This window comes from Taudactylus pleione, unplaced genomic scaffold (genome assembly GCF_031769625.1).
Source record: "Taudactylus pleione unplaced genomic scaffold, aTauple2 ptg000366l, whole genome shotgun sequence".
Lineage (NCBI taxonomy): Eukaryota > Metazoa > Chordata > Amphibia > Anura > Myobatrachidae > Taudactylus > Taudactylus pleione.
Genome location: NW_028284767.1, coordinates 6839490 through 6983668, shown reverse-complemented (window position 1 = coordinate 6983668; position 144179 = coordinate 6839490). Strand labels below are relative to the sequence as shown.

The 144179-nt window shown below is 45.2% G+C and overlaps 1 protein-coding gene and 1 long non-coding RNA gene across 2 annotated transcripts; one reads left to right on the top strand and one right to left on the bottom strand.

Annotated features, from left to right (window-relative positions):
• Positions 1-38112: 38112 nt before the first annotated feature.
• Positions 38113-116925, bottom strand: LOC148508455 (sacsin-like). The gene is given in 10 exon segments (XM_088444566.1): positions 38113-39005; positions 39007-49195; positions 52747-52835; positions 54883-56287; positions 64769-64915; positions 66812-66923; positions 68915-68997; positions 81433-81470; positions 102647-102680; positions 116768-116925. Coding segments are annotated over 8 exon segments (12630 nt in total). The 5' UTR covers positions 81437-81470; positions 102647-102680; positions 116768-116925; the 3' UTR covers positions 38113-38404.
• On the top strand, positions 101751-126886 carry LOC148508454 (uncharacterized). The gene is made up of 3 exons (XR_015869588.1): positions 101751-101779; positions 121049-121125; positions 126695-126886. It is a non-coding gene; the product is annotated as an uncharacterized LOC148508454 (long non-coding RNA).
• The last annotated feature ends 17293 nt before the right edge of the window (positions 126887-144179 follow it).

Here is a 144179-nt window from a genome sequence, read left to right as displayed (position 1 = left end):
ACAGAGGGCTTATGCCCAAGAAGTCACAGTGCTTGTATACAGAGGGCTAAGGGCCAGGGAGTCACAGAGTTTTGTATAAAGTGGGCTAAGGCCCAAGCAGTCATGGAGCTTTAATACACACAGTGGGCTTATGCCCAGTAAAGTCACAAAGCTTGTATACACACAGTGGGCTTATGCCCTGTCATGAGGCTTGTATACGCACAGTGGGCTATGCCCAGTAAGGTCACGGAGCTTGTATGCACACAGTGGGCTTATGTCCTGTCACAAGGCTTGTATACACACAGTGGGCTATGCCCAGTAAGGTCACAGAGCTTGTATACACACAGTGGGCTATGCCCAGCAAGGTCACGGAGCTTGTATACACAGAGGACTAAGGCCCAAGGAGTCATGGAGCTTGTATACAGTGGGCTAAGGCCCAAGCAGTCACGGAGCTTGTATACACACAGTGGGCTTATGCCCAGTAAAGTCATGGAGCTTGTATACACAGTGTGGGCTTATGCCCTTTCACGGAGCTTGTATACTCACAGTGGGCTTATGCCCTGTCACGAGGCTTGTATACACACAGTAGGCTATGCCCAGTAAGGTCAGGGAGCTTGTATACACACAGTGGGCTTATGCCCTTTCACGAGGCTTGTATACACACAGTGGGCTATGCCCAGTAAGGTCACAAAGCTTGTATACACACAGTGGACTTATGCCCTGTCACGAGGCTTGTATACACACAGTGGGCTATGCCCAGCAAGGTCACGGAGCTTGTATACACAGAGGACTAAGGCCCAAGGAGTCATGGAGCTTGTATACAGTGGGCTAAGGCCCAAGCAGTCACGGAGCTTGTATACACACAGTGGGCTATGCCCAGTAAGGTCACAGAGCTTGTATACACACAGTGGGCTATGCCCAGCAAGGTCACGGCGCTTGTATACACACAGTGGGCTTATTCCCTGTCACGGAGCTTGTATACACACAGTGGGCTATGCCCAGTAAGGTCACAGAGCTTGTATACACACAGTGGACTTATGCTCTGTCACGAGGCTTGTATACACACAGTGGGCTATGCCCAGTAAGGTCACAGAGCTTGTATACACACAGTGGGCTATGCCCAGCAAGGTCACGGAGCTTGTATACACACAGTAGGCTTATGCCCTGTCACGGAGCTTGTATACACACAATGGGCTATGTCCAGTAAGGTCATGGAGCTTGTATACACACAGTGGGCTATGCCCAGCAAGGTCACAGAGCTTGTATACACACAGTGGGCTTATGCCCTGTCACGGAGCTTGTATATACATAGTGGGCTTATGCCCAGTCACGGAGCAAATGCCCAGTAAAGTCACGGAGGTTATTTTTTTTTTTTATAATTGTGTTATCACAGTCAGAGGGCTAATGCCCTTTAAAATCCAGCGGCAAGAACAAAAGTTGGAAGAACTAGTCTAGTTACTGCCTACCTACTACTCTCTCTAGTCTAACTACAACCGTCCTCACTGTCCACAAAATAGTGCCGAGTCCCGGGTGCCGCACCTTTTATAGAGGCCGAACGTCACCCGGGTCTCACGAGAATCTGACGCCCGGGTGACGTTCGGCCTCGAGGTGGAATCAGAGTCAGTCGGGAACACCCGAACTTGCATTCGGGTGGACTCGGATTCCACCTGTTTGGAGCGGTTCGGATTCTGAGGATCCGAACCACTCATCTCTACTTATAATATTTGCCCCATGCAGAAAATGGTTTTCAACAAGTACAACCTCCAACAATTCAAGTATAAATTCAATAGGTGGCCCAATATGACCAAACAGAGCTTCCCGTACTGGCTCAATACCCCCTTCATATAATATCATGGTATAAAGGGAATTGACGTCTAAAGTGGCCGACAGGGTCTCATCACAAATAGACACAGTATTTCTAATCTTTTCCAAAAAATCCCCCTTATCCCTCAGATAACTGGGAGTCTGTTGTACTACTGGCTGTAGGAAGCTGTCAAACTGTGCTATAGGCTAGAGTAGAGAATCTTGAGCCGAAATTATCGGGCGCCCCAGGGGATCTTGCAGGGTCATATGGACCTTATGAAAAGCGTACAGTATGGGACATTTGTGGTGGTCAACCATCAAAAAGTTACTCACCGGGCACATTGGATCACTAGTGCAAAGAGTATACATATTAGTGTCTGCCAGCTGTCGTTGGACCTCTCTATCGTAATTTAGCCAATTCATTACCACCACTGCGCCCCCTTTATCCACAAAGCGGATTACAAGGTTGCGGTTATTCATCAGAGATTTCTATGTGGATCTCTGATCTTTACTCAAATTGTCATAAGTAAACTGATTATCATTGTTCATGATCTCACCCACAGTTATTTTCATGAAGGTCTTAATACTCGCATTTGTAGATTGAGAATCAAAAGCTCCCAGGTTTTTTTAAATATACTTTGCTTGTAATTTCACTTGATTCAGAGTCAGCAAAAACCTCCCTAAGGCGGAGCTTCTTACCAAAGCTAAAATGATCCACATGAAACTCAAAAGGATCATGTCACTGTTACAAGTCGCAGTCACGACTTGTAACAGTGCATTTACCTGTGCATGATGTGGTTTTTCCGGTCTCCTCAGGTGTTAGACGCTTGGAAAGCCTCAGGAGGCCACATACTGTCCATAGCACAATCTGATTGGATGATTCTCCTATTTATACATGCCGGACCATTGCCGCCCTCGCCGACTATAGTGTTCCTTTGGGTTCTCTCGGCTCAGTGGCACAAGCAGCATCCTGTCAAATCTGCTGGAAGGATCTCTGTCTCCTCAGTTTTGTCTCCCAGCTGCATCCGGCTCTTGTGGCCTCTCCTATGGCTCCCTAGCCGCACCATAAACTCCCGTGCTGCGCTCCGGCTTCCTTATCCCACCTACGGCTTCCTAGCTGCACTGGCAGGGACGGCCCTCAAAGCCAAATCAGCATTCTCGGCAGGTCAGTGAACGCTAATTTGTACACAAACCTGTACTCAAACTTATGTTTTGTCCGTCAGGACTTTGGATGCTAGTTTGTACTATCCTGTACACAAACTTGTACTCAAACCTATGTATTGTCCGTCAAGACTGTGGATGCTAATTTATACACAAACTTGTACAGTAACTTGTACTCAAACTTACGTACTATTTATCAGGATATTGTACCTCATTCAGAGGCGGTCGCTCGGGAGCGATCGGTCGCACCCAAAGTGACCGAGAATATGCAAAACGAGCGCTCAGTCGCAAAGCACATCGTAAGCGCGGAAACACCCACAACAATGAAAGCACACCTACTACCTCTACGGCCTAATTCAGAGTCGGTCGCAGGTGGCAACCTACGCCAGCACGATTAACACCTGTTACATTGTTAATTGCCTACAAACATCGGTTGAGGTAGTAACCATCGCCAGCACTCACAATGCTTAAGGTAGACCCTGGGCTAGCCTTAGCTCTGCGAGCAGTAGCGTCGTTATTGCAACGAGATGACGTGTGTGATGACTTGCTCAGTAATATATGCACGCCCTTAAAACGCCCTTTTTAAGGTCAACCACGCCTGCGTGTGCACCACCACACCCCCGTTCATAAGCACCTTCCCCTATAACCACCCACAAACGGCACAAAATGTCAATAACAGCTACGACCTCGTAATGACTAGCGAGCAAGAGGATTGCGGTCGGGAAGACAGGCTTGCGCACGCGCACTGCCAGGTGCACGCATGCGCAGTTGAAAAAAACATCGCTCGCTACGTCCAATTGCTCCGTGCGACCGCCTCTGAATGAGGTCCATTGTACCTTGTTCAGCACTCAAGCCCCAACATCGGCTCTCCAAGCTAAATCAGGATATTTCTTACAGCTAAAATCACCCGTTAGCCATCTGTACACTTGATGATTCTTATAATCATTGTTAACAGTGTTCAATTTTTTTCTTTTAAAATAAATTAAAATCACACTTATACGTATCAATTTGGGTTTGTAATTGAGTACACAAATTTTCTGTCCTGTCACTATAAAGTGTTTGTGAACAAATCAACTCAAATTGTACAATATCAGCCCTCACTTGAACCAATTCACTACCGACCTCTTCGATTACTAATAACATTAAATCCAATACACATTTATTCAGAACCCGCACCATTTGTACAGAACAGGAGCATACACACGGTCAGATTTGTCAGATGAACGATATCGTTCAACGATTTGATTGATTTTTTTGAACGATTTTTATGAACGATTTTGGACAAATCTGACACTATTATAATGAGGGAAAATCAAATGAGAATGATTGGTCCAACTACAATGATTGACAGGTGTGTGTGTGTGTGTGTGTGTGTGTGTGTGTGTGTGTGTGTGTGTGTGTGTGTGTGTGTGTGTGTGTGTGTGTGTGTGTGTGTGTGTGTGTGTGTGTGTGTGTGTGTGTGTGTGTGTGTGATATGGTGGGTGTGGCTACCCTGAGGGAATAAAAAGGTGGGGGCCGTTTTAAAACTTTGCATTTCTTGCTCTGTGGCTAGTTTGGTTTGGTTTATACCAGCTAAGCGTCGTTGCATTGCTAGTTTGCTCCGCTTTGTTTTTGGCTTGCCTTTTACAAAGTGTGTTTATTGTGCAATTGTGACATGGAACCCATTCGTCAGCGAATGATGGTGGCCTACGCAGGAGTCACAATTTTGTCTGAGAGGGAGAGGGCCGAGAGGAGGAGGAGGCCTCGCTCTTGCTGGACAAAGGAGTGGCTACTGCGGCGGGATGCCATGTCCCATATGCCTTTGTTGATGGAAATAATCCGGATGACTACCGGAATTTCTTGCGGATGGACGACGTCGTGTTCCAGGAGTTGCTGCGGCTTGTGACTCCTGTTATCCAGTGACAGGATACGAATATGAGGAGGGCCATATCGGCTGAGGAGAGGCTGGTGGTTACCTTACGATATTTGGCTACCGGAAGACCCTTGGCTGACCTGAAATTTGGTTCCCTCATTTCACTACAGGCTTTGGGCGTCATCATACCGGAGACGTGCAAGGCCATATACCAGGCCCTCAAGTCCCAGTACTTAAAGGTAATTTAAATTGGTACTTTTTGTACTAACTTAATTGCATGTAATGACACACTGTGTTTTTTTTTTTTTTTTGTGTGGTAAACTTTAGCTGGTGATCTTAATTTTCACTGTCAAAATGTATCCACATATTAATTTCTTTACATAATGATGTGGTGAGGTAAATCTTTGTACTAAAAGTGCATTAATTCCTTTGTGTATCAATGGGGTTATGCAAAAAGTTCTGTATTTGTGTTTGGGTGTTACAAATGTTAGGGAACCCCCATGCAGCCTTACGGCAGACCCTTAAAAGAAATATGTTGTATTTCAAATCACCTGAATAACAACAGAACATGTGGCCCTTTTTTTGGCAAAGTCCCTAGTCATGGTTCACCCTAATAAGTAGTGCCTTCTTTATTAGTATCCCCTATGCAGTGGCCACAGTAGTATTCCACACCTATATAGAACCCACAATAGTAGGCCACCGTATGCATTGCCCCCAGTAGTAGTGATCCTTATGCAGTGCCCCCAGTAGTAGTCCCCCCTATGCAGTGCCCACAGTATTTTTTCCCCCCTCCTATACTGTGCCCCCATGAAGTGGCCCCCCTATACAGTCAGCCCTATAGTGGCCACCCTATACTGTGATGCCTGTTTTTGCACCCCCCCTAATGCAGTGACAGTGCCCCCTATCACACACATCAAAAAAACTGTTCACATAAACTGACCTTAATTGCCACACCTGACACAAATGTAAATGACTGCTGCAAAACTCAACTCTTCTCTTGCACTACAGTATGGTTGAAATTTCATGACGTCTTTCCCATTATCAGTTTCCGGGAGAAGCTGGATTGTGGGGCAGCTGGTGGCTGGGTGTATGTCATTTTTTTTTGTGTGGCCTGTGCTCCCTGCGGTCTACACTACACAAGCGGCAGGTGCAGACATGGGCCGCTAGTTTGGGGAACCTCCGTGTTTTTTTTACGATAAAACTTAGTGACCAAAATAGTGTATCTTATATAAGGATGCCTTTCAAACAGTTTCCTACTGTCAATTTTTAAAAATAAAATAAAAAATACCTGCCAGATTATTCTTTTTGCAATCTGTCTCTGAAAACACTGCGTAGTAAATAGACCCTTGTAAATACTGTAATTGTTTTGTCATAAAATTAATAAATAATTTGCTGACACTTCTTTTCTGTTGTTATTTTCAGTTCCCTGCTAGTGTTGCTGATTGGCAGAGCATTGCTGCGGATTTTGAGAGGAGATGGGATTTTCCAAACTGCGGTGGTGCCATTGATGGCAAACACATCACGAATACCCAACCCAGCAACAGTGGGTCCTTGTACTTTAATTACAAGGGCTATTTCAGTATTGTGCTAATGGCGATAGTTACTGCCAAGTATGAATTTCTCTTTATTGACGTTGGGAAGAATGGTCGAGCCTCCGATGGTGGATCATTTAAAAACACTACATTTATGACAGGATGGAGAAGAAGACGTTAAATCTTCCTACTGCTAGTGATTGTACCCATGGTTTATCATTTGTTTTCGTTGCTGATGACGCATTTGCCTTGCACGAACATGTCCTTAAACCATTTGCCCAACGGACACTGACGCCAGAAAGGCATATTTTTAACTATCGCCTATCCCGAGCCCGAAGAACAGTGGAGAACGCCTTCGGGATTCTGAGTAATAGGTTTAGAGTTTTCCACACGCCTATAAATCTCCGTGTTGACAAGATAAATTGGGTTGTTCTGGCAGCTTGTGTATTACATAATCTCTTGCTGAGTAAAACACAAGGACAACTCAGTTTGACAACTGGAGTTTCCAGTGAACCTGCACTTCAAAACTGGGCCTCTGTCAATCCTCCTTTGCTTCCCAAAGGTGGCACAGCAGGGGCAAAGCAAATCAGGGAGCGATACCTCTCTTATTTTAATGGTGAAGGTGCCGTTCCTTGGCAGGCAGACTGTGCCTAAAAGTTATTAAACTATTAGCAGTAAAAATTTCCTTATTTTTAGATTACAAGGAACGCTTCATTAAACATTTTTTGGTTATACATTTTACTGTGTTTTCCTAGAATTCATGTCTCTACTTATTTTGTTATTGTACATTACCAAAATCAACAGACCAGGGTGTAATGGCGAAGCTTTAGAGACCCAAACTCCTGGCCTCTAGGTGCAAACCATTAACACCCTAAGGCCCGTATTCAATTTGAGGCATTAAGTCCGTATCGGCGGTAATTTACCAACGATAAAGTAATTTTTGCCTGTTTTCATTTCACCCCGTATTCAATTACAAAGAGTTTCCGCCTAGGCGGAAAGGTCACGCAATGTAATAGACGGAAAAGTATCGCCTATGAATAGCAGGCGTGAAAAAGTGCAGATTTGGGGTGCAACATTGCGGGTCCCCCGTGCAGCTTTCAGATAGTCCCCCTATGGTAAACTGTGTCTACAAATTTTGAAAATACAATTTAGGACACCCCAAAAAATATCTTTAATTTTGGTGGTGGAAAAATAAAATTGGGGGACAAAGTAAAAACTAGCGAACTTGACTCTGGGGACACGGTGGACAAGGTGTGTTTTGTGTTTTTTTAACTATTTATTGTACAGTGAAATACAAGTCCCACATGTCTGCTGGCACTCGTAGTTCCACAAGTGCAAAATGGCAGGCATGCTGACACTTGTCGTTCCACTGTAAAGTACAATAGTCTTACATTATTTGGCCCCCACCATTACCCCCATACCCACTGCTCCAGGGGTATGGGGAAGAGCCCCGGGCTTCAGCGTAAGCCTGTGGTGCATGGGAGAGGGGGGAACCTTTTTTGGGGGGTCCCCGACTCCCCCGAGATCACCGGCTTGCACTGACCGACTTGGGGTGCTAATGCTTTGGACCTGGAGGCCCGGTGATTGGGTCTCTGGGCTGTGGCATTACACCCCGGACGGTTGGGTCTGGTGCTGGTCTTAAATATAGGGGGATCCCCACGTTTTTTTTTTACCCCTATATTTAAAACCAGAACTGGTCCCTGCAGCTTAGTGTTGGTCTCTAAAATACAGTGGAAAACTACACATTTTGTTCCCCGTATTTTTAGAAACCACCACTGGCTGGCACTGATTTCAATTTGTTTATTTTATTTTTACATTCCAAATACATTAATAGTTTACATATAAACATTTAATTAAACTATGTTACAAAATAAAGACAGACAATTTTTGAATTAAAAAAAAATATATATTGTTTATTTATCTATAACAATAAAATAGCCTTGGAATACTGGACAGGATTTTCAGGGTTGTACCAAGCCAATGAGTGCCTTGTAAAAAAAGAATACTAAGATCAGGGCAACAAGGTTTCATCAGCTGCTGCTGAAGTATTGCAGGGACCAGTAAACAAATGCCCCATAACTGGGTAAAGCAGAAGATAGAATAATATTCCGAACAATGTCAGCGGAAGACAACACAAAATATGGAATGCCAAACATTCTGAAGCAAGGGCAAAAATAAGGTGAAGAAAGTCCAACATTATGATATTATGACCAAGGGCCAAATGTAATAGGGTGAGAGTTTAGAAAAGTGAGAGTTTCTGACACTTTTTAAACTTTGCCAATGTAATAGAGTCCAAAAACAAAGTAACAGAGTGAACTTGCATGTTTTTTCAGACTTAAAAAACTCTCACGATTTAAAATCTCATTCAGATGTTTTCCCATTTTGAAGATAAAACTCAACTAATGTGAGAGTTTACTGCTAAACTCTCACATTTTCTAAACTCTCACCCTATTACATTTGGCCCCAAGTGTCCAACATCCTGGCGAAGGAGAAATCGGGCTAAAAAATATTTAACAATCATGCCATAAAAAACGTCTGTAAAAAAATTAGGACTCATAAACATCATCATGGGCAAGGGTGGCCAATGCACTCCCAACAGCAGAGTGAAGGCCAATTTAGGAAGGGCCTGGCAGGTTGGATAGTGGCGTATGGGTTCCCGACGCAGAACGGGGAGAGATTTCTAGAGGAGGATTTAGGGGAATCGGTGCAAGGAGGTGATTGGTACAGGTTTCCATGGGAACACTTTGCTGGGGTATGTATGTACTTATTGTCGTGGTTTCATCCACCTCATCTGCCATACCACGATAGATAACCCCATATATAAGCCGCCTACAAAGATGTTGGGTTCGGGGCTTCATCTTCCTCAACTCATTGCCCATGTTGAGTCCAAAAACTGTAAAATCGTCCGAATTCATCTGAAGAACCTCCTCAGCACGTGTTAAAAAATTTTCAGCCCGACCCGGTCCGGAACTTGAGGCTTGCACCGCCTTGCCACCCGACCTCCTCTTCTTGGCCAGTGGCTGGGGCGGTGGTGGCACCTCCACAGTGCCCGCCTCAAGTTCCACTAGCTCACTGGCCGGAGGCCCAGGATCCTCTTCCTCCATTGAATGAAGCTAGGAGACATAAAAAAAAGTATTATCTATTTTGAAAAAAAAAAAAAAGGAGAAAATATCGTTTGCGTTTGACCAAAAGAACATTTCAAGTGCTACCAACATAATTACATACCATCTGTAAACTAAATTTAAAAGGTGGGAAAAATGAGTAAAAAACCATATAATAGTCTATCTACTTACGGAATCCTGAGTCTCCGGTACTTCAACAGGAGGAACCTCCTCCACGTCCTCATCCAGTGAGCTAACAGATCCAATCTCTGGCTCTTTTGCCAGGACGAAGGACAGAATGTCATAATACCATAATGTTGGTTTCTTCACCTCATCTGCCCCTGCTCCCGAACGTTTGGCATTCTCATATTTTGTGTGCTCCTGCTGGAACGTGGTTCAGAAATTATTTATCTTCTGCTTTACCCACTGAATGGTTGCATCTTTCTTCATGATCCTGCAATACTCCTGCAGCTTGTCGTACGCCTTGCTTTTCAAGCCCCGATCTTTCATCTTTAAATTCCACAGACACTCATTGGCTTGGTACAGCTCCAGAAATCCTGTCCAGTATTCCTTGCTACCAGCCATGACTGAAATATAAAAGGTTATAAAAAAAAACACTTAAAAATACGGAAACTAAAATTTTAATTTAAAAAAACAAGAAAGAAAACAAGGCAGGTTTGCCATAAGCATGGCAGGTTGTGTATGACAGGCCAGGTTTTCTATAACATTGCGTATTTAAAAAAACAAACAAGCCAGGTTTTGCTTGCATTTGTATACATGCAGTGTTTTCCCCAGATATTTTTCCCACCCGGGTGGCATGAAAAAGTCGCCGGTTAAGGGCCTTCCCAATTATGCACACGGTGGGAAAAGGGGAATCTCCTTTACCAATCCAGCCCGACAGGTCTCAGGCTTCTCCCCCACTGGCTCTCAGTCAAAAGTGCCCATCATACAGTGCCCCCTGTAGTTATCCCCTTATGCAGCGCCGCCAGGGTTAATAGTGCCCCTTATGCAGTACCCACAGGCAGGCCCCTTATGCAGCGCCCACAGGGTTAATAGTGCCCCTTATGTAGTACCCACAGGCAGGCCCCTTATGCAGCGTCCCCAGGGTTATATTCAGCACCCCCAGGGTTAATAGTGCCCCTTATGCAGTACCCACAGGGTGGCCCCTTATGCAGCGCCCCCAGGGTTAATAGTGCCCCTTATGCAGTACCCCCAGGGTGGCCCCTTATGCAGCACCCCCAGGGTTAATAGTGCCCCTTATGCAGTACACACAGGCAGGCCCCTTATCCAGCGTCCCCAGGGTTATATTCAGCACCCCCAGGGTTAATAGTGCCCCTTATGCAGTACCCCCAGGGTGGCCCCTTATGCAGCACCCCCAGGGTTAATAGTGCCCCTTATGCAGTACACACAGGCAGGCACCTTATGCAGCGCCCCCAGGGTTATATTCAGCACCCCCAGGGTTAATAGTGCCCCTTATGCAGTACCCCCAGGGTGGCCCCTTATGCAGCGCCCCCAGGGTTAATAGTGCCCCTTATGCAGTACCCACAGGCAGGCCCCTTATGCGGCGGCCCCAGGGTTATATTCAGCACCCCAAGGGTTAATAGTGCCCCTTATGCAGTCCCCCCAGGGTGGCCCCTTATGCAGTGCCCCCAGGGTTATGTGCAGTGGCCGCTCGTATGGCCTCAGACATGGGCCCCGCTGGTGTCTCCATTCCATCACCCCCCCACCCTCTGCTGGGGAGCCCCCCCACCATTCAATCAAGGCACCACAAAAAGTGCCCCCATGGTGCCTGCCCCTGCTGCTGCCACCCTCCACATAGGCCCATTTGGTCATGCTGGATTGAAATGGGGGGGGAAAAAAAAAAAAAAAAAACCTTATTATGAGATGTCTTGGGCTTCGTGACTTCTGCTCTGCATCGCATTGAACACAAAATGGACCCCGGGGAGTGGCTGGGGAGTGACTATCTAGGCAAAAATCGTTCAAATCGTTCATTGATGAACCATTTGAACGATTTGAAAGATATCTGAAGAAATATGAACGATATCTGACTGCAAACATGTCAGATATCGTTCTCAGACAAACGTGAACGCGCATCGTTCAAATCGTTCATCTGACAAATCTGACAAACATGTCAGATATGTCAGATTTTCCTTCAGATATGAACGATTGAACGATTTTTTAAATCGTTATCGTTCAAATCTGAAGGTAAAATCTGACCATGTGTGAGGGTTATTACGGCCTATTGTCAGAAAATTATTTACCCTAAATCCACTAAGGATTTTTTTTTACCTATAGTATTCCGACAAGAACTGACTGTGCAGGGTCAAGTCAATTTCACGTCTCTTTATGTGCAATAATTTGTAATAAAGATCAATTGGTTTTTCAGCCGACAGACTATTAAATTCATCATTGTCAAACAATACTTTCTCTGCATCCTCATCTGTGAGAAATATCACTTCCTGTCTGTGCGTTCCAGCGGTGGAGCACATGCTGCGCTGTGAGCGGCACCTGTGCCATGAGTACATTATTTAAGTAGCTGGCTGGTCTAGGTAAGTGTGATTTCCATGTTTGGGACCTGTACTTGTTATTTACATGTGCGATTATGATGCTGGGCTGCTTGAAAAAGGTCTGTTTGGGGACCCAAACGTCGCCGTATATATAAGCCTGCTATGATTCAATAATAAATTAAGCTGCTTTTACTGGTGAGTGCCACCTTTCCAATACGTATTTATGCTGGTGAACTCTGGAATCTGGACATACAGCTGATGTGCACCCCATTGATGTGAACATATTGTTGATGTGAGTGGTGAACTTTTGAATAATTATATATATATATATATATATATATTATAATGAATAAAGGTGGCACTGCAAGTCTCATATCAGACAGTGAAAAATATAGGTACTTTAATCAACATTTCGGGGTCCAGGCCCCTTCCTCAGGACACGCAATAGTGGCAAATCAAGCTCAAATAGAAACAATTTAGAACTCACCCGCCTTCTCCCACGCTGGTCTCTGGCGCGCAATGCCACACTTCTGGTCCCGGACACGTCGTCACACCTGAAATGGCGTCACCCACACCTGACCAACGCGAGAGGAGACACGGTATGGCTTACACTCCAACTTCCTGTTTACCCATCACCATGACTACCACAGTATACAATAATCACCAGCATGGTCTGCGTAAATAATAATCACAAAAACTTAAAAACATAACACATCCACATAAATAGAGTATAGTGCATTAACATAGGCTGGGGTGAAAAACAACATACAATACATACACAAAGCAATTACATATAAGTGCAAAGCATTATCTAAAAATAAAAACACAAAAGGAAACCCACAAGAGTATTACCTAACCCTGAGAGGTCTCCATGTTGATACAAATCACTCAGAATTATACAATGCAAAATATTCTTAGAGCACTATTTGTTTTAAAAAAGTGAAAACCTAACCAAAAAGAAGTTTTGAAAAAAAATTATATAGAGAAAATATACTATAAGTGGACTCTATTGGTGGGTACACACTGGGCGATATTACTGAGCGACTGCACGATTACGACATCGTAATCGTGTAATCGCTCAGTAATCGTGCAAAAATCGTGCACTTTTATGTTGACCAGCGATGCGCACTCCCGCTGGTTGTTTCCGACATTGTCCATCGCCTGAACATGCAGCACAATCTGACGATGTCGTCAGGTTGCTGCATGTTCGGGAATGGGGGAAGAGAGCCCGGCGCTGAACGATATCGTTAATGATATCGTTCAGCGGGTGTGCTCAATGTCATGAACGACATTGAGCACAGCCTGCCGGGGACACACTACACGATATCGCTCAGGGAGCATATCGTCTAGTGTGTATGCACCATATAGTAAATATATACAACCCAAATATCTCTGTCTGAACAGGTGTATACATATGCTAACCACAGACTATGACATCCCCTCTTGTATCTTGATAGGGCATATGTGTATTACTGACAACCCCCCAATCATATCATGCAGAATGCAACTAAAGAACCCAATGAATACATTATTGGCTGCCAAGCATAGACTAGATGCTGCCACCAAAATAACACAAACAATGGGAAAAAGGGAATCTCAGAAATGATCTAACAAATTGTTACTCTGCCTCACAGAAAGCAACTCAGATTCAAGGCTTCATTCAAGCCTTTTGGACTCACTGTGCCCAGCCAAAAGATCCACCTACATTCTAACTGTAATAGTTTGCGTGATCTATCCCCTCTGCGCATTGTGAGTGGTACGTGATCAATAATGCGATATCGCAACATGGCCATATTATGTCTGGCTTCTGCGAAATGTCTGGCCACTGCTTGTTCACTTTAGCCAGACACCAATGCAGCTCTAATGGCCACCCTTGTGCCATTCTCTATTTGATTTGTGTGTCTGTCTTGCCCACGTAATGTAAGCCACATGGGCAAGACAGCAGATACACAACATACATATATATATATATATATATATATATACATATATACAGTGCTCGAAGTGGGAATTTAGAGGTGGGGGTATGGAGATTGAATCCCCCCCATTTGGGCCCCTGCTTCCATTACACCCCATTGTACGTCTTCCACACACACTTCTCCCTGCCTGCTCCCCTCTCTCACACCCTGTCCTTCTCACTTACTGATTCCCTCTCTTTCAACTGCCTGCCTCCCTCTGTCTGCCCCTCTCTCACACCCTCCCCTCTCTCTAATACCCTCTGACCTGCACTGCTGGAATGGAGTCACCGGGAGCCTCTGTTCCTCATTGCAGTTATCTGGCGCCGATGCATGCCAATGAGAAGCTGCTATTTGGCAGCTTTTCATTGGCTGGCGGCCGCGAGCCTTCTGATTGGCTGGTGGCCGCGAGCCTCCTCATTGGCTGGCGGCCGCGAGCCTTGTGATTGGCTGGCAGCCGCGATCCTCCTCATTGGCTGGCGGCTGCGAGCCTCCTGATTGGCTGGCGGCTGCGAGCCTCCTGACTGGTTGGGGGCCGCGAGCCTCCTGATTGGCTGGCGGCCACGAGCCTCTTCATTGGCTGGCAGCCGCGAGCCTCCTCATTGGCTGGCGGCCGCCCAGTGAGTGGTGGTGGTGCTTCTAGTGCAGCCAGGACCCGGTAATTTGTCCCGGCTACATGTCAGCGCCTCCGCTACCCCGATCAAGATGTGTCCCCTGCGGGACACATCTCTACACATAGCCGCTGCTGTTCCAGTGCTGGGATCCCATACTGGATCCCAGCGCTGGTACATTCTCATCTGCATTTAAAATGAAGTGGGGCCGGGAAGTGGCGGTATGTCATACCGCCATATACCGCCCCACTTCGACCGATATATAAACAAATGATCCCTTATCTCACGCTAAAACCTAGAAGCAGCACCTCAAGTGAAACCCCTGTTAGTGGGCTCCAGACAATAAAAATGATAAGAGATACCTGAAGGCGCTAATGTATAATAATGCAAACTTAGTAAATTCACATATAAAATCTTTTGCGTGATGGTTCAGATGATTTAATTAGAAGACTTATTCAGTCCCTAACTCCAGTTACACTTGATAATCTCAGAATGAGTGGTCCTGAAAATACACCCGCTCACCAGAATGTCACCCAAGAAAATGGCCAAATGGCCTCTCATTAGAAGATTCCAAAATGTATTTATTTGGATAAATTACAAATATTGTACAATGGCTTACATTAAAACATGATGTTAAACATCCCACTGTAAGTGTAGAACAGATGTTGTATTCCACCACCACCCTTGCGGATGTGAGCCCACTGGTGATATGCTGGACAAATAGCAGAAAGGGATGATATCAATACCCTACACGTTTCGTCCCAAAACTGGAACTTCCTCAGGGGTACAATCGAACATCAAAAGATTTGACAAGATAAAAAATATATTTTTCCACCGGGTATTTGCAAAAACGCAGTGGAGCTTGCAATCTCCTTCCAAACTAGTGTGATAATGACTGCCTAGCAGCTGGAATGAATGAATATATATATATATATATATATGTATATATATATATATACACACACACAAGTGTGTGTATAATATATATATATATATATATATATATATATATATATGGTGGCCTCAGGCAGGTCCAGACATGTCCATGCAGACCTTGTGTATGTATGTATATATCTATATATATATATATATTTAGCTTGCCAGGTTGAGGCCCCTCCCCGAATCGGAGTCCTGGCCCTCTGCCTCCATCACACTATACTCACCAACTCCCTCTCCCTATACTCTCTTGCCCTACTCCTGGCAGCCTCCATAACATATAGAAAAGAAGGGCCTAATTCAGGTTGAATTGCACGGCTGCATTTGCATGCAGCCGGCCTATGTTTGCATTCTCCGCATGCATCGCAGTGATTCGAATCGGCTGCTGCGATCGGGAAGCGATTGCAGTGAGCACGCAGAGTCTTCACAGAGTGATTGACATGAACTGACCATTTTGGGTGGAGCGGGGGGTGGTAGGCAAAACGCCGGCATGTCTGTGTGTTTGAACGCCGTTACAGGGGCGTTTAAGCCCCTGCAAATCTGTACGCTGGCAGCGGTCTACATGGCGACAGGAAGTTTAACAGTTTGTGACGTAGGGTCAGGTCAACCACAACTGTGCGAATGGTTCCGATGTTACTGATGTTTTCGCTGACTTGCGGATACATGTAATGGGAAATGGGCGGCTTTATACAGTGTTGGGCATCTTGCTGCCGTTGCTGTGCAATTACATTCATTAGCATATTTTCGCAGCTAGTGGTTGCATGCGAACCAACCTGAATAAAGCCCAAAATACACTTGAAAACTAGCACAGAATTTAAACATGCACACTCCCCAGGCACACACACAGAAACACTGACAAAGACTAAATAAAAATTAAACACAAAATAAGATAAATTTCAAAATGACAATAGCATTACAGTCATTGACAGGATAAAACTCTCAGAAATCACGGTTTAAGCACCTATATGAAATTACCACTCTCCTGCTAAACACTCCTCTCTCTTCACGAAACATCCTTTCAATTTGCTGGCGTCTTTGTTGATTTTGTAGGTGATTTGAAGAGCACATTCCAAATCAACCATTTTTACACTCTTGAAAATAGACCCAAATTTGATTTCAAAATCAAATGTTAGTAAATGAGATATTTGGGCTGTAATACAGATGATTTTGAGTCTATTTCAGTTAATTAAAATCGACTAAAAAATCAACCTAGTAAATATACCTTCAAATCTTCAAGTGCCACCATCCTAAGGGCTCTATTTACTACAATCTGCATTTGTAATGCAGATTGTAGTGTGATATTACTGACTTGAATTCAGGCAATATCACAGGGATTTACTACAAATTCCTTGCAGGGACAGAGGCCCTGATTCAGAGCCGGACGCAGTGGCGTCACTAGGGGGCTGCGGGGGGTGCGGGCCGCAACGGGTGTCACCCTCCAAGGGGGTGACACAACGGGTGTCACCCTCCAAAAGGGTGACACCAAAAGTTGCACACTGATGCCCGCACCCCCCGCCGCCATACTCCTGCACCCACCACCGCCGCTGCTAGTAATACAATCACTCTCATACAAGGGGCTGCCCTACACTCATCTGCTCCAGGCTGGCTGTCTGGCTGCCACGATCGGAGCTCAGCTCCGATCGGGCAGCGTTACAGGCACTAAAGTTTGAATGAAAATGGCCGACGGGGGAGCTGCTGCGCATGCCCAGCCGCAGCAGCTCCTACCATAAGCCTTTGCGGAGCTGTCATTCATCACTGACAGCTCCGCCTCAAACCTGTTTGCAGCCAGCCCCGCAGCCAGCCAGGACCAGCAGCGAACAGGAGCAGTTGCTGGCATGTCACTCCTGATTGTGAGTGACAGTAAGTGAACATCTGATATAGCATGCCCATTTATAATTCTAACATCTACATATAATATCTGCAGTGTCAGAAAAGTTATATATATATATATATATATATATATACATTAGGGATGAGCGGGTTCGGTTCCCTGAGAACCGAACCCACCCGAACTTCGGGGATCCGGGGCGATCCGAGCCCAAGCTCGGATCTCCCTGTCTGCCCCGGATCCCTCTCCCGAGGCAAAACCTCGAGATCTGCTGTCGGATCTCGAGGTTTTGCCTCGAGCGGCCATTTAAAAAAAAATGCCTTTGCCTTTAATGGGCAAAGTGCTGATTGGCTGACAGAGCCGTCTGTCACGGCTCTCAGCCAATCAGCATTATGGTGCTCATTTGCATGTAGCACGGACTTGTGAGATCCATGCTACATGCATCTGTGTGACTGACAGTGACACAGAGCACAGATGGGTCAGTGAGACCCGTCTGTGCTGCTGTGTATTTCAATGACACAGATGCACGCACGGACCAGGAGATCCATGCTACCTGCATCTGTGTCATTGACACAGAGCACTGACGGGTCCGTGAGACCCGTCTGTGCTGCTGTGATAAAAAAAAAAAAAAAACCTGTGTAAAAAAAGAAAAAAATGGCGTGCCCCCCCCAAAAAAAGAGCAACCAGCCCCGGGCATTAGTGACCCAGTGCTGGGTGTGCTTAAATACAGGGGACAAACGACATAGGGGTCCCCTGTACTTAAGCACAACCAGCACCGGGCTAGTCAGAACCAGCGCTGGTTGCCAAAAATACGGGGGACAAACGACGTAGGGGTCCCCCGTATTCTGCGCAACCAGCTCTGGGCTCTGATCCGGTCCTGGTTCTGGAAATACAGGGGAAAAAAATTAGTAGGGTTCCCCTGTATGTTCCAGAACCAGCACTGGACTTTTTCTAGCGGGGGGCTGATGCCACAGCCAGGGGAGCCCTTTCACTGGGCCCCCCTGCCGCAGCATCAGCCCTGACCGCTAGTCAGCCCAGGCCGGGGATCCCTGGAGAGCTGGGGACCCCCCAATAAAGGGGTCACCCTCTCCAGGGCACCCCAGGCCCAGGCTGATAGCCCGGGACTATCCCCGCCACCCCTGGTGGCGGTGGGTGGCGGGTTGATTGTGTGGTGTGGTGGTCTGAATCTCCCCTTAAGTTCCAACCCACTTGTCTGGACTTTCTGGAGCGGCTGGAGGCTTGTCTCCTGAAATTTGCTCCGCAGCTATCGGTGACTTCCAGCATGAAGTCACTCAGGCTTTCTAGGAGACTGGTTGAGAATCAATGTTTGCTTTATTTTTTCCTGCGGGGGCAATCACTGAATCAATTTTTTCCTGTATAGGCTAATGTGTGTGCTTTTTCCCTGTGGCAGCTGTTGTGTTTTTTTTTTCTCTTAGGGACCAATGTTTTTTTCCTGTCAGGGGCCAAAGTGTATTATTTTTTCCTGTGGGGCTAATGTGTTTGTTTTTATTACTGTGGGGGCCAAGTTTTTTCATTCTTGTGTCATTTTTCTTCTGAGCATGAGACTGCACCGTGCATACGTCCAGATGGTGTTTGTACAGAGTTGCAGAACAGATGCAGATGCATGCACCAAGTAGTGTAGTGTATTAGAAATGTGTTGGGCCTTCATAGGTGGTTACAGGAGAAAGGTTAATTAGACGCAGATGTAACTTAGTATCCACATGTTATACGAGTGACATGGGTCATGTTATTGAAGTGGTTGTGTAGAGAGAGTGAAATTGCTCACACTGGAGGCCATACTCAGATGGATGAGCTGCAGGTAACATAGGGCTTGTAAAAGTTTCAATGGTGCGACCGATAGTGACATCTAAAGATGCACAAAGCAAGATTGCAGCATCTGTAGACACTGAAAGCAGGCGTCTCAGTCCTTGTACATTCTGACACACGGATGTACACCTGGGAAGGTCTTTGTAGTGGCATTAGCCTAAAGGAGGAGTGTTCCCACCCCTCTTCACAGACCCTGCCCTCATTGGGGCTGCTTCCATAAACTTCCCGGGCTGGTTTTTCATCCCAATCCATCCCTGCCCCCGCTCACCAGTCCGTTCCCCACTACCACCCCCGCAGCGGGGGCGGTGAGGATGGACTGGCACCAGCAGTGTTTTGGTTCAGTTAGTCCTCTTTACCCAGAAAGTAGGGTATGATGTCATCACGTCGGCTCGTGCCACCTGGCATTCTGGGAGAAGAACTGCAGTGCTGAGTACTGGACTGGTAGGGGGAGAGAGTGCAGAGCTGCACACCTTGTTCCTGATTTTTTTTTTTGGGGGTGACACCATGAGTTACAGCACCGGGTGACACCAACCCTAGTGACGCCTCTGGCCGGACGCTTGACAGAGCGCTTGCTCTGAATCAGGGCCGGCCCTTTACTTTTTTGAGCGGCCTCCTGGCCGCTCACATAGCTGTGGGTGACCACCCACAGCTATAGCGAGCGGCCAAAACGATGGTCGTGATGGTCAAGACCATCGCGACCATCGGGCTTGCGACGAGACCCTTGTGGTAGGGTCTCGCTGCTGCAAGCCCTGGAGTGCTTTTGTCTCTATCAGAGCCAAAAGCACTCCCACTGACATCACTAGTGATGTCAGTGGGGCCGGCCCCAGACGGTAGGCGTTCCCATGGGAATGCCTCCGTCTGGGCAGGCACGCCCACCAAAGGGGGCGTGCTGTCAATCACCATCGACAGCACGTCCCCTTTGGTGCAAGACCCATAACGACGGCTTGGTCGTCGTTATTCGGGTCTCGCGCATGCGCACGGCGGAGCCGCCTCAGTCATTCGCATGCGCACTTGGGCAACATCAACCCGCTTGCGAGCGCTCTGCACTCGCGAGCGGGTCTGAATTAGGCCAAGAGCTTGCAATAAAGCTCTGTCTCTGCGAATCCCCTCCACACACTAGTCACGGTATTTTCGCAATAAATACCGTGACAAAGTGTCCGCGCATGCGCCGACCGGCTACCGCTGCTACCCGCCCCCCGCAATCGCGGACCCCCCTCCCTCCGTGACCCCCCGGTCCCCCGCCGCGACCCCCCTCCCTTAATTACACTTACCTGCATGATCCGGGCCTCCGGTGATGTCTTCCATGTCCTCCGGTCAGGTGATATTCCATACTGCACTGGGACCTGATCACCTGATGACCGGGCCGCAGTGCAGCATGGGAGACCAGCTGACATGGAGTCAGGTAAGTTAATTTTTTTTTTTGCAGTGATCAGCTTGCGTTCCGATTAGACCACACAACTGATCACTGGGGCCGACTCCCGGCTCTGCCTTTTAGAGCAGAGCAGGTGTCCGGTAACCAGGGGAGACTCTGGATAACGCCACCTCCAGATGGCGTTATTATCACAGGGCCTCCCTAGGTATTTTTTTCACAATTTATTTTTAGTAACTACCAGGCAGATCACATTTCCCATTACAATTATGGGAAATGCGATCTGATTACTAAAAATAAGTGATACTTAGGGGTTGGAGTAGAATTTTACGAATTCTACTCCAATTGCCCTGTAATAACTATAGGTGATACTAAAATAATGTGAAATGGGTGTCTAAACACCCTTTTTAACTTTATTTTAGTAAAAATAATTTTAATAAATAGAGCCCTAAATCTCCTAGGCTATTGTACGCAACTACTACCCCTCTACAACCCTCTGCAGCTCAACTAGTATTGTTGTATGAATGGCTCATTGAGTAGATGTGTCACAATAGCAGCTACAGTAGAGAAGGCAGGTGCCAGTACAACATAAATAATGACACAGACAACATGTGAGGAGCCACCACAATACCAGCTATAGACAAGCGGTACTATGCTGTTAACTCTGACTTGCTGCATATTAATTTTCACTTACTGTGATCAGCACTTTGTCAAATGTCATCAGTTAGGACTAGAGACCACAGCTGTATGCAGCCTTTAAAAGGCTCTGGTGGCTACATTCTCCAAACCATCGACTATGGCTTCATCCTTCACAATTCTACCATCTTCAACCCATTGAATTCAGCTTTTTTCTTCACAACAGGCAAGTGGCAGTGCACCATCAACAGTGACAACCTTTTTCAATTACAGCAATTGTTGAGGCTCAAGTCAATTAGGGCTGAGACCCAGAGGTGTTACAAGGTGGGTGCAGATTGCACCCGGGTGTTACTCTTACAGAAGGTGACACCAAAATGCACACTCCGACACAGAGACAGGGTGCTGGGTGCTCAGGGGCTGGCTGACAACTTCTAGCCTGGGGGGCAAGTCCAGAGCACTGGCCCATAAACAACGGCTTATCCTTAAATAGAGATTGCTAGATCTCGAGCGCAGACCGACTGGCACAATTGAACAATGAGTGTCCTAATCAATGACTCAAATAGGGATGTTAGTTTCAATTAGGGATGAGCGGGTTCGGATTTCAGAAATCAGAACCCCCCCGAGCCCCCCGATCCGAGGCCGATCCGAGTCAGGCTCGACTTTTCCCGCCTAACTCGGATCTGAAATCGAGGCAAAACGTCATCATCCCGCCTTCCGGATCTCGCGGGTTTTGGATCCTATATAAGGTACCCGCGTCTGCGCCATTTTCTCACTCGGCTGTGGACAGTGAAGAGGGAGGGTGGGAGTTAGGGCTGGCTGGGCTGTGTAGTGTAGTGTAGTGCAGAGTAGTGTTGTGCTGCGCTGTGCTGCTGTTGTCCATAGGGGCTGTGTCCACTACTTCAAAGTCCATAGGGGCTGGATGTGTTGTGCTGTGCTGCTGTTGTCCATAGGGGCTGTGTCCACTACTTCAAAGTCCATAGGGGCTGGCTGGACTGTGTTGTGCAGTCAGTTGTCCATAGGGGCTGTGTCCACTCCAAAGTCCTGTGCAGTGTCCCAGTCCTAAAGGGGTGCTGTAGTGTTGTCCATGGGGTGCTCTGTCCGTCAGGGGTGCTCCCCCCAAGTGCTAAAAAAATATATATATTTTCTGTGTTTGTGAATTGTGTGCGCAGTAGCCGCACGTGCATCAACAAAGTAGTGCCAAGCGTGCGCCTGTGTCATAAGTAAAGGGCCGGCTGGCTTGACCGTTAAAGGGTGCTGTAATCCCCAAAGTACACTCCAAACCAAATAAAAAAATATTTTCTGTGTTTGTGAATTGTGTGCGCAGTAGCTGCACGTGCATCAACAAAGTAGTGCCAAGGGTGCGCCTGTGTCATAAGTAAAGGGCCGGCTGGCTTGACCATTAAAGGGTGCTGTAACCCCCAAAGTACACTCCAAACCAAATAAAAAAATATTTTCTTTGTTTGTGAATTGTGTGCACTGTGGCTGCACGTGCATCAACAAAGGAGCAGCGCCAAGCGTGCGCCTAAGTCCCATAAGTAAAGAGCCGGCTGGCTCATTTCTTAAAGGGTGGTGTAACCCACAAAGTGCACTACTCTCCAGCAAAAATAAAAAAATATTTTCTGTGTTTGTGTGCGCCTTAGCCACACGTATATATCAATATAACATAAATGGAGGACCAAACTTTCTCCGATAAAAATAAAATAGGGAAAGATCAAGAACCACTTCCTCCTAGTGCTGTTGCTGCTGCTGGGAGTTGTTCATCATCCCAGAGAGGAAGTAGGAACACCACTACTTTTACTACACAATTGACCCTCCAACAGTCCCTAGCGGTGAGGATGAAGTACGACAGCAGTCATCCTGAAGCAAAACATATAACTGAGGCCTTGACTGCTATGTTGGTGTTAGACGCGCGTCCGGTATCCGCCATTAGTGCAGTGGGATTTAGACAATTGATGGAGGTAGTGTGTCCCCGGTTCCAAATCCCATCTAGATTCCACCTGCATCCTCAAAGCAGCAGCAACAAGCGTGCGTCTGTCTGTTAAAGGGTGGTATAACCCTCAAAGTGCTCCAAAAAATAAAAAACTATTTTTTTTATGTGTTTGTGACTTGTGTGCGATGTAGCCGCACGTGCATCAACACAGTAGCAGCGTCAAGCGTGCGCCTGTGTCATAAGTCAAGGGCCGGTTTGGACATCTGGTCCGGACTGAAGGACATGCCAACAATTTCTGACAAGTCTACTGTCACTGCATATGATACTGTCCTCAAAGCAGCAGCGACAAGCGTGCGTCTGTCTGTTAAAGGGTGGTGTAACCCTCAAAGTGCGCTCCACACACAATAAAAATATTCTTCTTTTTTTTCTGTCTTTGTGAAATGTGTGGGCTGTAGCCGCACCTGCATCCTTAAAGCAGCAGCAACAAGCGTGCGTCTGTCTGTTAAAGGGTGGTGTAACCCACAAAGTGCGCTCCACAAACAATAAAAAAATTCTTCTTTTTTTTTCTGTCTTTGTGAATTGTGTGGGCTGTAGCCGCACTTGCATCCTCAAAGCAGCAGCGACAAGCGTGCGTCTGTCTGTTAAAGTGTGGTGTAACCCTCAAAGTGCGCTCCACAAACAATAAAAATATTCTTCTTTTTTTTTCTGTCTTTGTGAAATGTGTGGGCTGTAGCCGCACCTGCATCCTTAAAGCAGCAGCGACAAGCGTGCGTCTGTCTGTTAAAGGATTACATCGGTGACAACATCCAAGTAGGCATGTCAGACAAACTGGCTCTATTTTACCTGAGTTGCGCCCCCTCCAGTGTGTACTCCGAAAGAGTGTTTAGTGCAGCCGGGAACCTAGTCAGCGAAAGGCGTAGGAGGTTGCTTCCACAAAATGTGGAGAAGGTGATGTTCATAAAATGAATTATCAACTCTTCCAGGGAGACCAGCCTCCTGAACGTACAGAGGGACCTGTGGTTGTGGATTCCAGCTGGAACGAATTAATACTCTGTGAGGATGAGGATGTACACAACACTGAAGAGGGTGAGGAATCGGTGGATGAGGAGGATGAGGATGACATCTTGCCTCCGTAGAGCCAGTTTGTGCAGGGACAGATTAATTGCCAGCTTGTTTTGTGGGGGCCCAAACGAACCAATCATTTCAGCCACAGTCGTGTGGCAGACCCTGGCGCTGAAATGTTTGGTTTGTTAAAGTGTGCATGTCCTGTTTATACAACATAAGGGTGCGTGGGAGGGCCCAAGGACAATTCCATCTTGCACCTCTTTTTTTTCTTTGAATTATGTACTGTTTGGGGCCTAGTTTTTCAAACTGCCATCCTGTCTGCCACTGCAGTGTCACTCCTAGATGGACCACGTGTTTGTGCCGCCCACTCGTATCTCTTAGCATAGTCATCCAGCTACCTCGGTGCAACCTTTTGGATATAAAAACACTATTGTGAGGTGTTCAGAATAGACTGGAAATGTGTGGAAATTAAGGTTATTGAGGTTAATAATAGCATAGGAGCAGAAAAACACACAAATTCTGTGATTTTAGCTGTTTTTATGCTTTTTTAAAAAAAAATACAGATCCAAAACACAAAACCCAGAACCCAAAACACAGAAGGGTGGTTTTGGCAAAACCAATCCAGATCCAAAACACGAAGAAAGATCCAGATCCAAAACCAAAACACGAAAAGTGGCCGGTGCACACCCCTAGTTTCAATACATCCACTTAAATAAATAAAACATTATAAGAGTAAAATAACGGTGGATATTTCTCAGAAAAAAAAACACATTTAGCAACGAAACATAATAATACCTTTAGCAGTTACTGAAGAGGTTATGGTCTCCTATCAGTCTTTAACAAACAGCGGTAAGCCACATTCCGTAGCCCCAGTGTGTCCCTGTTTCATTCCCCCAGACCTAGTGTGCGTCTCTCAGTTCCACACCCCCCGACCCAGTGTGCGTCTCTCAGTTCCACACCCCCTGACCCAGTGTGCGTCTCTCAGTTCCACACCCCCCGACCCAGTGTGCGTCTCTCAGCTCCACACCCCCAGACCCAATGAGCACTTCTCAGCCCCACTCCCCCAGACCCAGTGTGTGTCTCCCAGCCCCACTCCCCCAGACCCAATGTGCATCTCTTAGCTCCACACCTCCAGACCCAATGTGCATCTCCCAGCCACATTCCCCAGCCCCAGTGTCTCAGCCTCATTCTCCAGCCCGTGTCATCCGCTCCAACCTCCCCCCCCCAGCCCTGTGTCCTCAGAGTTAGCTCCAACCTCCCTCCTCCCCGTGCAGCCGCTGCCAACACTTACCTGTTGCTCCTCTGTTTGGCTGCCTGCTGCAACTGTGGCAAGCCCGGCCTCACCGTGCAGGCTGCCTGAAACCCTTGACCATGTTTGCAGGCTTTTATGCTTTGTGTCACTGCCACATTATTTGCTGATTATATATTTGCATTAATGAGCAAGTGTACAGGCGTACCAGATAGTGAACATAGAGTATATACATATTAATTGTGCTTTTATTAAAAATGTAGCACAAGCATTCAAATACTTTAAATGCTGTAGTGGTTTGAAAAGCTGGAAAATTCATCCCGTCTCCTATAATGGGATGTGGGCCTGCACCCGGTATTGAACTTCTTACGAACAGTCGATTGGATGATTAACTTGGGCAAACGAGGAACATTCTTGATTATATTTATGTCTGTTATTGTACGCAATTGTGGACATGGCTTTGTTCTTCTATTTTTCTTGTATACATGTGAAGTATTGTAATTGATGTGATGCTTTAATAAAAAGTGTTTTAATACAAGAAAGAAAAAAAAGCAGGAAAAAATGTTAATCCACAGCTAACATTTCACATCTATGTAGATTGTGAAGTATCAGATATATCAGACACAGGGTAACATATACACATAGGCGCTTACTGTATATAAAGTAAAACTTGCAGTAGTGCTGATGGCCTAGCCTGTAAAATCTGGGAGCCAAAAAGCTTGGGAACCCCGTGAAATTGCTGATGTAGGCTATGTAAGCAAGGGCTGGTGTCACTACAGCCGGAAATCTGTCAGCATGGGGCTTGCATTGCCCGCTCCTCTACAGTGATAGGTGCCCGGTGATGCACGATAATGTCACAGTGCAGCGCCCACAGTGGCGGACTGGGCCGGGGGGCAGGGTGCCATCTGCCTCCCTGGGCCGGTTCCTATAATGGCCAGCGGCCACCCTCCACTCTCCAATGCCCTCTGCCGTGATCGGAGCTCCACTCCGATCGGGCAGCTCTAGACTACAGATAAATATTCATCATCCATAGAGTGGTGGAGGATTATTTTAATGACAGTGTGCAAACAGACAGGTCAGCCAGTCCATTGACTACCGGGAGGAAAAAAGGCAATTTCGAGGCCCTTGTACAAACTGGCTCTGCTTAAGCTGCCCACCCTCTAGTGTGTACCCAGAAAGAGCTTTCAGCGCAGCCGGGAACCTCCTCAAAATGTGGGAAAAATTTTGTTCATCAAATTTCACGAGGAAGACCTTTGCCGCCAAATACATCAAAGTACAGAGATTCTGTAATGGTGGAATCCAGCGTGGATGAGTTAATATTGTGTGAAGATGATGTTAACACTGATGAGGGTGAGGAGGAGAATGACAATGACATAAATATATGTCACTATAGAGTTTATAGCACTGTTAGCTGCCTTAAATCCATTGGTAGCTTGTTTTGTGGGTGCGCAAACACACCAACCACTTCAGCAACAACAGTGGCAGTCCCTGTTGCTGAAGTGATTGGTTTGTTAAACTCTGCATGTTGTTTTAATATACAACATAAGGATGGGTGGGAGGGCCCAAGGACAATTCCATCTTACACTTCTTTATTTGTATTATGCGCTGTTTGGGGCATTGGTGACTGTATTTTTGCATAGACAAACATTTTTAGTTTAGAAAACATGGGCGGGATGGCATTTTAATAGTTTTATATTCATGTTTTCTAGTCTTATGTCCTATATTATTTTAAACTGCTGTGCATTAGTGCCACTACTCTGCCGCTTAATTTAGCCAGCCAGCTTGCTGCAGCCTCTGGCCTATATTGGTGAAAACAATACTGTGAGCTGTGATGTGGTCAAAATTGACTGGAAATTAGTGGAAATTTCTTTTATTGAAGTTAATACTGTAGGGACAAAAACAGGCCCCAATGATGTGATTTTAGCTGTTTTTATCATAAAAGAAAAAAAAAAGACAGATCCAAAACACACAATGGTAGTTGTGGCAAAACCAAAACAGGACAATGAATTAGTACCAAAACCAAAACACAGGGGTCGGCACACTTCTCTAATTAACAACATACATCACTAAATGTAATGTAAAGGAATAGACGTGCTGCAGTCTATACATGTTACAGTTACATCAGTGTTATAAAATGCTTCAGATTTGGAAAAAAAAACATTCATATTATGTTGCTTAACCTACAGTTCCAAGCAGGGGTGTAGGGAGGGCGGTTCCAGCGGAGCGCATGCTCCAGGTACAGATATTGTCAGAAGCGCCGCACGCTGTGCCCGCTGACTGAACATCGACTCTGGCAGTTCAGCTTACTACCCTAACACATTGCTTTCCAAACGCACGGTCATACAATGGGCTGGGGCAGCGCTGGGCTCTTTTGGGATGGGAGGCTCAGCTGTGCCCCATCCGTGACCTTTTAGATGCGGGGCGCCAGCCAGCCTGCCTACACATGGCAATCCAGGCTCCTGCCCGCACACTGAGCAAGAGTAACCACAGCCAGAGGCCAGAGAGACTGGACAGGGACAGCAGTGAGCCTTCCCAGTTACCGACAGGTAGGGGCCAATGAATGTGGGCAGCAATGCGTATTTTTGGGGGACAGCCAATTTAATTGTTTTTTTTCTGTTGGGGCCAATGTATGTGTGTGTGTTTTTTCTGTGGGGGCCAATGTATGTGTGTGTTTTTTCTGTGGGGGCCAATGTATGTGTGTGTTTTTTCTGTGGGGGCCAATGTATGTGTGTGTTTTTTCTGTGGGGGCCAATGTATGTGTGTGTTTTTTCTGTGGGGGCCAATGTATGTGTGTGTTTTTTCTGTGGGGGCCAATGTATGTGTGTTTTTTCTGTGGGGGCCAATGTATGTGTGTGTGTGTGTGTTTTTTCTGTGGGGGCCAATGTATGTGTGTGTTTTTTCTGTGGGGGCCAATGTATGTGTGGTTTTTTTTCTCTGGGAGCCAATAAGTATGTATTTGTAGGTCATGCAGCCGCACCGCCATATAGTGAGCCTTGGCAACTTTAATATGTTGTGTAGTGTGCCTCAAGTTAAAAAAGGTTAAAAATCACGGAATCAGTATGAATGACCGCCGGCAGACCGTCAGCAGTAGAAATCCCGAAAGGGGATTTAGGTCAGTATAACTAGCTCTACCCCCCCCAACCCTCCCTTAGGGGTGCCTAACCCTAACCACCCCTTCCCTGCAGCCTAAACCTAAGTCTCCTGGGGGGGTGCCTAAACCCCCCTTCCCTAGTCTAACCCTCCCAGGAAGGGGGTGCCTAACCCTAAGTCGTCCCCCCTGGAGCCCCTAACCTAACCCTCTCCCCCGCGGCTGTCCGCGCCCGCTCTCCGCTTATCTTTGATAGGTATGCGGGGCGTCGGGCTCCCGGAGCAGGTATAATGACAGGTGTCAGGATTTTGACGCCTGTCATTAGTACCCTGCTGGGATTTGACAGTCAGGAAGCTAGCTCCAGAGGACAGAGGAGCCGGGATGTGCCCAGAAAGAAAAGAGGTGCATAGTGCTTGTTGCGCCTGCTTGCTATTTAGACAGATTTACACTAACGGTATAATTGTTGTGCACAAGGCACTTTATTAGGGGCGTCAGAAATTATTTATGTTGGGAGGGCCTGCTACAATCAGTGAGGGGGAGGGGACACTTATAATAAGCTAATGGCTGAGGAGTTTTATAGGTGATGGAGCCTGCTACAATCAGTTAGGGGGATGTGAGTACAGGGCACAGATATATACTGTATTGTGGTCAGTGAGTGAGGGGTGTAAAATTGTGTATAGGAGGGGATGGGGGAATATGTGTGGGAGGCAGGGGCGTCTTAAGAGAGGAGGGAGCCCGTGTGCATTCCCCCTCTGGGGCCCCCTTCTCTCTCCCCGGCGGTCGGCAGCCGACAGACACTGTGGCCGGTCCCGCCACAGCATCAGTAGACTCTGGGCACCATTTTCCTTACGATTTCCTCACTGCACATGTGCAAAACGACAGGAAAAATGGCCGTGGTGCCCATTTTCCCGCGTTTTGTGCAGCACTGAGACACTTGACACAGGACCTCGGAGAGGTAAGTTTTAGATTATATGGGTGCACACAGGCCCCCGGATCCAGAGGGGGCTCGCACTCCCTGCACCCATTATAGATACGCCCCTGGAGGGAGGGGGGACACTGATCTATAATTCAGTCAGTGAGTAAGTTGGGTGTAATGAGAATTATAGACAATGGGGCCCTGCTACAATCAGTGAGACTGGATCACTGATCTATGATTCGGTCAGTGAGGGTGTAATAATGAGTATTATAGTGGGCCTGATAAAATCAGGGGAGCGGGGGGGGGGGTAGACCGATTAGAGGTTCCCCATTGCAGAGAAACCACCATTATTTTATTGTTATTATTTTATTAATAGAATTATTTTAGTGGGTTGGAATGTATCCTTTCAACACCTCTCCTAATGTTTATTTTTACATCCCTTTAATTTAACCCCATATTCTGGAAACCCCTCCTCCCTGGAACACTTGGGGGGGCAGGTACGTGCTCCGGGCGCCCTAGTAACACGCTACGCCTCTGGTTCCAAGGGCATGAAATTAGATTTGTTCATTGATATCTGGACGACAATTTACTTACTTGACATTTTAAAATTATTTATTACCAGTTATTTATATAGCACACACATATTCCACAGTGCTTTACAGAAAAAATTTGGCCATTCACATCATTCCCTGCCCCAGTGGAGCTTACAATCTATGGGCCTGATTCAGAGCCGGACGCTCTGACCAGAGCGCTCGCTCTGAATCAGGGCCGGCCTAGCTTAAAATGGAGCGGCCTCCTGGCCGCTCGCATAGCTGTGGGTAACCACCCACAGCTTATGCGAGCGGCCAAAAAGATGGTCGCGATGGTCAAGACCATCGCGACCATCGGGCTTGCGACGAGACCCTTGTGGTAGGGTCTCGTCTGCCGCAAGCCCGGAGTGCTTTTGGCTCTATCAGAGCCAAAAACACTCCCACTGACATCACTAGTGATGTCAGTGGGGCCGGATCCAGACGGTAGGCATTCCCATGGGAACGCCTCTGTCTGGGCAGCCACGCCCCGGCCCGCCCACTGAAGGGGGCGTGCTGTCACTCACCATCGACAGCACGCCCCCTTTGGTGCGAGACCCCAAGTGGCGGCTTCCCCGTCGCTCGCCGGGTCTCGCGCATGCGCACAACGGAGGCGCCTCCGTTGTGCGCATGCGCATTTGGGTAACATCGACCCACTTGCGAGCGTACAGCGCTCGCGAGCGGGTCTGAATGAAACCCTATATTCCCTATAACATGCACACACACACACACATATATATATATATTTATTACATATACACACTAGGGTTAATTTTGTTTGGAGCCAATTAACCTATCAGTATATTTTTTGAGTGTTGGGGGAAACCGGAGCACCCGGAGGAAACCCACGCAAACACAGGAAGAATATACAAACTCCACACAGTTAGGGCCCTAATGGCTTACGTGCTGTGAGGCAGGATTGCCAACCACTATCCTTCCCAGGTACACTTGGGTGCTGAGCTGATACATCTAAGCAGGTCAGAAAAAACAGTGTTTATTGGCATTGGGGCTCAACAATCTTCATCATGTTTACTAAATTGTATTACAGTATATCCCCTTTGCATTGTAAGTATTTATTTTCCATAACCATAAGGTTATAAAGCCTGGCCGAAAGGAATCTACAGTATAGTAAGGTATGTATCTAAATCTAACCTGCACAAAATAATGTTGGAACATACAGTATTTTCCGGGATACGTTTTACAACTTGTTACATTCCCTGAAAATTAGGAATAATTGTTCTAACAGAACTGCACGTGCAGTTATTTATCACTAAACTGAATACCCAACTTTGTATGCCTCTGAAATGCTCAGTGGGGTGTGGGCTAATTAATGGTAAGTTAATGGTGGGGCATAGGGGGAGATGTACTGAGCCTTGGAGAAATAAAGTGGAGAAAGATACAGTACCAACAAAGCAGCTCGTCATTTTACAGACTATGGCCTGTATTAAATTCTTTTCGCCTCCGTGAAAAAGTTTCACCTGTCGGACTTTTCGCCGACATCACGTGTTTTGGACGCGAAAACTTAACGTGTGCGTACCCGCTTTTGCCCTATTCAATTTCAAACCAGGCGAAAGCGGCAACCGGCGAAGTCAGAACAGGTGGAAAGTGCTGTCAGAATTGGGGAAACCAGCCTTAACCCCCCAAAAAGATGCACTAACATTGGGGATCAATGTAGAAGTGTTCCAATAGCCCTAATAAAACTAATTGGGGTACTGAAGTTGTTTAAAATCCTTGTTATTAGCATCCTTGTAAAAGTGGTGAAGAATGGCATTAAGCAGTATTTTGTGAAAATAAGAAGTCCTGTCAAATTTGGGGTCCTTGAAAATGGGTGCTAGCAGATTTTAGAGTCTCTAAAGTGAAGTTTTAAAAAGCGTAAAAAATACCTGTTGCCAGCACCTGCAATCCTAAACACACCTGGCCCATACTTGCAGATGGCTATTCTGCTTATCCCCCCACTTTTTACTTTTTCGCCCCCAAATTGAAAGCACTTTTTTGGGGTGTTAAGTTTTTCCCAGGATTTTTTGACACCGTTGTCCTTTAGGGGGGCTGTCCCAAGGGTCCTGAGTGGTTTTCCCACGTTTGCACCCCAAAATAAAAATGTTGCACTTCTTTTCTCCTGCTATTCAGAGGCGAATCTTTTTCGCCTATTACATTGCATTGACTTTCCACCTATGCGAAAACCGCCTGGAATTGAATTAGGCGATAAGTTTCGACCACGCGAAAAGCCGAGATCAGTGATACTTTTTTGCAGAAAACAACTTTGTGTGTCTAATTTAATATGGAACAGAAAAACTTTTGCTATCGGCGCTAACAATAATATACTGCAAATTTATGTGTGTGCAGCAAATAAAACAAAGGGGATTTTGTCATGATTTGATCAAAGCATTTAAGCCTGCAGCCCAGCATCAAGGGACCCCACTTTTCTTCAGGTCCCTAACACTAGCATATATGCCCAGCACATCATTACATTGCAGTTAAATGTACTCACCTCCTAGATACAGAGGGACACATCTATACAGGGGCTGGCTGTTAGCCACACCCAACTAGGCTTTTTATAGCCTTAATTGAAAGCTGCCATGATAGCACAAGGCAAAATTTTGAAACAAAACAGAAAAGAAATATGCCCGCGCTAGGTTTTACCCATATCATACATGGTACCAGCAGCATGGCAATATTAATGCCATATATGTATAGAAAACAGAAAAAGTTTTGCTATCGGCGCTAACAATAATATACTGCAAATTTATGTGTGTGCAGCAAATAAAACAAAGGGGATTTTGTCATGATTTGATCAAAGCATTTAAGCCTGCAGCCCAGCATCAAGGGACCCCATTTTTCTGCAGTTCCCTAACACTAGCATATATGCCTAGCACATAATTTAATACGGACCTATGTTTAAAAAAAAGTGTTAGGAGCTGATTAGTTGGTTCTTTCTCTCTCTCCATGGCTTAGTACATCTCCCCCTTAATCATTAAATGGTGTGTGGGAATTAATTATTGAATTGTATTGGAAGGAGTTTGGGAGTGGCCTAACATGTCCTAAATGAATGGCCTTGCCCCTTACACTCTGTTTAATTTCGTTTTTCTTTTGCGTAGTGGGGGGCGCAGGGGCTCCAAACATATTTTTGCACCTGGGCCCACCACTCGCTAGTTTTGCCACTGGCTCTAGTGGCTATCAGGCAATGGAATATCAAGATAATAAATAACCCATGATCCTCTGCTTTTTCAGGCCACTGACAGTACCAAAGTAATTGATTCTGTTACTGATTGGGTAACTATCACAGGAAGATACATGTTACATCAATGTAAGGTCTGTGTCATTTCCTTTACATGAAAAATCCCCAGTAGCATCAAAGTGATCACTTCTGTATTAGCCATTTTAGAAGTTACTAGATTGTTTTCTATTACCTCATACTGTGTGCAGGTTAAAGTCCCCTGTGAAAGATCACAAAACTATAATGACATGTATTTAGAGACCTGCTTTCATCTACCATATAAAACTACAGTAAAGGTCTTATATACTAACATACGATCATAATGATTTTATATCTCCACTTATCCCAGCAATAGAAAATCTCTTATTTATTATTAAAATCTCCCCAAGGCAGCTGGTTGATACTCAGATGTTACAAATGCTCTCTATATTATATATAATTAATTATGAGTGTATTGTATAGAAGTCATTACAAATAGAATGTTCTCAGGATTGTATATTGGGCACTGTAATGCTCCTTGAATTGTACAGATATTACTAAATTCTCTCTGCATTGTATATTGTTTACTATAATGATCTGTATATTGTATACTAGCAGTTGCCTGTTTTTATTGTGTCTCATATCACCAGTCTTGAGAGCTGTTTCACTCTTTTATTAGTTACTTCTCTATTCCATCTATCTCAACAACCCCACACTTCTACTCTTTTCTGTGTCCATCTTTCTCCCCCCTCCTCTCCCTTATACTGCCCCTCTCTGTGTCGGCATATGCTGTGCCTGTGAAAGTTACTGCTCTAGAGGTCTGTGCCGTGCAGCAATGGGTTGCCATAGAGCATGTGATCAGATACCGGTTGACTCTGATGCTTGGTTGCCATCCGCACAGAAGTTTCTTAGGGACCGGTCTCTGGTGAAGCTTCGGTTAATACATCACCACCTACTAGAACTCGTTATTGCATAGGGCAGAGATTTGGGGGACAACTGGTCATTGAAAGCAACAGTGAACTTTAGAATACCTTGGGGGAGAACCCAGCCGGGAACTAGTGGCACACAATGTGCAGGTTTAGCATGTGCCTGCAAAGATTGAATGCAGGTGGCAGGCAAAACCAGGTGCATTCTAAATAGGACCCATTCTACACTCTCATGCTTCCAACAGTGTCCACTCTGAAGAAATGTGAATATTAACGAGTTGTATGTTGCTGGAAGCCAATGATTATCAGGATCAAGGTTTCGATCAGAAGATAGCGAATTCAGACATTGCATATGCACAGGAAGCAGTCCTATTGGCTAGTTTACTTGCACCATATTTTGTGAGAAACAGCAGCCAATCAGCTGCTTTTATTATACAAGGAAATGAATCTATTGATTACTACAGTTAAGGGCATATTTTGCACCTGAATGATTAGTAAATAGTTAATGGGGCTGTGGACACTAACAATGCAGAATAAAGGAAAACTGGTATAGAAGATCATATCACAATATTTATTTGGTTTCAGAAGAGGATAAATATTACGAAATATTTTCTGTAGCATTAGCCTAAATGTCCACCATTAAATGTCATTTGCATAAACAAAGGAGGAGGTGCTTTTATGTCTACTTAATAAATGAACCTAATATTAGTTCTCTGATCATAAAGTATGTTTTATATTTTTATAAACCAATTATTAAAAAACAATACTTCTTACTTCAATTGAAAAATATCATTGCTAAGACAGCCAAGTATTATTAAACTGACCCAGTAATACTGGCCTAGAGTGTTAAGAGTAAACTGAACTGAAAGACCAGTTAATATAAATATACAATCCTATGTTACTTATATAAAAAAAAAGTCAATATTTGAAAGCATGAATGCATTAAAAATGTTTTATTCTTCCATGGTCTGTTGGGTGACCATTACAAATAGGATGTTCCAAAGGCACTAATGGGGCAATTATACATGTGAAAAGTAATCCAGGTGATAAATGTGCCAAGAAAGCAAATAAAGTGAAGAAGAGGGTGTTAGATGTGTCATATTGCAAGGGTAACTCTTGTTGTGGCAAACTAGTGCAGCAGCAGCGCTGCAGTATAAGGGATAACATTACTCAGCCACTGGGAGTTGAGAGGGGAAGAAGTGTGTGAGGGACTGCCGAGAAACTCAAGTGTGAGACGCTGAGCCACCATCAAAGGCGACTGGTATGCTCACAGGGTGAACACAGAAGTTTGCCAGGGTACTGAGGGAGTGTGCCAGTGACCCTGTGCTCCAGAGAGACGTCACAGAGGGTACAGCTAATTAAGACCCTAAATATAATGCCTGAGTGAGAGATGTCAATGAAACGGTGGCAAAGAGAGGCTACAACCTCTAGTTCATCAGCATCTATAAAACATGAACTGTTGGGTAAACAGAACACTGGGCCTGATTCAGACCCGCTCACTCCGGCGCTCGCATCCAAAAGGGGTGGCTGTCGGGGGGGGGGGGGGGTAGCTGGCCAAACGGAGGTGTTCCCAAAGTGGTGAGTGATGTCAGTGGTGAGCTTCTGGCTCTGCCGGAAGCTCACTGGGGCTTGCGGCAGACGAGACCCTACCACAAGGGTCTCGTCGCAACCATCACCCACAGCTTAGCGAGCTGCCAGAAAAAAAAACCGCCCTTCAGACTTGCGAGTGGGTCTGAATATCATGGCCACCGTTTCTCAGACAGGAATAGCTACAATTATGATAAAACTGATATTTTACTATTACTATACGTATGGATACTGTACCATGACTGGCTAGTGTGAGTGTCTTCTTATGTGCATGGCTGACAATATTGGAACATATTTTTATAAATGTTAGGACTCCATTTAATAACAGTACTAATTTCCGGCGGCATATTTTTGTTTAGTATCATTGCGATACCTATGAATATGCCGCTGGTATTAACCATAACGTACCTTTCAGGCAAGGTCCAGCGTAGTCTTCCTCCTCTGTCGTGCTCACTCCTGGGTTGTCAGCAGTCTATCACTGCTGGCAAATGCTTGCTGACTGTGCATGCATACGCCACCACTGTGCATGTGCATTAATGTGCTTCACCCGAGCAGGGACTGACCGAGTCCCCATTTGCAGCAATGGGTACTGTGTAGCAGTACAGTTATTTAATAAACATTGAACAAATGTCATAACCCCTTTTACCATCAAAAATGAGTGCTAAGGGGATTATGAATGATTCTTAAAAGTGTTTGTCACTAATTGATATATCGGATTACACTTTTCCCTTCCTCTGCTTCAGTTTCTACAACAGCCATGTCAAACTCACGGCCCAAATGTACATTTTATGCGGCCTGACATCGAGGGCTCAAATATACATATTTTGCGGCCCCAGCCTGCTCCTACTGCCTGCCCACTATTACGCCCCCTGGCCCACGGTGGCAGACTGTGACATGTCAATGACAGGCCCTCCCAGGGGCCTGCTCCTACCAGTGTGCTGCGGCTGCCAGCACCAACTACTTTTTCCCCACCCGGCGCCATCGCCCCCACCGCATAATAGCGAGTCAAGTGACTCGCTCCACATCCCACCTTACTTTGACGCATTGTTCGGCGTGCCCACAATAAAGTTTTTCATATGAACACTGAAGCCGGCGTGGTGTCACATCATAACATCAAGCCGCACCGGCTTCAGTGCTCTTAAGAAAAACTTTATTGCGGGCATGCACACTGAGAGGAGCCGCCGCGTGTGGCGTCAGAGGTCTGAGCAGGTGCTGGAGCAGACAGACAGAAAAAGGAGCGAGCGAGGTAACTAAAGGTAATTCTTCTCTTGCATGATTGCATTTATTGCAGGCAGCACGTCATTACATGTATTGCAGGCAGAATTAATAAATGTATTGTCAATTTTTTTTATTGTTGTGTAAATAAGGCTGTGGGGGAAGGGGCTGGAGAGGCAGGCAAATGGGGAGGGGGGGTTGGGGGGCCCTGTCTATTTTGCCAGACCAGAGCCCCACAATTTCTGATGTCAGCCCTGGTGTCACATGATACCTTTTTTTTCTTGTGGCCCACACCCACACACCTTGAATATTCGGCCCGGTTGGAATTTTGAGAGGTATTCAATTCGATACGAAAAGTCGGAACATTTGTGCCTGTCCGACTCTTCGCCTCATTCGCCTGTTTTAGAGGCAAAATCATTCCATGCGCGTCCCCGCGAAAACGGAATTAGGCTAATACGGAACAGGCAAAAAGTACTGAAAGGATTTGGAAAATCAGTCTGTACCCCAGAGAAAGATGCACTAACATAGGGAATCAATATAGATGTGTACTAATAGCCCTAATAAAACAATTTTGCGTACTTAAGTTGTGTAAATTGCTTGCTATTAGCGTCTTTGTAAAAGTGGTGAAGAATAGCATTAAGCGGTAGTTTTTGGTGAAAATAAGTAGTCCAGTCAAATTTGGGGAACTTGAAAATGGGTGCTAGCATATTTTTGTGTCTCTAAAGTGAACTTTTAAAAAACTTGAAAAATCCACCTGCTGCCAGCACCTGCAATCCCAAAAACACCTGACACATACTTGCAGCCCCCCAAGAAGCCTACTTCGCTAATTTTTATGCTTGTCCTCCCACTTTTTGCATTTTTACCCCAAACATGACATTTCTTTTTTGGGGTGTTCTTAGGTTTTATTGCAGATTTGTATTTTGGGGGGCTGTCCCAAGGTTTCCGAGTCTTTTCCCCACATTTGCACCCCAAAATAAAGATTTTGCACTTCTTTTCACCTGCTATTGATTGGAGAATTTTTTTTTTGAGAATTCAATGCATCGAGTTTCCACTTAGGCGAAATTGTCCTGGAATTGAATTTTGCAATTTTTTTTTATTAGAAATTTTCTCAAAAAAACAGGCGAAAAAGGCTTTTCGTCTCTAATTGGATAAGGCCCTTTGAGTTTTACATGCCTGTTCTACAACGTCTGTGCACAGTTTACACTAGGAGATTGGGGAAGTTAGAAATGCTCTAACAAAGTGCACTGAAACAAGACTACACACACTACATGCATGCATGACAAGTTTTATTGGAAATTTTGGAAAATTTTCATTATCCGGTCAAGATGAGAACAAAACAATAGTATAAGAAATTTAACTATTTTCATATTGTGCTTGCTTTAATAAAATATAATATATAGGCTATTGGATAAATTAGCTGTGTATAGAAGTATAACACAAGGCAAATTTGAACATTCCTTTTAGGATTCTTCTCTAAATAACTAACCATAGAAAACTTAAGTAACATTTTGTAAAAATTGGAATGCCATACTTGAAGCCAGGAAACACAAATGGATGCATTTTGAGCACTTCTCATTTGAGGACATAAATCGCTATTTTCTGTAGTACATTCTTAGCTAGTGTAATAACTGCATCTTCTCGATCTGAGGCAAATCTATCATTGGGAATGCCAGGTGTAGTGTGGTAATTAGGGTATTGTGTTTTTTGCTTATCTACTCCATATATTTCCAGTTCTAACACATGTTTACTAATGCTGTGGAGACTGCTACAGTAGCTGGACACCTTGTTCGCTAAAGAGGCTATCCCACATCCCTTGTCAATTTTTCCAGACTTCATATACTGCGCTGCAAATAAAGCCTTTTCTACAGCTTGATGTACTTTGTAGAACACCCATTCTGTGTGGTGATGGCCAACATCATGTTCTGCAGCTTGCAGATCACACATAGCTTGCCTCAACCATCGCTCCGCCTCTTGTGGTTTTGGTCTAGTAGGATTACTGTAGTATCCCCAAAAATCATAATTACATCTGGTACTATGTGAAAAGTGCTCACGATTTTGTTTGTGTTGGGAAGCTTCTTCATTCCATTTTGCCCAAAACTTAGAAGAGCCTCTGGAAGTACCAGCATAATTGCCCGACTTGTGGCAATGGCTCAATTTCCCACCAACTTCCAATTCTTTGCTGAAGATATTTGAAAATCTCTGTTGAAATGTTCTCTTGGCCAATATTTTTGTCTGGATGGTGGTTAAGATAGAGCCGTCTGATTGCTTTCATCCGTTCATCTTTAGGTAATCCCCATATTTTGCATAAATGTAGATCAATCTCTTTTTTAATCGCCTCCATTGATGATTTATGCCATTTTTCAGGAGTTCCTTCTTGAGTTTGTGGGTTCGCAAGCAAAACAAGACTTTTCATACTTTGGCTCATAGACCTTTTGAACTGATACAAATCAAGTGTGCTAACATCAACCATTTTATCTTGACCAATGTTTATGCGATACATTTGCAATTCACAGCTGTTAAATTTCAAAATTTCAAGTTCTTCGATAATTATAGCATATAAGTAGGTCGCGTCCAAAGGATCCAGGTAGCCCACGTAGTCATCTACTTTGAAAGTATTCAAAATGTTCATGTCCAAACAATCATACCATTCATTGGGAATTTTTTCTCCAGGATTTGGCAATGAAAAAGCATTTGGATATCCAGTGTTATAGCTCCCCATGTCATTCTCATTCAGCACTTCAATTATTTCATCAGGATCTTCACAGACAAGCATTTCACTAACAATTTTTACAGATTTATCTGTGAGCACGTTTTCCATTAGGATGTTAATTTGGTTTGCAAGAGCATTTGCCACTTTCGCAGATTTTCTTGGCACCATTGATTCACTATGTTCAAGATAAATTTTACAACAATTTTCCTCACACTTTATGACAACTGTTTTTTTTATTTGAGTGCTATCCAATGGTTTATTTTCATACATAAGAATCATCTGTATCGCAAGGCAACAAATGATGTCTAACTTTCCAAATATAATGCTGCACTGCTTTGAAGCCTCCTCCCGAGTAATATTTCTGCTGCTCTGGTATCGTAGGAGGCAAATTAGACCATCTTCAAACATTTTAGAAAGAAGTATTTCTGTTAACTTTCTTTTAAGTGGACAGTCTTCACCATATGTACAAAGATTAAGTTGGTCGACATCAAGAAACTCTTCTGTAATATCAGAAAGCATTTTTGGACGAATATCCACAGGTAAACACTTCATGAGATTTTGTTGTTCGTAAAGGTCAAATAACAGATGGTTTATACTGTAGACAAACTTGAATACACAACTCAATTTGTCTGTTGTACTTGGAGAACGGCAATCATTTAGAACCAGACTAGATGACTCATAGAGTTTGCCATCAGTGGCTGGAAGATAAAGAGGCTTGAGGTTTTGGAGATTTTTTGGCATTTTGTTCTTCAGAAGTTTGAAAAGTTGATGTGTAGCTTGAGAAACAGTCTTTATGAGATTGGCGTGCAAAGAATTTTTGTCTAATGTCTCCTTATAAATTGCTGAAAGAACATTTGCAAAGTGAAACACAGAAGGCTTAGCCTCAACTCCCACTTTTTGGAAGAGACCACTATAGCATGCAAGCAAAGGAGGCAGCTTGTACAGGTATGGCTGAAGATTTTTGGCACTGTGAAGATCAAAAACAACTTGCTTATTTTTTGCAATATTCCTATAATCATCTACTAAAATGAAAGGTACATTCTCTAGAGGAGTAATGTCAATGTCTGGGCCTTTGTTTTGAAGAAAATAGTAAGTTTCTTTTAAGACTGTACATCTAATTGCTTGCAACTGTTTGCTGTCACATTGAGATTTACATACATTTTTTACATTCTCAATTACTTGTTCAATAGGTGGCTCATGCTGAACGCCACATGCACTTAAAAATGTCTGCATTTCCTTGCTACATTTTGAATCATTTTTTATTAGGGCCATGGATGTCCAAACCAACATCTTATAACACTCTGGCATTAGAAGAGACCCCCGAAGTGCAACTGTTTTGACATTCTCGATATATGAAGGGTGAAGCAATTTTAAAGGAGCTTCGACATCAGAAGGAATGATAAATGAGATGTTTCCTACCTCAGCTGCAAACCCACTGCTGAGTTTATCCACATCCATAGTTAGCAAATAGTTAAACAATGCTTCAGCCTTAGGAATTAGCGATTTTAAATTGCATATTCCTTTTGAATTCTCTTGAATCATTGTTGCAAATCTAATAAATTCAGCTTCTGTAAGTGAGTACTTCATCCCAAGTATTCTCATGAGAGGGTAGAATTGAAATTGCATCTTTCCAAACATCTCTGACAAACCATCAGGGATAAACAATTCCTGGAGTTCAAGTGTTGAAAATATCTTCACATCCTTATCATAAAAGTGTGATGCCAGTTGAAGTACTCCCTGTTTGTCTCTGATCAATCTTACAGATTTGAGGGAAGTTAAAATACATTCTTCTTTATTTTGGAAAGCTTTCAAATGTTGCACTTCCAAAACCAACCTAAGAACGTCTAGTAATTGATTGTCATTCAGGGATGTTAGGTGAAGAAGGAGGACATCTGTAAGTAATGCCAAGTCATCGATTAATGAAATACCCATGTATTCACCAGCCCGCTTGTTAATAGAAGTATTTTTAAGAAATATTGTTTGAGGGTCAATTTTAGAGAGTCTAAGAGAATTCAGGTCAAAATTAGTGTCAAGAATATACTTCTTTTGATACAAGGTTAAGCATTTTCTTTTGCCTTGATAGGTCTCAAACAATGGTAAAGACTGAAGAATTTGCATAAGAAATGTTTTGTTTTTGTGCGTTGACAACTTTGATAACATATTCTCCAAAAGGTAGTCAAGATCAAAATTGTTCATCAATTCCCAGTGAAGATCACTTCTAGAATTTAGCCGTTTGAGGACCACTTCAACATTTTCCGTATCCAACAGTTGACTCCTTACGCACCTAATAATTTCCACAGGAAATACACATAATTTTAATGTAGGGAATCCCAATTTGAACAAGTATTTGCCAAGTTCATTGGTGACTGAAGAGCAAATGTTCCAGAGATGAGCAGGAGGAAGGATGTTTGTGTTAGATTCTTTTTCAAAACAGACAGGTATAATTGCCCAGTGATAATACAGAGAAATAATTTTCTTAAAAAGTTCCTCTTGCATTTCTTGTTTCTGCTTTTGTATTTCACTTTTAAAAAAACTCCACAGCATTTCAAGCCAGTCAACTTTCTCTTGTGGAAGTAAAATATCAGATACATTTCTTGCAGGAGCTATTTCATGCATCGGACCAAGGTGATTCTTAACAAAAATGGCAGAATTCTCAACAGTCAAGTCTCTGCAGAAACCATCTTTTACAAGACTGTCTCTATAACTGTCCATGTATTTTGAAAACTGTCTACTTTCATCTGGGAAAAGCTTGTGGAAATCATAAGAAAATTTTGGATTATGTTTATCAAAATTGTTAAGCATTCCATCCACTGTTACTAGCAGAGGAACTCCCTGCAGATCAAAGATCTTTTTTTTGGAATGAAGCTTCAGACAATAGTTTAATAGCAAATGACAATTATTCTCATCTCTGAGAAGAGACATAGAGACAGGGGCAGGTAGGATATTACCTTGGGGAAGTAGCTGAATTTGTCTCAAGTAATCACACAGGGTTTGGGGGCTTAATTCAAGGATTTTTACAGCAGATGCTTTAAAAGCTTTACCCAGAAAGTTTTTGGGACCTTCATAAGCTAGTCTCATGTTGATATTATGGAGTGTCTTTTCAAAATCTTTAATTTTTGCTGGGATGAAAAAAAATGGTTCTTCAGTGATGGAGTCTTGCCCAATGTTTGACCATTGAACAGACACAAGGTCTTTGACAAATTTCTGTTTGTTTTTATGTATCTTGTAAACCGGAATTACTTGTATTTTGTTTTTCAAAATAGACAAATAGACTGTATGAACTACTATGTTCCACTGAGGTGAAAGAGATTCTGTAATAGTAGGGAAAAATGTTAAGAATTGATCTAGATATAGCTTGTAGGAATCAAAACTCTGCAAAATGCATGGTTTATGTGAAATTAGCTGTTCGCGCAGGCACTCAAGAAGATAGCAGTATAGCGGAGCTGTAACATTTGAGAGAAGAAACTTATTCCATGCAGTCTTTGGGCAATCACCATCTTCTTTGGAGAGGTCTCTACGTGCCATATCCACAATAAAATTTGCATTGATGTGTACAGGGAGACCAGTTTGTACAGGAAGAGGCAAAGTACAGAAAGCCCGACCTTTTATTAATTTATTGAGACAGGCAGCTATAGAGCCATGAGGAATAAGAGTTTCATGTAGGTTATCTGAGATTTTCTTCAAAGTAGCCGTGCTGTCCGTGCCTTCCATGCCTAGCTGCCTAACTACAAGCCAGCGGGTTGTAGTGTTTGATCTGCTGTGTGTTATTTCCGCATTGAAAGATACTCTGAATGGTGAAGCCTCAGACAAAAGTCCACTATTCTCAGCAAATTTGCAAAGTTTTTCTTGGAAGGAAGATAATCTTTTTTCATAGATATCATCTATTTTTGTTTGAATACAGAGGACCTGTTTAATATCTCCAATGTTTGAAATTTCAGAAAAAGTTATTTTTCTAATGTTATTTAAGAACAGAATCAAGCTGTCTGCATCTTTATCTAAATCCTCGCACATATTTCTAATGTCCTGTAAAGATGACGTTTGGTCACTAATTTTGGACTTCAACACGGTCTGTGCCATCCTTAGTGGTAAACGGAAAATTGTGCCCTCTTGCAAGTTGAACTCAGAAGGTAAAAAAGTGTTATACACGTCCTGGAAGGAGTCCTTGAATTCCTTATTCACGTTGAACATCCCACCTCGGCTATTATCATCAGCAGTTTCCAAAAACATTTGGTTAGGGTCAAAGACACACATGACGGTATCACCAGTCACAAAAGAAGGACAATCTGTTATTTGGTATACTGAATTAAAGCCAAGTCCAAACTTTCCAGTCACATTTAAGTTATCCTGTTTGCCACCTATACCTAGCTGTTGAATGCCATCAATATCTTTAGAATCAAATTTTTGGTTGTTGTATACACAAAGAGCTGGGCCTTGTAGCGGATGCCATTCACGTCCAAATGTTTTTCTAGTTTGATGTGTTCTGCTGTCCAGCACAAAATGAATTTCAGTAGCTTTAGCATCATCTGCATTCTGAATAAGTTCCTTCAGTATATCTTTCTTTGAAGAGTACTCCTTTATAATGTTCTTGATGCGTGTGGTAAGGTCTTCCTTTGGACCAAAATCAGAAACCCATTTTAAAAGGTTAGAAATTTTTAATTTCTGAAGTGTACGGTGACGTTTTGTTTTGACTCCTAATGATACCACAGTTCGAGGAATCTGGTCATGACAAAAATGAATCTCTTCCTCATAAGGAAGCCAGGGAGTGTCATTGTAAAAGATTTTATCCACATGGCGCAATATACATTGCTTGTCTGGCACAAAAATGTTCTGTATGTAAATTGAATTGCTGAGATCAACATCTGCTGTGTTGTGTAAGCTAGAAATTAAGTTTAATGCCACTCCGAGTTGATTTTCTGAAAGCGGGATTCCTCTATGCTTCATAGCCATCTTCTCAAGGGCAGAAATGTAATGTTGAAATGAAAATTCTGTACATATTCCGACACAATCCCATAGCTTATGAAATTCTTCAAATTGTTTTGGTAGTGTATGCAAATAAGGAGAAGCATCAAAAGGAAGCTTGTGAGCAACCACATTCATTGGTACAAAATCATTGTCAATATAAATAAAAGGGAGATGAGATAATTGCTCCTTAATATAGCCAGCCAGGTTTGGCTCCCTTTCAAGTAGTTCATTCAAATAATTATAGCATTGCTTTGCAATTTGAACAGTTTCTTGTGGGTTTAACAAATTTTGTATGGTGCAAGCTTGCTGCAGTTGTGAAATCACAATCTGGACAGAAGGGGGACGATCTATGCCTAGGAAAGAACATACAGAATCAGACAAATAAATGCTTCCCAAATGTTCTTTGCTTAAGACTGGTTTAACCATGCAAACAAGTGCCTTATGTTTGTAATGATAAAGGTCTGTTGATTTTGTTAACATTAGAGTTTTTAACTGGGCAATGATTGTTTGAGGCGGCACTGCAGGAAGAAATGTAAGGTCTTGGAAGTCTTTGTTTTGCATTTCTGCAGGTTCTTGCTGAAGTAGATCATTTAACAGTTCTAAAATGCAACCTATTTGTTTTAAAGCCTTGTCTCTATCATGCTTCCATACCTCTCTTATCCTACAGGCTCTCATCAGGAGTTCTTTTATAGGTAATCTGTCCTTCAGCATACCCAGAGCCTGTAAACGATGTAATCTCTCTGGTTTCAGAAACTCTGTACCTTCAGGAAAACATCCTTCTTCAGGGTCATACAGTGCTGACACTCTTCCCAGTGGATGCACCAGCTTTGCAATAAACTGTAACTTGCCATGTGAAGATGTTGGAATGCAAGGTTTTGACAGAAGTACACTGTCCAGTGGTTTAGTTTGTAGGTCAATGGCATGTAGTATTAGGGTATTTCTGTCTTCTGTGTCTAAAGAGTCAAGGTTTTCAAATATTATCTCCCTGTAGAATCGTACACAATTGTAAAAGTTATTCTCCATCTCCTTGCCGCAATTACTCAAACTGAAGCTGTGCTTTACCCATCCTGGAAGGTCTATAGCCAAGTATGGCTTTTTTAAAATCCTGGTAAACACTTCTTTGGCAAGACACTGAATGGTCTCATCCATGATATTTTCCAGCTCTAGAAAGCAAGCATGCTTTATTGTGCAACACTCACGTCCATTGCTAAATAGAGCAGGCAAGAAATGTTCAAATCCGAAGGTGATCGCATGATAAAAGCTTTTCACCACTTCTGTGAAATGAGTGTTGACTTTTGTGATGTCTGGCCAAAATGTATGATAGCAGTAGTCCTGTATGCTACCATTCTGATTTAGTCTTTCTAATTGTGATAGAGCAGTTATGACAGCCACTAGTACAGCATCACAGAGCAATTTCTTATTCCACTCGCCCTTTACAGTTGTATCCCATAAGCACTTACGATTTGACATAACTGAAAAAGTTCCATTTATATGAAAAGGCAGGCCTGAGGAAACAGGAAGAGGGAGGAAACAGAACACCATTCCATTAAATTCGAGTAAATCGGGAATCCATTTTCCAGTATTCTCATTTTTCTTTAGAGGAAAAGCAGCTCCGCCAACTGGTAGTGAAAATTTTTTTTTGTCTTGCATGAACATTTCAAATGATTCTTGGATCCCAAGGCTAGACTGTGTAAGGTAGTGTTTTTCATCACTTGATAATGGCTGCACAACAATTTTTATTATGTTTGAGCCATTAATATCCAAGCCATTTGTATGTATGCCTAAGTTTTCAGACACATTCATTTGTTCTTGTTGTAATATAGCATCTGGAGACATATCAAGTCTTTGTACTTTTTCCTTTTGAAGGTGAACACTTGTCGATGGGAGCTCTGGACCAAAGCTATTGTTAATAGAACTTAAGCGTAATTCTTTTACATTTTTTAAGAAAACAAGGGTATCTGTAGATCCCTCAAAATCTTTCATAAAGATTTTGATTTGTTCTTCACTGAATGCTTGGTGACAGATGTTGGAGTCCCCAGCTTCTTCTTCTGTCCGGAATGGTAGGCGAAAGAGAGTCCCGTCAAAGTAAAAAGGTTGTGTAAGCTTGCAACCAAATACACTGGAGTATGGTTGGAATTGGTCGGAAAATTTTTCTAGGACTTCAGGATTTTTTTGGAGATCCAACTTTATTCCTGGGTTATTACTTTTAATGTGTTTCTGCAAGTGGTTCACATTTGGGTCGAATATAAGAATTTTTGATCCACTCATAATGGAAGGCACATCTGTAATATGGTATACAGTGTTAAAGCCCAGTCCAAATTTACCAATTTTGTGCATCTGAGTTTCTTTTGTGGCTGCTCCAATACGGGTTATATTTTTGAAATCCAGATCTGTGAATTTACTGTTATTGTAAGACCACAGTGCTGGCCCATGACACCTGGCCATGCCAGGGTCAATCAGACTTTGTCGAGTCTCAGAGTTCTGTCTCATATCCACTAGAAAATTGCAGGTTGTGGCTTCTGCATCATCTGCATTCTGTATAATTTCTTTAAAGAGTTCTACATGTTCACTATATTCTCTAAGGATATTTTTAATTCGAAGAGTCACTGGTTCAGACGGCCCACATAGTTCAAAAAACTCTGGGTTTAAGATCTTAGTGCTCAGAAGTTGAATATTTAGATATCTGGCTGTTGCCATAGAAATGTCTTCATGTACAATATAGTAGTCAGCAGAGGTAGTGGTAAGGCATTTAATTTCCATGTCACAATACAGGGTTTCAGAGAGTGATTGCAGGCTAAATCCAGTACTACCAAGATGTACTGGAATAGGGAGATCACCTGTTCCAGGTACAGAATTTGTTTTCATCCAGTCCAGGATAGTTACTGCAAGCTTCAGATCTTTGGAAGTTCCAGAAGCAGAGCATCCACCTTGTAGATGATGTTTTAATGCATGTAGTATTTGAATCACCTCATTATCTGGCAATGTACTGTTCACACCACAGCTGGTGAAAAGGTTTTTGTAAATTAAAAAATCCGCTGGTACTTTCTTCACACTGGAACTTAGATCCAAACCTTCAGGGTACGATAAAACAACCTCTGTTGGCCGAGAAAAACTCTCCCCATTCCAAATCATGATTTCTTTGAGAATATCATAAAACTGGTTAATATGATCTTGCATGTACTTGTAAATGTCATGGAGTCTCCTATACAAGGAGTATTGGTCCATTTCCCTATAACGAATGCTGATTGCTTGAAGATTTTCCACAACTTTTTCAGGAGACGGCGGGCGATTTAGGCCAAGAATGTCACTTGCTTTTTCATTAAAGCACTTTGTTATGGACATTGAAAACTCCACTATGTTGTGGTACATCATATTTCTCAGACTGTCTGGCTTGTGTAATACAGTTTGTGATTTGTTAGAGCTAACCGGGACCCAGGAAAGGCTGCAGAGTTTACCTAAGCTGTGTTTGTTAAACTGAGATAAAACCTTAGTATCATTGCAAATCTTGACAAGAGCTTCAGCTTTTTGAAATGATTTAACACAGTCTTCACTTTGACATAATCTCTGAGCAATTTGTAAAACATCATCTGGTTTCATTTTATGTATGGAATCCTGCAAACCCAAGAGTCTTAATGAAATCAATATTGAATCCTCATGATAATTGCCAGGTGGAAATTTTTCTGGCTCAAACAACTCTTTCAATATGCCTATTGTAGGGTCAAAAAGAACACGTGGCTGGTTAAGTTTCCCATTGCAAGGTATGAAATGAAGACTTTCGCACATTTGTTTCAGTTGGACATTCTGATTAAAGAGTACATATCCATTCCGCAAGATCCACAACATTCCTTTTTGTGCTTCGTTGGCATAACAAGTATAGGTGCCATTTACAATGGCTTTTACAATCAGTAAAGCCAAATCAGCTGCTTTAAGTAATTTAATGTTCATCAGCTGTAGTAGCCTTTGGTCCGATTCATCACTGCTCTTTATAAGAATATTTGGGAACACCAAAGTTTCCAGTACAGCTGGGACTGTAGTACGCTCTATTGCACTTAAGTGACCAGCAGCCACCAATTCAGAGTCAAGGGATGTAATAGAGGGAGCACTGCAAAAGATTGGTAGTTTGTACAAAATATCCAGTTCCGAGGATGTAAAAGCGAATGCTTGTGATAAGAATTTTGCAAACATCTTTACATTTTCTTTTGGAGCATCAATTAATATTTTCCGAATATGGTTTAGGTTCAAATGGGAAAATGCTTGTAGAACATTATTTGGTGTGGGAGCCAAGATGTAAAGGTGCAAGTCTTTGTGCCACAACCAAGAGTTCTTGTGTCGTACTATAGTGCAACCAGCTTTCTCCAATATCACAGTAATGTAGTCGGTCAAGTTGTGCCCATCACTGTTTTGAACAAACAAAGCAGTATTTTTCTTTAGCCGCCCAAGTTGTATTTCAGATGAACTTTCAGTAATTAGATTTAGTGGCACAATTGGTTGGTCTTCAAACAAATGTAATATGCGGTCATATCGCTGGAGAAAGGACCATAGCGTGAAAATCCATTGCATTGGTGGATTATCCAAATCCCCTGGATGCCAGCTGATGGTGTCGGAACTATTGTGCCATCGCTGAGGAAGGGCTTCACATAGTCTTCTGCATATCAGTTCTGTATCCAAACATACAAGATTTTTGAACGTTCCTAAGAAAGAAATAACAAAATGTTATATTTCAAAAAGTACAGTGACAATAGATTTTTTTAGCATTGAGTATTTTTTTTTCTTTATTTAAAAAGCTTTAATAAACAATGACCAAAATGTTATTTGGAACAATGTAAAAATGTAATGTTATATTCCCATACAGTTATTGGTTAAGAATGCAAAAAAAATATGGTAAAATTAACATGGTTAGTTATCTTATCACAAATGTAATCCACTAGGCAAGATATAAATTTCTCTCTCATTCAAATATTCCCTTTGATTTTCCTAAAGCTTTGTCTCTTTCTATCACTCAATATTTGAATCTCACTTCAACTTTAGGAACATAGCCTGCATTTATTTTTGATGAATACTGTATCTCTTGAAAACATAAATTTTTGGGGTGTATGCGCTAATATTAAGTGCAATATCCCTACAATGTAAAAAAAAAACAAAAAAACTTTATTTATTCTATTGTACAAGGCTGCCGCCGGCAAGCAATGGCGGCTGCTTGGACCTTGACATCTAGGAAGTCCCTAGATGTCAAGGTCTGGGCAGCCGCCGTCGCTTGCCGGCGGCTGCCTGGTACAGTAAGGGGCGTAGGGAGGGCAGCTCCGGTGGATCGTAAGCTCCAGGCGCCGTAAAGGATAGAGGGTGCGCGACGGAGCCAGACTCCATTTCAACACATACTGCCTGGCCTTAGACAGGTCACAGAAGTCTAATCAGACAGCCTGAGCCACGTAAGCTTCCCCCCTGCGCGCTCCCAACCCGACTCATGCGTGTGACATCACACGCACGCGCATATGACTTCAGATGGGCGGAGACTGCAGTGCAGTGCACAGGAGATTGGACTGAAGAGAGGAGGTGCCCGGGACGCACCTACCCACTGTGGAGGGCGCCATCCATCAGGACCAAGTAATCCACAACTTGTCCACTGGACACTGCTGCACTACTGGAGCAGGTAAGCTGCATTCAACAGGCCGCTGGGAATTTAGCAAGGGGGAGGGGGTACAGATAGAGGCACAGAGAGGAATAGGGGGTACAGATAGAGGCAGAAGGGTGCACATATGACAGAGGAATACGGGGTACAGACAGGCTGAAGAGGGTACAGTTAAAGGCACATTAAGAATAGGGGGTACAGACAGAGACAGAAGGGGGTACAGAAAGAGGCACAGAGGCAGAATGGAGCACTGATAGAGGCACAGAGATGAATATGGGGTAGAGTGTCAGTAGGGGGTACATATAGAGACACAGAGGCAGAAGGAGGAATAGATAGAAGCACGGACAGACACAAGGAAGTACAGATAGAAGGAAATGTGCAATTGGTTGGTTTAGGTAACACAATAAATTAATTTGTTTTGTACAAAGGTCACTTGACTGATTTTTTAAAAATTAAAAATGGCGTAGAGGTATGCGGGCCTGGACTCAGAGGGTGGACTGGACGTCTGCTGGATGTACCAACAGGCCGACACCAATAGGGTAAATGTCAGTAAAAAGACAAAGGCTGGGCTATTCTTAAAAAGCAGGGGCGGATCAAATGGGAGAGGTTCCCTGAATCTTTAACTTTCCTAGAGCTCCATGAAATGATAATCCAGCACTTCCGTCCGGACTGTCCAAGCAACCGTGGAACACACACACTGGCCCTTGTGTGGGTGTGTGTGTGTGTGTGTGGGGGGGGGCTAGCATAGGTATGCTCCGGGCACTATGGCTCCATGCTACACCTCTGGCTGCAGTACATGGAATAAATAAAGCTTTTTTATTTTTGAACAAGGCGCGCGTGACGTCATGTCGTCATGTGCGTCTCATCGCTGCTGCTGTACTGAGGAGCCGCCGAGCCACAGGCTGAAGTTTGTAAGTATTTGTGGGCTGCAGGGGGCCGGTGGCTGGATGGTGGGGGCCAGTCACTGGATACGGGGGTCCAGGGACTGGAGCAGGGGGCTGGATCCGGGGGCCAGGGACTGGAGCCCCGCATTACAGGCAGGCTAATGGCTGGGGAGACAGGAGGGGGGTGACTGGGGACACAAAAGTGGGATGGTGCGGTGGGGCTGGGGAGAAAGGAGATTGGTGGCTGGGGAGACAGGAGGGAGATGGGAATGCTGGGCAGACAAAAAAAAAGGGGCTGCCTGAAGAAACAGAAGGGGGTGTTGACTGATAAATATTCAGAAAATATGGGGGGGAGGGGGGCGCCAGTCCATTACTTTGCCAGTAGCGCACGGACCCCTAGATACACCCGTGTTTGGACCCAGAAGTAAAGTAATTATATTAACAATCACTTTACTTCTTGCCCTTCACAAGGATTGGCTCCGTTCGGACAGAGTTTGGGAGACTGGCCCACTCTTTCTGCAGTCTGGGAGAGACTTCCCCCTGAAAGTCACCACTCGTCCAGACATAAATTAGTAATGTTCAAGTTTACACCTCTTTGATGTATGTTGATGTGTGCCAGGTCAGCTAAATGCAGTGAAAGTGAAATATGAGACTAGGGTGAAAATTTACTACAGGTCAATTTGGTGTTTTCCTGCAATATCCCCGTGATTTTGAGCAAAGATTTACTATAGCCCAAATTGACAGCATATCCCAGGTGAAACACTACTTAATATTCCAATAGAAGGTAATACACATTCGCACCAAATATCGTATTCTTTACATAGATACAAATAGAAATCATGGCTTTACTAAAATCATGTTTCTAAAAACAATCAAAATCGCACCAAAGTCGTTTCAGAATAGAAGAAATAAATAGAACTGCCTGTGAGCGGTGGGTTTGTCGGCAGCAATGCACAAATCAGTGTCTGTGCAGGCTTTGGTGTATTATACTGTAAAAAAATTAAAAAAAGTTACATTTTAGAAAAAAAAATTGCACAATGTCCCTCCCCAAAAGCATAACCAGCCCCGGACCTCTGAGCATATTCTGGTACTGGAAAATCATGGGGGGTAAGCCGGCGTGGGTTTCCCTGTACTTCCTATAACCAGGTGCAGGGTTAATGGTGTAGAATTAATAATGTTCTTTACAGTGGAACTACAGGTCCCAACAAGCCTGCCCGGCATGCCGGCACTTGAGTATCACAAGTGCCACCACGCCCGGACATTAAGGGCCTGATGACGCATATATTCCCAGTGTAAAGAAAATATTACAATAACGACAGGACACACACTCCGATTGGTTTAACCCTTTATTAAACACACTCACACTTCATACTTATACTCCTTGGATGTGCTCGGTCCACTTGTCCATGTAGTAGTCCAGGGTCTCGACAACACGGAAAAACACAGTGACCTGAGCCAGTATGGCTCCTTTCTTTGGTGAAAGGACTTTTTTCAACTTAATAAACAAACCCTTCAATGCTGGGAGTACAAAACACTACCCTTAGATCATTAAAAAAAAAAGTTTCAAGCAATACGTTGCAATTAACGTATGTCCCATTTAACCTATTAAGTAATGTATTTTCAAGATCAAACATGTTCATAGTACATTATTTCCCATGGTGAAACACACCTTTAAAAACACAAATGGTGCAGAAAAATAGACATTATATTTAATCAATACAAATGTACTTACTTTTTCTTCCAATTTCTCTGAAGAACAAAAGTAAATCATTAGGTAGATCCTTTGGAATAAATCTGTGCACAAATCCAGGTAATAACATTCTGGCAAAATAAAGAAAAGAAAAACATTATACAGTATTATAATTACACAACTTTACTGCATTTTTTATGTATATTTTTCCCAACATTTCATGGTCTGTTTTTCCTAGTTAGTGTAACAAAGTACTCCATTTTAAAAGATAGGACTCCCCTCTTTCAAAAGGGGTATACCAGAGTTGCAAGGATGGAGGATATACAGCACTTTAGGGCACTGAATCTTTTAGCCATGGAAGCCGCCGCTTCGTGTATTAAGTCTTGGAAGGCTAATTCTTCTCGCAGCCGATGGAGGTGCAAGTAGAATCAGCTTACCATAACTGGCTGCAAAAAGCTTGCATGTAATTGAATCCGGCCCTAAGTGTCCTCTCCCTTCTGACTGCACGGTTTTCTGTAGTTCAGTAGGCAACACGCCATTCCTCAGTGACGTTGTGCATCAGCATGATAACATCACTGAAACAAGCAAGCCAGCTGCAGTTGTCAGTCATTCAGAGGTGGAGATGATGCATAAATGTGGCCTATTGTCTGACCTGATTCCTGGTCAGCAATGATCACTATACACAACACAATTTCCCTACCTCTTACTGCTGCACCTATGATTGCAGAATTCTTCATGTAACTAAATAAATCAGAAAGCCTGCCAGCCACCTAAATTGCAAAAAAAATTTTTTCATTTAGGACACAAGGGCCTGATTCAGACCCGCTTGCAAGAGCTTGAACGCTCGCGAGCGGGTCGATGGTGTGCTCTGCGCACACGCGCAGTGGCCGCACTGCGCATGCGCAAGCCCCGGAGCGAGAGAGAGAAAATGTCTCGCTCTGTGGCTCACTACAAAAGGGGCGGCTGTCGATGTTGATCGACAGCTCGCCCCGTTTTGTAGGTGTGGCGGGGGGTGGCTTCACAAATGGAGGCGTTCCCAAGCGAACGCCTGCCATTTGTGGGCGGCCCCACTGACATCACCAGTGATGTCAGTGAGAGAGCTTCCGGCTCTATTAGAGCCAGAAGCTCTCTGGGGCTTGCGTCCACGAGACCCTACCACAAGGGTCTCGTCGCAAGCCCGATGGTCGCGATGGTCTTGACCATCGCGACCATCATCCTGGCCGCTCACAATAACTGTGGGTGGTCACCCACAGCTATGCGAGCGGCCAGGAGGCCGCACAAAAAAAAACAAAAATAAAACGCCGTGATTCAGAGCAAGCGCTCTTTCAGAGCGTCCGTCTCGGAATCAGGGCCACAGGCCATAGATTCTGGGAAAGCAGGCCTGGTGGCTATATTAACAACTATAGGGCAACTTCATGCACTGCTCCGTCTCCATTATAAGCTGAGCCGGGATGTAGTTAGCAGACCGGCAGCCAGGATGCCGCCAGTCTAAATCCCGACGGGGAAGCCTGACACAGGACTTGAGATAGGCGTAGAAATACAGACGTCCATCTTGATCCAGACGCCGGGATCCAGAAGGACGCCACCCCGAACGAGGTAAGTCCGGAGCGGCTTGGCTGTTAGCAACTGGGGGGGGAGAGTGTTAGGTTTAGACAGTGTATCGAAATTAGAGTTAGGTTTTTTTTGGGGGGGGGGAAGGGGGGAAGGTTAGGGCTAAGCACCACTTTTAGGCACTAAGGGGGGAGCATTAGGGTTAGGTTACAAGAAAGGAGGATTAGGGGGAGTAGGGGGGGGAGGGTTAGTATACTTATATATCGACCATCTGGAAGCCGCTGTCGGTATTTTGACAGAAGGCATCACAACTGTCGGTATTACATACTGAATCCGCTGAGCCCAAGGGGTCAGATAAACATGTGGACTCCTGCAATCAGGGCTCTGCATGTGCTCGTCAGACCCCTGGTGTTTGGTCTCAAATGATTGAAGCCATGAGAGTAGAAAGGAGCCAAGTCCCACCCTGGCAACACACTCCATAACGCACCTTCCCCAGAACCTAGAAATTGCTTTGTTTCAGGCCCTTCACACTTTCGGATCCCACAGTCATCTATACTTCCACCAATGGACCGAGCATAGTTCTTCAATCACCTTAAACAGCCCTGGTCAACAAATGAAATTGCTTACCTTGGAAACTTATCACTGTCAATGTAAACCATGCCATTACACTCTGTGTTTTGGAAGCTTGTGAATGTTCCATCGGATAATGGCAGCAGTTGAAAGTTCAGTAGCTCATTGTATAGTCCGTCCCTGATAACATACTTGAGAAGCAACAGTTTTTTTTCAGCTGGAAAGACAAGCCAATCATCCATGTGCAAGAACTTTCTCACAAGACCTGGAGATACAATATTAAATCTTGCCATGCTACTCTTAGCTAACTGAAGCATTGAGTACACATGTTCTGGAACTTTAACAAGTGGAACCTTCAACAGCAGAAGCAGTTCCTCTAAAAAATCACAGATTTCCCCATTTTCAATTTGCAAAAAAACAGCTTCCGTTGCATTTATCCACTGGGTTTTGTCAATTGTCTGAAATACGCTCTCTTTCACCAACAAAAGGGCCAACTCTTTTACAAGATCATGCCATCTGCCCTTATGTGCAGTCATCTCTGGGTCTGGCCAAATGTTGTATGCCATCTCTGCTGACATTTTTGACAGCTTTACTAAAGACGCTGCATACTTACAAGCATATCTATAAAGTAAAGGCAATATTTGTTCTACCAGCATGTGGTTCCATTTGGCAGCTTCATCATGCTGCTGATCAATTTCAAGCCACTTTAGGCCTCTCCTGTCGTCGGTTAAGTCAAAACATCCATTGACGAGGCATGGCAGGCCTGTCCTGTTTTCCTCTTTGTCTGGAAGTGGCAGAACACAACTTAAATGGCCTCCATACAAATCCATGCTGGGCTTAGATAATGGGTAAGCCAAGTCAAGAGTAGGCCTGTTACACAGTTTGTTACTCAACTCTGTTAGTTCTGGAAATTGCTTTTCTTGAACTGTGCTGGCAGTCACCAACCATTTGCATTCTTCCTCTGCTTTACCAACGCATTTTAGAGAAGTAACTTTAAAATGAGTTTCAATGGCAAGATCAGTTGTCTCCGTCACAAATGTTTCTTCTGTACGTACATTAACCATGAGCAAAGGAATGAGTTCTCCATCTCTGCCAATTTTTTTTAATGCTACACTTTTAATATGACGAAGGAAAAGAAGGCTGATGCTAGCATCCTTCATGAAAGACTCAAAGAGCTCTTGGACCCTGTCTGTACTATAGATATTATCAGATATATCAGAAGGGCATAGTCGAAGAGGGAAGCGAAAGAGAGTTCCATTGAAATAGCCAGAATTGAGAATTTCCTCCCAACAACCTCGATCAAGGGCCTCCAATACCAGTTGGAATGGTTGAAATTGATCTTTGAATTCTTCTACACATTTGCCTCCTTTCTCAATGTTCCACAAAGATCCTCCTCTGTAAAGAATCTTTTCCTGTGGATCCAGGATCCCTAGATATTTCCCACTGAAGATGGTTGGATGGTCTGTGGATTAAAAAAAAAAAAGAACAAAACAAATAAAAGTACCCTTCTACAAATCTATTTGCTTTGACCATGTGCTAAATATTTAACGACTAGCTGTAATGCCCAGTGTTGCCAGGCATTTTTATTCATTCGGTTTCCACCCTTACCCTCTCTTTCTCAACATCTCTTCCAAAAACTCTCTCTCCACCTCCCCCTTTTCTCTTTTCCCTACAGCAACACTTTCTCCCCACCTCTCCTTTTGATCTAGTTAAGTATGTGATAAAAAGGTTTCATTAAAGTAAGCTGTGTGTGTTTACTTATTAAAGTGCATTTTTATTAGAGACGAGCGGATTCGGTTCACTGAGAACCTTACCCACCCGAACTACGGGGAACCGAGGCAGATCAGAGTCGGTTCGGGTTTTCCTGCCTGACTCTGATCTGAAAATGAGGCAAAACGTCATCATCCCGCTGTCAGATTCTCGAGGGTTTTGGATTCTATAAAGGTCCCGCGATTCTCCGCCATTTTTCATTCCGGCTGTGGAGAGTGAAGAGGGAGGGAGCTGTGCTGTTGTTATTGTCAATTGCACGCTGACGCTGTGCATAGGGGCTGGCTACTGTTGTCCATAAGGGCTGGCTGTTGTCTATAGAGGGGCTGGCTGGCTGTTGTCGTGTCCATCGGGGCTGGCTGTCATTGTCCTGTCCATAGGGGCTGGTTGACGTTGTCCTGTCCAAAGGGGCTGGTTGGCTGGCTGTCATTGTCCTGTCCATAGGGGCTGGTTGGCTGTAGTGCTGTGTTGTCCAGGGGGGCTCTGTCCTTCAGGGGTGCTCTTCACCCACCCCCAATGTGAAAAAAATAAAAAAAATTAGTGTTAGCCACACTTATCAGTGCAGGGGTGCTGTGCTGCTGTCTCTTAAGGGGCCGCTGCCTCTTTTCAGGGGTTCACCCAAGTGTTACAAAAAAATAAACAATTTTTTTTGTGTGGCGTGCTAGCCACACCTGTCATCTGCGCAGGGGTGCTGTGCTGCTGTCTGTCAAGGGCTGCTGCCCAAAAAACAAAATTTTTTTTTGTGCGTGTTAGCCACACCGGTCATCGGCGTAGGAGCGCAGGGGTGCTGTGCTGCTGTCTGTCAAGGGGCTGCTGCCTCTTTCAGGGGTTCACCCCCAGTGTGAAAAAAACAAACAGTTTTTTTCTGTGTGCGTGTTAGCCACACCATCAGTGAAAAACTAAAAACTTTTTTTTATTTACTATTTTTATTGCATTTTTTTTAAACAAAAACTAATAAAAAAAAATCTCTTTTTTTAAAAAAAAAAAACAAATATTGCTATGAAAACTTTTTTTTTTTTAAGTTATTGGGTTAAAAAAAGTTTTGTTTTTTTTTAATCTTAAACATAGCAGAAATGTTATCCTAACAGCTTATAAAGTTATATGCTCTAAAAAAAAAAAGTAAAGCCTATATTTACAAGCCTATATAGAATATACATCCTAAATTCTAAAACTGTTCTATTCAAAAACGTAAACAAAAGCAAAGATTATAAATCTAGTATGTTATAGTGTGTTATTGTGATGTTAGATTGTAGAAGGCCAAAAATTGGGTGGACCACACAATGGTGACTGGATTAGTGTCATAAGGAAGAGGAGGCTGCAAACTGGGTATCATGTTAGAAGTTGGCAATATGGGGTATGTTGCTGTTAAGGGATCAGGCTGGTTATTAGTGGACACATTATAGTTGTTGTTATTTTGGGTTGCCATCTCCTGAAGGATGTTTACCAACAGACAGAGACTACCTATCAGCTCAGGCATAGACACTTCCTGAGGAACAGAGCTCTGCTGCTCTCTGGAGGGAAGCCAAATAGTCTCTCTCCACATCATCTATTATAGATGAAAAAAAAATGTAATCGAGGACATCTAGCTCCTCTTTCTATAACCTGCTCATCTTTTTTGGACAGGAAGTCCAGGATGTATGGTTTGGAAGAAGAAGGCCTAGCAACAGATGGGGATGGTCATTATCAAGACCTGGTCCCCCCAGTGGGTGTAGTCTGGGAGGTATTGGTTGGCATGCAGGCAGCGGAATAACAAAGGCCTCCATGTTGTCTGTGCTCACTATTCCGTATTTCAGTTTGCGATTCAGGTAGGAATAAAGTCGGCTACAGAACACTAAGACTGGATGTCTTTGGGAATTCATGGATCGTATCTGGCCTGAATGCAATGACAGATTCCGGACAGATGAATCCTTTAATTGTGAGAATCTTTGGTAATTCCTGGCAAAGGTGGGTGTTATAGCCAGACACTTTGAAGGCTGTAACTTTGAACTGCTTTATAGAAAACATGTGAATGAAACCTTTCCATACTGCAGCACATGATGGAGAAATCCATTGAAGTTCAGCACCTAGAGCATCTTTTTTCCATGTTCTCTGAGGCCTCTCCTGACTGTGAAGAAAGATTCTCCACACTGTAGTCTTCCATTGTGACTTTTAATGGTGATTTCAATGTTGTCTACTGGCTGAGATCCATCTCATCTGAAGGTTGGGTTTTCCCCATGCAAACGAGACAATTCACATCCAGAAGGTGACTTATGTTTAGCCATGGTGTCAGTCTTTCTTTTGGCAGAATTTGCACAATCTTGGGGGCCCCATGATGAATCAGACAGATCCTCCAGGGCTAATGGTTAAACCTTGGTTAAATAAAATATGTTCCATCTGTTGCTGGTTAGTGTGTAAATCACTGTTAGTCACTGTGCAACAAGCAGTGTCAATGATAGTCACTATGTATAGATATACCGCTCCCAACTCCGGGGCTCCGGTCGTGGAAAGGTGAGGAGGATTGGGACACAGCACATTGGAAGTACAGTGTGGGTAAATAGGGTACCTGGGGTCACGGGACGCCGCACCTTGAGGCCCTACATACCATTGGAACTTTATATCTATACATAGTGACTATCATTGACACGGCTTGTTGCACAGTGACTAACAGTGATTTACACACTAACCAGCAACAGTTGGAACATATTTTATTTAACAAAAGTTTAACCATTAGTTTGTGTGTAGTTATCTACTACTATACAAAGTAGCATCAATGAATTATTCTACACCAATAAGGTTGATTTGCTTCACCAGAGTACTCTTGGTTCTCCCTATTCTCTCCTTCCATTCCCCCCCTTCCTTCCCCCCTCTCTTTTCCTCTGGTCCCATTGTGTATTTGTGCTTTTTTATATATGTGTATATGTTGGTCTGTCTTGTGGATTTGTTCGTCTGGTATCTTTTTCGAAATCAAAATAATTTGCATCACACTATCATTTGTATACACGATTGCAGTTATAACTTTATAAAGTAAACCATCTTGAGGCATAACCTCAGTGTTTGAGTGTATTTAATTTATAACACCAAGTGTACAACTGACTACCTATGGTTGAGCGCGGGGACTTCTCCCCCTAATTACATTGACTAAATAAGAGACAGAGATTCCTCTTTTTGTCCCTGCCGCCGCCATAAGTGCATATGTGAGTGAGTGCTGACCTAATATTTCCATTTCGATCCTCCAGGGCAACATGTGATCTGGTGTTGTATCTACTTCTATTAAACCATTGTGTGTGAGTATAGTCATCTGCCGCTTGTGGTGGAGCTCTTTTTCTGCTTTCTCAATGATCTCCAGACACAACGTAAAACTTAAACCTTAAATTGAAATGCTGCATTTAATGCTCTGTTCTGCTTGTTCACATATCTAAGTAATATGGTTAAGTGGACAGTGGGAACAACGGCAATTTGAAGGCCATTAACTAACTCTGTTTTTTTAATGTTCCTGTACAGGTTGGGAAATTCCTTTACACAAGGTTTGCAAAGGATTATTTAAGTCAATTGTTTATTTATTTTTGGAAAGCACGCTTCCTGGTCCCCTTCTAGGATGAAAAAAATCCACTCCCAGCAAGCAGGCATGGCGCTGAAGACTTACCAAGATAGACACAACGTAAGACTAAAACCTTAAATATGAAATGTTGCATGTAATGCTCTGTTCCGCTTGTTCACATATCTGATATGGTTAAGTGGACAGTGGGAACAACAGCAGTTTGAACTAAGGCTACTAAAACTAAGGGCCTAATTCAGACCCGCGCGCGAGCGCTGAGCCCTTGCAAGCGGGTCGATGTTGAGGCAGTGCGCATGCACACGACGGAGGCGGATCCGTCGTGCGCATGCGCGGAACCCGGGTAGCAACGGGCAAGCCGTCGCTCCGGGTCTCGCTACAAAGGGGGCGTGCTGTCAATGGTGAGTGACAGCACGCCCTTCCCATGGGAACGCCTACCGTCTGGGGCCGGCCCCACTGATATCACAAGTGATGTCAGTGGGAGTGCTCTCGGCTCTTATAGAGCCGAAAGCACTCCAGGGCTTGCGGCCACGAGACCCTACCACAAGGGTCTCGTCGCAAGCCCGATGGTCGCGATGGTCTTGACCATCGCGACCATCTTTTTGGCCGCTCGCTATAGCTGTGGGTGGTCACCCACAGCTATGCGAGCGGCCTGGAGGCCGCTCTAAAAAAAAAAGAGAAGGACGGCCCTGATTCAGAGCGAGCGCTCTGTCAGAGCGTCCCGCTCTGAATCAGGGCCTAACTCCACTAAGGCCACTAAAACTTAACGTCCCTGTACAGGTTGGGAAATGCCTTTACAGAAGATAATCCAAAGGATTATTTAAATCAATTGTTTTTGGAGGCACTCTTCCAGGTCCCCTTCTGGGATGAAAATCCACTCCTAGTTGCAGAAGCAGGCACAGGATTCTCAAGAAAGAAACAATGTAAGGCCTTAAATCGGTCCTTGAGAGCTCATGTTTTCCAGACGACCTAGCTGGTGCACAGGTGTATTCATTACTCACCAACACATTTAGAAAGATCCACAGGCAGAGTTAATTATTATAGTTGTGATTCTGTGAGACTTGGAAAACATGTACTGCTGGTAGCTCTCGCGGACCAGGGTTGACTACCCCTGCCTTAAATTATAGATCTTACGCTTGAGGCCACTAACTATGTTTATTTTTTTTAATGTCCCTGTAGAGGTTGGGAAATGCTTTTTGATGTGGAAAGCACTACTAGAAGTCTTCCTGGTCCCCTTCTGGGATGAGAAAATCAACTCCCAGCAGCAGCAGCCATGCTCAAGAATTCTTCTGAGGACTGATGTGAATGTATAAATTTTTTTTTGTAAATGCCTCCTCCCCTCCCCCCTCATAAATTTTCTTCGGAATCAAAAAACGAAAAATTTAATTTACTACCAATCAAATCAACCCTTCCTGTCCCTGCCCTGCCTTCATCTACATACATACTCCAACTCCCTCAGGCCTCTCTTGAATAATACGTGTTTCCTGATGTGCCATGTTTGAAGTTGAACTGCCATGTGTTTGTGCCACCCACTGCTGCTGCTTTGCGTAGACAGCCAGTAAGCGGCACTTACACACATGCCGGGCAGCCCCCAAGCGCTGCGGTCACTGTTAATGGATGCCCGCTGCACCGCCGTTTCCCCACCCGCAGGACACGGCGGCCCGTGGGTGAAGACAGAACCCGCAGGCTGTTTCAGTGGGGCGCCGCACTTGAGGGCAGGGTTCTGCCTTCAGAAATTGGGCAGGGAGCGGCTCCCGCTGAAACAGCCTAGCGGAAAACGCTATATGAATACACTGTGAAGGTCACAGTCGCTGACACTGTAACGTAGCATTTCGCATGCAGGTACACCCACAATCGCATACAGAATATAGGCATGCTGCATATCATTTTAATCAGCAGAAGCTGCCTGTGCGTCATATTTGCATTGCTTTGCGAATAAGATGCATTTACAATTAAAAGTTGCATGAAAAAACTCGTTCTCTTTAATGTGACTTGTAGCGCACGGAGGTAAGATGTAAGTGGACACATTTGTACAAGCTTAATGTCAACATTCTGCTCATGTTGACATTTCATTAGTGTTGACATGCTGAATATCGACATGTTCAATGTAGACAAAATGACCATGTCAACATTATGAATGTCAATATAATATACAGAACCCTTTCACATTGCATTGCATGGTATTTAAAGTTTAAGACATGCCCAACAAAGGGGGTATCCTTACAACATACAGATATGTCCACTTGCATCTTGGCCGTGTGGCAAATCGCACCTCATTTGGCGCAAGTCGCCAGACCAGGTACACACGCTGTGTTCGCACCCGCGATCCATAGGATTGCATGTTGCGAACGCAGTCGTGGCATGGCATACCGTGGTGCACGCAGCCGCAACAAATCGAATGACGCGGAGCGAGTGCACATTTGCAAGAGGACACATCTGTACTGTTTCTCTCAAACATCTTCTACCACTTCACTTCCAGGTCCTCTCTAGCTTAGTGAAACAAAATAGGCCTCAATATATACTAGCATACTATCCCATCCAATATAGTCCTCAGTGACACCAAAGACCTCCTACTTTTATCACATTGCTTATTTGGCGAAATTCCTCAAGCTCCACATAGTTTGCCTCATATACCAGAGTTCTGCAATCTTTGCAAATCAATCATATAGATTTATGTATTAAAATAAAACATTTGCATATGAACACTAAAAAAAGCAAATTTTGGTACTTTAATCGCTTTTTTATTTTAAAATGTACTAGATTGGAAGGCAGCAACCACCAAAACCAATCTACATACTGTAGGACAAGTGTCCCAGTACGTATCACAGAAGGCCCACACTCATTGATGTAAATATGTGCTTCTATTTACAGATTTGTCCTCCTATACTATTGCCGCAGCCCTTTTCTGCGCACTAGGGACCTGATTCAGAGCCAGACGCTCTGACCAGAGCGCTCGCTCTGAATCAGGGCCGGCCTAGCTTAACATGGAGCGGCCTCCTGGCCGCTCGCATAGCTGTGGGTGACCACCCACAGCTATGCGAGCGTCCATGATGGTCGCAATGGTCAAGACCATCGCAACCATCGGGCTTGCGAGGAGACCCTGCAGTAGGGTCTCGGTGACCGCAAGCCCTGGAGTGATTTTGGCTCTATTAGAGCCAAAATCACTCCCACTGACATCACTAGTGATGTCAGTGGGGCCGGACCCAGACGGTAGGCGTTCCCATGGGAACGCCTCCGTCTGGCAGCCACACCCCGTGCTGTCAATCAACATCGACAGCATGCCCCCTTTGGTGCGAGACCCATGACGACGGCTACCCCGTCGTTATTTGGATCTCGCGCATGCGCACGACGGAGCTCCCTCTGTCGTGCGCATGGGCACTAGGGCACCATCAACCCGCTTGCGAGCGCTCAGCGCTCGCGAGCGGGTCAGAATCAGGCCCTAGGTCCCGTGCGTCTCATCTTGCATCTATTATGTTTTTTTATGTGAGACAAAACCACTTACTGAAACTGCACTAATTAATTTGATATGCAACACTTGTATATTGGTGTGAAATGAGTCTGAATCTGTACACAAAGTGCTACGATGCACGCCAAATTCTGCCGCTGTGCTTCATCTGCGACTTTGTACATATTTAAAACAAATTCCTGTGCGGTTCAAGTTGCAGTCCGGCGTCTTTGGTACAGAATGCGTAGTATTTTGTTGCTTCTGCGGTGTGAATAAGATCCAGATTTAAAGAAAAGGTTGCTACACTACACCGCTCGGCCTGGCACACTCGCGTCAGGAATCTTGCGCCCCTTGATGAAAATCGATCAACATCGATGTTGTGTTTCTGGGGCTAAACCATGCATTTAGTAACAGACAATTTGGATTTGTTTTTTTAAGTATTAGCAAATGTGTGACTTATCCCCAGAAACATTTCAGTGTTGATCGGTTTTCCAGGGCCGTAACTAGGGTGGTGTGACATGTGCCACGGCACGAGGAGCCATAATGCAGGGGGCGCTGTTTGGCAGCGCCTGTCAAATTGCCGGCAAGTTAAGCTGCCGTCGCAAGATACATACACAGATCTCTGCGCCACTGATATTTGCTGCATGTAGTACTCTTTGTATTCCTTCAGTCGGTGATCTACACGGCTGGCTTCAGGCTTGTGCACGGCTAGTCTGATGGACAAATCCTGCCCCAGGTGCAGCTTCACCAGCGCTCTCCTACATCTAGAGCTGGTGAGTTATACTGCATAATTATTGTGCATCATCACTGCAGCCATTAGATTCACACTGTATTTGTCAGTGACACCTATATAACAGTGGTACAATGGGATTGGTATCCCTTCATCATCAAATGGGTCAAGTCAGATTTGTCATGCCCATTCCCCATGAGGCCACGTACATTTTTTGAGCACTCCTTATGTGCCTAGTTGAAATATAATGGGAGAGGGGGGGGGGGTCATGCCAATGCCATTTCTGGCAAAAGGCTCCATAGAGTCTGGATATGGCTCTGCAAATTTTCATCTATTTTAAATAGCTCAAAATCGATTAACAAATCGACCTTTAGTAAATATACCCCTAGGTGTAATGAGGACACATCTGTATTTTACATGCCATATGAGAAGGCTTTAATATAACAAATGAAATGGTTCTTAGACTAACCTGTAATGTGATATACAGAGTTAAACCCCAGTCCAAATCGTCCAACAGTGTTGGGGTCTTTTCTCTTAATGCTGTTTCCTGGTTTCTGTATTCCTTCCCAGTCACGTTCAGTAAACATCTCATCATTGTAGGCCAGGAGAGATGGACCTGAAAGAATAATAGAAAAGTTGACTATATGAACTTAATTTCATATAGAGAGGCTTTTGAGAACAGTCTTCCAATATTAGTTAGGCATATACTTGTCGACCCTTTGGCTGCCTCCTCCGGGAGAAGGCAGACAAATAGTCACTGCATGGGTCGGGGCTCGGCGGAGGTGGACAGGTCTGGGGCGTGACCGTAGCCCCGGCCTCACTTTGCAATGCCGAGATTACCAACATTGTGGAGTGGGGCCCTACACCCCTGTAGGCTTGTCCACCTTTCCGGGTGGCTGGGAGCTGCACCTGATATTTGGCAGCCTACGGGCCTTTCCAGGAGGGTTGGCTAGTATGGTTAGACAGGAGCTTCACATGCACTGTACAGGTGCTTCCACTATCAGAACCCTCAGTCCATAGCTTCTTGCGTGTCCCCATTCCCCTTCCCCAATCGTCACATGCGTCACAAATACACATTATATAATTACATGTGCTACTGTAAGCATTCCAATTACATTGTCTCATCCCTGGCCATCTCAGAACGAAGGACAAAATCAACAAGCAGGAATTGAGCATTGATATACGTAACAACAAAAAAAATAAATGTTCTGACACTCTTATAGGGGCATATCTATCACAACCCGCATCTCAGATGCAGATTGGCTGCGATAAATTTGCCCAAAATCGCAATGCGATATTTGAATACATCACATGGATGCAGGGACAGAGCTTCTGGTCATAAAAGGAAAAAAGGGGGAGCTGCGCTTAACCAATTACAGCAATAGTCCTCAGCAGCTGCTAGGAGTGTGGAGTTACTACCTTATTCCACTGTTTATTCAAAGACAAGAAAAAAATATACTCAGCACGTACTGTACTGTAAATTAATACAGACTAAAGGTATGTAATTATACTGCAATGTTGCATCCAATAAATGAATTGATAGAAATGTGCTAATACCGATATTCATACAATACATACATATGGCAACATAAAGGGTTGTAAACAAAATTATTCAGTCTCTTCTTTATACCATTGGGAAAATAAAGATATAGTGGCGATGGCAAGAGAACACACCTAAGGGTATTACTCCTCCTGCCCCTCACTAATTGTGGCCAGGTGCAATCACATGCATAAATAATGTGTGTGGATTAGTAGTAATGTCCTGATGCCGGGCGTTTCATGCAGAGAAGTAGTAATAACAAGCTTCAGAATATTTCCAAGTGACTATCCACAGATAGTGGGCAGCATATAGTTCGTATCTGTGTACCTCTCTCCGGTAGCGTTAAATAAGCGGCCCCGATGTAGTCCTGGATAGCTGTAAACTTCTCTCCAGCGGGGTATAATATGCAGTGGCTCCGAGACTTCGGTGCGTACCGCTCCCGTGTTGTAGTCCTAGGTGGCTAAAGGTCTGCCGGCAGACTCCCGTCGTGAGCTGTGTGTAGCGCTACACGGCTCTCGGAAATGGATTGATGCGCTCCACGCGTTTCTCCTTCGTAAGGCTTTGTCAGGAATGTAGAAGCAATGCGAATAGATAGCACAAGCAGCTTCTGCTGATTAAAATGCTATGCAGCATGCTTATATTGTGTGAGCAAGTACAGGTGAGTCTGCATGCAAAACGCTACATTACAGTATCAGCAGCTGTAAGACAGTTAACATATTGTTTAGCATGCAGATGCACCCGCAGTCACACACAGAACATAGGCATGCTGAATTATCAGCAGAAACTGCTTGTGCTATCTATTCGCATCGCTGTGTGATTCAGACGCATTTGAAGGAAAAAAGTCGCACAAAAGACGCTCAGCGCTACCAAGTCCACGGAGCTCCCGCGTTGTATGGCGCGACTTGTAGCGCATGGAGGATAGATGTATGTGAACACATCTGTATGTTTGTGTGTTATCTGATTATATATTACCTTGGATGATCTGGAGATCACTTGAGTGTAAGGTCTCAGTTCCATATTCTCTTTCATCATAAATAAAAATGACTTCACTGGCTTTAGCGTCGTCCGCATTCTGTATCAGTTCCTGCAAATTAAAGGGGAAAAGTTCATTTAGGTGTTATTTTAGTCTATATCGACTGCTCCATGCTTCTTTCTCACAGTCTACCCCACCTGTGTTACCCTGTCTGTCCCTCCCCTTTAGAATGTAAGTTCTTACGAACAGGGCCCTCTTCCCTCATATGCTTCTCCTTCCCTTACTCATCTACTCCAAACTCCCCACAAGGGAACCTAACATTTGTTTGCTTATGCCCTGCTGCTTTTGAGTGTTATGATCGCTATTGCGTTTATAAACTATGTCCTTGTCCTGCAAGCTGCTATTTTCTTGTTTGCTCATTTGTTTATGTACTTTGGGAGGCGCTATGGAACCTTGTGGCGCCATATAAAGTATGATATTATTATTATTATTATTATAATAATAAGAATAATAATAATAATAATAATAATAATAATAATACTAATAATACAGTTCTCCCATGTGGCCTTACTATATTATAATTATAAAAAAAACCTATTCATACATATATGGTTGTCGTGTCGATGAAGCTAATTTTCTATTGCCGCAATGTAAAAAACACCACTACTCATGAAATAACTCTGGTGTTACTTAGCGATTGGGCTAATGTACTGCTTCCCAGAGCCAGTGTAAAGCGACTTACACATGCCTGACACGGCTAGCTGGTTCACATGCCCAGTGGAAGTGAAAACCTGGACGTTTGAAGCATACTCACATACTCTCTCAGAATGTCTGCAAGACTACCAACATTTTTACGAGTTCCACAAACTCCCAGATGAGTAGGTGACACTCCCGTATCCCGAACACTTCCTACTGAAATGAACAGGATGTGTAGCATAATGCCGCCAGTCCATAAGTAGGGGGTGGGGGTCAATATAATCCAATTCTATGAGATTCGCAGAATTATGCAGCGAAGGGGCAGAGCCTGATGAGAAGCACCAGGATCAGCTACACCCCCTTCCCCGGGCACTCTCCCAAAGGGGAGAATTTAAATGTATGTATTGAAGTAAGGGATATTTTGATATTACGGTTTCAAGGTGTCAGGAAATCTGTAAGTACTTCATATATTTCTCCATAAAACTACTTATGAACAGTTACAGCATCTGCATTGCAAAGACCAAAAATTTGCAATTAGAACTTTTCCTAGTTTTATTTAGCCCATACAGATAAGGCTGAACTATGTCTCGTCTTACTGGGACTTGTTGTTCCTCAAAGTACTGCTGTATGCTCCAGGATTGTGCATGCAGAGTTGGGAATTATCTGCTGACATTCAAAATGTCGACATTCAACATCTCTGCGTGTTCAAAATATCGACAGATGACACGTCGACATCCACAATGTCGACACTGACATGATGTAGACATTTCAGAAGACTAACTTCCCTGGCAGGACTTCCCTTTTCTCCTATTTCAAAGTATGAGGGATAACAGCAACATTTTTAAAAGGTAAGGAATAAAACTAACTGCCTTTTTCTTTAGAAGCTTTATATATGTCAGCACAAACTTGTAGGCTTATTGGCTCCTGACAAAAGTTTAAAGTTGGCCACACACTAGACCAACTTACATCCAACTAGTTGATTGGTTCGAATGAAAATCTGGTAACGTATGGGATTAAATGATGATCAGCAATTTGCTCCTAAATGTTAGAAAACAGATGAAAATGGTCGTTCAGACAAATTTGTTAAATGTTTGATCTAAACAGTTTGTTCAAACAAAAGTTTTTGTCCATTTTCCGGCGTTTGGGAGCAAATTGCTGATTGTCATTTGCTTTCATCCCTTACCAGATTTTCATTCCAACCAATCAACTAGTTGGATGGTTGGATGTAAGTTGGCCTAGAGTGTGGCCAGCTTAAGTGTATCCTTGTCCGTGTGGTGGGAGTAGATTGTAAATTCTACTGGGACAGTACTGATGTGAATGATGACATACTATCTGTAAAGTGCTGCGTACATTTGAAGTACTGCTATAATAAATAAACCTAGTACACAAATGCAGATCAGACTTACTTTAAGAATTTGGCCTCCATCTGGGTATTTTCGCAAAATATTCTGCAGCTGGATCAGGAATGGAGGTGCTCTTTGGAAAAAATCTAAGAGAGAGAGTACTTAATATTTATAGTTGAAAATTGACGATTCGGACACAGTAACATAAACATTGTAAAAAATAAAAAAACAAAAAATCAAACATATATTGTGACTGCCCTGTATAATATTTCTATGCAGTTTTAGGGGGTGGCAGGTTCAAATGGCAACGACAAAACACTGTTATAGACGGGTTGGGTACGGGATTCCGGCGGTCAGGATACCAGCGGTCAGAATACAGATATCAGAATCCCGAGGCCTGAAGGTAAGTATACTAACCCTAACAGCTAACCATCCCCCTAACACTCACCCACCTTTCCCGCTGCCTAGCCCTAACCCCCCCCTTCGCAGCCTAACCCTAATCCTCCACCCCACAGCCTAATGCTTACCCTATCTCTAGTGCCTAATCCTAACCCTCTCCCTAACCCGAATACTTACCATAGGGATGCCAACAGTCGGAATCCCGTCGCCAGTATTCTGAGCACGAGCATCCCGACCGCCGAGGTGGCAACTACTGTGGACTATCCTACAGTATATCGATAATAATGTGGTTGTTCTGTAGAAAGTTGACAGGTTATGTTTTACGTTATATGTGAAAAATATAACCACACCAGTGGAAACGACCTTCTCCTCTAATTGTCTCTGAATCTTATAAATAATTAGAGAGGCTGAAGAGGTGCTAACCACTAACAAAAGCAAATTTCAAAAAAGAGCAGATGATAGTATCAGGGTGCACTGGCCGTATCATTAAAACATAATAAAAGTTATTTTCCTTAAAACATATAATTTATTTTATTTTTACAGAACATGCAAACAAATATACATTACACACGTGAAATATAAACTTTTTTCAAAACTGAAGTTAAATGAGTACCAGGGACTACTTAGATAGAACCCAAAACTTTATCATGATCTTATTCTGCTAATATAATTCACAGCACAAACTGGTATTTTGTAGCACTATGGTTACTAAACGTTTTATTTAAAACTATAAATGTAACAATGTTGCATCAGGTTTATATTACTTCATATATTTCTTGAGCTATATTATGATATCCTTTGGAGTTCTAATTTATTTCTCTCTATTATTTATCCAATCCTGCACATTTGATTTTTGCACTTTATTTCCTATATTGTAACAATAAATATCCTGTGTCTTATAATAAATAGTTGTATGTTATTTCCATTTATCAATTAAATAACTATTGTTCACATCATGCACTGGCCGTAATATGACTGGTATTTTATGATATTAACCAACTTGGATTATAGGGAAAAGGGTTATTATACCTCTATCTCTGGCATATGCTGCTCACCTATAACCATTGTCTGTTACACACTAATATTACTGCTGTGTCCACATTCTCCAGACACTACCTTATGCTGGGCATACACGGCAAGATAAAATGCCTGTCAGACCGACAGACATTTTATCTGGCCGGCTGCCAGCCGCAGATGTCCGCGGCATACACTGTGAGAGAAATCTCACAGTGTATAACCCGACATCTGCGCTCCGCCCCCGGGAGAGGAGACATTTCCCTGTTCCTTCCGTAGGAAGGAACACAGGAAATGTCCGTCTGTCGGCTGCGCTGGGCATACACTGCCCGATGCGGCCGACAGTTACCGGGTAAATATCGCATCGGACGGGCATGCTGGACAATCCAGCATGCCCGACCGAGCAATATTTAACCCTCGGTCGCCCCCCCCCCCCCCCCCCACGCTACAATTATCGCGGCGATCCGCCGATATCGGGCGGATCGTCCCGATAATTGCAACGTGTATGGCCAGCATAAGAGAACATTTTTTTAGTTTTATATAAAATCATTAGTCACTGCAACAGTGGTCATTGGTGTTATACAACAGAGATCATTTTGTGTCTATAGTCATCACTGCTAATGAATTCTCATTCTCTGCTTTTTGCTCAATGCACATAAATCTTGTTACTGTGATGGTATTGTTTAAACAGTTATCTTAAACAAAGAAATGTATGTTTTATGCACGTTCGTTCCTGTAGCAATGCTCCTTAGGGGGGTATTCAACATGGTAGCGAAAAAGTCAGTGCTGGACTTTTCGCTCCATATCGGAGGTTTGACGGGGATAAAGTATCAGGCGCGCGCCCGCTTTATCCCCATATTCAATTACAAATCAACAAAAACGGGAGCCGGCGGAAAGGTATCGCAAAAAAAACTGGGAATTTTCAGGAAATATTCCAGGACCCTTCTCTGAAGATGTCTAGACATGGGAATCACTATGGGTACCCCCATTTTTACCTGCTGAAGGAAGTCAGGGTTTCTAATAGCCGCGGCAGGTGCATATTTACGGCTATGAAGAAGTGGTGAAGAATAGCACTTAGATTTTTTTTTTTCGTAAAAATAACTATTCCTATCAAATTTGGGGTACATGAAAATGGGGGTAAGCACATTTTTAAGTCCCTAAAATATTTAATAAATCAGCAAAAATACACCTGCCGCTACTCCTGCAATGAAGAAAACACCTGCCGCATTTAAGGGAACCCGTCTGGAATCAATTTTGCTATTTTTGAACGGTGTCCCTATTTTTTATTTTTTTTTTACACCCCAAAATTAAAAATTTTTGGGGGGTGTATAGATTTTTTTTTTTTTTACACAGATCTTTTTTATTGGTCATTCCCAGGGGTGCAGGCTATTTTTTTTTTTTTTAAGCATACAACCCCTAAACCCCCAATTCTGCACTTTTTTTTCCCCAAGTAAAACATGGTGAAAAGTCTTTGTAATTGAATACGGGGATAAATTAAACATGCGAAAATGACGTCATCGGCGATAATTTATTGCCGATTCCGACTTTTCACAGCCAAATTGAATACCCCCCTGTGTGTGCATTCATTAGAAGGAACTATTGCCGTGTTCTTATTGAAGATATTGAGGATAAGAGTATTCGGCAATTATCAGCCAGCCGTGACTGCTGTAGATAAGAACAAGGCAATAGTTCCTTCTAATGAATGCACACTAAAGGTAGGTACACACCTGACAGATGTATCTGCAGATGATGGTCGTTCATGCACACTGAACGGCCATATTCTGTGTCTTGCTGCGGGTATCGGCGAACAGGGTGCGTGTCGGGTGGGGGTTGTCCAGGCGGGCGGGGGGCGTGTCCCGCCACCCTTCTCGCAGCTGCCACTGTGTGTGTGTATGGGCGACACACCTGCCGATGGACAGATATGTCTGCAGACATATCTGTCCATCGGCTGTGCAGCACAGCCAACGCGATATGTAGGTGAACACCGACGTTCGCTGACACATCGCGGGTACACACTGGCCGACAGGCAGCAGATACCTTGGCCGATCAATTGATCGGCCAATGTATCTGTCAGTGTGTACCCAGCTTAAGGAGTATTGCTACAGGTACGACCGTGCATAAAAACAAGAGATATGGTAAGAACTTACCTTTGTTATCTCTGTTTCTACGAGGTCCATAGGGTCCACAGGGTTGACCTTGGGGTATATAGCTGGCTTTGGATCCACGGGTACCACGCAGTTAAAGCTTTGCTGCTCCCAGGATGCACTGGGTCCATCCTCCTATATACCCCGCCCCAGCCACAGGCACCTCAGTTGGTAAGTAGCCAAGGCCGGAGGAGATAAAAACAGAGAGAAGGAAGACTGGAACACACAAGAACCAGACTCACAGAAAGGGAGACGGAAAACCGGTGACCAACCACAGAGCCCATATGAAGCCAGGTGCATCAGGGCGGGCGTCCTGTGGACCTCGTAGAAACAGAAATAACAAAAGGTAAGTTCTTACCATATCTCGTTTTCTACTTCAGGTTCCATAGGGGGTCCACAGGGTTGACCTTGGGGATGTCCCAAAGCAGTACAACTAAGGGTGGGGACGCTCCTGTGCTGAAAGGAGAATCCGGCACCTGAAGGATGCATCCTGAGAGGCGAAGGTGTGAAACTTATAGAACCGTAGAAAAGTCTGTATGGAAGACCAAGTGGCCGCCTTATACAGCTGAACAGCTGAGGCGCCACGGCCAGCAGCCCACGAGGGACCCACAGACCGAGTGGAATGAGCCTTAACAGAGGCTGGAACAGGTAACCCCTCCTGTGAATAAGCCGCACAAATAACTAAACAAAGCCATCGAGCCAAAGTTTGCTTGTTGGCAGGCCAAACCCTCTTGTGAAAACCAAAGGGGACGAATAAAGAATCAGATCTGCGAACGGAACTAGTGCGATCAATATAAACTTTGAGAGCACGGCCAACATCTAAGGAAGCCTGACGATCAGGTGACTGAAATGCCGGCACAACAATTTCTTGATTAATGTGGAACTTGGAGACAACCTTAGGAAGAAAACCCGGACAGGTGCGAAGAACTGCCCTGTCCTGGTGAAAAAACAAAAAAGGTGAATGGCAAGAAAGTGTGCCTAGTTCTGACACTCTTCTGGCTGAAGCAATTGCCAGGAGAAAAACATTCTTAAGTGTCATCCACTTGAGTTCCACCGACTCTAGGGGCTCAAATGGAGGACCCTGCGAGGCCCTAAGCACCACTGCTAAATCTCAAGGAGCCACTAGTGGAAAAAGGGAGGTTGAATCCTGAGGACACCTTGGAAAAAGGTACGGACATCAGGCAGAGTAGTGATTCTACGATAGAACCATACAGAAAGTGCAGACACATGAACTTTGAATGAAGCGAGGCGTAAACCCAAGTCCAATCCAGACTGAAGGAACGCCAAAATCCTAGAATCATGAAACGCTTGAGGATCCTAGTTCCTGGAATCACACCACTGAAAATAAAGTATGCCACACCCTGTGGTAGATCCTGGCGGAAGCTGGCTTACGTGCCTGTAGCATTGTGCTGATGACTGAGCTGGAAAAACCCCGGGCTCTTAAGACTGATGTCTCAAGAGCCACGCCGTCAAAGACAGACACCCAGGGTGTAGGCAGGGCCCCTTGACAACAGGTCCCGACGTTGTGGCAGAAGAAACGGAACATCGATGGATAGTCCCCGAAGATCGGAGTACCAGGGACATCTGGGCCAAGCCAGTGCCACCAGCAGAAGCGTGCCGCCGTCTTGTTTGAATTTCCGAAGGACCCGAGGCAGCAAGGCTATCGGAGGGAAGAGATATGACAGTTGAAATGTCCATTTCACTGACAGCACGTCCACTAGGCTTGCGCCGGCATCTCTTGTCCTGGACCCGTACACTGGTAATTTGTGATTGTGACCGGAGGCCATGAGGTCCACCTCCGGTAGTCCCCACTTGTCCACGAGCAGTTGAAAAACCTCTGGATAAAGGGACCATTCCCCGGGATGAACGTCGTGACGGCTGAGGAAGTCCGCTTCCCAGTTCAGAACTCCTGGAATGAAGACTGCCGAGATGGCTGGAAAGTGGCACTCCGCCCAAGACAGGATGTGTGACACCTCCGACATTGCTGCTCGACTGCGAGTCCCTCCTTGATGGTTGATGTACGCCACTGTGGTGGCGTTGTCAGACTGAACTTGCACTGCTCTCCCATGAAGAGCGTGACCGGACAACCGGAAGGCCCTGTACACGGCCCGAAGCTCTAGAATATTGATGGGAAGAACCGCTTCTTCCGCTGTCCAACGTCCCTGAAGTGAAAAGGGACCCAACACCGCCCCCCAACCCCGTAGACTGGCATCCGTCATGAGAAGGACCCAGTCCAGGATCCAAAAGGGGCGGCCCTTGGTGAGATGAGTTGTTTGAAGCCACCAGGTCATCGATAGGCGCACCTCCCGAGACAACACAAGCATCTGAGTCCTGATTCGGTGCGGCAACCTGTTCCATTTGGATAGAATTAGCCCCTGGAGGGGCCTGGAATGGAATTGGGCATACTCCATCATGTCGAATGTTGACACCATGAACCCTAGAACTGTTATTGCTGAGTGAACTGACACCTGGGAACTCTTTAGACAACTGCTCACTCGCAGTTGTAGAGGGGCAACCTTTTCCGGAGTCAGGAAAATCCGTTGCTGACGGGAGTCTAGAAGGGCTCCCAAATGAACCATCCTCTGTGATGGAATGAGAGAGGACTTCTTTCAGTTTAGTAGCCACCCGTGCGCTTGGAGACAAGCGATCGTCAGGTGCAAATGTTGTGAAAGAATTAAAATGACAAATAATAAACAAATGTATTTTTTTATCACTTTTATGTCATTTTAATTCTTTCACATTTCATTAACACTTATTGATTTTTCTTTACACATCTATCCTTTACACTTCACTATCACCTTTTTTCCCCTTTTCGTGTGATGCCCTGGGGATGGTCCTTGGCTGGAATTTTTTGGGGTACCTTGCTTCTCGGACGTGAACCCCTTAATGTTAGGGATGCCAGTATAGAGGAGCCTTGACGATGGCCTGGCGCTTATTCATATATTTGCAAATGTATGTAACTAATACCTCCGAATCTCTATTATCATGTAGGATTTAAGTATTTTTTGTTGACTTTGCTGCAGTGTGTTGGAGGGCAAATCCCTTTTGTTCTGTGAACTGATGAGGCGGTCTGTACCGGAAGGACAGGGCATACTCCTGAGAGACTACTTCTTGTACTCAAGCATCTGTGGTGGTATTGCACCAGCATTGGGCGAAGCGAAGAAGTCGGCCCCCCACTCTGGGATCCCCCAGAGAGGTCCGTCGCATCAGGCTGAAGGCTTGTCTTCGGGCTTGGAAGCAGGACGTCTAGTGCTCCAGGCCTGCTTCTTTGGTTTAGGGGCAGTCTTGGTTGACGACTGTCTCGGGAAAGATTGACGCTTGGACTTACACTGAGTCTGAAAGGCTGATGCCCGAGCTTTAGAAGGTGCAGCAGCTGATGGTACAAAACGCCAACTTAGACTTTGCCAAGGTATCCACAATTTTGTCTAGGTCAGGACCGAACAAAATTTCCCCATTAAAGGGTAAGGCCTCTAAGCCCTTCTTGGAATCCACCCCTGCCCTCCAAGAATGAAGCCACAAAGACCTGCGAGCAGAGACCGCTGCCGCAGATACTCTAGAAGTGAGAAGACTAGCATCTAAAGACGCCTCCCCAATATAGGAAGCGGCATCCCTCATTTGACCAATCAAAGCTCTCTGAACTACCGGAGCTTCCTCAGGAAGCGTATCCTCTAGTACATTGGCCCAACTTTCAATGGCTTTAGCCACCCAAGAGATGGCCATGGACGGACGGCCCAACGCCCCCGAGAGCGAATTAATGGACTTTAAACTCTCCACTTTCCTGTCCGTGAGGTCCTTTAGGGACGAAATGGACGGCATTGGTAAGGTAGCACTTTTGATTAGGCAAGTGACGTGAGAGTCCACCGCCGGCGGCGTTTCCCACTTTTTGCAATGACTAGCAGGTAACGGATAAATACTGCTTAAACGTTTCTGCGGCTGGAACCGCTTATTAGGGGACAGCCAGGCCTACGCCATATGATCAGTCCGTTGGTCAGATAAAGGAAAAACAGCCGATGTCACCTTCGCCTGTTTAAAATTGGGAAATTTGGACTTAGGGGCCGGAGTATCATCCTCAATATTTAGAATGGACCGCACCGCCGTCATGAACGCCGGTACATTAATGGTAGACTTCGTCTCCACTTCCGGAGCAGGGGAATCTGAATCCTCATGCAACTCGCCCTCATCCGAGTCTGATAACTGTGCAGACTGGGATGAACGAACAGTGCGTTTTGACGCCTTGTGAGGCTTGTCACTACGCAACATGGTTTGAAAAGCCGAAGAAGAGGCCGCCAAACTCCGTACCGAATTGGAGAACACATCAACCCACAGTAGACTTTGAAAAGGGTTGACGAACTGCTGCGTCATCGGAGGAAACTGAACATACATAGGGTTCCCCGCATATGGATGAACTGTCTGAGGTCCAGGGGGAGACTGCAACAATTGCGGTACACCCAGAGAAGGAGGGATGGCGGGTTGTGGTAACCCCCTATGGGGGAGGGAGGTTGGAACCGCCAGACGGTCCGCGATGGAAGCCAGCACTTGGGAAAATATCGCCCAAGGTGGATCCTGTCCCGAAGTTGTGGGATTAGAGGGACAAGGTAACTGGCGGCACCTCCCACACACATCATCCTGCGATAAACCCTCCACACTCCCCACTGGAGCGTAGCGTCTACAAGTGATTAGATTGGGAGCCGCAGAGCGCTCAACTTCCTCATCAGACATGCTAAACAATAGATATAATGATATATACCCAAAGATATATAGCAATACAATCCGGGAAGCTTTCGCTCACAAGTGTGCAGCCCACAAGTCCACAAATATGGCAACGTGTAGCACACAACAGTATGTGACCGACCTCACAAATACGTGAATTTATATAAGTGAGATCCTTGCAAAGCCCTTCCCACACACACCTGCCAGGGCTGGAGGAGAAGGAAAGGGACAAGTATAGACTGGCAGTTAAGTAGAAATACAAAAATACAGTCAGCACTAGCAAAAGTCACATACAATGCAGAAAGTTAAACAGCCTGGACTTTGTCACTATAATCAACCGCCCAGATTCAGTGTCTGGGAGGGCTTTAGCGCTAACCTTTTGCAGGGGATAGGTACACAGAGGGATCGACCACACACCCCCGGAGAGATCTGCAGTACCCACCCAGGAAAATATGGCCGCCGGAGACCTCAGAGGGGGAGTGGCCGCAGGAGGCAGCAGCTCAGCGTCGCCAGTACACAGGAGGCACACTGAGCTGAGGGGAGGAACCGCTAAACAGAGAAGCCTCTCTCCCCTGGCTAGTGTTTAACCCCTGGGATGTCGGTTCCCGCTTACCGCCACTTGTTCCCTGGTGGTCTAGTGGTCCGGCGGAGTATGCCTTGGAGGGGGAGCCCGGCGCCACTTACTAGCACCTCCGGTCTATCCCCAGAGACTGGAGGCAAAGGACTGCACGTTAGAAGGTGCATACCCGCGGGTCACCGCAAGCAGTGACCAGCGGCTTACCTTATCCCTGACGCGTCCGGCAGCAGTCCAGGGAGAGCCCAGAGCCCGTGCTAGTGCAGACTCTGGGGTCCCGCCGCGATCCCCAGATCTGTACTGGCGTCGCGGCGCCAGCGGGGTTGGAGGAGCGGCAGCTTAGACGTCCAATGGACAGTCTGAAGCTGCCACTCTGAAATAGTAAAAAATAAAAATAAATTAAACTAAGTTTAAGCTCAGGGGCTGCCCAGCAGCCCCCCTGCGCTAGGGTGACCCGACTCCGGCCGGGCACCAACTAAAACTGAGGTGCCTTTGGCTGGGGCAGGGTATATAGGATGGACCCAGTGCATACTGGGAGCAGCAAAGCTTTAACTACGTGGTGCCCTTGGATCCAAATCCAGCTATACCCCAAGGTCAACCCTGTGGACCCCCTATGGAACCTGAAGTAGAAACATCATTTTCTTTGTTTAAGATAACTGTTTAAACAGTACCATCACAGTAACAAGATGTATGTGCATTGAGCAAACAGCAGCTAATGAGAATTCATTAGCAGTGATTACTATAGACACAAAATGATCTCTGTTGTATTACACCAATGACCACTGTTGCAGTGACTAATGATTTTATATAAAACTAAAAAATATTCTCTTAGGTAGTGTCTGGAGAATGTGGACACAGCAGTAATATTAGTGTGTAACAGACAATGGTTATAGGTGAGCAGCATATGCCAGAGATAGAGGTATAATAACCCTTTTCCCTATAATCAACTTGGTTAATATCATAAAATACCAGTCATATTACAGCCAGTGCATGCTGTGAACAATAGTTATTTAAATTGTTAAATGGAAATAACATACAACTATTAGAAGACACGGACTAATTGAAATTTGAATACAGGATATTTATTGTTACAATATAGGAAACAAAGCGCAAAAATCAAATGTGCAGGATTGGATAAATAATAAAGAGAGAAATAAATTGGAACTCCAAAAGATATCATAATATAGCTCAAGAAATATATGAAGTAATATAAACCTGATGCAACATTGTTACATTTATAGATCTAAATAGAACATTATGTAACTATAGTACTACCAAATACCAGGTTGTGATGTGAATTATATTAGCAGAATAAGATCATGATAAAGTTTTGGGTTCTATCTATCTAAGTAGTCCCTGGTACTCATTTAATTTCATTTTTGAAATAAGTTTATATTTCACGTGTGTAATGTATATTTGTTTGTATGTTCTGGAAAAATGAAAGAAGATATATGTTTTATGTAAAATAATAAAAGTTATCTTTTAATGATATGACCAGTGCACCCTGATACTATCCTCTGCTCTTTTTGGAGGCTATGTTTTACCACAGTACATTGAGGAATATCATCCATATACCTAGTGGAACCTAGTGTGTAAATTAAAAAGAAGAATATCCGGTTTCCCACTATTATGCAGTCACAAAACCATTGAGCAAATGTAGTTTGAGTATATTTAGTATAAATACCTAAAATAATCATTGTTATAATGATCAGTTTAGTACTCTTCACAGGGAATATTTGGTTTAAGATGACTGTGAGTATGCCCCACATGTTCTCGTGCTTACATACCCCTGCCATTTTTCCCCCCATGTGAAAGGTAGGTGGCAGTTAAAGACCAAATAATAAAAAAAAGTTAATAAAATGTTAAATATTATATAGAAGGAAAGTATTGTATATCTTTTTTTAAATCATTATTAATCGTAAATAAGTGTTCATGGTGTATGCGGCAGCCCCCACAAACTCTCAGAAGAACATAGTAGCACCATGGGAGCATTACCCTTCAGTGCTCCATAGAGGCCGCTCACCCTCCGATGGTAGGTCGTTCTGCCGTTCCCTAGTGCATCACTATAGTAGCTCCAGCCTCCTACCCACCCACACCTAAAAGCTAAGTTTTAGCATTTTACCGCTTTATTATACATTTCTGTAAAATGTACTCATTTTGCAAAGAAGTCTTATTTTCTCTATAATAAATAAAGTGAGTGCATTTAAGAATCTATTAGACTACCTATTATATAAGCAGTTTAAAGTCTATCCCCACAGTTGCGTACTAAAAATAAGTGGAGGCCAATCACCATCTCAGGAGCTCTTAGTGCTGCAAGACAGACATAGGGCAGAATTTACGAAGCTTCAAGGCGGCTTGCAGGTGAGTCAGTGTAATCTAAGCACGCCGGGCTTTACACTGACTCCGGGTGTTGTTTTAAATATGTACCTGCAACCCGCCGGGAAGCAGTGGCTTACAGAAGCTGCTGCTTCGTAAATTCTACCCATATTATAGGACCCGTCCCACCTGCTTTCGCTCTACCAATCCTGCTCGCAGCCCGGGCACATGCCACTGAGTCCAGCGAATCCCATCCCACCTCCACTCTGTCCTTAACACTAGCACACCTGTCACTCAATCTGGTCAACATTGCCCCACCTTCCTCTCTCCTAAACTCCGCCCACCCTGTCACTCAGTCCAGCCAACCCCCCCCCCACCTCCCTCTCAATGCTGCCTGCTATGTCAGCGAGTCTGCCCAAGCCCGCCCCACCTTCTTTCTAGTCATGGGCAGAGCGATTCATTGAACTGAGACAAGCCACGTGACTCAGCTCAATGGAATGTCTCGAAACTGTGTCTCTGGACACGGCACTTAGAATGAAGACTGCAGCTGACCAGTGTGAGCACACAGGGGCGCCGCCGACTCCAAGTGAGTCGTTGACAGCTCCGCCTCTGCACTGCTGCTGTGACACTCGAAACAGACTCATTGCCAGTGCAGACGGTTCATCTGCACTGAGTCTGTCTCGAGTGTCACAGCAGCAGCCCTGCCCATTCGAGTGTCACTGCACTGATTCTGCTCAGGGCTGCTGCTGTGACACTCGAGACAGACTCCGTGCAGATGAATCGTCTGCACTGGCAATGAGTCTGTCTCGAGTGTCACAGCAGCAGCCCTGAGCAGAATCATTCACTGCTCCCTCCCATGGGGGTGTCACCCAGAAGGCAGTCACCCAATCACACTGAGTGATATAATCTCATGTGATCCTGACCTGGCGGAGACTGACTCTGACAGGTAGATGTCTCGACGCACCAAATTTTCATTGACTCGAATCATTAGATCATCTAAATGAATCGAGTCATTGTGTTGAGACATCACTCACTAGCCATCTCTACTTCTTACATCCAGGTTCAGTGTAACAGTGTCCACACCCCACCTCCCTTCTTTGGGTGATATTAGCAACGATAATAAGCAAAAAGTACACAGGTAAAAAGACACCCAAGTGTGAGACAGAGAAAGAGACGGGAAAGAGAGAGGTAAAGCCAGCGGTAGAGAGGGAAACTTAGAAAGAGTACTGAAAGAGAGAGAGATGAAGGAGATGAGAGAGCGTGAGAGCGAACATAAGCTAAAAGAGAAAAAAAAAAAAAAAAGAGGGGAAAAAAAAAAAAAAAAAAAACTGGTGACCTTGGGCACCACAGCTAGACCCAAGCAAATGACGGGTCCAGAATACTAGTCTTATATCAAATCTATGAATGATATATACACATCTTACCCATATTTGTGTTCGTATCTGCGATGTTTGCGTTACCACTAAAAATAGACAAAGAAAGATCAGGATGCGTAAGTAAATTTGTAGGACAAACTGTGTACAGTGTTAATTTTCATCATAGATTATCACAGTCATTGACTTTGGAGAACTATGGAGGATAAAGGGACGTGTATATAGATAAGCCACTCGTGTCTTATTGCTAAATATATATTTCAATATTTTTACATACACAGTATGTGGGATCAAATTGTACATGTATTAATTGCATCACTACTAACGAGGGCACATTTAGGTGGGGAGTGCCTGGGATTTTAGTGGTCCCCTACGACAACTTAGTGAAATATGCCCCCCTCACATTAATGGGGAGTACCTCAACCACACATTACCTGAAGCCAAGAGTGAGATCTCAAAAGACAGAAAGCGCTTCCAGCGGGAAGCCACTGCCCTGCTAATTCGCCAGCCTTCTAAGGGCTGCAGCTGATGATGCAGTCCCTAGTAGCCAGGTTTTTTAGTGCACGTGTTTGATTTACTGGCACTCCCTAGCTCCGCTCCCACCCACCTCCTCTACTGAAGATGGTCACCCAGCTGTAGGAATTACCATCGATGGGCTGTCCAGTGATTACCATCGGTGGATTACAATCATCTACGGTGAACCATCAATGGTATGCAACACTTGATGGCCACTGCTGCTGGGGGGCATGGATGGCCGCTGTCCAATTAGAATAGGGGGTGGGCTTAGCGGCCATCGCATCATGAGGCGGGGCTAAGCTCCAAGCCAACAAAATAGAAAACATAACATTGGGTCCTACGCTGCCATCGATGGCAAAACCATCAATAGTTAGCAAATATCAATGGGAAAAAAAAAAAAGACAATTGACCATCGGACGTTAACCATCAATGGCCACCCCAAAACAGAAGGGAGAATAAATAATATGGAAATGGAGACCAAGCTTCCACTGCAGGAAGCAGAGTGAAGGGGCAAAACGCAGTCAGGACAGGCTATTCAGCCAGGGTAATTATAGAGGCAAAAGGGGGAGATGAGACCCCTCAACACAGCATACGTCAAATAGAGTCTACTCATGCTTCAGTAAACCTACACAGCTCCACAGACCAGTAAGAAGCAGTTACAAAACACACAACTCAAGGTGCTGAGTATAACCAATATCCCTTAAATACAATATATTCAAATCTCTGTAGATACTATGGGCCTGATTCAGACCCGGTCGCAAGCGCTGAGCGCTCGCAACCGGGTCGATGGTGGCCCAGAGCGTATGCGCACGACGGAGCCGGCTCCGTCGTGCGCATGTGCGAGACCCGGATAGCGATGGGCAATCCGTCGCTCCGGGTCTCGCACCAAAGGGGACGTGCTGTCGATGTTGAGTGACAGCAACCCCTTTGGTGGGCGGGTCGGGGGGGGTGGCTGCCCAGACGGAGGCGTTCCCATGGGAACGCCTACCGTTTGGGGGCGGCCCCACTGACATCACAAGTGATGTCAGTGGGAGAGCTTTTGGCTCTGTTTGAGCCGAAAGCTCTCTGGGGCTTGCGGCCACTAGACCCTACCACAAAGGTCTCGTCGCAAGCCCGATGGTCTTGACCATCGCGGCCATCATTCTGGCCGCTCGCATTAGCTGTGGGTGGCAACCCACAGCAATGCGAGCGGCCAGGAGGCCGCTCCATTAAAGAAAAAAAAAAAAAGACACCCTGATTCAGAGCGAGCGCTCTGTCAGAGCGTCCGGCTCTGAATCAGGGCCAATGGCCCTCATTCAGACCCACCCACGAGCGGCTGTCCGCTCGCAAGTGGGTCGATGGTCTGCACTGCGCATGCGCACGACGGAGGGAGCTCCGTCGTGCGCATGCGCGAGACGCGACGAGCGAAGGACTTTCCTTCGCTCGGAGTGTCTCATCAAAGGGGGCGTGCTGTCGATGTTGACTGACAGCACGCCCCCTTTGGTGGGCGTGCCGGGGGCGTGCCTGCCAGACGGAGGCGTTCCCAAGGGAACGCGTTCCCAAGGGAACGCCTACCGTCTGAAGCCGGCCCCACTGACATCACTAGTGATGTCAGTGGGAGTGATTTTGGCTCTGATAGAGCCAAAATCACTCCTGGCCTTGCAGTTGAAAAACTCAACCGCAGGCTTTTGCTCGCAGTTTCGATGGTCGCGATGGTCAAGACCATCGCGACCATCATCCTGCACGCTCGTATATGCTGTGGGTGGTGACCCACAGCTATACGAGCGTCCAGGAGGACGCTCCATATTAATGGAGGTGGGCCCTGATTCAGAGCGAGCGCTCTGGTCAGAGCGTCCGGCTCTGAATCGGCCAATATGCGGACTGCAGCTACCCACTGTGAGGTACTAATCCTCACCAACATGCAAACTGGTAAAAAACGAAATATATAGGAGCACTGACCACAGATAATAAAAAGTTTATTTAATCATGTGGGTACACATACTTAAAATAAGACCCCACATAGAAAGTGACATATGCCTATAATAAGAAAATCATATAAAATAAAAACAGAAGAAATCGCTTAAAAAAACAGAACCAGCTGTGAAATAAAAGAGCAGATACTATATCACAATATATGTACATAGTCCAATAATAACATAACACGTGGAGCCAATTATCTTACTTGTGATTCTGTGAGGAGACCTGGAAAACATGCACTGTTTGGGGTCCTGAGGACAGAGTTTGAGACTCTGTTTTTTACAATTTTAGAATGTGTTAAATTTGGCAAATAAATAGCATCTGGCTAAGATAGGAGAACTACTTTTCACTTCAGTGAAACATAAAATCTGGCCAGGTGCTCAGACTTTTACATAGAGGTCTAACATTAACATAATGGTAAAGTGTACCTGCTTGCAAATCTGAAATACTTAAAATTTTCAAGATATATGAAATCATGTTATGTATAAAATACCACACTAAACAATAACCCCTCTATCAATATTAGCAGCAGTTTCACCATTAAGGGAACATAACACAGCAAAAACACAGTCACAAACAGAGCCGTATTCAATTTGAGTGGACGTGCGATACTTTTCCACCTCCCAGACTTTCCGCCTACTTTGCCTGTTTTGCAGGCAGAAAAGTATTGCGCGCGTGCCCGCATTTCCTCGTATTCAATTTGAAAGTACGTGAAAATGGGACCTGGCGAAACTTAAACAAACGGAAAGTCATGTCAGATTTGGGGAAATCAGCCTGACACCCCCCCAAAAGATGCTCTGACATGGGGGTTAGCTATAGTTACCCCCGATTTGGCTTGCTGAAGGTATTTGGTGTTTTTAAACGGGCTCAATAGCTGCTAAATAGTGGTGAAGAATAGTATTCAGGAGGTTGTTTTTTTTTTTTTGCAGAAAATAACTTATCCCAGCAAATTTGGGGCACTTGAAAATGGGGGCCAGCATATTTAAAAGTTTAAAAATTGTGAAAAATCCACCTGTCGCAAGCACCTGCAATGAAAACACCACCTGGGCCATACTTGGGGACCCCCCCAGAGTTAAGTTCGCTAGTTTTTAACTTTGTCCCCCAACATTTTTCGCCCCCAAATTGACAGTTATTTTTTGGCATGTTAAGTTTTTTTTTTTTTTTTTTTAATTGTTTGACGCAGTTTATCTTTGGGGGACTGTCTGAAGGCTGCACGGGGGTTCCCGCAACGTTGCACCCCAAAACCCCAATTCTGCACTTTATACCGCCTGCTATTCATAGGCAAAACTTTTCCGCCTATTACCTTACATTGAAGCAGAAAGTCTTTCAAATTGAATACGGCGATACTTTGCCGCCTGGCGAAATTACGTCATCAGCGAAACTTCTTCGCCGATTCCGGCTTTTCGCTCCAAATTGAATACAAACCATAGATTGAAAGTTTCCTATTGGCCAGAATAAAATAATTTTCAAATTATAAATGCTTTACACCCATTCAATAGGACTGATAAAGCAGTGTTACAAATGCAAGTCATGATAATGTACAATATGCTTAAGTCGTATACTATACTGTTCTTACCAAACACCGCAGAGATGATATCAGTCACTCATTCTGTTCAGCTGCTAATACTCTACAGAGCAGTGCTGCTATATATACCTCCTCAAATTCAGAGACAAAAGAAACAAAACTAACTTTTCTCAGTTTCTGTTCCTGTGGTTTTCCAATTTAGTTTCATTTCGTCATGTGTGTTTCTTAAAGGGCATATTTACTAAGCAGTGTATATACAAAACCCTACATTTTTACATATTTTGTCTGCCAGACTTAAAAGGGCAATAATACTTAATGCTAAACAAGCCTGCTCTTGGATTTACTATTATTGCCAGTATGGGGGAGAGTTTGGGGTGTGGGGCCCCCTGGGTTGGTGCGGCTGGGCCACTTCTGGGCATCATAATGTAACCCTTATTTCTGCACTCTTACACAGCTCCTTGCAAAACTATTCAGACTTTTACTGAATAACATCCTACACTGAGGACCTAATTAAGAGATGTTCGATGGTTAGCACACATCTCTGATGTATTGGGGTCAGCGCATGCGCAGGACTTGTTCTGCACATGTGCATAACGGGTCCTGTGATCTCGCCCACAGACCCCCTCCCCTGTGTTTTGGGGGCAGAGCGGGGACGTGGCTGGCCACCGTTCCTGGGGCATTTTGCTGCCCCATGGCACCTGCATTTGGCCAGCAGGGCGCCTGGATTCAGCTTTCAGTTCCACTGCATTACAGAAAATAAAATGCTCACAGCAAGTCACAGCAGTATGTCACATAAGTATATATTTGCCAACTGTCCTGGTTCAGGCGAAACAGCCTTTATTTTAGGGTACTGTCCCAGCAATCATAACTTTTGGCCTGACTGCTGGATGGTGTGTCCCACTTATCTTTCTACATAGCATACTAGGGTGCTCCTGGTGATATGTTTTTTTAAGGATACAAACATCCTGTGTGAGGTGACCCACTGACTTTTCTGCATCGCCCTCAGATCTGTAGAGCACATTTAAAAAATGGGGAGAGTTGTTATTCTTGGGAGAGGAAGAAATAAGTTTACTTATGTATAAGAAAAAAGGGTATTCGGTCAGAATGTAGACACCAGAATGTTGCCATGGGCATAAGGTCTACAAGAAAAAGGTCAGCATGGTTAAAATGTTGACATTAACATGTCAACACCAGAATGTCGACAGTACATTTTTATGTGATTTTTAGGGTTAAGGTTAGGCTAGAATATGTAAAAAAATATGTATGACAACATTAAGACCATGTCATTTTAACCATGTTGACATTTGTAAATGTCGACATATTGCTTGTTAATGTCCATGTTGACAATCTGAAAGTTGATTTTTCATACCACGCCCGAGGAAAGGGCTTTATGTCATACTTACCTACTGTCCTGTAATGTGCATACTGTCGGGGAGATTCCCAAATATTTGGAGATCTCACGTAGGGCTGTAACTTAAGATGTGCAAGCGGTGCCACCACCCAGGAGGCGGCACCCTTGCTGCCCCATGGTACCTGCATTTAGACTGTAGGGTGCCTGGAATAGAACTTTGCAGCCTGTAGAACTGTCAGAGAGCATCCTTACAATGCTCCAGGCACTCCTTTTCTTCCTGGTTTGGGCAGTCCCACCTCCTTGACGTGACATTATGACTATATATAAGGAGGGGACAGTACGGGGTGGATTGTAGCCCTGCTACGACCCTGATCTCACGGAATCCCAGTAAAGCATACTCCCGGAGGGTGTTAGCTCGGCACAGCGGTAGGGGGGGCGTGATGTGGCATATAGGGCATAGGCGGAAAATTACATCTGATAAAAGATGACAGCCCTAACCTGGGACACAGTATTTGGCTGGGTTGCAGGAGTGGCAGTGAAACTGGAGAGCAGAGCATGGAACATTGCCCATATGGACAGACAAGTCACATATACTTATATATCTAATACTGTGGAGAATGACATGGAGTAAGCACAACTTGGTTACTATGGGGCCACTTTGTATTATAGCCAGAACCTTTTTATAGTGTCCTGCATTATATCATTTACTAAAAAGGGCACTGCTATAATTCTAGGTTACTATGAAAGCACTGAGTATATTGCAGGGTACCATGAGAAAACTGTATGTATGTCAGGGCACTGTGCATACTGCTGGATAATATAGGTTACGGTGTATAATTCATGGTACTGTCAGTGCACTGTGTGTAGTATGGGGAACTATAGGGGCACTGTGTGTGTAATGTGAAGTAAATTAATGGCACCGTCTATAATGCAAGTAGTGTGGGGGACACTGTGCATATACCAGATATTGTTTTTCAAAAGGTAGGCAAGTATACTGCATGTCATAGGGGCAGTGTCATGGTGTTAACAGGGAAATGGTGGAAAACAAGAAGCCACAGATAAATAGTGGAAAGGGCAGTCTCCTAAACCAAACAAAGTTCACTCATGCATACATTTTTTTTTTTATTTTTTTTTTTGCTGTTTCTTAGCGTTTGAATCTGAAGAGTAACAAAGAACAAACACAGGGAAAAATCTGAAGAAACTGCTGAAAAAAAAAATTATTCATACATTACTTTACAGTAAACATACTTCATGTTCAGCACCTATGTTATTCTTTACTGTAGTATTCAGCAACCCCTCTGCAAATGATATCTGGCGATTGTAAAGCATGCAGTGACCTAGGGATCATAGTTTTTTTTTGTTTTGTCAATATGCCTCCTATATTCACATTACAGCACATGCTTGGGACAACTGCACACATTAGGAAGTGATCACAGTGCTGTGATCCTAAAGATGGGTACACACTGAGCGATGTGTACCCAGACGATATGTCGGCCCGACAGGCCGACATGTCGGATCCTGTGTACACATCAGAACTATTGCATTCCGGTGCTTAGTACTTATGGAAAATGCAGTAAAAAAAAAGCATTTCCGGTGTTTTTACTGCATTTTCAGTTTAGTACATCCTGCCCTTTATCCTCTGTGATATTTTCATGTCAAAGCACTGAAACTCAAAAAAAAATAATTTTTCCTGTAACTTTATTTTATGTTCCAAAAACAGAGCAATGGCCATGTGTCAATCAATGCGCTAATAAATCACAGGAGGAGCCATAGAAAATTATATAGAGGGCAATTTACAGTCTGACATAATAGCATACAATACTCTTTTTAGTACAGCACAAGAAATGAATCACTATACGTTCACATCTGCCACTGACTCTACTAAACGCTGTCCTCAGTTTCTATTCCAGGAATTTATTTGTTCAATTAGTTTCATTTCTTCATGTCTCAGTCTGGGTACACACAAAGATTTTCTGTCCAACCTTCCAACTAGTTGATTGGTTGGAATGAAAATCTGGTAAGGTATGAAAGCAAATGACAATCAGCAATTTGCTCCCAAACGTCGGAATATGGACAAAAACTGTTGTTTGAACAAATTGTTTAGATCAAACATTTAACAAACTTGTCTGATGACCATTTTCATCTGTTTTCTGGCATTTAGGAGCAAATTGCTGATCATCATTTACTCCCATACGTTACCAGATTTTCATTCCAACCAATCAACTAGTTGGATGGTTGGACAGAAAATCTCTACGTGTGTACCCAGCCTCAGACTGGCATTGTTCCAACTGACAAAATACAAGATAAGCTTATTTATTTATTTAAGCAGCCATGTAGTCATTTGCAATGTTTAACTAAACTTTGCACACCCCCCCCCTTTATACTCTCACTCTTTTTGCACAATCCAATACCTCCCTTTGGGGTTTATTTACTAAGCAGTGTTAGGAGACAGAGTGAAAAGTGATAAGAAAGTGATAAGGTGCCAGCCAATCAGCTCCCAACTGTCATTTTTCAAAGACAGCCTGTGAGATGACAGTTGGGAGCTGATTGGCTGGCACCTTATCACTTTTCACTCTGTCTCCTAACACTGCTTAGTAAATAGACCCCTTTATTTCATGGGTGATGTGTACACTTTACAGTACATTTACACAATCAAGCCATGATGTGACCAAGTTTATTACTCTGATCTTCCAAATATACATTGAAAAATATTTGGGCACCATAGGTCATTATGAATAGTTGCCTCTTCCTCTTCTAATTTACCACCAGGGGTGCCAACTATCAACTGTAATTTCAGAGAGCTAAAGCTTGGTACACACTGATAGATATAGCGCCCGTTCTATTGAACGGGCGATATAGATCTATAGTGCATCGCCGGATGTGTACAGCGGATAGGTATGTGAATGTCGTCGTTCACAGACGTATCAGATCTGCTGTGCAGCACACATGCTTGCCGACATTCTGGCTGCCACTTCCAGGAGTGAGCACACATGCTGCATACACCTGCCAATTGTGCGTGTGGCAGTGAAAGGGTCCAAGTAGATGGATAAGAGAGGGATAACTAGCAGCCTAGCACTTTCCAATGCTAAACAGTCCCCTAACCATTTGGCAATACCCCATCCATGACATCACCACATCCCCCGACCAGATCGGCTCACCTCTAATGTTGGGAGGTATGCACTTACACTTTCTAATAAAGGAAATCTTTATAAACTTTGTTAGTAAGATAGACTTTTTTAAACATTAAAACAAATGAATAGGCATGTTCTGATGCTTTGCATCTACTATTAAGCAGACATAGGAGCCAATTTTTCAAAATGACTGGGGCTGCTCAAATTAATGCAATGACGAAAATAACCAGATTAGGGAGAGAGAAACAGAGGATATGGGTCACCTGTTCCTCTTTTTTAGTATTCCTATTGGATAGATGTCCTGTTAGTGGATCTTTGACGTCTTACGGGTAATCTGAGCAATGCAGCTGGTATGCCTTCGGGCCGACCCAAACAAGAAACCCCATTCCTCAGTGACGGGAAATCGAGATGCAATATTCAATTGTTTTGAACACCGTTTTCGCACATGTTGCTCCTAAAACCACCAGGTATAGTCGCATAAAGCGACTGAACCTGTCTAAAGTCCTGGTTTGGGTGCCCAAACCACAGACTTTTCGCACATTTCCGATGGCCACCTCAGGAGGCAGTGAGCAGAAATGTAGCGCCGGCGGCTCCTGCGCCCAAACAGAGCGACAACTGAATTGCTCCGTCGGGTGCCCATTACCGACACCACTAGCGAAAGCATACAGAATTATGGTATAACATACCCTTGGATAATTCTTTTTCTTCGAGGTCCATAGGGTCCACAGGATCTACCTTGGGGTATGTAGTGGGATCGCATCCAATGCACCAAACAGCAAAAGCTTTGGAGCTCCCAGCATGCACTGGTCCTCCTCCCTATATACCCCACCCCCAGCCACAGGCATTCAGTTTGTAACCAAGCCTAACAGCAATGGACAGAAAGTGGCGAAGGAAGAAAAATTGCACAAGAATCACTCAACATACGAAGAGGGAATCTGTGAAAAAAGGCTGAAGAACAGATCCCAACTGAGGCCAGGTGCGTCAGGGTGGGTGCCCTGTGGACCCCATGGACCTCGAAGAAATAGAATTATCCAAGGTATGCTATACCATAATTCTGTATTTCTTCTTCGGGTTCCATAGGGTCCACCTTGGGGATGTCCTAAAGCAGTTCCCTTAAGGGTGGGGACGTTCCTGCGCAGAGAGGCAATTCCGCCGCCCCAAAGGAAGCATCCTGGGAGTCAAACGTATCAAAAGCATACAATTTGATAAATGTATTAACGGAAGACCAAGTGGCTGCCTTGCAAAGCTATTCAGCCGAGACGCCATGTCTTACCACCCACGATGGTCCAACAGACCGAGTGGAATGTGCTGTCACCTTTTTAGGAACAGGGAGACCAGCCTGTGTATAGATGTGAGAAACAGTCATACGAAGCCAGTGAGCCAACGTCTGTTTGTTTGCTGGCCAACCGCTTCTGTGAAATCCATATAGCACATAGAGAGAATCTGATTTTCTGGTGCAACTGGTCCGATCCACATAAATACGAAGTGCTCGAACCACATCCAAGGAGACTTCACCTGTAGACAGGTTTGAAGACTTGAAGGCCGGGACTACAATTCCCTCATTTATTTTGAAATGGGAAACCACCTTTGGGAAGTAGCCAACCTTGGTATGGAGGACCGCTCTATTTGGATGAAAGATCAAATATGGAGAACGACATGACAATGCTGCCAAGTCAGAAACTCTGCGAGCTGAAGAGATGAAAAGAAAAAGTGTCTTCGCAGTCAGCCATCTCAAGTCCACCTTATCCAAGGGTTCAAAGTTATGCGACTGCAGTGCCCTGAGATCCAAATACAAATCCCATGGTGCCACCGGTGGGAGATATGGAGGTTGCAGCCGCAAAACCCCCTGTAAGCATGTTCTAACATCTGGCAGTGGAGCAATCTTGAGCTGGAACCAAACTGTCAAAGCCGAAACTTGGACTATCAAGGTAGCCAGGCGAAGACCTAAGTCTAATCCAGTCTGAAGAAAACCTAGTATTCTCGATACCCTGAAAACTTTAGGGTCATATTTTCTGTGTGAAGAAAAAATGACTGCCAATTTCTGTGATAGATACGAGCAGAAGCAGGCTTTCTTGCTCTCAGCATCATCTGAATCACAGAAGCAGAGAAACCCCATGCCTTTAATACGGACTACTCAAGAGCCATGCCGTCAAAGCCAGCCGAGGGAAATCCTGGTAAAGACAGGGACCCTGCGTTAGCAAATCCTGTCTTAGAGGCAGTGGAAGTGGACTGTCTACAGATACACGTGTCAGATCGGAGAACCAATGCCTCCTGGGCCAGGCAGGGGCTATTGGTATCATCCTGCCTCCCTCCTGCTTGAACTTTCTTATGACTCGTGAGAGGAGGGAGATTGGAGGAAACAGGTATGCCAACCTGAAGTTCCATCTCATCGTCAGAGCATCCATGAAGGCGGCTGAGGAATCCCTTGTTCTGGACCCGTACCTGGGGACCTTGTGGTGGTCACGTGATGCCGTGAGATCTACGTCCGGTAACCCCCACCTGTCCACCAGAAGTTGAAACACCTCCGGATGAAGAGCCCATTCTCTGACGTGTATGTCCTGGTGACTTAGGAAGTCCACCTCTCAGTTGAGAACACCTGGGATAAATATTGCCGAGATTGCTGGAATATGGCCCTCTGCCCACAGCAGAATCTTTGCCACTTCCCTCATGGCTGCCGAACTTCGTGTGCCTTCTTGATGATTTATGTAGGCCACTGCTGTCACATTGTCGGACTGAACCTGGACAGGCCTGCTCTGAAGAAGGTCCTGCACCAGATTGAGTGCTCTGTGCACTGCTCGGAGCCCCAATATATTTATTAGTAGATTACTTTCCTGGTCCATCCGCCTTCCTTGAAAGGTATGATGACCAGTCACTGCTCCCCATCCTCACAGACTTGCGTCCGTGCTGAGGAGAACCCATTCCGGGATCCATAACGGGTGACCCTTGTCCAAAAGAGTCGTCTCCAGCTACCAAGCAAGGGAGAGACGAATCTCTGGTGAGATGCAAATCATCTAATGCTTTATCCGATGATACTGGCCATCCCACTGGGCCAGGATCCATAGCGGTAGAGATCTGGAGTGGAACTTGGCATAAGCCACCATGTCGAATGTGGCTACCATGGAGCCCAGTATCTGCATAGCCAAGTGAACTGACACAGTTTGCTTGCAAAGTAGATTGTAGCACTACAGTCTTGTGTGCACAAGAAGATTCCAGGAAGAAGAATCCAGCAGCACCCCCAAGTGCACCATCTGCTGAATTGGAGAAAGAAAACACTTTTTCCAATTGATCACACAGCCGTGCTCCTGTAGGCAGACAATGGTCATCCGTAGATGTTACAATGTCATCTCCTGAGATTGTGCCAATTTCAGGAGATCATCTAGATATGGCAGTATCCTGACTCCTTGTTTTCTGAGACAAGCTGTCATGACTGCCATTATCTTGGTAAATACCCGAGGGGCTGTGGCCAGACTGAAGGGTAGAGCCTGGAATTGATAATGTTGCGGATCCACCGCGAACCTGAGAAAGGCCTGGTGGGATCTTGCAATCGGGACATGCAGATATGCATCTTGTATGTCCAGTGAGACCATGAAGTCTCCAGGCTCCATCGTAGCATAATTGGCCGTAGAGTTTCCGTACAGAATTTGGGCACATATATGAATCTGTTGAGAGACTTAGCGTTCCCTCCTTCTGGAGCGACCTGCCCTCCTTCTGGGGGGCAAAAAGCGCCATGCCTTCACCACGCAGCTCCCCGCTAAAACAGCCGGCGGGTGCAGTCTTCACCCGTGGGTCGCAGTGTCCCATGGGTGGGGTAATGTGTGGTGACCCGGTCACCGCCGGTGAATAGATACTGGGCGCATGCGCCCGGCATCTATTCTACCTGTCAGCAGCACTTGGGGGCTACCTGGCGTGTCCAGAAGTGCCAGGCACGCCCCCAAGAGTGACGAAAAGGGGACGCATCTTATAGACACGCCCCCTTTTCAGTGACCATGCCCCCATTTCGGGTGCGTGCGCGGAAGTGCCCTCTCTAGCTCCGGCGCCCTGACTGCCGCCGGAGCTAGAGTGAACACTAGACACTACAGATTCAGGATAGGGCGGTAAGACCCATTGGATTTTTGAATCAAATATAAATTTGAGTACGAACCCCTTTCCTGTTGCGTCACAGGAACGGGGACTATGACTCCTGACTTCAGGAGTGCCCCAAAAGACTCTCGTTAGGCCGAAGCTCTGACAGGGTCTGTCGGAAGGTTTGTAGCAACAAACCTCTGAGGGGGATGCCTTAAGAATGTGATGGCATAACCCTGAGAGACCTGCTCTCGCACCCAGGCATCTGTAGTTATCTGCTGCCAGGCCTGGGAGAACTGTAAAAGTCGGCCTCCAACCCCGACATCCTCCAGGGGGAGGCCTGCCCCATCAGACAGTAGGCTTACAGTCTGACTTGGCAGCTGGACGTTTAATAGACCAATAGGCTGCGGTTTCCGGTGGGACTGACTCTGTCTGGCCGAGGACTGTTTCTTTGTCCTACCTTGTGGACGAGAGGACAGAGATGACGACTGCCTCCTAGAGGTAGACGGCAATTCAGCAGACTTCGGCGTTGCCAAAGAAGTCATTATGTCATCCAATCCTGGCCCAAACAGTACCATCCTGGCAAAAGGTAAAGATTCCAGAGCCTTCTTAGACCCTGCATCCGCCTTCCAGGTCTTTAGCCAAAGGGCTCTTCGGGCTGCAATTGAGTTAGCCGAGACCCTAGAAGCCAGGATGCCTGCGTCAATTCCCGCTTCCCCCATATACATAGCTCAGTGTTCGCCCCAGAATTTTTTTCCAGCCGGGTGGGGGCCTTTGCAATTATGCACACACCGGGAAAAGGGGCATCTCCCTTACCATTCCAGCCCGACAGGTCTCAGGCTGCTCCCCCACTGGCTCTCATTATGCAGTGCCCCCTGTATTTGTGCCCTTTATACAGTGCCCCCTGTAGTTTTCCTCTTTATAGAATGCCCCCTGTAGTTTTCCCCTTTATGCATTGCCCTTGTAGTTTTGCTTTGCCCTTACGCAGTGCCCCCAGGCTGGTTCCTTATGTAGTGCCCCCAGGCTTACATAGTGTCCCCAGAAGCCACTTATGCAGTGCCCCTGGCTTAAATAGTGTCGATTATGCAATGCCCCCAGGCTGGTTCCTTATGCAGTGCCCCTAGGCTTAAATAGTGTCCCTTATGCAGTGCCCCCAGGCTAGTCCTGGTCCCGGTTCCAGCCAGGAACTTACCTTAACTTGCTCACCGCTCGTGCTCCCACTCCCTCTGCCTCGCTCTGACTGGATCTAACTAGATCCAGCAGGCGCGTGGAGCATGATCCTCATGTCGCAGATGACGTCACCAGCGCACTGCATCACTGGGAAGGCTTGCCTCTGTAGCAATCGGAGGCTTCTTTCGCCTCCGGTCACTTCAGAGGCCAGCGTTCCACAGCAGGGGTCAGCGGGGGAAAGTGCTGGGCGGTAGGCTGTTTCTGCCGGGCGATGTGCCTGCAGAAAACAGCCTGGGGAGAACACTGTAGCTGCTTCATGCATGTGGCAGAGAAGGGACTGCTGCTCTCTGGTTTGATCCAGAGATTTCGTCCACTCCTCCATAGCCTTGGCAACCCAAGCTACAGCCGTACCTGGCATGGTAATAACTCCAGATAGTGAAAACATTGATTTCAAGTGATTATCCAGTATTCTATCCGTAACCTCTTTTAAAGAGGATGCTGCAGGAATGGGCATGTAGCACTCCTGATTAATCTCATCACATAAGCATCTATCGTTGGGGAAATTTCCCATTTATTACACACTCCTTGTGCAAATGGGTTCCGAGCAGTTATATTCCTTGTGGCATGAAAATGGATACTAGGAGTATCCCATGCTTCGGACATGAGATTCGACAGCTGCCCAGACTGAGGGAAATAATCCACAACCTGACGCCTAAAGATTGGCTCCTTAGATGCCAACGACACCTCCTCTTCCTCCATACTGAGGACAGACCTGACCACTCTTACTAGAGAGGGAACATACACAAGAGACTGATGGTCCTCTTTCACTGAGACAGACCCAGAACTCCGAGTATCAGAGTCTGATGAGGAGGCAACACATGACGAGAACCTCTTTTATGCCCCTGCTTTTTTACTACCACCAGTCTATCCACCTGTGGAGAGACTGAAGACGGCAGTATACTCTGACTAGAGTGAGCAGGCAAATTACTCCAACAGGGATTCCAACAGGGATTCATGTGGGGCATACACATAGGATGATGCACATGCTGTGCGTATCCCATAGCATGAGGCGCTACAGCAGCCAGAGCCCGTACCTCTGTGGCCTTGCCTATTAAATAGGACAACACCTCAGGTGTAATGGCTATCCACGATGACTCTGGTGCTGGTGGATGAGATATTTTGGATAGCTATTTACAACAGTTATTACACAATCCAAACTGGTTAACATCCTGGTGCGATAAGTCTGCCGAACAGGACATACAGGAAATAAGCACTGGAGGGCTCTCATCCTCACCCTTCCCTTCAGACATGACAATGTATAAATGGTACAAGGTATACAATATAAATGCAATGTGACTTTGTATCAATGAGACACCCCACACACCTTCAGAGGGATGAAGAGAAACACAGAGATAGATGTACCAGACAGTTTTGAAAAAATACGCAGTGTACACACAGCAGCTAGCATACAGTCACATACAAAGCATAAATACGCACATTTGCTGGAATATGGACTCTGGATCAACTGACCAGACCCGAAGGGGTAATGGTAGGATATAGAGTGCGCTATATGCCAAACCCAAGGGAGTTTGCGTCTGGGGGAGGAGCCACAGGGGAACGCCTATCTCCCCTAGGCTGCGATTTTGACGGCCGGGTACGCTGAACTCACGGCAGTAAGACGTTGACTAGTGCGCTCTAGTGTGTCTTACCACGCGTCCCCAGCGACAGACGGTATGGCTCCAGTCGCCTTATTGAGGACACGTTACACGAGGCCTTCACCCGCAGCCGCCTCCGATGTGTCTCAACACCGAAGGCGAGGGGCTGCTTTGCACACGATTCCCCGAGGGGAATCGCTTACCTGCCATCTCCGTGACCCGACCGCAGTCCTGGGCCTTAGCGAAATTAACTAGCCAAGCCACGCTGAGGCCTGCCAAGAACCTCAGGGTGTATAGCGGTACTGGTGTTTCGGCGGAAGTAGAAGCAGTCGCGGTGCAATAGTCTTTCATGGCACCTGGTACCGCTAAACTCTGTAGTTTAGAAAAAAACTTAGAGGTACAGCATATAAGAAAAATGCCTAGGACTGCCTAGTACTCCCGCTGTTATAACAGGTGCATCTTGCCGCGCAACAAACAAAAAACTGAATGCCTGTGGCTGGGGGCGGGGTATATACGGAAGACGACCAGTGCATGCTGGGAGCTCCAAAGCTTTGCTGTTTGGTGCATTGGATGCGATCCAACTACATACCCCAAGGTAGATCCTCTGGACCCTATGGAACCCGAAGAAGAAACTTGGATTCCCCCCCTCGAGAAGCGGCGTATTTATAATGTGTGCAGGGTGTGCGGTGTCCAGGGGGCACCCACACCGCACACCCTGCACCATATTTAGTTATACTTAACTTTCCGGTGAGCAGCAAAAAATGACAGAGCAAATTTGGCGGCGGCCATTTTCCCTGTGACTCGCGCAGAGAAAAGATGTCCCGAATAAAAAGGCACTGGCACCATTTTCATGCACAGTAGATTCTGGAATAAAGCCAGAATCTACTGCCCCGAGAGAAAGGAGGGGACCCAAACGAAGGCTGCACACGTGCCTCCTCCTCTCTTAAAACGCCCCTGCCTTAGAGTCAAACTGGAATCCTAAGTGCACCACCCAGGCCCACACTATTGCTGGCCATACACTAGTCCGACCAGCGTAAGAGAAGATTCATCTTATGATTTCCCATGAACTCCCCGGCAGCTCCCTGACAGTTCCGAGTGCACTTTGGACACACGATTACATAAGATATCACGTTACGATCGATCGAGTGGCGGCTGAAAAAATTATCATCATTCTTCAAAATGTCACTGAAATGACAGCGGTCGAACACACGATGCATCGCATTGGTGAAAAACACAGCACGATCAGCATACGAATACAACGGATCATATGAGCTACACATCTGATCATATGATACGTTTTAGGAGCTGCTGGAGCGCGCATCGGATTGTATCCTTCTTAAATAACACACGATTTATCTCACGACGCATCGAAAATCGGGCAATCGGCCCGAAATCGTGCTAGTGTATGGCCAGCATATGAATTCCAGGACAACGAGGTGCTCATCTGCCTGCAGCTTTCAGCATAATGGATATCCACAGTCTAATGATGCTGCATGTGTAGAAGAGATGGGAAGACCCCAACCAATATCAAAGCACAGAATTGCATGAAACCAGAGGCTTAAGGTAAGTAACATCACTGCAGGGGCTTCAGCGAACTGGGGGAGCAGTATTACAGTACTCTGCATCAGTCAAATGGGTTTCCTGTAACAGAACAACTGCTTGCATGCTCTGAAAATGTTCAAGAATTTTCTAATGCTTCATCGGCATATTGTTCTGAACAGAGAGTAACATGTCCAGAAAATATTTTACATGCTCAATGTGCTCCTGGAGAATATTAGCCCTGCTATAATCAACTGTACCCCGATATAAGCACAAATTAATCTCTACCAGCAGTCAGTACACATGTACAGGTGTGTCCTCAGCCTACTTGCGCGCTAAACAGCCCTTCTAGTCGCACCATGCCGTAGCATGACTCGGTAGCGCTGAGCGACTTTTTGTGCAACTTCTTACTTTCAAATGCATCATATTTGCACAGTGATTTGAATATTTAGCACAATCAGCTTCTGCTGATTAAAATGATATGCGGCATGCCTACATACTGCTGGTGTCGCGACTTTTAGCACAGAAACTTGATGAACTTGTTGGAAAGGTTGCATCCTATGACGGGGTCACTGAGCTCTCCATAGCGGGAAGGATTCACGTAGACTAAGATCTAAAGTAAGCTCCTTAGTGGGGCACTCTTCAAACATTATTATAATCAATACGGATAAACCGTAACTTTTAGTTTACTAGAAAGAGACTCACAGTTGTATATACAAATGTAAATGTGTAAAAGGTATAAATATGTGATTTAAAACCATACATGCCTACCCTCCCAGAATTCGCGGGAGGCTCCCAATTTTTCGGGTAATCCACCTGCACCCCCGGAAGGGTAGGCACTTCTCCCGCATTCTGCCCACTTCCTAGTGAAGTGGGCAGAATGGGGAGATTATTAATGGGGATCGGCGGGTCTGCCATTGGGGCGGGGCCTAATGACACGATTCTCATAGAATTTAGCCTCATTTAGCCCCGCCCACTAGTTCAATCATGTATCGTCACAGCAAATTGCCACGGGGCAGGGCTTAGTGATGCGATCGGGTCGGCTCCACCCCCAACTCCGCCCACCTGCTTCTCTCAGGGAGGAGAATTTATAAGTAGGCAAGTATGTTTAAAATTAGAATTACATCTATAAAGCCCAAGAGTGTTTTGAAAGATGGTGAAAATATTAGTAAATGGCACTGTAAAAGAAATGCTTTAAGAGTGTCAAACTACAGATTTACAGCGTCCTTGGCTTAGGGATATTGTTTAGTTCCCACCGGACCCCAAGCATGATGAGAGGGCGTGCAGAAATGATTCACGTTCAGATGGCGGATCTCTAGGAGCTCCAGTGGGCAAACAGTTGTGAGGTGCGCATCGGCAGTACAGGTCTGGATGTTTCGCCAGAAACTTGTTCACATTGTTTCTAATAGCTATTTATAATTTGATCCAAAGTACTGTGTGGGTGCAACCTAATGTGGTGTACTCTCCAGTATGACCCCTGTCTACTGATTGATAATGGAGACTGCATGGCTGTATGCTTCATTTTATTTACCTACTAGAAATGGGTGTGGCTGAATCCACTAATTAGAAGGGGTGTCCGCATACTTTTAGCCATGTAATGTATATACACTGCTCAAAAAAATAAAGGGAAGACTAAAATAACACATCCTAGATCTCAATGAATGAAATATTCTTATTAAATACTTTGTTCTTTACATAGTTGAATGTGCTGACACCAAAATCACACAAAAATTATGATTGGAAATCAAATTTATTAACCCATGGAGGTCTGGTTTTGGAGCCACACTCAAAATTAAAGTGGAAAAACACACTACAGGCTGCTCCAACTTTGATGTAATATCCTTAAAACAAGTCAAACTGAGGCTCAGTAGTGTGTGTGGCCTCCACGTGCCTGTATGACCTCCCTACAATGCCTGGGCATGCTCCTGATGAGGTGGCGGATGGACTCCTGAGGGATCTCCTCCCAGACCTGGACTAAAGCATCTGCCAACTCCTGGACAGTCTGTGGTGCAACGTGGTGTTGGTGGATGGAGCGAGACATGACGTCCCAGATGTGCTCAATTGGATTCAGGTCTGGGGAATGGGCGGGCCAGTCCATAGCATCAATGCCTTCGTCTTGCAGGAACTGCTCACACACTCAAGCCACATGAGGTCTAGCATTGTTTTGCATTAGGAGGAACCCAGGGCCAACCGCACCAGCATATGGTCTCACAAGGGATCTGAGGATCTCATCTCGGTACCTAATGGCAGTCAGGCTACCTCTAGTGAGCACATGGAGGGCTGTGCGGCCCCCCAAAGAAATGCCACCCCACACCATTACTGACCCACTGCCAAACCGGTCATGCTGGAGGATGTTGCAGGCAGCAGAACATTCTCCTTGACATCTCCAGACTCTGTCACGTCTGTCACATGTGCTCAGTGTGAGCCTGCTTTCATCTGTGAAGAGCACAGGGCACCAGTGGCGAATTTGCCAATCTTGGTGTTCTCTTGCAAATGCCAAACGTCCTGCACGGTGTTGGGCTGTAAGCACAACCCCCACCTGTGGACGTCGGGCCCTCATACCACCCTCATGGAGTCTGTTTCTGGCTGTTTGAGCAGACACATGCACATTTCTGGCCTGATGGAGGTCATTTTGCAGGGTTCTGGCAGTGCTCCTCCTGTTCCTCCTTGCACAAAGGCAGATGTAGCGGTCCTGCTGCTGGGTTTGTAGCCATATTAATTTTGGCTAAAACAAAAACACATCCAAATGACCACACAATTATTTATCATTTTAAGTAAAATATGGAATGCTCATATGTATTTATATGGGGAATGAGGTGTTGTAAATAGAGGATTAAATTAGTTAAATATAGATGCAGGACTCAAGTATGTTGTATTAGTTAGAAGAGAGAGAATAGGGCATGATTTGTAATGTATATATTTTATTTGTACACATGTGGGACAGGGATGAAGTCAGTGGCAGCAGCACGAGCTTTGGAAGGTGCTAGAAATGGCATGCGACTAGAATAGGGCAGTTAGGGAGTGGCTCATGCTGTGGGCGGGAGAGTAGTGGAGTCGTGCGGAGGAAAGGGAGTTAGGGAGCCATTGGAGCGCTGAGGGGCAGTCTGCTGTTCCCCCTCGAGTGCTTAGGACACTGTCTCTCCGGCGCTGCCTAGCCACTGGAGCTATTAGTGGCAGCGATGGGGGAGCCTGTTGACACTGGAACCAGAGAGGGCTTACCTGCATCAGCTGAGGGAGAGGACAGCGCTAGCTGGGCTTCGGCATCGTAGCTGAGTAAGACACAGGAAGCGTGGGATAGGGGCGGGCAGCAGCCATCCTGTCAGAGCTGGAGGCAGGGAAGCTGGCCACATTGACAGCTGAGTAGGAAGGGGGCGTGGCCATCACACGGCACCCTGCATTACAGCTCAAGCTAACTCACTGCCTGTCCTGCCTGTCACAGACAGCAGAGCCAGCCCCCCGTAGGAGAAGGAGGAAGATACAGTGCAGATAAAGCGTGAGTGAGTAAAGATATACACACTGCACAGCAAGCAGCACTTATGCATCAGCAGTATTATCTTTAGTTATCTGCATCCAGGAGCACATTAATTATCAATAATGCAGATCCCCACATAAGGGACAGAGAGAGTTTCAGCGCATCTTAGTTAATAGGATAATATTCAACAGCAACTACTGCATGGAAGTTTATGCCATATGCTGAACTTAGTAGTTTCAAATCATATCCGGGGAGGAGAAGAAGCATAATAAAAGAATCTGTTTGTAGTACAGGGAGTAATACAGGAAATCCTTGTGAAGTATTAAATCCCAAGCTGGGGAGGTAGAAAGCAGTGTAACAGAAGAAAGGAAAGGATACCTATTGCAACATGTTACATTCACAACAGTGGGATGACCACATAGACTAATGTTATTGGATTACAAATCCGATCTTGTAGACGTCCAGAGAACAGCATATTTAGGTGTATATAGCACTGGCTTCATCTCTATAAACCTACTTGTAAATATTATGAACTTTGTAAATATATATGGAAAAGGGTAACTTTAGCACTTATGGAGGACAGCATTGAACTTTAATAATATATAGACTTCCTTTTAAGCTTTGCTAAGTGCTACTAGATTCAACCCTTAAGGTTCTGGACATTTAAAGACTCACTTATCTGCCATAAATACAGACTTAAAAGCAGAGACTAATTGCATAGCAAGATATTTAATATTAGGGTACTTATATGGTAAATGAATGTTCCATTTGCACATGGAAATAACTATATGTTCTTATAAATGTATAATTACCTAAGAACGTTAAACGTGAATATATAATTTATTGATAAAAAGTGTTACCATATCATAATTGGTGTGTAGTACTTACCATTTGGAACAGGAGGAGCGTCACCGTCGGAGACCTGTGGAGAGAAATAACAGGTGGTCAGTTATTGTATGTTATTTTATGTACATCACAACGCAACTTTATATGTGCAGCATTCATCACATTTAAAGTAACCTGGGTTAATACTGACAATAGTATTTTATCAGGTTGTCCTAAGCTGTTCATTTTGTTAGAGCTTAGGTGGACGCATTATATCACATTAAAGGAGTATTAGCAACCTCACTAGGGTTTAGTAAGGTTACATTTTGGAGGCACTGCGCTGAGATACACTCAGGGATAGTATAATGGAGTATTTTAGTGGAAATGATTTAAGGGTCTGGTGCCACAAAAAAGGAGTAGACCCGAAACGATGCTTTGGGGTAGGGGGAAATTTCTCGGAATTTACAGACGATTATATTATCAAACAAGTAAGATCGTTATATGGTGTCATTCAGCCAAATATTGTAGACAAATGGAGGGGAGATTTGGGATTTGAGTGTGCCATGTTAATAGAGACAGAAAGGGATTTAGGGCCTGATTCAGAGCCGGACGCTCTGACCAGAGCGCTCGCTCTGAATCAGGGCCCTCCTCCATGAAAATGGAGCGGCCTCCTGGCCGATCGCATAGCTGTGGGTGACCACCCACAGCACATGCGAGCGGCCAAAAAGATGGTCGCGATGGTCTTGACCATCGCGACCATCGGACTTGCGACGGAGACCCTGCGGTAGGGTCTCCCTGCCACAAGCCCTGGAGTGATTTTGGCTCTATCAGAGCCAAATTCACTCCCACTGACATCACTAGTGATGTCAGTGGGGCCGGCTTCAGACGGTAGGCGTTCCCATGGGAACGCCTCCGTCGGGCAGGCACGCCCCCGGCACGCCCACCAAAGGGGGCATGCTATCAATCAACATCGACAGCACGCCCCCTTTGGTGCGAGACCCGGAGCGACAGCTTGGCTGTCGCAGTCCGGGTCTCGCGCATGTACACGACGGAGCTCCCTCCGTCGTGCGCATGCGCAGTGGGGAACAACGACCCACTTGTGAGCGTACTGCCGCTCGCGAGTGGGTCTGATTGACCCCCTTAGACCCAAATTTAATCCCAATGATGATGGTGGCTGACAGTAGTTCAGGAAGGAGATGGAATATTATTTGGCCTAGTAATGGAGAGGATGAAGAGGCTGAATCATCTCCTTTGTTAATCAACCCAAATTCTCATGGAGATAACGCTGAACAAGGGAAAGATGGAGAAGGAGATAGTAACATAAATAATGAGAAATTAGGACGTCAATTTGAGACTATAGTAGATAGGGTCGTAACTCAGCTAGAAAGGTGGCACTACGAAGGAAGCTATCGTAGATTACGAATATTTTCAGGTATTCAACCAGTTCCAGTAGGGGAGGAAACTTTTGAGGCCTGGAAGGAGGCAGCCGTACAACAAACCGAGGAGTGGAAATGTCCCGACCACATTAAGAAACAAAGGGTGGTGGAAAGCAATGGGAGTCATTCAGGCCCCCAGGCGTATTAACCCAGATGCTACTATTGAGACTTATTTTGAGGCATTAGACTATGCCTATGGAGCCCTGGAGGATGTAGGAGATCTAATTTCCAGGTTGCACCATAATTTTTCTCCAGGCTCCTGAAAAGTAAGTATATATCTATTTAGACTAGACAAATTGCTGTATAAAACAGTAGAGAAAGAGGGACTAAAAAAAGAAGATATCGATGAAAGTCGAATGAAACAACTTTTGAGGGGTGCTTTGACCACTGACCCAGTGGCACAGAAAATTAGATGCTCAGAAGTGAAGAAACCCCCACCCTCTTTTAATGAGCTTATGAAGGAGATAAAACAGGATGAAATGCTCATAGATATGCGAGAACGTACAGTTAAGAAAGTCAAGGTAGTAGTACCTGCTCTTGAACAACAGTCATTTGAAGAAAAAATAATTAAACTAATGGAGGAACAGAATAAAAAAAATTGATCAATTCATAAACTCACAAACTTCAGTGCCCCCTCCCAGAGGAGTATCTCCCTCGATGATTAGTAGAGGTATAGGTAGAGGGGTTAGACCTGTGACCAGAGGATGTTTTAGATGTGGACAGATGGGGCATCGAGCATACCAATGCAATCAGAACCCTGGAACCGGCAATAACACCCCTGGTAATAGTGACCGTAGTAGGGAGAGAACCGGGACGGGAAACGGTCGGGGGAGGTCTGTGACCCCCTCACAGGCCCCCTAGAAATTAGCTTGAGTGCCATGGGGAGTACATGGTGGAGTGGAATCCTACCGGATGGTTTAATGGGACCTGCCCCCATGATGACAGCCAGAGTTGTTATGTTCTGGGTTGCTTGTGGACCCGGGGTGGTAGCAGGAGCGATCACAGAAGCAGATTTGAAAATAAAACTAATAAGTGCTTGAGTAGACATATAATGTGGCAGTAAATAAAAGTCCAGGAAAATATAAATGTGCACAAGAGTTCTGTGGTGGGAGCAAAAGGGTTAATGTCCAGGTAGAAACAATTAGAGCTGTCCAGGTGTGCAGGTAGTGAAACTGAAAATAATCAAGCCAGGTTTGCAGGTAGTGAACTGAAAATAATCAAGCCAGGTTTGCAGGTAGTGAACTGAAGCGCAGGATGTCAGCAGGCTCAGGCACTCAGGTATGGGCAAGGGTGATGGAGGAAGCGGGGTAGTCCAGTGGGAGCTAGGAGCTGACAGGCAGACTGGCAGACAGCGAATTCACAGGAACAGGAAAGCACAGAGAACTCCCTCTCGGCTAGGCTGAGATACACGTTGCACTGGCAAAGAAGGAAGGCACTGACCCTTCCTAAATACCCCATGCCGTGCTGTTACTGGCTGGAGGGAACATGTGACTCACCAGGATTGGCCAGCCGCATCACATGGCCAGAAGGCAAGATGGCGGCGCCCATGCCAAACGGAACGGAGATGCCGCCAGGCCTCACCAGCGCAGAGTGACAACAGGGCTGCACAACAACGCACGCAGCCAAAGCCCCACGCCAGACACCAGCTCCGCCACCAGACAGCCCGCGCCACAACGACCTCACAGGTAACACCCGCCTAGCGCCATGCTGAAATACCTTGGCCGTGACAATACCCCCCCCCTTTTGGGGTGGCCTCAGGACACTCACCAGGCTTCTCCGGATGGGCAGAACGGAATCTGATGAGCGTGGGAGCGTGGACATCACGAGCATCGGTCCAGCAACGTTCCTCTGGACCGTAACCTTTTCAGTCTAACAAATACTGAAGATGACCTCTGCGCAGACGAGAGTCCAAGATCTGGGCGACTTCAAACTCAACTCCTCTCTCCGTCTGGACTCGAGGAGAAGCAGGTAGAGCATTATGGAACTTATTCAGGACTAGGGGCTTTAATAAGGAAACATGGAAGGAATTGGGAATTTTTAGGTATGGGGGTAACTGTAAACGGTAGGCCACTGGATTAATGACTTCTGTTATGGTGAAGGGACCGATGAAGCGGGGTGCGAATTTCATAGAAGGAAATCTTAGACGAAGGTTCCGAGTAGACAACCAGACCTGGTTTCCTACTTGCATGCGTGGAACTATTCTACGTTTCTTATCGGCCTGTGTCTTATAGCGAGAGGATGCCTTCAACAAATCAGACCGTACTTGAGTCCAGATGGCAGCAAAATTCCGCACCGTGTCCTCCACGGCCGGAACATCGAAAACAGGCAGGCTTCGGAATTCGGGAAAACGAGGATGAAGGCCATATACAACCTGAAATGGCGTTTGGTTAGTTGACGAGTGGTAGGAAGCATTATGTGCAAACTCAGCCCACGGCAGCAAGGCAGCCCAATTGTCCTGGGAAGATGACATAAAAATTCTTAAGAAAGTCTCTAGATCTTGATTAACACTCTCGGTGGAGCCGTTGCTTTGCGGATGGTAGGCCGTGGAAAAGTTTAACTTCACTTGAAGAACAGAACACAAAGCCCTCCAGAATTTTGCAGTAAACTGCACACCACGGTCAGAGACAATTTCAGTAGGAAGGCCATGTAGACGAAATATGTGTTGGACAAACAACTGTGCCAGGTCAGTGGCAGAGGGTAACTTCTTCAACGGTATATAGTGGACCATCTTAGAAAATCGGTCTATTACAACCCAGATAGTGTTGAAACCTTGAGAGACTGGCAGGTCTGTGACGAAATCCATGGAGAGATGCGTCCATGGACATGATGGAGTAGGTAATGGAAGCAATTCCCCAGCTGGAGCTTGTCGTGATGATTTATGCTGGGCACAGGAGGAGCAGGAAGAGATAAACTCCATTATATCTGCCTTCATAGAAGGCCACCAATAGTGTCTTTTCAGGAACTCCAAGGTCTTCCGAGTGCCTGTGCCCTGCGAAGCGAGAGGAATGTGCCCAAGTGAGAAGCTGCTTCCTTAATTCCGGGGCCACAAATGATTTTCCCGTAGGAGGATGAAGTTGTAATGCGGCGAAAACTCTTAATTCCAAGACAGGGGTATTGCTTTGATTTTCAGATTGATCATCACAGAGGAGAGTTCTCGATAGGGCATCAGCCTTCTGATTAAGTGCTCCAGACCGGAAGGTCAGGGTGAACTGAAACCTGGCAAAGAATATTGCCCAGCGGGCCAAACGAGGACTCACACATTGGAGGTTTTTGAGAAATAGGAGATTTCTATGGTCCGTAAATACAGTAAATGGAAACTTGGCGCCTTCTAGCAAATATCTCCATTCCTTCAACGCCAACTTTACAGCTAGTAGTTCTTGCTCACCTATGGCGTAGTTCCTTTCAGCAGGAGAGAATTTTTTAGAAAAGAACCCACACGGATGGACTCGGTTGTCCTCATAACGTTGAGACAAGACTGCTCCCACAGCTTCAGATGATGCGTCTACTTCCAACAAAAAAGGCCTGTCCAGATCGGGTTGTCGAAGAACTGGTGCTGAGATAAAGGCCTGTTTTAGAAGATGAAAGGCAGACTCTGCCTCAGGTGACCATTGGGCAGGATTAGCACCTTTGCGGGTCAAGGCTGTAATGGGAGCCAGCAGTGTAGAAAATCCCTTAATGAAGCGTCTATAATAATTTGCGAAGCCCAACAATCTCTGGATGGCCTTCAGTGTCTGAGGTCGGGTCCAATCCAGAATTGCCTGTACCTTCTTGGGGTCCATTTCTAAACTGGAGTCAGATATTACATAGCCGAGAAAAGGTACACTGGGCACTCCAAAGACGCACTTCTCTAGTTTGCAGTAAAGGTGGTTTTCTCTCAAACGGGTCAGAACTTCTTTAACATGTTCTTGATGTTTAGCCACCGAGGGTGAAAAAATCAGTATGTCATCCAGATAGACAACAACCGAAACATAACAGATCCCGGAAAATCTCATTAACGAAACTTTGAAAGACAGCAGGGGCGTTACACAATGCAAAAGGCATTACTAAATACTCGAAAATGTCCATCTCTGGTATTAAAAGCGGTCTTCCATTCATCGCCAGCTCAGATACGAATGAGGTTGTAAGCCCCTCTTAGATCTAATTTCGAAAAAATGACAGAGCCCTTGACCCTATCAAACAACTCAATAATCAGGGGAAGAGGGTATCGATTCTTTACAGTAATGTCATTAAGGCCTCGATAATAGATACATGGTCTTAGACCACCGTCCTTTTTGCCAACGAAGAAAAACCCAGCTCCGGCAGGTGAAGTAGAGGGGCGAATGAACCCCTTTGCCAGGTTGTCCCGGATGTATTCGGTCATGGCTTGAGTCTCAGGCAAGGACAGCGGATAGGTACGACCACGAGGTGGTATCTTATCAGGTATCAATTCAATTGGACAGTCCCATTCCCTATGAGGGGGTAAGATATTTGCTTGTTGTTCAGAGAAAACGTCGGCGAACATCTGATATTCCTTGGGAATGGCAGAAGAAACTAATGGAACTGTCTTTCTCACACGTCGAATTTTTGGAAGACAGGATTTCTGACAGTCCATACCCCATGACAGAATATGCATAGAACTCCAATCAATCCTGGGATTATGTTGACGTAACCATGGTAGACCAAGAACAATTTCTTGAGAGGCCTCTGATATCACCAGGAATTTTAAGGACTCAGAATGAAGTCCCCCAATTCGGACCAATACTGGTTGAGTCTCTTTGGTGACTATCCCGTTAGTTAGAGGGCGTCCGTCTATAGAGGTCAGAGAGATGGCATGGTTGAGAGACAAACAAGGAATCTGAAATTTATCTATGAAACTAGACGTTACGAAATTTCCGGCTGCTCCCGAGTCGAGTAAAGCAGTAGCAAAGACAGGTTTGGGTTTAAGATCCAAGGCTAGGGTAATCGTTAAATCTTTAATTTTTGGAGACGGGTTCATAACTCCTAACTCGATTTCTCCAGGGTCAGTTAGGATTTGTCATTTCCCGGTTTACGGGGGCAGGAGATCAGCAGGTGACCGGACTCTCCGCAGTACAGACAGAGGTTCTTTTGCATTCTTCTCTGACGTTCTTCTTTAGAGAGGTGTGTATGATTCACCTGCATAGGCTCCTCATCAGTAGGGGAAGGAATGGGACGGGTAGAAATGGAGGGGGTAAATGACCTTTGCCGGTCAGTTCTGTTTTTTTCAGCCTGACGTTCCCTGAAGCGTAGGTCAACTTTGATACACAACGAAATCATGTCGTTCAGATTAGTAGGAAGCTCTCGAGTGACTAGATCATCCTTTAGTCGGTCTGACAACCCATGCCAGAAGGTCGAGGTGAGGGCTTCCTCATTCCATTTGAGCTCTGATGCTAAAATTTGAAATTGCACGGCATATTGACTGACAGGACGGACCCCTTGTCTCAGTGTCATGATGTTTGATGATGCTGATACAGTACGCCCAGGTTCATCGAAAATCCTCCTGAAGGATGACACAAAGCCTGCGTAATTATCCAGCAGCGGATCTGAGCGCTCCCAGAGTGGGGAAGCCCATTCCAAGGCCTGGCCGGATAACAGTGAGACTATATAAGCCACTTTAGTTCTTGCAGTTAGAAAGTTGTCAGGCTGCAGGGTAAAATGTATGTCACACTGATTTAGGAATCCTCGGCAGAGTTTAGGATTGCCGTCAAATTTATTTGGTAAAGGAAGACGTAAGTGGGGAGATGATCTGCCTCCTGTATTCCCAGACGCTGATGCGGATGTAGATGCTGGTACTTCAGGGGTAGAAAAGGAAGTTTGCAAACTATCCTGTCGCTTGGACATCTCTTGCAGAAATTGAGCCATCTGATGCTGCATGTTTTCCTGATTTTCTAAACGACCAGAAATGCACCGGAACAAATCCACTCCTGACTCCTGATCCGTGGCCGGCTCCATGGGGCCAGAGCAAACTGTTATGTTCTGGGTTGCTTGTGGACCCAGGGTGGTAGCAGGGGCGATCACAGAAGCAGATTTGAAAATAAAACTAGGATTTTTAATAAGTGCTTGAGTAGACATATAATGTGGCAGTAAATAAAAGTCCAGGAAAATATAAATGTGCACAAGAGTTCTGTGGTGGGAGCAAAAGGGTTAATGTCCAGGTAGAAACAATTAGAGCTGTCCAGGTGTGCAGGTAGTGAAACTGAAAATAATCAAGCCAGGTTTGCAGGTAGTGAACTAAAGTGCAGGATGTCAGCTGGCTCAGGCACTCAGGTATGGGCAAGGGTGATGGAGGAAGCGGGGTAGTCCAGTGGGAGCTAGGAGCTGACAGGCAGACTGGCAGACAGCGAATTCACAGGAACAGGAAAGCACAGAGAACTCCCTCTCAGCTAGGCTGAGATACACGTTGCACTGGCAAAGAAGGAAGGCACTGACCCTTCCTAAATACCCCATGCCGTGCTGTTACTGGCTGGAGGGAACATGTGACTCACCAGGATTGGCCAGCCGCATCACATGGCCAGAAGGCAAGATGGCGGCGCCCATGCCAAACGGAACGGAGATGCCGCCAGGCCTCACCAGCGCAGAGTGACAACAGGGCCGCACAACAACGCGCGCAGCCAAAGCCCCACGCCAGACACCAGCTCCGCCACCAGACAGCCCGCGCCACAACGACCTCACAGGTAACACCCGCCTAGCGCCATGCTGAAATACCCTGGCCGTGACAAGAATAAATGGATGTCCATGTGAAATTCTGTTGGACAGTGGCTCGCAAGTCTCCATCATTTTTGAGTCTTGGTATAATGAAAACTTGTCTGAGGTTCAAATACAGCCATTGAACGGATTCATCATTTGGGGACTGAGTGCAGAAAAGTACCCATATCTGGGATATGTAGAAGTGACCCTGGAAATTACTGACCCCGTAGATGACGGGAAATTATATATACCGTTTGTTGCATTAATTTGTCCTGAAATCTCAGAAAGGAGGGATAATTTACCCATAATCGTTGGTATTAGTACCAAATTTTAGCATTACCTCTCAGAATGGTGCAAAAAGGAAGAAGAACGGTCTATATCTAATGTATGGACTTTACAAGTAGGAGGGGTTGAGTCAGATTTAAAGAAAGGAGAGGAAGTTAATCAATATACTATCTGTTTTCAGGGAAGTGATATACCTGCCCTTCAACAAGAGGAATTGATAAGTGAAATACAAAAAAGGACCCAAGCTTTTTCAGCCGGAGAATGGGATTTAGGTAGAGCAAGTGGAGTTGAGCATAGTATCTGACTAACCAACAAGACCCCATTTAGAGAGCGCTCTCGCCGTATAGCGCCTGCTGATTTTGATGATGTCCGGCATCATTTAAAGGGATTATTGGAGAATCAGGTAATCATAGAGTCTAGTAGTCCCAATGCATCCCCAATTGTGGTAGCCAGAAAAAAGAGTGGAGACGTAAGGATGTGTATACAGTTTGGTTTTATACTTTGCTTTGAATATTCCATATCATAAGAATACATATGAGAGCATACTGTATAACAAAGACTGGAACGTATACAAGCTATGATTCAATTCAGCGGGAGTTGAATAGTGCGGGGAGGGAGGTCCTGGCATTATTATTAGATTCACTGCAATGTGTACACCGATGAAAAGCAGTTAAGCATTTCAGCTCCTGTGCTGAAAGCAGAATCCGCCACCCGAAGGAAGCATCCTGGGAGGCGAAGGTGTCAAATGCATAATGCCTCACAAAAGTATGGACAGAAGACCACGTGGAAGCCTTGCAAAGCTGAACAGCAGAAGCAGCACATCGAGCTGCCCACGAAGGACCCACAGACCTAAAAGGAATGAGCCCTAACAGAGGATGGAACAGGAAGGCCTTCATGAATATAAGCCTAAGAAATTGCTATGCGAATCCATCCTGCCAAAGTTTGATTAGTGTCAGGCCGATCATTCTTCCAGAAGCCATAGAGGACAAGCAAGGAGTCCGACTTCCTAAAGCAATTGGTACAGTCAACATAAATCCTTAGAGCCCGCACCACATCCAAGGTGGCCACATCAACCGAGAGGTCTGGAGAATTAAAGGCCGGCACTATGATTTCCTTGTTAATGTGGAAACTAGATACCACCTTCGGGAGAAAACTAGGGCGTGTGCGAAGCACCGCCCTTGTCCCTAAAAAAAATGAGAAAGGGAGGTCGACATGAGAGAGCCCCCAATTCTGAGACCGTTCTGGCCGAAGCAATGGGCAGAGGAAATACAGTCTTAGCTGTAAGCCATTTCAAATCCACTGAGCCCAGTGGTTCAAATGGCGGTCCTTGGAGAGCCCTCAGGACCACAGTCAGATCCCAAGGAGCCACAGATGGAGCAAAGGGAGGCAGAATACGAAGTACACCTTGCAGAAAGGTGCAGACATCAGGAAGAGTAGCAATCCTACGCTGAAACCACACTGACAGGGCAGAAACCTGCACTTATCAGAGGAGCAAGGCGAAGACCGTGATCTAAGCCCACCTGTAGGAAAGCCAACTCCCTGGATATCCGGAACACCTGAGGATCATAGCCTCTAGGGCGACACCATTCAAAGAAAGTATGCCATACTCTATGGTAAATTCTTGCAGACGCAGGCTTCCAAGCTCTGAGCATGGTGTTAACTACAGAGCTGGAAAAATCCCTGGACCATAAGAGGGTCCGGGTAACGACAAGGACCCTGTGACAACAGATCCGGACGTAGAGGCAACAGCATCGGAGTGTCTACGGAGAGACTCCAAAGGTCTGAGTACCAGTGACGTCTGGGCCATGCCGGAGCAATCAACAGGAGTGTGCCGCCTTCTTGCTTGAATTTTCGAACCACTCGAGGAAGAAGGGAGAACGGAGGGAAGAGGTACGCAAACTGGAAGGTCCACCGGACCGACAGAGCGTCTACCAGAAGAGCCTCCGCGTCTCTTGTTCTTGACCCGTACACAGGCAGCTTGCTGTTGTGTCGGGAGGCCATGAGGTCTACCTCTGGAAGGCCCCACTTGTCCACCTGGAGTTGAAACACCTCCTGGTGAAGAGACCATTCTCCTGGGTGCACGTCCTGACAACTGAGAAAGTCTGCTTCCCAGTTGAGGACTCCCGGGATGAACACCGCTGAGATGGCAGGGAGATTGTCCTCTGGCCAAGTCAGGATGCGGGACACCTCTGTCAGCGCTGCCAGACTTCGGGTTCCTCCTTGGCGGTTTATGTAAGCCACCGTGGTGGCGTTGTCCGATTGTACCTGCACGGATTTTCCGTGGAGAACATGTTTTGCTTGCTGGAGAGCACTGAATACGGCGCAAAGTTTCAAGATGTTTATTGGTAGCGCAGATTCTGCCGGAGTCCACCTACCCTGGAACAAGTGTGGACCAGTCACTGCTCTCCAGCATCGGAGACTGGCATCCGTCGTCAGAAGGACCCAGTTTGCCACCCAAAAGGGACGTCCCATGTTCAGGTGAGTCGTCCGCAACCACCAGGCCAAAGATAGACGTACCTCCGGAGAAAGCACCATGGTCTGTGTCTTTATCCGATGGGGCAACCCATTCCATCTGGAGAGGATCAACTGCTGCAGAGGTCTGGAGTCTGCATCCGCAGGTGGGCTGCCATTACCGCCATGACTTTGGTAAAGACTCGAGACGCTGCTACCAGACCAAAGGGCAGTGCCTGGAACTGAAAATGTTGGTCGAGCACTGCAAACCTGAGGAATTGCTGGTGTGTTAATATAATGGGGACCTGCAGATAGGCGTCCTGAATGTCCAACAACACCATAACACGCAGGGTCTCCATCCTGAACAGAGGAACCCTCAAGGACTTGTTGAGGGATTTCAGGTTGAGGATGGGTCGGTAAGACCCATTGGGTTTCTGCACCAGAAAAAAAGTGGAATAGAAACGCATAGCCCTCTGGGAGAATGGAACAGGCACTCTATGCTCCAGGCTGGAGTTATAGTGCAACACTTTCTGTAGTTCCAGGGCTTTGTTCTGATCTGATGGAAGGCCTGTGGTGAAAAACTTGCTGGGGGGCCTGTGCCAGAAGGAGAGGGTATACCCCCGAGAGACCACCTCGTGAACCCATGTGTCTTTGGTAGTCAGGTACCAGCACTGAGCGAACCGAAGCAGGCGGCCTCCCACTGTGGGATCCCCCAAAGGGAGGCCCGTCCCGTCAGGCAGAAGGCTTATCGTCCGACTTGGGAGCGGGGCGTCTTGTACTCCAAGCCTGTTTCTTTGGCTTGGCAGACTTCTTAGCCCAGGACTGTCCCGGAAAGGACTGCACCTTGGACTTACCCTGGGCCCTATAGGGCCGAAAGGATGAAGTACCCGACCCTGATGGGACTGAAGCCGATGGCAGACACGCAGACTTAGCTGCTGCCAGAGTGGCCACAATTTTGCCCAGATCAGGGCCAAACAGGACCTGTCCATTAAAGGGCAAGCATTCCAATCCCTTTTTGAAATCTGCGTCCGCTTTCCAAGAGCGCAACCACAGGGTGCGGCGAGTGGCCACTGCTGCCGAGTAGATCTATATCCAAGGCTGCCTCATTAATGTATGTGGCTGAGTCTCTGAGATTGCCCACCTGCTCAGCAGAAGAGTCAGTGTCCAGAGAGGCCTCCAAGCTATCAGCCCAGCGTTCCATGGCTCTGGCCACCCAGCACACGGCCATAGCCGGTCTGGACGTCCCTCCAGCAAGGGAATAACTGGATTTCAGGCATATTTCCACCTTGCGATCCGTAGCAACCTTTAAGGAGGACATGGGCAATGTAGCACTCCTCACTAGGCGTGTGACATGAAAATCCACTTGAGGAGGGGTTTCCCACTTAGAAAAGTAATTATCCGCAGAAGGGTATGCAAAGGCCAAGCGTTTTTGAGGCTGGAACCGCTTACCCGGATTTTTCCACGCCTCCTCTAAATAATCCACTAACTGACCAGATAGAGTGGCATCACCTTGAATATCCTTAAAGAAGGCGTATTTGGATATAGCCACGGGGGTATTGTCATCCTCAATAACCAAGGCCGCACGGACTGCCCGTATAAGGCCAGATATATATATATATATATATATATATATATATATATATTATATACACACACACACACACACACACTTTAGACTTAGACTCCGCCTCCTTAGTACAGAGGGGCTCTTGGTCTAAAAGGTAAAAAATGTCACAGTCATCAGACAACAAATCTTCCTCATCATACAGAGCCACAGAGCCTTCTGCGACACTAAAGGCCGCAATGAGGACTCCCCCTGTAAAACGTCCGACAGGTGTTGCACCATATTGGACAATGAACTCAAGCGGGAGACACTGGGGTACCACCAACTGCCTGGAGAACCCCTGCATGGGTGACGACACTACCGACTGCTGTGATAACCCCATTTGGGGAAACGCAGGGGGCGTCGCCAGCTGGCCCACAAGGGTTGTAAGTGCCTTAGCAAAACAAGCCCAGGGTGGTTCCTGCACAGGCGCAGTGACTGAAACCGGGCGTGATATAATATAACATGCCCTACATAAACTCAGCGTTTCCGTCACCCTCCGCTAATGGTACATTACATGTGGTACACTTTAGCTGAAGAGGAAAATCACGTTCACTCTCAGACATGATGAGTGTAATGGAGTGTATGTGACTACCGTCACAGATAAATGCTTTTACAGTGAGGCAATAAACACCCTGCAGCAACGCACCGCACCACAAGGGCTTTAGCAGAGGAAGAACAGGGATAGTAAAATGGCTGACAGTCAGAAGTGAAAGTACAGGCAGCAGCGCTAGCAGATAGTCACATACAATGCAGAAATAAATCCCTGTACACGCACACAGGGATAACCCATGCATGAAACGCACACAGGAATAACACATGATAGATGTACACACAGGAATAACACATGCATGATGTACACACAATAATAATATTAATGCATGATGTACACACAGGAATAACACATGCATGATGTACACACAATAATATAAATGCATGACATGCACACAGAAATAACACATGCATGATGTTCACACAGTAATAACATGCATGATGTACACATAATATAAATGCATGACATGCACACAATAATAATATAAATGCATGACATGCACACAATAATATAAATGCATGACAGGCACACAGGAATAACACATGCATGATGTACACACAATAATAATATAAATGCATGATGTACACACAATAATAATATAAATGCATGACATGCACACAGGAATAACACATGCATGATGTACACACAATAATAATATAAATGCATGATGTACACAATATAAATGCATGATATGCACACAGGAATAACACATGCATGATATACACACATTAATAATATAAATGCATGACACGCACACAGGAATAACACATGCATGATGTACACACAATAATAATAATAATGCATGATGTACACACAATAATAATATAAATGCATGACACACACACAGGGATAACACATGCATGATGTACACACAATAATAATATTAATGCATGATGTACACACAATAATAATATAAATGCATGACACACACACAGGGATAACACATGCATGATGTACACACAGTAATAACAAATGCATGGCATTTGCACACAGGAATAACTTAAATATATGACACTGACACGAATACCATGTGCATTAACACACAAAAATAACACAGTATATGTCTAACACACGGCCAGGGAGATAGATATGCATGACTGTACTTTATTATTATGTCATATTTTAACGCTAAGACCCTTCTTTGTCCAAATATTCTCTTTTTACACGCCTACCTTACATGTCAGTCATTGCCATATGAATAGGTCAAGTTTCCTTCTGTGTCATGTGTAGTGTCTCAGCCCGGCCAGACCAGGGTCAGGGGAAGCTACGTAGGGAGGGACTGCTCTGCTGCAGGTGTGGGGACACTGGGGGGGAGAGATACTTTACTGACTACTCCTCCTACCAGGGGTCAGTAATCAGCAGCAACAGAAACCAATTAGGGAGTTTTCATAGTGACATCAGCGGCTCCCTAATTGGTTGCTTATCTGGGCACCTGGGAGGGAGACAGAAAGAAAACAATAGTCTCTCCAAGCAGACCCTCCAACATGTTGACCTGTTCCACCTGTAAAGAATGTTCTGCTCCTGGGCGTCCCTCTTCATTTCAGATTGCAGCCACCACCTGTTCTGAGCATGCATGCATGGAACACCATAAGACATCTGATAAAACACTGCAATACATTTTAATTAGGCTTTCCATGCGAAGACAATAGGGCTTTTTGTCTTGTCTTTTATAAATATGCCCTATAGCAGGGGGCTGCCCTCCATGCTGATGTGGAACTACATGTGCCAGCATGCCCTGACACAGTTTTGTTATTAGGACATGCTAAAAGTGTGGCATGGCATGCTGGGATGAATAGTTCCACAGCATCTGAAGGTTGAATACCCTTGCTCTATAGTCTCAAGCTTAGTGGTCAGTAAACCTCCAAGTTAACAGCAACATATTACCAGTAGGTGATGAAAAATTCTGAACATTAAACCAGTAGGATAATTCTTTTTAGCTTGTGAGCAAATTATTCACCAAAGTGTAGTGTTATTAGAAAATGAGTTTTCAGTTCCTTCCTCCACAGATCTGTGGTCTGTTTTTAGGACGGTTCAGTAGTATACACCGCACGTTGCTCTCCACTTTCTTCTTTCCAGTAGATTTAGTGCAGCTGCTAAATTAGTTCACCCATAGTATAATAGATAAATGTTTATGTCACAAAAGCGATACTTCTTTCATTAGGAATCCAGAAGCCACCTACATAGATACTGTAAAAGCAAAGCAAATAATCAACATGACCCTCATGCAAAAGGCTCTACACCTGGACTTAATTTACTATTGCAGTGACGTAACTAGGGTATTTGGAGCCCAGGGCAAATTTGAAAATGGATCTCTCCCCCCTATGTGCGCGCGTGGCGAAAAATGGGCGTGGCCACTGAAAAATGGGGCGTGTCAACATGACACACACCCCTTTCTTGTCACTGGGAACATTTCTTTCCATTTGCACCTTAATGCAGTGCCCCTTATACAGTCCCCCCCTATGCAGTGCCCCTAGTAGTGGTCCCCCTTATGCAGGCCCCGATTAGTTCCCCTTATACAGGCCCCCAGTAATGGTCCCCCATATGCAGTGCCCCCTGTAGTGGTCCCCCTTATGCAGCCCCCCATTAGTTCCCCTTCTACAGTGCCCCCAGTAGTGATCCCCCATATACAGTGCCCCTTATACAGTGCTCCCAGTAGTTGTCCCCCTTATGCAGTGCCCCCTGTAGTGGTTCTCCCTTTTCAGTGCCCCCTGTAGTGGACCCCCCTGTGCAGTGCCCCCAGTAGTGAGCCCCTTATATAGTGCCCCCAGTAGTAGTCCCTCCTATACAGTGCCCTTTATATAGTTCCCCCAGTAGGGGTCCCCCTTGATGCAGCGCCCCCTGTAGTAGTCCCCAGTAGTGGTCCCCCACAATGCAGTGCCCACAGTAGTATCCCCCCCAGTGGTAGTCCCCAGTAGTGGTCCCCCATGATGCAGTGCCCACAGTAGTATCCCCCCCAGTGGTAGTCCCCAGTAGTGGTCCCCCATGATGCAGTGCCCACAGTAGTATCCCCCCCCCCCAGTGGTAGTCCCCAGTAGTGGTCCCCCACAATGCAGTGCCCACAGTAGTATTCCCCCCCCAGTGGTAGTCCCCAGTAGTGGTCCCCCATGATGCAGTGCCCACAGTAGTATCCCCCCCAGTGGTAGTCCCCAGTAGTGGTCCCCCAAGAAGCAGTGCCCTCAGTAGTATCCCCCCCAGTAGTATCCCCCCAGTAGTGGTCCCCCCCCGAGGCACTGCCCCAGTAGTATCCCCCCCCAGTAGTTGTGTCCCCCCCGAAGCAGTGCCCCCCACCCAGTAGTAGTCCCTAGTACTGCTCTCCTCCCACCTGAAGCAGTGCCCACAGTAGTATCCCCCCCAGTAGTGCCCCCAGTAGTAGTCCCCTTCTTTGTAATAGAGCGCCCCCCGAAATACACACTAAAATGAAACAAAAAAAAAGTCCATCCTCCCGGGCCAGGCCGCTCTGCATTATGGGAGAGACGTCATGACATCATGACGTTTCTCCCATTACCACTGCAGGAGCCGGACGGAAGCCCGGCTCATGCAGTGAGCGCGCAGCAGTCAATGAGAGTCTATCTGACTCTCATTGGCTGCTGATTCACACACACACATCGCTGCCGCTCGGCAGCGATGTGTGTGCAGCAGCAGCCAATGAGAGTCAGATAGACTCTCATTGGCTGCTGATTAACACACACATCACCGCCAGTGCTGGCGGCAATGTGTGTGTTATGCACAGTCTGAGCCCGCCTCCCACCCTCCTCCTGGCGCTATTGGGCAAGCGCTCAGGGGGAGGGAAGGGGCTCAGCTGGCAGCACAGGACCGGCGCTGGAAGCCTAGCGCCGGTCCTGTGTAAATGTGTAGCGCTGAACGCACTCACTGCGGTTGGCACTACACTGGCTAACTAGGGCGGGCCGGTACCGTGGCCGGCGGCGCCCCCCCCGCGCCGCCGGTCCCACGGCGCCCAGAGCACGCACCCCGCTCGCCCTGCCCTAGTTACGCCACTGCAGTAACCCCAATCAGGAGTGTACCTGGGATAGTGTGATTGGGGCCACTGCCAGGGCCATAGTTAGGGTAGTGCGGCCGGTGCCATCGCACAGGGCACCACAGGTCAGGGGACGCTGTTTGTGTCTGTCAAATTTAAGGTTTATTATCATTCTTGCTTGTAGCTTCCTCTTATTCCATCCCCAGCATCTCCTGGCCTCTCCTATCTCTTCCCTGACCCTTCCCCATGAAGCCATGGCCCTTTTTTGGGTGCATTATGTCCCTTTGAAAAATGAGGGGGGAGCCAATGCTGTTTCTGGCACAGGGCACCAAAAAGTCTAGTTACGGCTCTGGCCACTGCCCAGGGTTTAAAGTTGCCTACACACTAGGTGATTTTTCACACGATTCTGCCGATTTCGACGCCTTAGCACACCAAATCGTGAGTGCCCACTCACGATCCCGATTCCAATGCGCGTATCAGCTGGTCGTACATCGCATCTGGAGATCTTGCCTGCTGCAAGCAAGATTTACTAATCTCGGACATGATGTGGTGCAGATCATACGTGTGTTGTACACATGATCCATCGCACGATCTATAGTCCATTCCGTCACTTGACTGACATATCCCTGTACACACCCAGTCTTAATTTTGTGAAGCATCGTGACTTGGATGAGACGGACGCAGTTCCCTGTTCTGCACACCTGATCGCGCAACCTGCTAATTTGGTGAGTATATTTGTACTATACATTGCTGAATATGCCTGACCCACTGTCCACCAATGTGACCCACCCACTGACCACCCATGTGTATAATGCATCGCCCCCCCACCCACTGACCACCATCTGTATAATGCATTGCCCACTGACCACCTATGTGTATAATGCATCGCCCACTGACCACCATGTGTAGAATGCATCGCCCACTGACCACCTATGTGTAGAATGCATCGCCCACTGACCACCTATGTGTAGAATGCATCGCCCACTGACCACCTATGTGTAGAGTGCATCGCCCACTGACCACCTATGTGTAGAGTGCATCGCCCACTGACCACCTATGTGTAGAATGCATCGCCCACTGACCGCCTATGTGTAGAATGCATCGCCCACTGACCGCCTATGTGTAGAATGCATCGCCCACTGACCGCCTATGTGTAGAATGCATCGCCCACTGACCGCCTATGTGTAGAATGCATCGCCCACTGACCGCCTATGTGTAGAATGCATCGCCCACCCACCCACTGACCACTGGAATAGAGTAAAGTAAATGACAGAATTTAAAAAAATGTATTGTCAAATGCAATCAGGATTAAAATTATTTATAACACCATAAGAATAGAACCAAACCAAAAACAACTTTTAAAAATGTGTGTATATATATATATATATATATATATATATATTCTCCAAACTATTAAAAATTAGGACAATATTGTATGCGTCCATATTTTTATGAAGTTTTTTTTTTTGTCCACCAGGAATGTCTTTGGATAAGGACCGTGAGTTCATCACTGGCTTCCTGGAGCGTTGGGAGGCAAAGGAGTGTCTATGGAGGGTTAGTTGTCACGACAATAAGTCCAAGAAACTTTTGTCATTAGAGGAATTGGTGGAATACAGCCGCCAATACTGCAATGATGCATCTGTGAAGTGGGTGCGCCTCAAAATACAAAACCTCCGTAACAGTCGGGGGTGTATCTATAATGGGTGCAGGGCCCTGCACCGCACACCCTGCACCCATATTATTTAAAACTCACCTGTCCGTGGTCCCGTGTCGGGTCTCAGCGCTGCACAGAACACCGGAAAATGGCCGCCGCGGCCATTTTTCCGGCATTCTGCACATGCGCAGTAGACTCTGGGCACACTCTAGTGCCCAGAGTCTACTGCTTCTGTGGTGGCCGGCCAGCCGTGTCAGTCGGCTGCCGGCCACCGGGGAGAGAGGGAGGGCCCTGCACGTGGAATGCACATGGGCCCCCTCCTCTTTTTTTTTTTTTTTGTATTCTTTATTTAAATCGCTCATAAGAATAAAGAGACTGAGCATATAACAGACATGAGTGCAAATAGCCTCAACAATGAGACTCATTTTCAAATATATAGAGAAAATTCAATATAGATCTGTATATGTAAACAAAATCAATAGAAAACAGGGTACGGTGGGGGGAGACGGGGGGATGGAGGTGTAAGGGAGGGGAAACAGGACTACTAGAGAGATTAGGACATCTGAAGGATTTTTAAAAGATATTATAATGAAAACGAGGAGGAGTGCCTATCCAAGGTAATAAAGCAAATAAGAAACAATGGGTTGTGGAGAAAGACACTCCCGCCACACATGGGTTCACTGGAGGAAATATAAGGGTCAAGAGTGGAGGGTGCCCTCACAGGAGAGCCAAGGAGCCCACACTTGGGCAAATTGATGGCCCCTATCATGGAGATAATAAGTAATATTTCTCCATTTGCGCAATATGCCAAATTTGCGATTTCAAAGCAGAAAGAGATGGCGGGAGAAGGTTTTTCCATTGGCGGGTTATTAATTGTTTGGCAGCTACTAGAATATGGGACAACAATTTCTCGGTGCGCTTGGAATGGTCGGGAGGAGGGTAGCATAGCAGAAAAATCCATGGGTCCCGTGGGATCTGAGCTTCAAAGAACTGATTTGTAAGGGTATTGACCGAGGTCCAAAAAGTATTAAGGACCGGGCAAGTCCACCAGATATGGGTAAGAGTACCCCGGAGGCCACAATTTCTCCAGCAGAGGGGTGAGGTAGAAGGAAACATTTGTGAGAGTCGCACTGGGATATAGTACCAGCGGTAATATAATTTATATGAGGTTTCCTTAAACTGTATAGAAATGGTGCGCTTGGAATGGTCGGGAGGAGGGTAGCATAGCAGAAAAATCCATGGGTCCCGTGGGATCTGAGCTTCAAAGAACTGATTTGTAAGGGTATTGACCGAGGTCCAAAAAGTATTAAGGACCGGGCAAGTCCACCAGATATGGGTAAGAGTACCCCGGAGGCCACAATTTCTCCAGCAGAGGGGTGAGGTAGAAGGAAACATTTGTGAGAGTCGCACTGGGATATAGTACCAGCGGTAATATAATTTATATGAGGTTTCCTTAAACTGTATAGAAATGGAGGAACTGGCAATAGCCTGTCTCACATAGTCCCAAGCCTCCTCGTCCGGTGGCAGGCCAAGGTCTGTCTCCCAAGAAGATTCGTGTGGATTACGAGTTGAAAAAGCAGCATCAATAAGGATACTATAAATTTGGGAAATCATTCCTTTGGACATGGGGTGGAACCTGTAGAGGCGTTCAAAGGGGGTGAGGGTGTGTAGAAGTGAATCTTGTGGCACAGATTGTAGAAAGTGCCATATTTGGCAATATTCAAAGGGGCGGAGGGGTTGAGTAGGAGCTTTCGACTGTAGTTCTGCGAAGGAAAGCCAATGCCTACCTGTGCTAAAATCCACAGGAAATTTGAGGGCCAGATGTGTCCACCATGCCACGTAGGTCGTTTGTAGGCCCGGTGGAAAACAGGGATTGTTCCATATGGGTGTGACGGGAGACATAGGAGAGGTGATTGAGAATTTAACGGAGTATAGATTCCACAGATGTAGTAGGAATTGAAGAGTAGGTGGGAGGCTGGAGGAGGGGGAGCGATATCTCTTTAGTAAGCCCCAGAGAGAGGACAAATCTGAGAAATTAATAAGGTTGGCTTCAATATGAAGCCAGGATGTTATTTCAGGGGGAGAATAGGAGGAAACAATTTGAGAAAAGTGGGTAGCCAAGTAATATAGTTTAAAATCTGGAAGACCCCTACCACCCTTGGAAATAGGCTTTTTAAGAATGGCAGTAAATAACCTGGGGGTTTTATCATTCCAAATAATGCGGGTAATGCTTTTCTGGATTTTATGGAAGAGAGAGTTGGGAACAGCTATAGGGAGTGTTTGGAATAGATAGAGCCGGATATTCATTTGAACAGAAATGATTCTGCCCAGCCACGAAATTATATGTTTCTTCCAAGAGGTCAGGTCTGCGTGTAGCTTTGTGAAAAGTTGTGGGAAGTTTTCCTGGTACAGCAAGTTATAATGGGAAGTCAGGAAGATCCCAAGGTATTTAAGTTTTTTATGTTGCCATTTAAAATTATAAAAGGACTTAATGGATTCAGCGTCCCGATGGGGGACATGAAGAAGCATGGCCTCTGATTTAGAGTAATTGATTTTGTACCCGGAAAGTGCGCTATAATTATCCAGGAGGTCGTAAAGATTGGGCAAAGAGATCTGAGGTTGAGTAAGCGTAAGCAGAATGTAAACCGCAAAAAGGGTAATTTTAGATATGTTCCCGACCTGCACACCCCTGATGCTAGGAATAATGCGGTCAAGGGAGGTTAGAGGCTCAATTATCAGGGCAAATATTAAGGGGAGAGGGGGCATCCCTGTCTGGTGCCATTGGAAATGGAAAATAAATCGGATGGGATTCCATTAATAGAGACTCTAGCTGAAGGAACAGAATAGAGGGCCATGACGCCCGTCAGGAAGTCCCCCGACAACCCAAAGGACTGTAGCGCATGAGACTTGAAACCCCAGGAGATCCTATCAAATGCTTTTTCAGCATCCAGTGAGAGAATAATAGCTGGGGATCTCCTGGAGTTAATAATATGAATCAGATCTACCATCCTGCGGGTATTATCCCGTGCCTGGCGACCTGGTATGAAACCAACTTGGTCATAGTGGACTAAAGAGGGAAGGACAGGATTGAGCCTGTCAGCCAGAATTTTCGCATAAATTTTAAAATTAAGGTTAAGCAGGGAAATAGGTCTATAGCTTGCACAAACACTGGGGTCTTTGCCCTCTTTAGGTATCACAACAATTCGGGCCTCAAGCATTTCTGCGGGGAAGGCCCCTCCCCACAGAACATTATTAAAAAGGGAGTACAGGTGGGGAACTAGAAGACCTCCAAACTTCTTATAGTATGCAGCAGTATAGCCGTCAGGCCCAGGAGATTTACCCGATTTCTGCTCTTTAATAGACGCTACTATTTCTTCCTCTGAGATCTCTCTGCCCAGGTCATCCAGGGTTTCCTGGGATAATTAAGGGAGGTGAGCACCAGCAAGAAAGTTTTCAGAAATTCAGATCAAATGGCGGAAGGGTCATGGAGAAGGTGACTCTTAGCATTTTGAATCATGAGAATATTTTTATGGGTTCTCATTGAAGGAAGCCTATAGGCCAGGCTCTTGTCTGCCTTATCGCCTTTTTCATAAAATGTCTGGCGGAGCCATTTGAGGAGTTTAGCAGTATGTTGGGAGAATAGGAGGACAAGGGAAAGCTGGACAGTAAGAAGCTCCTTCAAGATAGAGGGGTCAGGAGTTTGTTTGTTCACGAGATCAAGGAGAGCCTTGGAATTGCGGAGGTCCGCTCCGCTGGAGTTGGTGGCCCCCGAGGTAGATCTATCCAGTGTGGGATTAAAGACCACATTAAAGTCCCCTGATAAAATAAGAGGCCCCTGCCACTTACGGGAGACAGAAGAGTATCTAATTTAGTAAAAAAAGCATGTTGATTTTGATTAGAAGCATATATGTTAACAATAGTGCACAAAGTGTTGCTGAGAATGCCTATAAGTATAAGAAAACAACCCTCTTCATCTCGGTGGGAGTCAATCAGATCAAAAGTGAGGTGTAGGGCCATGAGGATGGCAACTCCCCATTTTTTTGTTTAGCGTCACAGGCGTGGTAGGTAGTAGGGTAAGCCTTAGAGCGCAACTCTGGGTGGAGGTTTCACAAGAAGTGGGTCTCCTGTAAAAACACCAGGTCACCCTTGTAAGTGTTAAGGGTAGAAAAAAGTTTGGTACGTTTTTGGGGGCTATTGAGGCCCTTCACATTAAACGAGAGTAGTTTAAGACCCATGTGCGACGGTCGAGCAGGTAGTTAAAGAAGAAAAAATCAGAAATGGTAGGTAGGGAGAAATAGGATATCTTCAGAGATGGAAGAAGATAAAGAATGTCCTATTGGAAAAGGAGGGAAGACCAGAATGAGGGAGGGGAGGAGGTGCAGCCGACTGGCACCAAGGGCCAGGGCCATAGGTGCCGACAGGGGGAAGGGATGCTATGCGTTGGAAAGGTGCATAGGTCAGCAGGTGGGTAGAAAACCCTGAGGGGGCAGAGGGGTCCCCCCCTCTGACATAAGAGAGAGGGGGGGACCCCTCTGCCCTAAAATTCTAAAAGTACGCCACCGATGTTCGCTAAACTGTGCATGCGTAAAGTTCGCAATGCGCGTGCGCAAACTAGCTGCTACAATCTGAAATATCTCTCTCCTTGAACACAGCCAGGTCGGTAGTTTGAGTGACAGAATGAGGCGTTTGTGGGTGGTAACAGGGGAAGGTGCTTGAAAACGGGGGTGTGGAGATCCGAACACAGGCGTGCCTAATTATGCGAACGGCGTTTTATGGGAGTGCATAATTAACAAAGTAGTGTCATGGCACACGTGACATGGGTGGTTTGTACACTGACCTGATCGTAGTGCTTAAGAGAGGGTATGGTCAACCTTAAGCTCTACGACCAGTTCCGATGGTTCCCGATGGTCTCGATTAATCCTTATATGCTCGGAGATGACGTGTAATGCGTACGAGAAGGGGGCGTTTTTTTTGTCTTACGGCCGCATCCTCCCCTTGGTCGGCCAGCTAACGATCCAATCTTAGGGACGCAACTTGCGAGGGCATCATTTGCATATCCGGCCCCTTTTCCCTTACGACCGTGCGGCCGCAACGACCGACTCTGAATGAGGTCCTCAGTGCATACACACCATGTTTTTTTACTTTTTATTTTAATAAGAACTCCTTTTTTTTAAGTTCCATATTTGCCAGCTTTACTGCCAATTATCTGAGACAGTCCTCCTGCCATGGTACTGCACCCAGCCCATTAAAATAATCCATATACTCCTCCCTCACCTGTTTGGCCTGTGCAGTGCCTGTGGCTTGCATTGATGCTGTTGCCACTGATGATATCTGGCCAATCTCCTCCAAATGGCCCGGGTCTTCTAGCATAGCTGAGCCTGATGCCCTTTGTAGGATTGTTTTGTGACATAAAAAGTTATGCAGAACACAGCGCGCCATCATGACCCAGTCTATCTTGTTCACACGCAGGTTTATGCTGGTGTAGAAAATGCGGAACCGGTTACTGAAGATCCCAAAGACATTTTCCACAATCCTGCGTGCCTGAGAAAGTCGATAGTTATAGATTCTCTTTTCTGTTGTCAAGCCCCTTTGCGCATTTGGTTTCATCACATTTTCATGTAATGCAAAAGCTTCGTCAGCCACAAAAATGAAGTTTAGGCCGTGCATCGCCTTCTCCACTGACGGCAAGTTGAGGGTTTTGGAGGTGAGCCTCTCGTAGAATGCCGTCTGTTTGAATGACCCACCAATCGAAGATCGGGCATTCTTTTTTTTTTTTTTTTATTCAATACATTTTTATTGATTTTTTTTATAAAAATTTACAAACAGAAAAATACAGTCCTGCATCAATTTTAAGAAAAAAATACAATGACAATAAATTTATATATATTTTGAAGGAAGACAAAGATGTGGTCTCTAATTTCGTTGGCAATTGAGACAGCATTTTGAGTTGTATAGAAAAAACTATTTCTGAAGAGATTAAACAGCGTCATTTACATTTGATTTTCAATGAGCGGGTCACAAAGAAAACATCACATTGAATCACAGCTTGAAGCACCATACATAGGGAAGCTCATTATCTCAGGCATTTTACATATATCATCAAGACTCAATAAGCAATCACTAATCACCACCAAGTTTTTAATTGGCATGACCAGCATAAGGCGATTCAAGCCATCTAGACCAAATTTTAAGATCTTTCTTTTTTGATTTCCTGGCTATATATACATATTTTTAGTAGGGGTGAGCGGGTTCGGATTTCTGAAATCCGAACCCCCCCGAGCCCCCCCGATCCGAGTCCGATCCGAGTCAGGCTCGACTTTTCCCGCCTGACTCGGATCTGAAATCGAGGCAAAACGTCATCATCCCGCCTTCCGAGTCTCGCGGGTTTTGGATCCTATATAAGGTACCTGCGTCGGCGCCATTTTCTCACTCGGCTGTGGACAGTGAAGAGGGAGGGTGGGAGTTAGGGCTGGCTGGGCTGTGTAGTGTAGTGTAGTGTAGTGCAGAGTAGTGTTGTGCTGTGCTGTGCTGCGCTGTGCTGCTGTTGTCCACTACTTCAAAGTCCATAGGGGCTGGCTGTGTTGTGCTGTGCTGCTGTTGTTAATAGGGGCTGTGTCCACTACTTCAAAGTCCATAGGGGCTGGCTGGACTGTGTTGTGCAGTCAGTTCTCCATAGGGGCTGTGTCCACTCCAAAGTCCTGTGCAGTGTCCCAGTCCTAAAGGGGTGCTGTAGTGTTGTCCAGGGGGTGCTCTGTCCATCAGGGGTGCTCCCCCCAAGTGCTAAAAAAATTATATTTTTTGTGTGTTTGTGAATTGTGTGCGCAGTAGCCGCACGTGCATCAACAAAGTAGTGCCAAGCGTGCGCCTGTGTCATAAGTAAAGGGCCGGCTGGCTTGACCGTTAAAGGGTGCTGTAACCCCCAAAGTACACTCCAGTCCAAACCAAAAAAAAAATTATTTTCTGTGTTTGTGAATTGTGTGCACTGTGGCTGCACGTGCATCAACAAAGGAGCAGCGCCAAGCGTGCGCCTGTGTCCCATAAGTAAAGAGCCGGCTGGCTCATTTCTTAAAGGGTGGTGTAACCCACAAAGTGCACTACTCTCCAGCAAAAATAAAAAAAATATTTTCTGTGTTTGTGTGCGCTTTAGCCGCACGTATATATCAATATAACATAAATGGAGGACCAAACTTTCTCCGATAAAAATAAAATAGGGAAAGATCAAGAACCACTTCCTCCTAGTGCTGTTGCTGCTGCTGGGAGTTGTTCATCATCCCAGAGAGGAAGTAGGAACATCACTACTTTTACTAAACAATTGACCCTCCAACAGTCCCTAGCGATGAGGATGAAGTACGACAGCAGTCATCCTGAAGCAAAACGTATAACTGAGGCCTTGACTGCTATGTTGGTGTTAGACGTGCGTCCGGTATCCGCCATTAGTGCAGTGGGATTTAGACAATTGATGGAGGTAGTGTGTCCCCGGTTCTAAATCCCGTCTAGATTCCACCTGCATCCTCAAAGCAGCAGCGACAAGCGTGCGTCTGTCTGTTAAAGGGTGGTGACACCCTCAAAGTGTGCTACTCAAACAATAAAAATATTGTTCTTTTTTTTTCTGTCTTTGTGAAATGTGTGGGCTGTAGCCGCACCTGCATCCTTAAAGCAGCAGCGACAAGCGTGCGTCTGTCTGTTAAAGGGTGGTGACACCCTTAAAGTGTGCTACACAAACAATAAAAATATTGTTCTTTTTTTTCTGTCTTTGTGAATTGTGTGGGCTGTAGCCGCACTTGCATCCTCAAAGCAGCAGCGACAAGCATGCGTCTGCCTGTTAAAGGGTGGTGTAACTCTCAAAGTGCTCCAAAAAATAAAAAACTATTTTTTTAATGTGTTTGTGACTTGTGTGCGATGTAGCCGCACTTGCATCTTCAAAGCAGCAGCGACAAGCTTGCGTCTGTCTGTTAAAGGGTGGTGACACCCTCAAAGTGTGCTACACAAACAATAAAAATATTCTTCTTCTTTTTTCTGTCTTTGTGAATTGTGTGGGCTGTAGCCGCACTTGCATCCTCAAAGCAGCAGCGACAAGCGTGCGTCTGTCTGTTAAAGGGTGGTGTAACCCTCAAAGTGCGCTCCACAAACAATAAAAATATTCTTCTTTTTTTTCTGTCTTTGTGAATTGTGTGGGCTGTAGCCGCACTTGCATCCTCAAAGCAGCAGCGACAAGCGTGCGTCTGTCTGTTAAAGGATTACATCGGTGACAGCATCCAAGTAGGCATGTCAGACAGTCCGTACCTGTACTGGCAGGAAAAAGAAGCAATTTGGAGGTCCCTGTACAAACTGGCTCTATTTTACCTGAGTTGCCCCCCCTCCAGTGTGTACTCCGAAAGAGTGTTTAGTGCAGCCGGGAACCTTGTCAGCGAAAGGCGTAGGAGGTTGCTTCCACAAAATGTGGAGAAGATGATGTTCATAAAATGAATTATCAACTCTTCCAGGGAGAACAGCCTCCAGAATGTACAGAGGCACCTGTGGTTCCAGCGGGGACGAATTAATACTCTGTGAGGATGAGGATGTACACACTGAAGAGGGTGAGGAATCGGTGGATGAGGAAGATGAGGATGACATCTTGCCTCCGTAGAGCCAGTTTGTGCAGGGACAGATTAATTGCCAGCTTGTTTTGTGGGGGCCCAAACGAACCAATCATTTCAGCCACAGTCATGTGGCAGACCCTGGCGCTGAAATGATTGGTTTGTTTAAGTGTGCATGTCCTGTTTATACAACATAAGGGTGGGTGGGAGGGCCCAAGGACAATTCCATCTTGCACCTCTTTTTTTTCTTTGCATTATGTACAGTTTGGGGCCTAGTTTTTCAAACTGCCATCCTGTCTGCCACTGCAGTTTCATGCCTAGATGGGTCACGTGTTTGTGCCGCCCACTCGTGTCGCTTAGCATAGTCATCCAGCTACCTCGGTGCAACCTTTTGGACATAAAAACACTATTGTGAGGTGTGAGGTGTTCAGAATAGACTGGAAATGAGTGGAAATTAAGGTTATTGAGGTTAATAATAGCATAGGAGCAGAAAAACCTACAAATTCTGTGATTTTAGCTGTTTTTATGCTTTTTTTAAAAAAAATACAGATCCAAAACACAAAACCCAGAACCCAAAACACGGAAGGGTGGTTTTGGCAAAACCAATCCAGATCCAAAACACGAAGAAAGATCCAGATCCAAAACCAAAACACAGAACACGAAAAGTGGCCGGTGCACACCCCTAATTTTTAGTGTGAGATGACTGTGTTTACCAACGATAGCCATGCGCAGATGCTTGGGCCGCAAGGTGCCATCCATTCCCTCGCTATGCACACCATAGCTAGCATGCACATATATATAAATAATTTAGGGTATTTACCAATGGAATCTTCTTCAATATTAGCTAGAATACAGGATACTGGAGTGAGAACATCTTGTGGTATACCCATATCGGATATATTGCGGCACACTTCTTGCCAGAAAGTATATATCTTTGGACACTGCCACATAAGATGCCAAAAAGTACCCTCCGGCAAGTTACATTTAGGACATTGTGTATTTGCCCTACCCCCGATTGCATGTAGCCTAGTAGGTGTCATATATACTCTGTGAAGTATAAATAACTGTATATGCTGAAATCGAGCAGATACTGTGGCATTACGCGGACTATATAGGACCTCCTTCCACGCTTCATCAGAGAGTACACCGTTCACCCATTTTTGTCTAATATGTGCTAGATCTGAATCATGATGTCCATCCAATAATTTAGTATATATAATAGAAATCAGACGGTGGTAACCTACAGATGACAATATTTTAAGCTGTGAGTCCCGGAGAAGCAGAGGAGCCCCACCAAATTGAGCATTAAGTGCATGTCTGAGTTGAAGGAATCTATAAAAGTATTTCCCAGGGACTTTAAACTCATCTTGAAGTTGCTGAAATGATTTCAGATACCCTTCTCGGTATATAAGAAAAGCTTTTAAGAAGGCCCCCAGACCACCTATATAATTTCACCACTCATATTAACAGCACCATGTGGCAGATGAGTACTGAATCTCTAAGCGAATTCCAGCGTCTCATCTATGAGTTGCTCATCAGGGCGCTGCGTAACAATCTATATCCAGCTACCAATATTGGTGACTCTGTGCCCTTCCCACCTGCCCCAACTGCCTCTGTGATGCCTCCATCCCAGGCGTAGCCTACTCCACCACCCACTAACCCTCCCACCGCAAGCCAGGCGATATATAGTGCCCTTTTAGATGTGGATGATGAAAATCCAGGGTTTTACAAAATGTAAACTTTGATTGTTGTTGTTGCCTGCAGTATCCCCAAATGTTATCACTTCCAATACCCGCCGTATGGTATACAGTGGTGATGATGCTGATTGGACACGGTCAATACACACATGGCACAAGGACAGATTGTTGGGCCATAATCTGTCCTTGCGCCATGTGGGTATTGGCCTATTCAATCCGACATCTGACCCACCATATACCATAGAACAGGCTAGGTATTGGGACTGTTAAAATTTGTGGATAATGCAGTTCTACATTATAAATATTTTTACATTATAACTGCATATAGGAGCTTTCTTAAAGAACACAATTGCTAAGTTATTTATTCCATGTTAGGAATGGCAATGTTTATACTGTGGTCATAAAGACAGTTTTATCACCTGCAGCCATATTAGCTGAAATTTAAACCAGTTTTAAACTGTTTATACAGCACTTTTCTACATTTTCAAGAAAAAAAATACAAAATAAACATTTTTATTTATTTCACAAGAAACAAATGTGTAGGTTTTTTTTTTCTTACCTTGCAAAACTGGCACTGCAGCACTTTCACAATAGCCTTGCAGGCCTCAATGATGATCACAGCCAAAGCCTAAGTGAAAATAATGGTTCTAAACTTCAGATCTTCCAGTTACCGTCCAGTAGCCAAATACCTCAGGGTAGCCACCAGCCTCTCCTCAGCAGGGATAGCCCTCCGCAGTTTATGATAGTGCCTCCACCCAGATTATATTTGATGCTGCTTTCTTGGCTAATCTGGGAAAACCTATGATGAGAATATGTGAACGTATGTATTGCTGTGCTATATATGAAATGTCAGTGCAATGCATAGCAATACATATTTATTATTTATACTTATACCACTCTATGGGGTCTATTTACTAAGCAGTGTTAGGAGAAGTGAAAAGTGATAAGGTGCCAGCCAATCAGCTCCCAACTGTCATTTTTCAAACACAGCCTGTGAGATGGCAGTTGGGAGCTGATTGCCTGGCACCTTATCACTTTTCACTTCTCCTAACACTGCTTAGTAAATAGACCCCTATGGGCGGAATTCAATTCTCTCCAGCCCCTAATGCGCCTAACAGAGCTATTCTATTCTTGCTCCTGTCGGGTGCGATCAGCTGCCAAGCGCTACATTTCAGCTCGCAGCCCCTGGGGGATGAGAGCTGAAATGTGCGAAAAGTGACATGTTTGGGCGCCCAAACATCACTTTTCGCGATCGCGTCCAGCACTTTGGTCGGGTTTAGCTGCTTTACGCGGCTAAACCTGACCTCTATGGGCACGATCAGCGTGAAATTCTGGCACAATTGAATAGCGGCCCGCGATCTCCTGTCACTTTAGACGGGAGATGCGGGCCGTGAAATCAATTGAATTCCGCCCTATGTCTTCTTTCATGTTCTTGCGTTGTAATCCACTCTGACACACCTTTTCCGGTAAGTAAACCACATTTGTAAATTCAGCTACTAGTTTGTAAAGAATAACAACACACACAATTGCAATAAAGCATATACTTTCTTATTGTATTCTTTTGAATTCCATAGGATATATTGTATAATTAAATATAAGAAGCTTCCATCACAATTTATACAAATACATATGTGAATTAACCTTTACTCCCCCCTCTCTAACATCCAGTATAAAATGATGGTGTACAGTCCCAGAGAAGTAAATTACTGCCAATTTAGAGTTCAATAGTCCAATATATGCTTCCCAGCAGTGAGACAATAACTAATGCAGTCCTTTAACAGTGTATGCAATATAGCTCTCCACAATTTTAATGCAGCCTGTGGAGGTTTGACACTCTTTTCCCCCAAGTATATTGTTATAGGCTTAAATAAAGAGAGGCAGAAGTCAAAGCCAAAAGTTTATATGTGAAGTGGTTAATAACCCCTTGATGTTAGGTTGCTGAATAATAACTTTAAATCTATCACTGTCTCTAGTAGTTATTACTTGCACAGGCAATTATTTTGCAGCTCCCAATCCATTGAGTGCAGAATGAGTTACTCTGTTATTAGAAAGGACTGGATCTGTTATAGAATTATACTATATAACACCGAAACCCCTTTTCTTCTCCCCCAGAACTTTCTTTTGCTTCAATGGTTTCTAGTCATTTGGTAGATGACTTATAACAAACCGTGCTGTACTTATGACTTTATTCCTATAAGGATTCCCACATGCCTCACGTTTCTACTGTTTAGACTTGTAGCTGATCCTCTGAGTCAGCTGCTGTCTATAATATAATTATGGGTGTATTCCAGATAATGTGAGGGTTACTCACTACATATGTATAGCGCTGTTGCTATACTTAATGATATCCCTGTGTGTTTTCACTGACACTGTCACTGTCACTGTAATTGGCTGTATTCAATATGTAAGGGTGCAGCCAGGACAATAACGACATGTACCTCAGCCAGCCCGGCCTCCGTATCAGCTGCTTCCCGGTCTGTCACCTGTCATCTGCAGCTGTAGGACCCGGAAACCACGCCTCTGAAGCCTCTGGCTTCCTATACTGCCGGGGACCACTCCACGCTATAGCTGCCAGCGTCTCACCACTGCCGCTGCATCAGCCTTCACTCTGGTTGGCCAGACTCTCTGCACAGCCACAGCTGCTGCCGGTAATCTCAGCACTGCACCGTTTAGAGACCTCTCCCATGCGGCTCCGGATGCCCTTCTCTGGCCGTGATCCACCTGACTCCCGGCTGCCGTTTCATACAGCTCTGAGGCAGCACTACAGGTAAGTCAGGGGACTTGGCTTGGAAGGGCGAACATCTGACTGACTCAATCGCCACTGCCTCTCCCTCACCTCACCCAGGTGACCTCCTTCTCTCCCGCCTGTATCACGAACCCTTCATCTTCTCGAGCCCCTTCTAGTACCTTCCACCTCTCCTATGCTATAAGCCCCTACCCTGCATGCTCAATGCCCTGACCTTGACTTCTACCTCCCTGTACAAAGAATACAAGTTACACACATGTCTATAAATACATTTATACATTTTACAATATATTTATAGTTTACAATATATGTATATATTGACAACAACAAATCATAGTGTACCCCCCTAACTAAACCACTACATTAGTATCCTGCTTCTGGATAAACGGGGTCAGCAGACGCAGCAACTCCTGGACATGGCATCATCCATGTGCAGGTAGTTGCGATAGTCATACGGATTGTTCCCCCGAATCTCCATCAGCAGGGACATGTGAGAACGACTCTCCCTCTACAGCAGCCACTCCTTGGTCCAGCATGCTCTTCTCCTATGCTGGGCCCTCTCCTTCATCACCTTCACTCAAGCATAAGCGACCATCACTCTATACCGATAGGGATCCATCAGCACAGAATACATGATAGAATGCAGCAAAAACACACTTTGTTGAGCCAGGTAAAACAAGGTATAGCCCAATGTACAGCATTCAGCAGGTATACACCAAGCCTCACTAGTCACAGAGCAAAATGGCGCCTGCTTTATATACCCCCTACTTAAGCCGGCCCATTATTTAATATTTTTTTAAATCTGCCCAATCATCGTGATGTGTTTGTTAAGCTAACAATTTATCATGTACGATCTCACGATTTGGTCATCGGACACGATGCATGATAGATCGTGAGATCGTGGGTCAATTTGGAAAGTGTTTGCTCCAAATCGGGCCCACGACTGCTGGGGAGCTGCCAGGGAGAGTTCAAGGGAAATTGGACACGATTACGGATCATGACCACTTCGCCTAGTGTGTAGGCACCTTAAGGCTTCGGTGGGAAACAGCTAATATAGCTCTCCATCATTGTCCCGGAGGCACCTATTCCTGGTAGAGCAGGACATCCATCATGCATGGTTGCTAATCATCAATGATTTTCTGCCTTTGGTTTTCACCATCGCTGGGAAGGGTCCAATGTGTTAAAAACCTTGCCAATCTACAACCTGGCACTTTAGAAATCATGGTGAAGGGGACATGTGTGAGAAAAGCTCCTGCATGCACATACAAATATCAGGGTGAGTATGACACATACAGATATAAGACAAATAAAAAAGATTTTAAAATTTAAAGAATAATCTAAACCAGGGGTTCTCATCTCAAACCCTAAAGCTGGCCATACACCAGACCAGCTTTCCTCCAACCATCCAACTAGTTGGTTGGTTGGAGTGAAAATCTGGTAATGTATGGGAGTAACTGACAATCAGCAATTTGCTACCACATACCAGAAAACACACAAAAAGGTCATTCAGGTAAGTCGGTTAAATCTGTTTGATTTAAAAAAACTTGTCTGAACAACAGCTTTCATCCGTTCTCCGGTATTTGGGAGCAAATGGCTGATTGTCATTTACTCCCATACATTACCAGATTTGCACTCCAACCAACCAACTAGCTGGATGGTTGGAGGAAAAATGATCTGGTGTATGGACAGGTAAAGCTGGCCATACACGTCCAGATAAAACGCCTGTCACACTGACTGACATTTTATCTGGCAGCCTGCCAGCTTGCAGATGTCTGCTGCATACACTATGAGATATCTCGCAGTGTATTAGTCCCAACATCTGCACTCCGCCCCCGGGGGAGTAGACATTTCCCTGTTCCTTCCATGGGAAGGAACACAGGAAATGTCTGTCTGTCAGCCGTGGCTGGGCATACACTGCCCGATGCGGCTGACATTTTAACTCCTAAATATCGCATCGGACAGGCATGCTGGACAATCTGGCATGCCAGACAGAGTGATATTTAACCCTCGGTTACCCGCACACATGCTACAATTCTTGGGGTGATCCACGGTTATTGGGCGAATCGCCCCGATAATTGTAGTGTGTATGGCCAGCATTAGTATTCCCAACAGATTATGTTTTGAGGATATCTGCCTGTGTAAGCAGATGGGATAATTGCTGGCCCAGCAACATAGATTAACTCACATGTGCTTGATTAAAAAAATCCCCAAAAACATGAACTTTAGGGGTACTTTAGGACTGGAGTTAAGAACCACTAATCAAAATGTAATATTTAGCAGAGTTTCCCAAAGAGTTTCCGTAAGCGTCGGGGTGCCAGCATCATCAAGTGCGTACACACGCATTCGGCAGCATGTCCCTCATTAACGATGATGTGCAGGTCCGACTGGCGATGTCGCTGAGGACACGTGGTAACGCACATCGTCAGCAACATAGCGGGTACACACTAGACCAGTGATTCCCAACCTCGGTCCTTAAGGCACACTAAAGCTGGCCACACACTAGACCAACTTACATCCAACCAGCCAAATTGTTGATTGGTTGGAATGAAAATCTGGTAATGTATGGGAGTAAATGATGATCAGCAATTTGCTCCTAAATGCCAGAAAACAGATGAAAATGGTCGTTCAGATACGTTTGTTAAATGTTTGATCTAAACTATTTGTTCAAACAACAGTTTTGGTCCATTTTCCAGCATTTGGGAGCAAATTGCTGATTGGTTGGAATGAAAATCTGGTAAGGTATACAATCAACTAGTTGGCTGGTTGGACAGATAATCTTTAGATGTGTGGCCAGCTTTACAGTCCTGGTTTTAGTGATATCCATGCTTGAACACAGGTGGTTGAATCAAAATAACTAAGGTACTAATTAAGTCACCTGTGCTCAAGTGTGGCTATCCTTAAAACTTGGACTGTTAGTGTGCCTTGAGGACAGTGGTTTGGAACCCCTGCACTAGACGGTGTGCCCGATATGTCGTCTGATCCGGCCGGATCGGACGATCTATCATATCTAGTGTGTACCCGGCATAAGGGGCTGTGCTGCTTGGGCTGTGTTCATCTTTAAGGGCCTGTACTCAGTGGCGTCACAAGGAGAGTTCGGGGGGTGCGGGCCGCACCCGGGTGTCACCCGCCGAGGGGTGACACCAAGGTGCAGACTCCCCCTCTGGTGATAGGAGCCGGGTGCTGCACTGTAGAATTACATGCAGCACTCGGCTCCTGTCACACTGAGGGAGCCAGCACTACAAGCACACTGGTCCCAGGGGGCAGCCCGCACCTCCTGGACCCCCCCCCCGGAGACACTAAAACCAGGGTTCAGGTGTGTGGCCCCGCCCCCACATGCAAGGTCACGCCCACTTGTCCCAAGGTCCCGCCCCCTTTCTCCGGCACGCGCGGCTATGCCGCGCTCATTCGTGTACATCCGCACCGGGTGCAACTAAAGGTAAGGATGCCACTGCCTGTACTGCTGGGTCTGTGTCCATCTCAGGGGCTTTGCTGTGTCCAGTCCCCTTAGTCTAATTAATCTAATTCCATCACAGTGGTGCTGCACTGACTACGCAGGCCCCACTTACTGTGTTCACAGTGTGTCTCCATATTTGACAGCAGAAAAAAGTAAAAAACTTAAAACAGTGAAAAAAAATAAAAAAGGTAAACAAATAAAAATTGTTGCATTTGTTTATACTGTGCTCTGCACCCAGTACGCTGTAGTACCGCAGAGCGTGTATGTAAAAGGGGTCTGACTACATGCAGCTGTAAGGTGGTCAAAATTTACTGGAAAGTAATGTTATTGAAGTTCATAATAGTCTATTAGCACAAAAAGGGCCAAATTATGTGATTTTAGTAAATTTTAATAAACAATCCAAAACAAGTCACAGCGGTTTGGCAAATACAAATTCAAAACCGGACGACGAATCAGAGCCAAATCTAAATCCATCAAAAATTCTCCGGCGCACATCTCTAGTTCTGGATAGCATTTCTGCCTAACAGCAGTGAGGTCACAAGTTTGATTCTCAACTAAAGTAGTAGGAAATGTAAAAACACACACAAAATCGGGCGCTCCAGAAATAACTGAAAATTACAAATTTAAATACAGCTCACCACTGTGGGGTAATCAAACCCCCCAAAAAACTAACAAAGACTGTTTAAGAAGGTGTGGGAGCGCTAAAAGATTTGGAGCTGTGGCACATAAAGTGTAGAGATATCAATGTAAATATATACACATTTATTAACTCGACAGCATAAATCAATAAATATTAAAAAACAATATACACGCAATTGTTGGAAGATGTATCTTGTAAATCAGCGAGTAAATCAACACATAAATAAAGATAAAAAGGATGATGAAGAGAATGATCTAGATCAGAATAGTCTTAAATAGTCTCTGAGTTGTAGAAAAAAATGTTTTTGTACAGAGTCTTATTAGGTCTTAAAAGAAAAAATATGAATGACCATAGAATTAAAAATAGAAATTTTAATTCTATGGTCATTCATATTTTTTCTTTTAAGACCTAATAAGACTCTATACAAATACACTAGTAGGAAATGTAAATGTAAGCTCGACTGGGGCAGGTATGTATGTTAATGAGTAAATATTCCCTGTAAATCTGTGTAATGTGTGTGCCACATGAATAGCTGTTAATAATAATTATATATATTTTGTCTTTTTTTGGGGGGTGGGGGGGGGTTCTAAATCTGCCTCAAGAGCGGCCTACCCCTGAGTCCCAGGCCAGCATTGGAATACTTCAGAGTACAGTTAGTGGGAAGATGAATGAAGAGACAGATGCCAATGAGAGGTCAGACAATTTATTTTAAGAAATGCCAATGTTCTACAATTTACTTTTGGTGTCTTCATTTTTTTTTGTCAGAGTTTTAAGCTGTGGGTGAGGTATGTTCCCAGGGCGTAGTGGTGGGTGAGGGGTATTTCTGCAGGTGAGGTACAGTATGGTCCCAAGGATTAGTGTATAGTTGCTGGCTTTCTGGCTGCTCCCTCTGGGCAGGGTCAGCCAGGTCTGCACAGCCAGAGAGCATGCAGAGGGGTTTTGTGGTGCTACATAGGGTGTGGTATGGGGGTAGCAGGCAGTGTGAGGGCATGGTGGCACAATTGTGCCATCGTGGCCATGCCCCCCTCTATACAATGCATAGGTTACCGGGATTGCAGAGTGGGAGACATGGCTCCGATGATGCGATTCAGCATAAATCTTGTCATCTGCCTTTCGAACCACCTACTTTACGCTGTAAGTAGACTGTTGGGGATGGGTGACGGCAGACTCCAGGATAGATGCTCACTTTTCCAGTCACCACCCAATTTTCGGTAGACTCCCAGCCATTGTGGGAGAGTAGGCAAGTATGGATTAGTGGTTGGTGAGATATGGTGTCAGGTGGTGGTGGTGAGTGAGGGGTATTTTATTGGGGTGGTAGTAGTGAGTATGAGATACCGCACTGATGGATGGGAGAGAGGTTTGTCAGAGGGTGGGTAGTGTACTGTATTTGGTAAGGGGTATGTATGGTGAGTGAGGTGTGGAGTCAGGCAGCAATAATTACAGCTGAGCCTGCACTCAGTCTGTTTGCGTCTCTGCTATTCACTCCTCCATGCATTCTCCTTTTAACAGTGAAAATATTCTGGGCATCACAAGATTTCTGAAGGCGACCCTACACTAATATAGCGTCTCACCCTCCAAACATTTCAGTGTTTACACTGATGGCATCCTTATTTAGACAGGAGTGTATTTTTACAGTTTGATATATATATATATATATATATATATAATGTAGGTTATATTCCAGTGGTTGGGATGCTGGCTCTCAGAATGCCGGTGCTGGAGTCCCGACACCAGTCGCGGTGTCAGCATCCCGACGGTAGGTATTGGGTTAGGTTTAGTCACTAGGGGGAGGGTTAGGTTGCAGGGGGGTAAGGTTAGGTTTAGGCTGCGGGGAGGGAGGGTTAGGTTTAGGGGTAGCGGTAGGGCTAGTGTTTGTAAACTTACCTGCAGGTGTCGGCTTTGTAACCCAGTCGGGGTGCCGGCGTCGGGATTCTGACTGCCAGGATGCCGAGTGCTTGCATTCTGTACCCAAACTATATATATGTATTACTCCAATTATCCGGCATTTGTGTGTAGTAACTGCAATTTTATTGCTCCCGTGCCTTCCAAGGGTCGGTAACCCGATTTACTGCAGCAAGTTTGCGGCACTTGGAGACTTGTAGTATAGGTAGAATGCCTTTTATTGTCCTATGTTTCGAGGATAAGCCCGTCATCCGGGAAAAAGCATTTTTTTTCCCCCTGATGACGGGCTTATCCCCGAAACGCAGTATAGTTAGAAGGGAATTGGTATGAAATACCGCCGGCTGGTGGTTCGATTCCCTGCAGCGGCAGCCCGACATCAGCAGAGATCCCGGCAGCGGAAGCCCGACAGCGCTGGAAATCCCGATCGTGGATAGGTAAGTATTGTCTAACCTAACCCCCCTAACCCTAACCCGCCTTAGGGGTGCCTAACCCTAACCTCCCCAAGTGCCTAACCCTAACCACCCCCTTCCCCGCTGCCTAAACCTAAGTCCCCCGGGGGGGTGCCTAACCCTAAGTCCCCCCCCCCGGAGTGCCTAACCATAACCCTCCCTCCCCCTAGCCTAACCCTAACCCGACCGGGGGGGAGCCTAACCCTAAGTCCCCCCTCGGGAGCCCTAAACCTAACCCTCCCCACCGCGGCTGTCCGCTCACGGTGTTCGGCATCACTACGATCGGGATGCCGGGTGCCGGTCTCCCGGCGTCGGGGAAATGCCGGGTATCTACATCTAGACGACCAGCATTTCACCCTTGCCGGGATATGACAGTCGAGAAGCCAGCTGCCGGTATTTAAATGCCTTTATTGTCCTACAAGTCTCCAAGTGCCGCCAACTTGCTACAGTATATATATATATATATATATATAAATTCAAGAATTGTGGTTGAAAGATTAAGGGGTAATTTATATGTTAAATATAATGAGACCTATATAGAGCTGTAGCTAAGGTGGTGTGATATGTGCCACCACCAAGTGTGACTACAATTCCATTTACCAGATGTTCTGTCTCACCAAGGGCACTAAAATTCATAGTTACAACTCTGTGCCCAACTGTCCTGATTTAGACAGAACAGTCCCGATCCTGAATTCAGGACTTCATTTCCCCAGTGCAAGAATATTGGGAGGTATTTCCTTCTTATCAGTACTCTGCACAGCTTGTTGGCCATGCTCCCATGATGCGGCACTGCTGCAGGCATGCCACCAATTATGTGATTATTAAGAGCGCTGTAAATCAAGCAAGCCCTGTGGATCTCCGGAGGGAGGTGCCGGCAACTAGGGAATGTCTATGATGACGTCGGGCATCCTGATTGAAGCAGGACGCCGATGGCGTGCCCGGTCATGCCCCTATGCATTTGAGTGACCGCAATCTCACGGTGTTTGAGCACTGCTAGATTCCTTCTTTACTGAGACTCACTGCAAATTACAGGGTGATGGCTGTCTCTTATTAGATAAGTAGTTAAACTAGGATTATTACTTTTGGTAGTTAACCTGGTGATGTATGGTGGTCTTATAGCATTGTTATGTGTATATAAGCAACTTTACTGCACTATTTCTTTAGGAATTTAGGCAGTAACATACATTGTTTGGTACTAAAGGTTCTTTGTTTGCCTTTGGTTTTTGTGCAAGTGAATGTGGATTTCAGGAGTCCAGTTTATTTTTTTGCATTTAAACAAATAGGTGATTTAGAGTCTTGTTAAGCCTCCTCATTTTTTTGTCATTTCAGAAGCAGTGGTTGGTATTCTGCGTAAAAACAAAACAAAAAACACCCCTTTGTTTTTTTTCTATTTTAACGGAACTACACTTTTTCCAGACGAATTTAGGTATTTATCTGTATTGGTTAGAGTTGTTTTGTCTTTCTCAGTATGGAGAAGCCAGACAAGGGTTCCAAAAAACAGGGATCAGTCACTTTTTATACTTATACAAAATGTGATAATAAGTTGCCAGTTTAGCTGAATAGCCGGTAATGCCTGATTGGGCCAGGTCTATGGCTGAGGCCATAGGTGAATTACATAACTCTCAGGAAAATTATATGTTACCTTGTACTCAAACTCCTAGTTTGTCTGATCCTTTCGTAGAGCCCAGTTGGGCCCAGGATATGGGATGATGTCTCGCTGAGATGGCAGTGTCCCTAAATAAAATTGTAACGTCAGTTGGGGCCACAGCCACTAAGAGATGTTCATGCCAGTCCTCAGTGGATTTTCCTGGAGATGAGGACTCAGCTGCCTCTTCTCATGAAGAAGCGGAATTGCATTATGACTGGGAAGACACCTCAAACTGGGAGGATGACACCCATTCTGATTCAGAGGTTTCTATGCTGATAGATATGGTCTGGGAGACTTTGCATCTATAGGAAACAGCTATAGCAGGGACTAGTTATATGTTTCTTCTAACGTTTAATGAAAGAAACTGATCTGTTTTCCCAGAATTTTCACATTTTGAAGAAATATTAAAAGAAGCTTGGTTAAAGCCTGGTTAAAACCTAATTCCAAATTTCATATGCTAAATAAATGTAAGTATCTTTATCCTTTTTCAGAAGAGGATACCAAGCTTTGGGAAATTCTACCAATGGTGGATGCTCCTATTGCTAGGTTGGTCATGAATACTGCTATCCCCACAACACAGTCTATAACACCTACGGATCCTATGGATAGTGATCGATCTATATCAGAATCTTCAACTGTCTAGCATCAGGCAGAGCTCATTATGTGTGTCAAAACTCTCATTCAGGGTATCCCTTGTTAAGCAACTGCTTGAAAGGAAAAAGACTGGAACCAAGCAAGTCTGTATTCAGGTTCCTCTGAGTATATTTTAAAAGTACACAGGTCTTTATAGGCGGTTTTACAAGCAAAATGATGTCATAGTATAAAATAACCAATTATCAGTAAGTACAAACATTCATTGTTAGTATTCATTACATTATTATCTGTACACGTAGGAGTGAACTGTTAGGTAGTCAAGGCAGTGGGCATGGGAACAGACATACAATGTTATCTCCAATAATTGCAAATCCTCCCTAAACTAGGATGGTCACCAAAACCTGGCTACAGCTGAATTCAGAATTAACACTTATGAATAACTCTTCTTAAAGACACACCATCCTGTTACAAAATGGAGTCTATATGTGGATAGCTTAATATCAGATTCCTCAATAGGAAGAATGAGGCTGTACTTAAATCTATATTCACCTTGTCAGGAGTCTCAGTGCAGCCTGTTCTGGCCAGCACCTGGGTGATAAAGACTATCAATTCCTGGATGGCCCAGATGATTGCTAGGTTTCAATCAGAGGATTTGTCTGAAGCTAGTTCTTTAGCTGATCAAATTGCAGAGGCTCTGACCTATATAGGTGATGATTTAATAGACACTATTAACCTACAGTCTCATATTTCTGCTTTAGCCATTTCCACCAGACGTACTCTATGGCTTAAAACATGGAAGGCAGAATTGAATACGGGCCATAGAGTCCAAGCATGCTTTAGAGGCATTGCCATTTGAAGGAGGTGTTCTGTTTGATCCCGATTTAATGAAACTTATTTCTCAGGTCACAGGAGGTAAAAGTCCTTACCTTCCTGTATCAACACCAAAACCAAAATCTCCTAGGTTTCATTCCTTTTGGACCCAAGGCAGGGGAAGCTTTCAGGCCTTTCGGGGTATGCTTAGGGTCCCCATAGAGCAGTGGTTTTCAAACACTGCCGTGGCACACTAGTGTGCTGTGAGCGTTGTCAAGTGAGGTCAGTGCAGTCAGAGCTGACTTTACTTGTACTGCTGGCCCGGGCAGTGCTGGACTCTTCAGGGAGGCACAAGCATGCCTGGGCAGTGACCTATGGAGACACGCACTGCTCCTAGCCCTGCACTGTGTGCTCAGTCTCTGAGCAACTCCAGCCGAT